This window comes from Physcomitrium patens, chromosome 22, assembly GCF_059467195.1.
Source record: "Physcomitrium patens ecotype Gransden chromosome 22, ASM5946719v1, whole genome shotgun sequence".
Taxonomy (NCBI): domain Eukaryota; kingdom Viridiplantae; phylum Streptophyta; class Bryopsida; order Funariales; family Funariaceae; genus Physcomitrium; species Physcomitrium patens.
In genome coordinates, this window is record NC_143431.1 from 3,355,258 (window position 1) to 3,499,436 (window position 144,179).

At 33.5% G+C, this 144,179-nt stretch overlaps 11 protein-coding genes and 3 long non-coding RNA genes across 22 annotated transcripts; 7 read left to right on the forward strand and 7 right to left on the reverse strand.

Annotated features, from left to right (window-relative positions):
- The first annotated feature begins 12,351 nt into the window (after positions 1 to 12,351).
- Positions 12,352 to 14,534, forward strand: LOC112274841 (small nuclear ribonucleoprotein SmD3b). Of its 3 annotated transcripts, none has more exons than XM_024504643.3 (5): positions 12,352 to 12,645; positions 13,339 to 13,391; positions 13,679 to 13,745; positions 13,913 to 14,038; positions 14,310 to 14,534. In XM_024504643.3, the coding sequence occupies exons 1-4, from the start codon at positions 12,487 to 12,489 to the stop codon at positions 13,997 to 13,999; spliced, it is 366 nt and encodes a 121-aa protein (XP_024360411.1). In that variant the 5' UTR covers positions 12,352 to 12,486; the 3' UTR covers positions 14,000 to 14,038; positions 14,310 to 14,534. The 3 variants fall into 3 exon arrangements, with proteins under 3 accessions (XP_024360411.1, XP_024360412.1, XP_024360410.1); XM_024504644.3 differs by having other exon boundaries at positions 13,913 to 14,000; XM_024504642.3 differs by having other exon boundaries at positions 13,913 to 13,972.
- Positions 14,535 to 26,300: 11,766 nt separating this feature from the next.
- LOC112275086 (uncharacterized) lies at positions 26,301 to 29,320 on the forward strand. Its single transcript, XM_073530323.1, has 5 exons — positions 26,301 to 26,694; positions 27,089 to 27,179; positions 27,552 to 27,735; positions 28,003 to 28,129; positions 28,456 to 29,320. Exons 1-5 carry the CDS (start codon positions 26,422 to 26,424, stop codon positions 29,221 to 29,223), a joined length of 1,443 nt encoding a protein of 480 aa, XP_073386424.1. The 5' UTR covers positions 26,301 to 26,421; the 3' UTR covers positions 29,224 to 29,320.
- LOC112275085 (coproporphyrinogen-III oxidase 1, chloroplastic) lies at positions 29,296 to 33,998 on the reverse strand. The gene is made up of 10 exons (XM_024505084.3): positions 33,675 to 33,998; positions 32,224 to 32,373; positions 31,755 to 32,015; positions 31,398 to 31,473; positions 31,192 to 31,286; positions 31,022 to 31,105; positions 30,564 to 30,651; positions 30,306 to 30,430; positions 30,063 to 30,161; positions 29,296 to 29,864 (listed from the first exon to the last, which is right to left on the reverse strand). The coding sequence occupies exons 1-10, from the start codon at positions 33,909 to 33,911 to the stop codon at positions 29,793 to 29,795; spliced, it is 1,287 nt and encodes a 428-aa protein (XP_024360852.1). The 5' UTR covers positions 33,912 to 33,998; the 3' UTR covers positions 29,296 to 29,792.
- A 1,238-nt stretch (positions 33,999 to 35,236) lies between these two features.
- On the reverse strand, positions 35,237 to 36,698 carry LOC141044724 (uncharacterized). Its single transcript, XR_012216389.2, has 3 exons — positions 36,242 to 36,698; positions 35,878 to 35,972; positions 35,237 to 35,628 (listed from the first exon to the last, which is right to left on the reverse strand). It is a non-coding gene; the product is annotated as an uncharacterized LOC141044724 (long non-coding RNA).
- A 7,290-nt stretch (positions 36,699 to 43,988) lies between these two features.
- LOC112275102 (receptor protein kinase-like protein ZAR1) lies at positions 43,989 to 47,516 on the forward strand. Its single transcript, XM_024505125.3, has 4 exons — positions 43,989 to 45,301; positions 45,514 to 45,801; positions 46,371 to 46,705; positions 46,838 to 47,516. Exons 1-4 carry the CDS (start codon positions 44,800 to 44,802, stop codon positions 46,916 to 46,918), a joined length of 1,206 nt encoding a protein of 401 aa, XP_024360893.1. The 5' UTR covers positions 43,989 to 44,799; the 3' UTR covers positions 46,919 to 47,516.
- Positions 47,517 to 47,628: 112 nt separating this feature from the next.
- LOC112275101 (WD repeat-containing protein ATCSA-1) lies at positions 47,629 to 51,250 on the reverse strand. Its single transcript, XM_024505124.3, has 9 exons — positions 50,683 to 51,250; positions 50,110 to 50,370; positions 49,724 to 49,883; positions 49,441 to 49,622; positions 49,066 to 49,294; positions 48,677 to 48,831; positions 48,414 to 48,503; positions 48,063 to 48,137; positions 47,629 to 47,873 (listed from the first exon to the last, which is right to left on the reverse strand). Exons 1-9 carry the CDS (start codon positions 50,830 to 50,832, stop codon positions 47,811 to 47,813), a joined length of 1,365 nt encoding a protein of 454 aa, XP_024360892.1. The 5' UTR covers positions 50,833 to 51,250; the 3' UTR covers positions 47,629 to 47,810.
- LOC149986608 (uncharacterized) lies at positions 50,961 to 51,337 on the reverse strand. The gene is made up of 2 exons (XR_016499974.1): positions 51,198 to 51,337; positions 50,961 to 51,095 (listed from the first exon to the last, which is right to left on the reverse strand). It is a non-coding gene; the product is annotated as an uncharacterized LOC149986608 (long non-coding RNA).
- A 6,035-nt stretch (positions 51,338 to 57,372) lies between these two features.
- On the reverse strand, positions 57,373 to 60,155 carry LOC112275240 (uncharacterized). 3 transcript variants are annotated; one of them, XM_024505434.3, is made up of 3 exons: positions 59,717 to 60,155; positions 59,384 to 59,544; positions 57,373 to 59,242 (listed from the first exon to the last, which is right to left on the reverse strand). In XM_024505434.3, exon 3 carries the CDS (start codon positions 59,116 to 59,118, stop codon positions 57,937 to 57,939), a length of 1,182 nt encoding a protein of 393 aa, XP_024361202.1. In that variant the 5' UTR covers positions 59,119 to 59,242; positions 59,384 to 59,544; positions 59,717 to 60,155; the 3' UTR covers positions 57,373 to 57,936. The 3 variants fall into 3 exon arrangements, with proteins under 3 accessions (XP_024361202.1, XP_024361206.1, XP_024361205.1); XM_024505438.3 differs by lacking the exon at positions 59,384 to 59,544 and having other exon boundaries at positions 60,036 to 60,155; XM_024505437.3 differs by lacking the exon at positions 59,384 to 59,544.
- Positions 60,156 to 76,987: 16,832 nt separating this feature from the next.
- On the forward strand, positions 76,988 to 78,694 carry LOC149986609 (uncharacterized). The gene is made up of 2 exons (XR_016500127.1): positions 76,988 to 77,769; positions 77,980 to 78,694. It is a non-coding gene; the product is annotated as an uncharacterized LOC149986609 (long non-coding RNA).
- An 11,716-nt stretch (positions 78,695 to 90,410) lies between these two features.
- On the reverse strand, positions 90,411 to 93,837 carry LOC112274720 (alpha-soluble NSF attachment protein 2). 2 transcript variants are annotated; one of them, XM_024504425.3, is made up of 9 exons: positions 93,561 to 93,837; positions 93,422 to 93,471; positions 93,172 to 93,247; positions 92,967 to 93,046; positions 92,255 to 92,406; positions 91,831 to 91,990; positions 91,676 to 91,723; positions 91,448 to 91,528; positions 90,411 to 91,211 (listed from the first exon to the last, which is right to left on the reverse strand). In XM_024504425.3, exons 1-9 carry the CDS (start codon positions 93,703 to 93,705, stop codon positions 91,203 to 91,205), a joined length of 801 nt encoding a protein of 266 aa, XP_024360193.1. In that variant the 5' UTR covers positions 93,706 to 93,837; the 3' UTR covers positions 90,411 to 91,202. The 2 variants fall into 2 exon arrangements, with proteins under 2 accessions (XP_024360193.1, XP_024360192.1); XM_024504424.3 differs by having other exon boundaries at positions 90,411 to 91,095; positions 93,561 to 93,836.
- A 2,323-nt stretch (positions 93,838 to 96,160) lies between these two features.
- Positions 96,161 to 100,327, forward strand: LOC112275336 (uncharacterized). Of its 2 annotated transcripts, none has more exons than XM_024505626.3 (9): positions 96,161 to 96,362; positions 96,910 to 97,102; positions 97,383 to 97,470; positions 97,671 to 97,843; positions 98,208 to 98,295; positions 98,445 to 98,663; positions 98,784 to 98,854; positions 99,050 to 99,333; positions 99,449 to 100,327. In XM_024505626.3, exons 1-9 carry the CDS (start codon positions 96,248 to 96,250, stop codon positions 100,030 to 100,032), a joined length of 1,815 nt encoding a protein of 604 aa, XP_024361394.1. In that variant the 5' UTR covers positions 96,161 to 96,247; the 3' UTR covers positions 100,033 to 100,327. The 2 variants fall into 2 exon arrangements, with proteins under 2 accessions (XP_024361394.1, XP_024361395.1); XM_024505627.3 differs by having other exon boundaries at positions 96,913 to 97,102.
- A 6,013-nt stretch (positions 100,328 to 106,340) lies between these two features.
- LOC112274687 (protein LATERAL ORGAN BOUNDARIES) lies at positions 106,341 to 108,746 on the forward strand. 2 transcript variants are annotated; one of them, XM_024504360.3, is made up of 3 exons: positions 106,341 to 106,782; positions 107,395 to 108,075; positions 108,241 to 108,746. In XM_024504360.3, the coding sequence occupies exons 1-3, from the start codon at positions 106,773 to 106,775 to the stop codon at positions 108,270 to 108,272; spliced, it is 723 nt and encodes a 240-aa protein (XP_024360128.2). In that variant the 5' UTR covers positions 106,341 to 106,772; the 3' UTR covers positions 108,273 to 108,746. The 2 variants fall into 2 exon arrangements, with proteins under 2 accessions (XP_024360128.2, XP_024360127.1); XM_024504359.3 differs by having other exon boundaries at positions 106,452 to 106,782; positions 107,395 to 108,150.
- Positions 108,747 to 134,702: 25,956 nt separating this feature from the next.
- Positions 134,703 to 137,831, forward strand: LOC112274671 (histone-binding protein MSI1). Its single transcript, XM_024504334.3, has 6 exons — positions 134,703 to 135,058; positions 135,847 to 136,176; positions 136,286 to 136,438; positions 136,608 to 136,732; positions 136,937 to 137,032; positions 137,326 to 137,831. The coding sequence occupies exons 1-6, from the start codon at positions 134,714 to 134,716 to the stop codon at positions 137,543 to 137,545; spliced, it is 1,269 nt and encodes a 422-aa protein (XP_024360102.1). The 5' UTR covers positions 134,703 to 134,713; the 3' UTR covers positions 137,546 to 137,831.
- Positions 137,832 to 140,397: 2,566 nt separating this feature from the next.
- LOC112274689 (cytochrome b5) lies at positions 140,398 to 142,120 on the reverse strand. 2 transcript variants are annotated; one of them, XM_024504362.3, is made up of 4 exons: positions 141,763 to 142,120; positions 141,492 to 141,593; positions 141,212 to 141,278; positions 140,398 to 140,962 (listed from the first exon to the last, which is right to left on the reverse strand). In XM_024504362.3, the coding sequence occupies exons 1-4, from the start codon at positions 141,787 to 141,789 to the stop codon at positions 140,688 to 140,690; spliced, it is 471 nt and encodes a 156-aa protein (XP_024360130.1). In that variant the 5' UTR covers positions 141,790 to 142,120; the 3' UTR covers positions 140,398 to 140,687. The 2 variants fall into 2 exon arrangements, with proteins under 2 accessions (XP_024360130.1, XP_073386398.1); XM_073530297.2 differs by having other exon boundaries at positions 141,492 to 141,599; positions 141,763 to 141,995.
- Positions 142,121 to 144,179: the final 2,059 nt, after the last annotated feature.

A 144,179-nucleotide genomic window follows, 5' to 3' on the forward strand; every position in this document is an offset into this window, starting at 1 on the left:
TCAACATGATCATTGATTTCAACCATAAGAGGTGGTAATTATCTTTGACATAATATATTCAATTCTTTATACCTATCCAAAAGTAAAACATAAAAGACTAGATAAATCTTCATGGATGAAGGTAACTCCAAGTGATAAGTTACATCATTGATTTGTTTTTGAATCACAAATGGTCTCAATCTTCGATAGTCCAACTTATCATATGACATGTTAGTTTTTATATTATATCAAAGAAGCCATACTTTGTCACCAACTTAGAATGGAGGATGTTCCTTCTTCAATTCATCTGCCACTAGCTTATAATGTTCTTGAGCCTTTTCTAGGTGAGTCTTCATGGTTGCATGAAGTTTAGCCATGTTCATAGTAAACTCCTTTAATGCTGGATTTTTTGACTTTAAAGACTCTATCATAGCCAACTTTGGATGATGACCATAGTTTGAGTAGAATAGCATTTGTTGCATAGATGCATGGATTGTATTATTATATGCAAACTCCACCAACAACAAGAAGAAAGTTTAGTTGTGTTATTGATAATTGCTAGTGCACTTCAAATATTGTTCAAGAATTTGGTTGATCCGCTCCGTTTGGTCATTAGTTTAAAAGTTGAAGGCAAAAAAAATGTTGATGTCAATCTTAAGAATCTTGAAGATTACCTTTCAAAACCTTGATACAAATTGTGGCCCAGAATCTAATACAATATCATCTGTCAATCCATTGTAATGATAGAGATTGTCAATAAAGAGACTTATCATCTCTTCACTAATAATTAACTTCTTTCAAGGTTTAAAATGTGTCATCTTCATCAATCAATCAACAACTACAAAGTGTCACGGACACAAAATACAGACTTGAAATCTAACAAGAAGTTCAAGAAGAAGTGGCAGAACTAGATTAAACAGATGAGTTCAAGAACAACACCAGAAAGGTGAGCTAGAACTCCAAGAGATGTGTTGTCGAGACTGAAGAATCCTTCAGCCTCGACTCCTATATATACTACTGAATAGGAAGCTTCTCGAGCTACTTCCGCTAACTAGGACGCTTTTCTAACAACTTCTACTAATTAGGAAACTTCTCGAGCAACTTCCTAGAATCTATCAGAATATTCTAGAACCTTCTAAGAATATTCTAGAACCTTCTAAGAGAATCTTTAGGAAATATTCTAAGAATCTTCTAGAACCTTCTAAAGGAAGCTTTAGAGAATCTTTAGAGAATATTCTAAAAGAATATTCGAAGAATCTTCCAATGTATGTCCATGACACAAAGATAGTGTAAAATAAACTTGATAGTAGAAGATCTATAATAAAATCTATGGAGATAGATGACCATGGTTGTCTTAGAATAAGAAAGAGTTGGAGAAGACTATATGATAGGTGTGGAGGGTTCTTTGACCTTGAATAAGTATCACATGATAGTACAAATTCCTTAATGTCCTTCCATATTTTAGGCCACCAAAAGTCTTTAGAGAGAAGTACCAAGGTCTTATTGAATTCAAAATGTTCGGCTGTAGGGAAGTCATGGCATATTTGAAAAATGTACAGATAAGTTGAACTTTCAAGAATAAACAAATGTTCTTTAAAGAACAAGAGGTTTTCTTCAATCTTAAATTTAAAAGACTTTTTGGAAAGGTTGTTGACAAGACGCTTGATTTTAAGAATAAGAAGGTCCGTGGTTGAGGCTTTACAGACCTGATTAAGAAATGATAAATCCAGAGGCATTCATACATTGGTTGTTCAAAGATGAAATTACTCAAGCTTTAATAAGGTTGCCTGTTGTTGATCATATGATGTCTTTCTTTCTTTTGGTTGAAGGTAGCAACGTCTTGATAATGCATTTGTTAACTCTTCTTGATTTTTGGATTGATACGTGATGCAAAAGTCAAATCGTGATAAAAATATACTCCAACATGCTTGGCGACAGTTGAAGATTGAAGGTGACATGAAGTATTTAAGATTCTTATAAATTATATATACAATCACTTGATGAGAGGCGCCTTTAAGAAAATGGCGCTATTCTTGAAAAGAATCCATGATGGTAAGTAATTCTTTATTGTGGATTTTGTAATTGATTTCCACCATTGAAATTTTTTTAGAATAGAATAAAATTAGGTGAAGTTTGCCATCTTTTCCATATTGCAACAAGACTACTCTCAATGCAAAGTCTGAGGCATTGGTCTCCATAAAATAGGACTTATTGAAATTTGGATATATCAAATTTAGAACTATTGTAAAAGTATCTTTTAAAATTTGAAAAGATTTCTTTGCTTCGGGGCTTCAATCCAGCTTGTCCTTGCATGTTAACTACCTAAGTGGAGCAACAATCTTAGAGTAATTCTTAATAAAAATCTTGTAGAAGTTTGTAAATCCAAAAAAGTATTGAACATCACATTGTTGTGTTATAACATGATTATATAGTGAAAGATGATAATACGGATCTTATTATAGAAGAGCCAAGTTAAAAGATAAAGTAAAAAAAATATGGATAAAAGATAGGAAGGTACTAAAAATTTTACAAAAGTGACTTCTATTTACTTAATAGGGCCATAAATAAGGCAAAATAAGGTAGATTAGAAAAATAAATAATATTAATATCTTTAGGAGGAAGTTAAGAATAAATTATAGGAAAAATTACTTATAAAAACTAGATATTGATACCTAGAGAGGACCAATTATGAACCAAGGTCGAAATCAGACCTTGAGGCACAAAATCAAGCCTCAACAATAATTTTTGGATTCTTTTACAGATTGGAGAATGGGGTTTGATAGCAAACTAGATAGGATTTTTATAAGCATTAGTTTTGGATGATTTGGATTTGAAATGACTTTGTAAGAGCTTTACAAAGTCAAATTTTTTTTTAGATGACTTGGATTTTGTGAAATAAAATAGAGATGACATTTTAGGCAATTTCAAGAGTTTTATAATAAATCTACAAGTGAAATTTTGTAGGTTAATGGTTATAGTTATGTTTAATATGTATTGTTAATCTTAACTCGATTTAATAGTTGAATTGAGGGTTATTGAGGTTTAAGAAGGTTAAGATCTTAGAAAATAGAATTTTAGGTCTAATGAGGGTTTTTAAGATTTCTTGCAATCTATTAGTTGGATTAGAGTAAAATTTATGTATAAGGATATTAGACTTATTTTTCTATATATGTGAGAATTTTGACATCAATCGAATGGTGAAAAAGAGAGATATTGGCTCTGAAAGATTGGCATTAAGATTAGAGAAGGAGGCTAGCCAATACCCAAGCACATTTTTGAGGCTATCATCTATTTGGTAATTTCGATCCTTTTCAAATTTTTTGTACTTTTTTTCAATTTAATTGTTAAGAAGTATGTAAATTTTTGAGTTAAGATTAATGATTCATTCATTAATAATTGAGATTTAAACTTGTTGTAGAAATTACTAGGATTTAATTTAGGATTTAGGATTTGATTAGGATTTGATTTAGGATTTAGGATTTAGTTAGAGTTTGATTTAGGATTAGGATTTGATTTAGGATTTAGGATTTGGTTAGAATTTGATTAGGATTTGATTAGGATTTAGGATTTGATTAGGGTTTGATTTAGGATTAGAGTTTGGTTTAGGATTTAGGATTTGGTTAGGATTTGGTTTGAAATTAGGATTTGGTTAAGATTTGGTTTAGGATTTAAGATTTGATTAGGATTTGATTTAAAATTTAGGATTTGGTTAAGATTTGGTTTAATATTTAAGTTTAGGATTTATGATTTAAATAATTAAAACCTAGCCAAAAACTAACTAATTAGATTAAGATGTATTTGAGATATATTTGTGATCATTCTAGTATTTTTCTAAGATTTCTTATTATTTCTTTATAAGTCCTTTGAAGTTTCTTTGAATTTAATTTAATTTTTCTTAACATTATTATGGTCTAATTAGAGTTTAATTAGTATTCTAATAGAGTTAGGATTTTGTTGTTGCAATTTCCATTCTATCTTCCACAGTCAGGTGCCCAAAGTATTCTTAAGCAAGACTTCATATATTGCCCAATTGATGATTGCTTATATCTTCTTTGGATCCATAAAAAAACCTTTATTGGAAATAATATATTGAAAAATTCGACTTGAGGTCCATGAAATACACACTTTTTTAGTTTTGTATATAGCTCGACACTTCATAACTTTTTTAACATAAGGCGAACATATTTTTTATGGTCTTTTGAATTCTTGGAAAAGATTAGAATATCATCCAAATAGACCACAACAAAGTTGTCAAGATACTTGTAAAATATATCATTTATTAAATATTGGAATATGGTTGGTATACTAGTAAATCTAAAAGGCATGACATTATATTCAAAATATCCATATTGAGTGCAAAATGGATATTGATTTTTTACTGTAATTTTATTAAGACTGTAATAATTGATATACATCTGTAAAGATCCAACTTTCTTCTTCACAAATAATATTGGAGCACCAACTAGCAACTTGGAATGTCAAATAAAATTTTGAACCAGATTTTCATCAATGTACTCTTTTAAAGTCATAAGCTCATTCTGGAATAAATTATGGATAGATCCAAATGGTGATTGAGCATCTTTTTTAAGGTCAATTGCACAATCGTAAGGGCAATGCTTCAATAAGTTATCTGCATTTTTTTTTTCAAATACATCTATAAAATCCTTATACGCCTTTGGAATATTTGTTGTAGCAATCATAGGTTCCAATCATAGATTTGAGTAGACAACAAGTATAGTGCCCCGTTTGGCCACCCTCACAAATGTTCTAGCTCCAATAAATAAATGTTGTTTAAGTTTTGGCTTGTCGGATGTTAGAAGTTTTTTTTTATAGATTTAAAGGTTCTATGATTTATTAGAAGAAATTAACTTTTGGAATATCCAATTTATTTATTGATTATATTTTTTAAGCCATGAGAGTTCTAAAATAATTGAATTTGATAGTGATCTAATAACGTTGAATACTATTTGGTTGCTATGGTTGTCAAAGGTTATTTCTAATAGAATTGTCTCATGAGTGACGTCTCTAAGGGATAAAAGTTGACTGTATAGATTTTATATAATTTTTTTAAAAAAAAATGTCAATTTAATATGTAGAGACTCCTAAGTCAAATAATGCATGACACACTAGTTTAGTGACTCATAACTGTATAGGTATAGTAAAACAATAGGAACGATTGGTAGAGAGTACAAGGCTTTATTTGATTTGTGATAGTAAAGAATCCAATTGTATCTTTCCTATTGTGGCTGGATGCCCTTGTTTTCCTACAAAGCTTTTAATGATGTAGCCACAGTCCTCATTTGATAAGTACGCTGGTGTTTCTTTGAACAATTATCAATCTTGTAGTTAGATTTTTCACAATATAAGCATAGGCTAAGTTTCGTTTGATGCTTTTTTTCTTATTCAGATTCTTATTCAGTTCTTATTAAGTGGTTTGAAGCAAATTCCATCAATTTGCATATCTTTTGCTTCCAAATGCTCATTAGAATTGAATGGTGAAGAAGCTACAAAATAATTGGTGTATACATGTGGCATAATTGAAGAACGTTTATCTTGTTATTGGAGGTAGAAAAAGGTTGGAGTTGGAATTTTTAGCCAATCCAACTAATTATTTTATCATCAATTTCATTTGATGAAAGATTTGGATTTAGAATTTTAATTGAGATGCTTTCATCTTTTTTCATAAATCTTCTTTCCACCTAATATCTTCAATAGGATAGGTCAAAGACAATGATGGAGATAGATGTATAATAATTAAAGATATTGGATAGACTTCTAGGTTTTTAGGAATTAATGGTGATTGTTCATGCATCTAAGAGCTTGATGCATAAAGAATCCTAGCATATATGGATATGAAGCTAGAGATATTGTGGTCTTCTTTATGCCATAGCCTTCCATACTCCTTATTTATTTTTTTTACTCCTTTGCTGCATATATGGCTATTATAAGGTTTTTAAGAATTTTTTTAATGATTTTTTTTAGCAGTCCTTGAATAAAAAAATGATTTAAGGTATTATCATTGAGTAAGATTCCTATAAACCTTATCACCACTAATTTGAAATGTTAAATACATAACTTAATATCTTCATCATTTCTTTGTCTAAAAATAGATAAAGTAATCAAAGTTATGATTTGCCCTATTTCAAGCTAAAATTCTTCTAAAAAGGCATATTGGATCATATCTCAATTTAAGAAGGTATTAAAAACATGGTTGTAATACCACTTATATGCTCTCTCTTTTAATATGATTGAAAACCATATTAAATAATAATTTCTATCTATTATCAAATATGTAGTGAGTGTTTCTATAAAATATTTTATATAGACAGAACGATCTTCATTCCTTATATCTTTGAATATAAGAAGATTAAGAAGCATAAGGATAGTACTAAGTTCTTTGAAAATTCAAATATGTAAACTTATAAGTTGAACTAAGGGATTAATTGGTATAAGTAGTGGTTCTTTTCTTTCTACTCTATTTGGATCCATTAATTCATGCAATTGAGGCAAATAAATACTTTCTTGATCCAAATGATTTATACTATCTATTGAGGATTTTGAAAACAAGTTTCTTGAATCTTTCTCAAGGTCTTCTAAACAAAGGTCTTTAAATTCTTCAAAGAAATTTTTATACTTATTTAATTTAGATTTGTAAGTTAAAGTTCTAATAGTTGAAAACAAAAGATTTAGAATTTTTAAGGATTTTAGATTTTCCAAAGATTTTACTAAGACATGTTTATAAGACCTAATTAAGCAGTGTATAAAACTTCTATAATCACGACATCATCTCTAAAAATTAAAAATTAAAAAAATTGAAACAAACTAGATAAGGTATCTTATGAAATTTAGATTTTATTATCTTATGCTTATCAACTTGCATCCTACTTAAACACTCCTTCTAATAGAAAAAGAAGACACAACATAAATAACTTAAAGAAGAATATTTACTTTAGTATAATCTCAAGCAAGGTTTTCTTCTCTTAGATTATTATATAAAACGACTCTGTATGGGAGTGATCCTAAGCAACATTTAATACAAAGGCATTCTGTTGCCAGTAGGGAGTTTGATTTTTTTTATTTTTTATTTTTTTCAAATCTTCTATATCAATGCAATTATAAAATTATCCATTACATGGTTAATGATAAAATTTACTGGACAAAAGAATTCTTTACATATATCAATCCAACTTGAAGAAGAACTTACCAAACTGCATTGTCAGCTATTTTATCACTTATTAACAAATCACTATAGAAAAAATTCTAAGAAATCTCTCTAATTGATTATGGACTAAATTTAAAAGGCAAGGTCATAAGTAAAGATTTTATTTTAACCTAATACATCGAAGTTTTAAAAGAAAAAATAGATAAACATCTCTTTTGTTTTTTCCTTGTAGATTCTATCTTCCAACTCTTTACTCCACATGTATATACTAAAATTTTAAATAATTCAAATAATTCAAAAATTAAACAACTTACTTGATTTTATAATCTCCAGGTGCTAAATATCTTCTTGTAACTCCTTGCTTCTCAATCCACAACTTGTATTAGTTCAATAAGAATTTAAAAACTTAATTGATTGTTCTAAGAGAACTTACTTTAGAACGTAGCCTTTGAACTTGAATTCTTTTTCTTTTTCTAAGTTTTTCTTTCACCTCTATTTCTTTTTTGTTTTATTTTTCTCTTCCAATTATTTTTTCTTGAATTATTGATGAATGAACTCTTGAAATGTTGATGAAGAAATCTTCATATACTACATCTATGAATAAAACGGATATAATAGGTAGAAAGAGTGATTAAATTCCTACAACTATTAGAGATGGGCCCTCAACAAGGAATCAATAAAAGAAGGAAGTAATAACCAATTTTGAAGAAGAGCTCCACCTTTGATGAAGATCCTCCTTTAATTCTAATTTAATTCTAATTCATAATATAATTCTAAATCTTTAATTAAGCTTCCTTCTACTTCATTCTAAAATGCTTCAAGCTCCCTCTTTAATTTGAGTTCCTACAAACATTCAAGTAGTCAAGTATCCTCCATAAGGGTTTATCTTAATTCACCCTAAGTAAATTAACTCAACAAGTTTATAAGTTGTAGCCATTATTTAAATTTCTATTAAATCACTAATTAACTTGTTTAAACCTTTCAAGTCCTTAAGCACAACTATACCATTAATTCACACATACAATAATAAATCACTCAATAACACCAATCCAATTAAGAATTTAAAATTATGATTTTTATTCTTCTTATTATAATTATATTTTGTTTTTGTTTTTGTTTTTTCCTTAGGTTAGTTCTTATTTTATTAAAAATCATCCATTGACAAAATTTTATCCTTAAATGGCATTTCATCTTTGAATAACAATTCATTGTTGATTCAATTTCATCCAACAAGATTCATCTAAAATCCTAATTCCAACTTCATCTAATTGACAAAACCAAAATTGGTTAAATTCTAATTAAATTCATCTAAATCTACCCTATTGTGATGTTACATTCTGGAATCCTCACCAAGCCGGAAGAAGCTGTGCTAGTCGACTTGCTGTGAGTCGACTCTCACTAGTCTGCCATGCTCCGCCATCCTTGCTTGATCGCCTAGGTGCAATTAAATACAATCGCAACAGTCAAACTGATCAAAGTGAACTCAGCCCAGACCCACTACGAATAATCACTCAATTTGTACTACTCTCTTGCCAGCCTCAACTCCTCGATCCCATCACGCAGGTTACACTTCCACGCTGGCTCAAGTCCTACAGATCCTTTAGTCCTTCAAAAACCCGGGTCTTCTCTGTTGTTTGATGTAGGCCAATCGTTGACCAAGAAAAGTGCCATAGAATAACTTCGTGAGCACGGGTATGTCTGCCAAATATTTTTACTGATATGCTACAACAACGCTCTTAATTCTCAAACAATCTTTGAAGCTCCAAGTCCTGCTATTCACCAGCGTTAGAGGTATTGTACAATGGTCCACCAAAGAGTTGATCCAATAGATCGAATTAACAGCCTGGGTGGTATCCACTTGATAATCCACCCTAAGACAATGATACGTAGTACAACGAGGTACACTTCAAATATGCCACCGCTTGCTAACCGCTACGTTCTGCTAAAATGGTAGTTGCAGCCGCTTCAACACAGAATAAGATTCTTCTGCGACACCAGAAGGATCACATCTCTGTAGTTGAATAAAAATCTAGTGCCACTCAATTGAAGCACTAGAGCACCATTAATCTACGTCAAGAACGCCAAAAATGGTGCTACCAAGAAGAAGATTAACGTCTCCTCGGAAGAAGCAATGCTGCACACACCAAGAACACCACGCTCCAATGCAGCTCCAACTGCAACTTCGCGAGCTTCCGTACTGTCGCACTCTTAAAAAGCACCACAATTGACCGCAAGCCACCACGGTACCAGATCGTCGACCGCACACAGCACTCCAACAAGAAGAAGAACCACGAAACTGAAGAAAGTCGAATCGTTAGCCGTCCGCCCTCCCCAACTCTATCAAACTATACCGAAGTAGAAAAAACGAAACCAACAACCCCCTGATCTTCGGCATCCACTACAGTGTTGTCGTCAATGACAACCCGAACCCCGAACTGTAATAGAAACACCACATACACCGCAGCTTAATCGCAACTCCAACGCCAATGCAGCAGCATCGCCACAGCCAAATACTTCACAAGAAAAAATTGGAACAAAAGAAGAAGAAAAAAACCACCAAGTCTTGTCCACTGCACGCTTGTGAGGAAGAGAGCTTTGAACCAAATCGCCGAACTTCTATGCTGATCACTAAAAAAAACAATTCTGCTTGCAACCAATGCAGCCACATACACACGAAAAAAATGGAAGAAGTCCCTAGCAGTCGGAGCCCTCCCGACACATCCCAACGCCGCAGCACACCCCACAACCTGCGGAGCTCGGAAAACCAAAACAAAAATAGAATACAAGAGAGTGAAGGCTGCGGCGGCCGGAGCCCTATGGACAAGGAGGTTGTTGCCATCCAGGGGCAGCCTCTCGCCTACTCGATCACCTTCCATTTTTTTATTTTTTTTAATAATTTGTTTTTCTATTTTTCCTTCCCCTTCTTTTTTTTCTCCTTTTCTTTTCTCTTTTCTTTTTCTCTTTTCTTTTCCTTCTTTTCTTCTGTCCTTCTTTCTTTCGTGTCTCCTCGTTTTTTTCTTCTTTCTTTAGTTCTCTTCTTCTTTTTTTTTTCTTCCTCTCTACTTCTTTTGATTTTTTTTAATTTATTTATTTTATTAATAACATATACATATGTATGTTTTAATAACTATTAATAAAAAAAAAAAATCTTTTTTCTTTTGACAATAAGGGCTACTTCCATTGGGCTATCATCGTAGATTAGATACAAAAATCATCTCCGACTTGGAAAGTTGGCTTAATAAATTCTACTCTAAATTGCATATTAGCTATTAGCGATCTATTTCCTATTTCTTCTAAAAGATTCTATTACTAACTCACAAAATTTGTAATTTTATGCACCATAAGTGTATTTTTTATACTAAATATCTAAGTGAGTCAATTCAATGACTCACATCTCCAATATTTTTAAGTATTAGAATTTTAACCAATTGGCTTTTTATATTACTACGACTCCATACAAATTTTGCTATTACTGATTTGTTTATAATCTTTTCATAAATAAAGTGATTACATTCCAAGCCAATTATTGTAATCAATTTATTCATTGTTGTATCAATGCTTCCACAAACTTCTTTTTATTGGTATTTATTTCAGTTAAATTATATTTTTAAATCTGATACACAAATAAATAAATATATATATATATATATATATATATATATTCTTGTATATTCAAGAGTAATGTGAATCTCATGGTAGTAGATCTTATTGCATTGAATTCAAAGTTTTGTGACTATTTTGTATTTCAATTAATCTATGATATGTTATTGAATATGCTTATAAAAATACATCCCTTAATGTATTCCATTTTTTGTTATGCATGCAAGATATCTCTATTAAGGTAAAGTAATCTTCATTTTTATATTTTATTTATTTATTTATTTATTTTATTATAGTTGCTAGATAATATTCCTTTCTAACTTGAAATGAATGAGCTTGTCTTTTTTTTTCTTAACCTAATGTAATTTGATGAGATTAACGATTTTTTAACTAATTTTATATTCTTCTCTATATTTTCTTTATTCTATTTTCTATTATTTATATACCTTCTTTCAATTTTATAATGTCTTTAATCATGTGATTTGTATTAAGAAAAAAACTGTATTTAGTAAATAAATTATTATAATTAATAAATATGGATTCTTATTATAAACAATAGAATTAAACACTTGTACCTCAACTTCCCATATATCTCTTAAATTAAAGTAAGCCAAAATTTGGATTCTATTGAGTTTTCAATATCGTGACTAGCTTCTAAAACTTATCATATACAACAACTATGGGGCAAATTTTGGAAACTCATCAAATAACCTTCTCAATGTAATCCATGCAAAATTTATAATTATTTTTGTTTCCTATGTTGTATCTAAGTTCTCAATGACTTTAGATCAAAATTTGAATCTTATACTTGTAAAATATGCATATAGAATAAATATAAAAAATTAATAAATGAAGTATATTTCTAATTTTCGTCTCTTAATTTCTTTTTAAGTAGTAATATATATATATATATATATATTTTTTTTTCTAAGTAAAATTTCTAAAAGAACCTGTAGATAATTAAGTTATCTATTAGTCAAAAATATATTTGTTGTGTATTTCACAAATATGACAAGCAATCACTATGTATATGGATAAATAGCCAATCATTACACAAACCAAATTTTTGTCTACTTCTACTACCCTTGAAGTTGTTTTAATATAAAAAAAGAACACATAACTGTGTTCATAATTAGGATGAAGTTCCTCAACCAAAGCATTCTTACAAGGTGTGACTTGCCACTTTTGCCGTATAATCATTAATTGAAAAATGAAATACTTAAAAAAAATTTGTAAAAAAATTTAAAAGTATATATTTGATTTTTTGAATAATAATTTATTTGCATATATTAGGACTTAAGATACATATAATAATTTTAAAAATCACAAATTATTATATTTATATTTTTTTTAATAAAATAAAACTATTATTTTTAAATTCAATTGTACATACATATTCCTTTTTGGCGAGTGGACCCGGGGTTCGACAGGGTCGGGTGGATCCACCTGAGACCCGGATCGCTTTGCTCCTTCATGTAAGATTGTTCCCACTTCAAAAGAAGAGCGAGAGATTACGGATGAAGGATATCCATCCACATAGGATTTCGTTCAGTGGTGCGCCTTCCTTCTAGTTCTCCTGAGCTGTGTCTCCGAAGGGTGAATGCCTTCGCAGTGCGGTTTTGCAGCAGGAGCTTGTATCGTTATTCTGTCTGTTGCAGACCAGGATCTGCTTGCGCCCTCGGAGCGAGAAGCAGTGAAGTTGGTGACCGAGAGAGTAGACCAAGAAATGGCCAAACGTCGGAAAAATGAGCAAGAGTCTGGGCATCCTGGTTAAGCTGCTGCATGAAGCAGAGGGCCATATCGTGACTGTAGAGCTGAAGAGCGGGGAGGCTTATCGCGGCTCCTTGATTGAGTGCGAGGATAATTGGAACTCGCAGCTTGAGTCCGTTACGTACACTGCAATGGTAAGTTTCTTAAATACGAGCATGAACTGTGTTCAGCCCTAATCTGGTGTAACGTTCGCTTGTAAAGGGGATTCTGCCAGTATGTTTTACTCTGTTGACGTGGATTTGAGCCTAATGCAATGGAAGCAAATTTAAAGGCAGCGTTTGGGGACAGATTGCCGGTTTCGAGGAATAGTCCTTACCTTCTCTGTTCTGGGTGGGTTATCTCTTGATTGTTGGGGCGGAAAGATACTTGATTGAAGTATTGTGCATCACTTCTCTCTCTGCAGGCATGGCTTACTGCATGTTTTATTTATTTATTTATTTATTTTACTGTCTCCGGATTCTTCAGGTCTGGTCATTGAGACATGTGGGTATGACAGTGACAGTGAATATGGATGTATTAATCATCATCTTTCTCCATTTATTCTTTGGTTGGATATACCTTTTGTAAATGCCTTGAGAAGGACAATATAGTTTCAATCGTCACATTCAGCAGCTACTTGAATTTTTAGTGTGTCCGAAACTAGGGTACGCTGCTCTGGTGGTCCCTTACCTTAAGTTGGTCGGACTGATTTCATGCCTTTGTAGAATCTAATCGATCGCAAGCTTTTCCGTAATTTCGAGAGAGAAGAGTGCATGATTCAGTTAGTTTACCTGCTTAGCCTGCTTAGCCGAGATTGTTTTAACAGTCTGATGGTTTCTGTTATGCAGGATGGGAAAGTTTCTCAACTAGAGCATGTTTCCATTCGAGGAAGTAAAGTGAGGTGTGTTTTTCTTTCCCTCCTATCCAACATTTCATTCAAAATTAACTGAAATAAGGGTTGTTTCCATTTGGTTTACGTCAAATTTGGCTTATTCTTTCATTGTCATTGAACGATTGAGCCCGTATTCCGATTGAAGCTTTCTTTCTGATCGGTTTGATTTTAGCGCTCTGGATGGAAATTTCTTTACCCATTTGTTGGCTGTTTCATTTTCCGGATTTTTTCTACTGTTTGATGGTTTAGCAATGTCCAGTGCTGTGTTCATATAGTTGGTGATGTCTCTGTTGCAGATTTATGATCATTCCTGACATACTCAAGAATGCCCCTATGTTCAAGCGCCTTGATACCAAGATTAAGGTACATTCATTTCCATGATAGCTACTTTTTTTTGTTTCGCAGCTCCCTCTATCACCGCGTACTTATACATGTACTCGTATATCAGGTAACTCATCAATAAAATGTCTCGGCGATTTTTACAGTGACTAACATTATATCTGCTACTTAAATTCCTTCTTGATCCGCAGGGTAAAGGGTCCTCAGGTGTCGGGATTGGCCTTGGTCGAGCGTCTACCATGCAGGCCAAAGTCAGAATGCCTTACACTTTGCGTTGAGGTCTTGTCAGTACTACTATGTGTTCCGCTGACTGGTTGGTATGTAATGGAAATCAAATGAATCGTTTCTTCCTGGATAAGGAAACGATGAGATAGAAGTTGTGTACCTCAATACTGTTACCTCTTGAAATCTGTGAAATGGAGTTTTCAATTAGTATTGTTCAATTTTTCATTTAATGTTGAATACAATGGTGTGAAGTCGGAAAACGTTGTAATTGTTATCAAGTACTGAAGACCGGAGCTAATAGATTTTAAGCGTGCAATCCATTGATGCAATTTCTAAGCTTGTGGTGTTGCTTGACCTGTGCAGGCCCGTTCAGCAGCTAGAGGCTCTGTACCACTTCCCATGCTTAGCAAAATTATAGAATTCGAGGATTTGCTTGGTAGTATACAAGAGCTTCTCTGTTGCATGAATATATTGTTGCTTATAAGACAGAATATAGAAAGACTATTTGCAACACATCTATGAATTGGCCGCAAAATACAATATTAGTTTGTAAAACATAACTACTATTAACTAAGGCTTTTTAAACAACGAATGGGATTTCTTTCATTAAGTGTAAATTGGAAAGCAATTAATAATTTTTTTGACATATAAATAAAAACTTGGCTTCTTATGGCAAGTTTTAAAGTTTATATATCAAAAATAATCCAATAGTACTACTGCATGGCTCAAAATATTGTAAGACTACATAAGCTATCCCTTCTTCTAAGGACTATCTAAGAGTAGTATGGAGTTAGCTATGGCTCTTCTAAATCAATAAAGAAAGAGTGAAAGAAGCAAAGCCTAAGTTATAGGTTTAAATTTTTTGACAAGATTATATATGTATAATGATTGATCTAATTGTAGTGAAGGCATTTGGTCCTTTGTATGTCAAAGATTCACAAAAATATGTATGGTAGATGCATCCAAAACATCATGCTTTTGCTACTTCAAATATTAATATGAAAAACAACATCTTTAAACCATTCTGGCATCTCTCCTTTCTTATGTTGTCTTCTTATTTAATAGTATTGTTAATTTCTTATAGTATCTATTTCTATTGGTATTTAAAGATATAGATGATCCATTTGCAAGTAATCAATAGTTCAACAATGGATTTTTGTCAAAGAGACCAAAGGAAGGTGATAAATTTCTATTACAAGTAATAGGAGATCCAATTACTAAAACTAAGATTCTTGAGGAATTTCATGACATACTTTGAATTAAACATAAAAGAGTTTGGACCATTTATATCAAAATCAATAAAAAAAATTGGCAAAAAGAATTATTTAAGATATAAAGGACTTTGTAGGTTCTTATATAAATTTCCAAATACAATCTAAGATTAAGTATAGAGATGGACTTTGACCTACATTTCCAACTTCTATACATTTTCAATAGGTGATTGATTTGGTATCTATGCCATTTGGACTTTGGAGCATAGAATATTTGATTTTGGCAAGAAAAGAACCATCTAATTTTGTTGAAGAAAAGACTTTAAGGACCAAGTCTATGAAAGGACTATGTTGATTTATATTAGAAGATATCTTTAGTTGGTATGACAATATTAGAAGGATGAAAGCAGATAGAGGAGAATTAGATATAATAGAGACAAGGAAATTCTTCAAAAAATATAGAATTCAATTAAAATTGGCTATTTTTTATAATTCAAAAGTCAATAGTAAAAATAAGAGACGTTATCCTCCTATCATTAATGCATTGGTGAAAGCTTGTAAAGGTAAATTAATGTAATGGCTAAAATTACTTCTATTTGCTTTGTAGACTAATAAAACTATTTATAGGATAATAATAGGCTATATATCCATTGAATTGATACTAAGATAAATATCAATGATGCTAGTTAAAGATTCTTATTTTATATAGATTTTTTTATTGTAAAATAATAAACTTCATAGAAAAGCCTTTTAGAACTTCGAATTCAATAAATAGGGAAATTACCAAAAGATTTGGAAATAAGAATAGAGAAGTTAAAAGCAACTTAGTTGAAGAACAAAGAAAGGTTTAATTAGATTCACTAATTAAGACCTAAATCCATAGAAATTAGATATTAGGTTTTATTTTATAATATTAGCTTGATCCATCAATATAGCATAACAAAGAAATTTACAAAGTAGTATTTTAGACCTTATATGATAATTATTATCAATGACAATGTCACTTATCTTTTGTATGAATTAGATTGAACTATTATAAAAAATCTAATGGAAAAGAAGATGATAGAGGTTTTTAAGCAAAGAGATACAAGTTTCAACAAAGAAGATTATATTGGTTCTTTATAATAATAAAGAGAGCAAAATCAAGAAGATAAAGGATTCAAAGCAATATTGACCAAATTTGAAGAAAGTGAGGAGGATTAATATTATATATTAGAGGATATACATGATTGGAAGAGATGAATGTTCTATTATATTTACATAGAATATGTAAAAATTAAATAAGAAATATGAAATATATTAGTTCTTAGTTTATATTTTTTTATTAAATAAAATATTTTAAAAAATAATTAAGTATTAAAAAAATAATTAAATTTTAGAATAAAATAAAGATTAATATATATATATATATATATATATATGAGTGTGTGAATTTCTTGGAGAGCTTAATGAACTAGATTCTTTTCAAATTGAAGAAGTATGGAATACAATTTAGTAACTAGAGAAGTTGAAATAGGGGACAATTGAGACAATATTGTTGTTCATGCTTTTGATGCATGATGAGATAGTTGTAGAGTAGATTATATCATAAACAAAGAGAAATTGTATGCATTTAGATATTAATTATACATTTCTATCTAGAAGCAACAAAAAAAAAAGATAGATAATTGAATATAATTCAAAAATTAGCAAAGGTATTGTACATACCAAGTCCATGAAGAAAACAATACAAATGGAAGGTGGCCAAATGCAAGACCAACCTAGCCATTCTACGGACCAAGTAAGTATTAAATTTTGTTATGGAAATATAAGAGGGGATTTATAACATCTAACTTTTGCAGTAGAAATTAGTAGTTTATTAGCAAGACTACAACTACATGAGGCTATACTAAAAAATATAATTGAACCATAACTTATATTAAATTATCCAAGTACACTTCTAGATTTACTTCTCTAAGAAAGAGAGTTAGATTCGGACATTTTCTAACTTTCACAAAAATAAGTCCAAATTCAAAGATTGAAAGCTAAAGGGTTCATTTAGAGACACATTGTCTTTGGAATTATACATAAATTGATCAAAAAAAAGGATGTAGAACTACTTGTGTAACTTGCCTCTTCTAACCTTCTATACTTCATATTGAATTATTATAATTGTCTTGTAATACTACCAATGTACTCTCCTTAAATCACTACCTTTAGAATAACCACATTCTATATAAAATCTATCCAAAATTCCAAAATCGATATGACTTTCAATCTCATAAGAATTGAAAATCTAATATCAACAATAGATAGAAAATTTTAATTAATTCATGGTACTAGGCTTGATGAAGAAACATAATCCAAGAATCAAATGACTAATCACATGAGCAAAAATAAGACTACTGTAGTCATTCAAATGCCTAATAATACAAGAGAATAATTGTGTAAAGATATAATTACACCATTCAGACAATGTCAAATAAATACTCACTAATTACAGCTTCAAAATCAACAACAAAGAGATATGCTTCTATCATTGGATTTCTTACTATATATCAAATCTGTCTACTATATACAAGCAATAACAATAGTTTTATAAATATATACATTGAAACTTCTACATGCACTAAGAATAAAAGAATTTTTACATTCCACCTTCTCATAGCTATTTAATATATTAACTATAGATGACAATAAACTATTTTGGTCCAAGATGTCTAGACCTTGAGTTCAAATATTTGTGGTCAATACTTCAACCTTTTCAAAAACAATCAAAATTTCCAAGATGGATATAAAAGATGATGAAAATTAAGACCATAATTTGCTATTAAATAGATTTAACATCTAGTGTAATTGCTACAAGACATATGACTACACCACATTAGAATGTAACATATATTGTTGACTAGTCAAAGATCATCTTATAACCAAAAATACTAAAAAAGATTGACAACATGTCTTTCTAATCTTCAACATTCCAAAGCACATATCAATTAGCAGTAATTTGAGACAAAGTTCAAATGACAATTTTTCATCTATTGGCTCAATGAACCACTGAAGAAGATAACCTACAACAAAAAGCCATATTGATAATTTTTTTTAAAAATCAATCAAACAATATATGAGAAAAGATACGATGAATAATCTATCAGAAGATGCAGTTAATTATAATACCACCTATATAATGATATTCTTTTGGACTATTTTCAACTAGCAAATATAACTATAAGATCTAGAATTCTTAGCAGCAGTGGTCTTCTTCATCATTGAGAAACAAAATGATGGCCTATATACTACACTAATAGCTATATATGATGAAATTCTACCAATATCCTTCTACTTGATAGAATCCCTTAATATGATAATGTAGACATAAAAAGATACAAAAATCCACTTAATAAATAAAACTATAGTATACCTTTGATTAAAGATAATATTCCAAAACAAATACAAGAATCCTTTACAAATCTTAGAAGATGAATTTTGGAAATATAAATGGTTAAGATCCTCTAAAAAATTGGTACTCTGTATTCTAATAGCTATCATTGTATATGATGAAAAAAATATTCTCACTTTAATCACTACATAGTTATATATGACATGTAATACTTGATTATATCCAAAATTAAATATTGACATCTTCATACAAGAAAGCCAATCTGTAGGACTTAGTTGAACAACATAGATGACTTATCTTTGGCTGCAATCCCTCCTTCTCTTCCTCGAGACCTATTAAAGGACTTCATCACCTTCATAATAATTTTTCAAACTACTAAATTTCTACTCATTTAATACAAAAAAATAAAGATGCCAATCCTTCAAAAAGTAGACTCAAGAGAATGATTGGGCCTCTAATCCTTGTTTCTTTGAACATTCAATATTTGGATTATAAATTGATTAGTGTCTTCAAAAGACGTAAGATGAAGGAATTTTTTGTAAGAAGCTTTTTTAAGCCTAATTTATTATTAATGTAAAAACTTAAGCTTTTATTGTACAAATTTTAAAAAATAACTCTACAAATTGAACTACTTAGAGGCTCTACCTTAAGGAACAAAGCATGCAATTTTGCTACCAAAGATTCATTCAAGAGTAGAATGGTGATTCTATTTTTAAAAAAACTTGCAATTCAAGTGTGCAACCATAAAATCATTGAACTTAGTCATATATAGTATATTACCTTCAATCTTATACACTCAATCAAACTCAAAGTTATCAATGTCTACTCCTACAATCAGATTGGTAGCACAGCTTGAATATAAAAATTGATCAAATGACATCCTTTACTCCCTGCCCATTACATCATGGCCAACATCTTCATATTAATTACTTACCTCTTCGAAGAGATATGTGGCGACATTATATAGAATCTCCAAAATGTGTTGACTTTGCACAACATATATCTTAACTTGTAAGACAAGTTTTTTAAATGAGCACTACATAATTACCTTGTTTTATAAGCTATCAACATGTGTGGCATTTGATTAACTTGTTGACCAAGTTTTTATCCTACCAATCAACTATAAATACATATAAAGTCAAAGAATCATCTATGAAGCTTCTAAAAAGCTTTTTTAAAAAATATTATAAAATTAATATATTTTTACTTATTCATATCAATTTAATAATAATTTCAATATATATATATATATATATATATATATATATTAAATTTTAAAATCTTCCAATTTATGATAGTTTGGACCTTCTTCAAATCCATTATTAATCCTTCATTAGAAATGATGTATCCTAAGAAGTTAATTTAAATAGTATAGAATATATACTTTTTTATCTTGACATATAATCCTACATTTCTAAGTTTTTGTAACTCATGATAAATATGAAGTTTATGTTTTTTTGTATTTTTAGAATAAATTAAAATATCATCTAAATAATAGATAATAATATTATTAAGAAACTCATAAAAAAATCATTCATAAGATGTTGAAAAATAGGTGGTATATTTATGAGTTCAAGAGGCATGACATTATATCTAAAATATCCATATTTAGTTCAAAAAATAATCTTTTATTTATCTCATTTTTTAATACAAATAAAGTTATACGATCCTCATAAATCTATTTTTGTATAGATCTTTGCTTGATTGACTTAGTCAAAAAGTCTTGAGATGAGAGGTAGAAGATATCTATTCTTAATGGTGATCTTACTAAGTCTTCAATAATCTACATACATCTCTAGAGATCCATTCTTTTTCTTCACAAATAAGATAGAAATTCTTGTTAGAGATTTCAAATAGCATATGAAGTTCTTAGCTAAGTTCTTGTCAATGAACTCATTTTGCAATAAGTTATAGATTGGTCTAAATAGTAGTTAATCTCCTTCTTATAAATCAATTAAATGATCACAAGATCAATATTTTAAAAGAATATTTTCATTCTTCTTTTTCAAAATGTTTTAGAAATCTTTATAGTAGCTAAGAATACCACTTGACATCTTTCCATCATAAAAAATAAATATGGCATATATAGCAAAAAATGACCCTTCTTTTGTTATGTGCATAAAAGCTTTTGTACCTATGAGTAAGGGTTTGGATGTCCTAGACTTATGTATTTCTACTTAATTAATAAAATTTTGGATCAAACTATAAGAAAAATTAAAATTACAAGAAATTCAATCTATTTGAGGATTATATTTTTTCAATTATAATAATTCTAAAATAACCAAATAATTATCGAGGTAAAGAATGATCCTTCTATCTATTTCAATGCCATTATACCTTCATGTATTCATAGACTTCATTAATACCTTGGTTCATAACTTAATTCATTTTGTATAAAAGACTCAAATTGACTGAGGGTCACACAGTTGTTTTAAAAATAATATATTGCATCAAAACAAAAACAACAGTAGCTTCAATCTATAAATAAATACTGAATAAAATAATAATTTATCAAATAAAACAAAAAGACAACAAGAAATAAAAATTACAATAGTTGCAATCAATGAGTTATTGTTCATCATTAATGATGTTCTTTTTTTTTGATTAATGCATTCTTTTTATAATTAATAATCTCACTTCACTATTAATGTGTTTTTTCTATCAAAATAATTTATCAAAGATACAATTAAGGTCACTTGATTTAGTACTTGAAAGGAAGTAATTGTCAAGAACACAAACTTTAAAGAATTAAAATATTAATACACTCTTATGTCACTTGAAAAGACTAAAAAATTACTTAAAGATAATATAATATTCAATTAGAATGGCTATTGTTAAAGAAAAGAAGACTTAAAAAGACATGAGACAAGACTAAGGACTAAATAGGCATTGATAAGAATGAAGAAGACTTCATTCTTACCTCCATATATACTTTTAAGTAAAAGCTATGTGGAAATATCCTATAAGGCCTCTAAAACATGTTGACTTTGCAAGATTCATATTTTAATTTGTAAGGTAAGTTTTCTATATGTGCACCATATATTTAGCTTGTTTCATAAGCTATCAATACAAGATAAACTTGTTGACTAAGTTTCTAACCTATCAATTAATTACAAACAAATATAAAGTCAAAGCAATATCTATGAAGCTTCTAAAAAGCTTTTTTAAAAGATATAATAAAATTAATTTATTTTTATCTACTTCTATATAATCATATAAGTAAATATTAGAATAAATATGTATGTCTAATATTATGTCTTTTTTCTTTTTAAGGATGAGTTCTACAAGGAGCGATCATTATATATTGAAGAAATTTATGATTTGAACAAATTAAGTTTGCCAACATCTATGATCTTTGTTCTCTTCAAAGATGGTTAATAAGTCTTCTCAGCCATGAATAATATTGCATAACAAGGCAAGAAGACCATCCTACCATTCGATTGTTGAGGCCTTTCTAACTTCCTTCAAATAAAATATTTGAAACACCATCATGAGTTGTTTCTACTTCTAATAAAATCATCAAACATCAAGAGTCTCTCTCAAGGTTATGATATCAAATATGTTATAACTTGCCATTTATTTAAGAGAAGACATGTCATTCTTGAAGATCTTTATCTTAACTACATCATCTTGAAAGTTATAATTGTCACAATGTCTCATTTGATAAGTCACTAAGTAATAATTCTTGAGTTGAATTTGCTAATTGTTGATTCTCCATCTCTTTAGTATCACAAATACACAAAATTTATAAACAAAAATAGAAGGTAGAATGTTGTTTTTCTTAGAACTTATTGTTGAAGATCAATAAGATCTTACATAGTTGCGATTACTTAAAATTAAACCATAATAAGTTACAAATGGTTAAAAAATAACAAAGAATTAAAAGATGTTATTATGGTGGTGGCTAGGGTTTTAGATAGTAGTTAGATTAAGAAGAATTTAGGATTTAGTTGGATATAAGAAAGAAGGATGAAAAAAATTATTGATAAAGTTCATCCATAATTGATGCAAACTCTAGCTATAAGTAAAGAGTGTTGGAAGTGAGAGTCATCTTATTTTATACTACACTTTGTGTCGAACTTTGTTGATGCTAAGTGTTGTGGCTTCTAACTTCTCTTTCTTCAATAAATTATGGATCCACTCACATTTTCTTATGAATTCTTTTGAAGTTATATGAAGTCTTTGTTATTATATGGAGTAGATCATATTGTTGTTGTTCATATTAGGATTTTGAAACTCCTAACTTTTAGATTCATATCTAGATTCAGATCTTTGTTTGTTTTTAATTGTTGTTAAGTGCATCTTGAAATTAGGATATATTTTGTACCTTATGATAATATTATAGAACACTAGTGTTTTTTTTTTCTTATTGATTAAGATCCTTAGTGAGCTAAGTTTGTAGTTTTATGTATTAAAAGAGCTTAAGATACTTAAAAGACCTTTTATGGTGCTTTTAGATGATTTGTGAGCACAAAAGTGATAGAAGAGTAACAAATCTGGTTTGAAATGTTTATATTGATCATTGAACTTGTAAGAGGTCCTAGAAGTGAATTTGAGAGAGTTTTGATATTAAAAATATTTTTTATTTACAAAGAAGGCATTCTGAGATTGTAAGGTGACAATACTTTTTTGCTGATTTTGAAAGCTTTAGAATTATTTTTCTTGATATTTTTTGATACATATCTTTCTTAAATATAGCTTCAAGTAAAGATGAAGGCTTGAGAGAAATTAAAAATTTTGGAATTAAAAATTTCTACCATTGGAAGGTCAAAATAAAACTTTTATTAACTTCTTTGGATGTATGGAATATTGTAGATGAAAGTGAAGAGTGTCCAAGTATACATGCTGATACAAAAGAAAAGAAGGACTACAAATATCATGAAAAAAAGGCCTTTGGATTAATTACATGCAATATAGATGAAGCCAATTTTTCCCACATTATTTCACTACATGACAACAAGACTTAGCAATGAAGTAACCAAGAAAAAAGAAAAAAAATCTCAAAGTGAAGATTCACTACTCTACTCATGAAAAAGCAAGGGCAACTATTCAAATCAATGAGGTAATGTCAAAACTTGCTTCATTTGTGGCAAAGTAGGACATTTTGCTCAAAATTGCTACAAAGGCAAAAAAAAATAAAAAAAAGAGAATGCAAATAGTGTATAAGATGAATTTGGAGGATAAGATTATGTATTCATATCAACAAACGGAGCCTCTATAGCTGCCATGACAAGATGGATTGTGGATTCAAGTTGTTTCAAGTATATGACACCTTTTAAATGTTCATTTGACACTTATGAGGCTATTTCAGCATCAAATGTGATTTTAGCAAATAGTAGCACATGTAAAGCCATTGGAATTGGTTTTAATATGATAGAGGTAGTTGTGAATGGACATATCAATAGGATCAGATTCAAAAACGTCTTCCATATGTCCAAGATGAAGCAAAACATACTTTTGGTGAATAAACTTGTAATGAAAGGTTTTATGGTTCAATTCAATAAGAATGGATGTTTTATAAAAATATTGTGTGAAAACATGATTGTAAAAGATATTTGAGAAGAAAATTTATACTACTTCAAGTATAAGAAGGTCAATAGAGTAGAAATAGGTGCATTTCTTGAGTTTACATTAAACCAAGATAAGTTGAATATATGACATCGTCGCCTTGGCCATTTGAATATGAAGAGAATATCAAAGCTTAAGTCTATGGTAAGTGGCTTAGATCTTAGCTTAGATCTAAGCCACTTAAATGCAATACGACTTGCATTTAAAAGATGCATACAAGGCAAATAACAAAAAGCCTCATTTTTAAGTGATATAGCAACATGTGCTACAAAATTATTGGAGATTGTCCATTCTGATGTATGTGAACCTATAAAGAATACAAGTATTGGAAGAGCAAGGTATTTTTTCATTTTTATTGATGATTTTTTAAGAAAATTTTGGATTTAAATTCTTAAAGCAAAAAATGAGTGCTTTTGGAAGTTTAAGGAGTTTACAACACTTGTTGAGAAACAAAGTAAGTGCAAGATGAAGGTGGTGCATATGGACAATGGACATGAATATATATTTAAGCAATTCAATATTTATTTGAAGAATGAAGGAATTTCATATATTCCATAACAAATTGATGTAGCTGAAAAGGTAAATTGAACCATTGTGGAGACGGCAAGAAACATGCTTCATGCTCAAAATCTTAGTTATGAATTTTAGTGAGAAGCAATGGTGAATGCAGTATATATAAGGAATAAGTGCCCAACAAATGCTCCTACATCAATGATACCACAAGAAGCTTGGAATAGAAGACAACCTTACATTTCACATATGAGGACCTTTGGATGTATTGCATATGCAAAGACACCAAATTGTATGAAGTCCAAACTTGATGCAAAAGGTATAAAGTGTATTTTCTCAAGATAGTGGAGCAGCAATGGACTTAGAAATGCTTCAAATGGATGTGAAGACGGCCTTTTTGAATAGAGAATTACAAAAAGACATCTACACAGATCAATCTCAAGAATTTGTATAATAAAATAAATGACACTTTGTATATAAGTTGAAGAAATCCTTGTATGGATTGAAACAATCACTAAGAGCATGGTACCAATGTATTGACATATTTTTTTATTAATAAGAGATTTGTAAAGAATGAGGTTGATCATTTACCATATGTAATGTAATTTTAAAAATTCTTACTAATTATAATCCTCTATATTGATGATTTGATCATCTTAGCTAATAATATGGAAAAGATGGATTGGATGAAGGCCATATTAGAAAAGAAGTATGAGATGAGTGATTTAGAAGAGCTCCACTATTGCTTAAGAATAGAGTTTGTAAGAGATCGTGGTAACAAGACTATTAAAATGAGCCAAATCAAGTATATTGAAGAAGTATTGAAATGATTCAATATGGAGTAGTATAAGTCTATTAAAACATCTTTGGAATCCAATTTAAAGTTGATAAAACTCATGGATGAAGAATATGCATGAATTGAAGGTGATATACAAAGTATTCCATATAAGGTAGTAGTAGGTTCATTTATATATATAATAGTAGCTACAAGAGTGGATTTTGTATTTAGTATGAGTATTGTGAGCCAACACATGTCGAAAGCATGACTTTTGTATTGGGCAATAGTAAAAAAATATTGATGTACTTGAAAGGTATAAAAAACTTTAAATTGTGCCTTAGTAGTATAAACATTGATTTGCAAGGATATTGTGATGTAGATTGGAGTAGAGATGCAAATAATAAAAGATCAACAATGAAATATGTGTTCTTTATTGGAGTATGAGCTATTTTATGGAATTCTAAGAAACAATCTACTATTGCAAGTTCAACCATGGAAGCAAGTCATTATACAACGAAAGTATGTTGGATAAGATAATTCTTAGAAGACATTGGACTAGTGCAATTGAAAGCAACTCCAATAATATGTGATAATCAAGGATGTCTTGCATTTGCCAAAAATTCAAAATACCATTTAAGAATCAATTACATTGATATTCAATATCATTTTATATGGTCATATATATATCAGTTTAGATGCATGCATAAGTATGTAGCTAATTGCAACAAATGTCCTATTATTGATTCAACCAAACCACAAACACATATAATTACATCCAAATACAAAAAAATAAAAATAAAAAAAAATAAAAAAACAAAAACATTCCACATTCATTCATCCAAAGATGAATAATTGCAATAGTAGGTGCTTGTTGCAACAGCCTCGGAAGTCTAACTGAATTCCTTTATATTGGGAAGCAGAAGATTGGTTCCTGTGCATGCTAAAGCTTCAGTTGGATGCTTCCCGGGGTCTGAAGCCGCATGCACTCGAAATCCCAAGCAATTGAGGGTCGGGATTCGCCGTCCGACCATGCTTGTGCTCGATTACAACCTCCTTGTATCAATTTCGCGCTCCTCTCAACCCAAGCTCGAACAATCCAGCAGCGATGGCGCGTCGCTGGAGCTGGATGAGGAACCAGAGTTTTCGCTGGCGAAAGCTTGCGTGGAGGCCATGGGACCAGCTGGGGAGGGATTCGTCGCTGTGAGGGGCATGGAAAATTATGCAAGATTGCGTGAGCAGGTTCTTCCCCTCGCCCAGAAGCTTGCTCTCATGCCGAATTCGGAACGCGCGGCGATTTTGAAGGTGCCCAATACCTCGCCTTCATGCCTCCATGTGCGCTTGTTAGTATTGGGGCATGGCTCAGCGTTGAACGGGTCACATTGAACAGAATTTGTTGTCTGCTGAGCGTCTTGTTTGTCATTCCCAAGCGGAATCCGATTTCACCGTCCAATGTCCCGAGTCTTCACGCCATTGCTTTGCTTTGCGAGCTTTATTATTGGTCTTTAGTGCTATAGCGTCGGTAGATGAGGTACTTGCAATGACTGTCATGTGGGATTGCGCTCTGGGCAGGAGGTTTGCGGATTTGGGTCTTTCCGCATTTTGTTTCCTTCGAAGTCATTCGGTGTCTCTGAATGTCCTGTTAAAGTCGCACAGATTATTGTCAGCAGGTCGTCCTTGATTCTTTTATCTTGTGCAGGAGCACGGGTTGGGAACGGACGTGCCTTTAAAAGATCCAGGTCGACCAGTTTCTTCATTTGCAGCCCAACTTCGCTTCGAAAGTCTACTAGGTATGGCGCCATGTGCAACATGCGCAGCGAAATTAAGTAGGGCATGTGGATGAAACGACCCATTCTGTCGTGTTCAACGCCCCGAAGTAGATCCCTCTCTTCCATTTTTAACAGCTCAGGTTTTCGACAAAATTCTGCTTTCTTATTTGCCTTAAACTATTGGTTGCCCTTTTAGATCACGAAGACTCCATTGTGAAGCCATTAGGGTTTAAGTTTATAAATAGAAGCTTTATTAGGTCAATTGATTAACAATAGTTGTTGCAAGATCTCACTGTGCCGAACAGTCTATTTCCTACGTTGGCTTCTGTATGCAGTTAACAAAGAGTGGCTTTTGAAGGTAGTTGATAAAGAGTGCCCTATTGTGCCACACAGAGCTCGACAACATTGGGTCCATTTCGAAGGATATCTATGACAATCAGAAGGCTCAGCGGTGTGCACATGGAGACAGTTTCAGTGAACTTGGAAACTTGTTTAAACAGCTGGGTATGTGCATGGTGAGGGTGGGGCTGCTGATTGCTCGACTTTTTGATGCTTATCAGTCTCACGCGGGCCTGTGGTGAGCTCAGTAAACTATTGTAGATGATCTAACTTCGCTGATTAGTAACCGTATTTGCGAACACAAAGTTATAGATCTATAAGACAGTGATTTAATTGCAAGGAGGTCGTAGGGCATGGTTTCGCATGTGTGTTGCAGAATTCTGTTCCACAAATGTCAAATACGTATGATATGGTGTCAGTATGTTTGCTTTCCTATTTTCACCTCATGAAGGATCAAGCGTCTGACTATAGGTGTTATGTGTTATGAACCATTCATTTTGGCTAGTGAATCTAGCTTGGAGCAAGCTATTCTCGAGTCAGGTACCGCAAAGGGTCGACTCATCCATTATCACTCTCTTTTGGAGAAAGATATCCTTCGCTCTCTCCAGAACTCGAAGACGCAGAAACAAAATGTGAGTTCATTTAATCTGTTTACGTAGATGCACAATTCTGGGTCATTTCTGAGATTTATTCTCATTCTTGTTCAGGGAACGGCGTGTTTGATCTCAATTTAAAATTAATGCAGTTCTCTTTACCTCATTTGCCCCATTTGGTGGGTAAATCCCCTTGATTTGGATACTATTGCTCAAACCGTGACTTCTCTACGACTGACATGATCCATGTTAGTAATCGACGCTTGGAACTGTCATGCTTTTAATCACCAAGTCGATTCCAAAGTGTAAAGATTTCTGTGTCGGTTTCGAAGTCGGAGTGATCTTGTGTTCTAATGTGCTTGCAGAAGAATGCTAGCAAAGCAAGAATCTCAGAAGTCTGGAATGCAGCTGCAGATTCCGGGGTCTCAACTCTGTGGCAGCAGTGGCACTGCGACTATGGCATCTTCACTGTTCTAACTTCACCTCTCTTTCTTAAACCCACCCGGGATGTTCCTTCAGAGCCAGATGTCGCAACTAAAAGATGGACTGAACCAGCTGTAAATGGGGATCACTGGAAGGTTGATCATAAATTATCAGAGGGTGATTCCAATCAGCTACAATCATGCGACAATCGCAGTATTCAAGAGGAGAAACCTCGTTCGTCAAGATCACAACAGTTGTCTTCATCCTCGCAGGATTTGAATTTTAGCATGCAAGAATGCGCACCCCCTGATGGGTACTCATCCCTACGAGTCATGGATGCCCACAGCCGAACCACATCTGTATCGATACCTTCCGACTACCTGATAGTTCAAGTAGGCGACGCCGCTCAGCTGCTCTCGGGGGGAGAACTCGTTGCAAGACCGCACTGTGTAATGCGACCCACTTCGGACAGAGACGTAAGTCGGCAAACAATGGCGGTATTTTTGCAACCTGCTTGGGACAGAAGCTTGTCTATTCCGCCCGGGACCGCTCAAGAACGAGCTCTAGAAGCTGGAGGAGTTGCCACAAATCTAGAGACGCATATTCCCCTGTTGGCATCACGATGGAAGGATGGTTGTACATTTGCCGAATTTTCTAAGGAAACTACGAGGCCGTATTACGGTGCAGATGGTCGCCAGTCGAGAAAATAGATGCTCTCTGTGATGCCCTGTCCTTTCCACATTCTTATTCATCTGTTCATGAACGATTGGGAGACATCATACTGAACTAATTTGTCATTTCTATTCAGTACGCTTGTGATTTTTGCCTCCATTTTTTGCTTTTCAAGTTCATCCTTAAAATATGGTGCTCACCGCACAGTCATGCAATGGCCAGTTCATTGGAGAATCAGCTATTTGTAGGTTTATCTGCAACTCCAGAAGTCATTTCAGACTAGAAAATCCTATCGTAAATCTACGCTCATGCCTTGCACATGATAAGGGAACGGGAAGAACTATAGGAAGAGGCAGACAAGGTTTGTGATTTCGGTAATCAATCGGTGGCCTGCTGCTTCGACCCGGTATAGCCTCGAATGTTACTTGTTATAGATTGATGCGAATTTGAATTTGGCGACTCGCTTGGCAAAGTGCAGATTTCTCACTACATGACCGGCTGTTCCAGTTGCTCCGCAACGTAGTCTCAAACCTGAGGCCACGTAAATTAAATGCTCTGATCTCAAGATATCACAAGAACTAACTTAAGATCTTAACACCTTTTGAACCTACACGGCCCACTCTCTTGGCTTTCTGCATGCATCCAAAAGATTCCACTCCTCCGAGCCTTCCTCAGGTGCCTGCATTTTCCTCAAACTCAATGTCAGATCTGAGTTCCTGTGTTTGATGGAATTAGGAAAGGCTTGTCAATGCGAAGGAGCCATTGAAAAGATGAAGCCAATACATAGTTTCGTTGAAGCTCAATATGAACTAGGCCACAGATGAGATGCTTCATGAATGCTCTTACAACATCAAGTGCGCAATTTTAGAATACTTACATGATCATATTCCCAGCGAGCAGTCAAGGGGAGGGACATCAAAATACTCTCGATACGACCTCCTGTTTTCAAGCCAAAAGTTGTACCTCTATCGTACACCTGCCATCAAAGTTTCAAGATCATAAAAGCCGCTGATTATAATTTGAAAGGTTAGCTCCCGTCATAGCTTTCGAACAACTATTGCAAGTAGGAGGGCATGGCTAAATAAAAGGTGGTTCAATGAGCAAACCAAGAGATACTCACCAGGTTGAACTCCACATATCGACCTCTTCGAAGCTGTTGCCATGCCTTTTGCTCAGCCGTAAACGGCATGTCCTTCCGCTTTTCAATGATTGGTATGTAAGCTGGAATTACAGCATTTGCGCACTCTGCAAAAAAAAAAAAAAAAAAAAAAAAAAAAAAAACCCCAAGGGGTCAGCTACATTATGAACTACACCAAGTGGGTCCAATCAAACAGTGATATGTGGGTTTAATCTGGCACACATATTCAGTTCAACATACCTGTTGAAAAAGCAAGAATTTGATCTGCATCTCTGTCATTCAAATCATCGAAGAAAATCCCTCCAAGACCTCGTCTCTCTCCTCGATGCTGTCAAACGGTTTTTTTAATGTTTTTATCAGTGCATGCAATTCAATCCATTCAACTGGCAACTGTTTTACGAAGCGTCTCAATTATACCGTCAATGATCAATTCTAATTTTCTTGTACATTCACGGACAAGATCACAATGGTAGCAAATGACCACCAATAACTGCTTGTTGCAGCCAGATGATAGAGATGAAAACGGTGGCAGGGGGGGTGGGGGGGGGTCAACCCATGAAGAGAGTTTCGATCAAGAGGAACAAAGTAACAAACTTGAATGCTGATGATTTCAAGACTCTCGGCATATACTGCTGCTGGAGGTGGAAGCTAATATCACACAGCAAAGAAACTACACATCCTCGCTCGACATTTGTTACCTTGATCAAAAAGTAATCGTCGCACCACTTCTTATACTTCGGGTAGAATTCTGGGTCGTGCTTGTCACAAGCATCCTTTTGGGTCTGCAGAGTAGTGCCTTGTGTGAGGAGTAGACAAGAATACTTCGATTCAAATTCTAACGGCATTTACATCATTACAGGCACCTCACCTGATGGAAATGTTTCACATCTTCGTCAAAGATGTAGGAGGGGGTAAGGTCAGTGCCACCACCAAACCACCATGCCCTTGGAGCGCCCTCCACACCTATTCAGTTTAACCATGAGGGTGAGATTAAACGATGAACTGAATCTTCGCAAACCGTAATAGTAGCAGCTAGTGCGCCGCAACATCTATGAAGCACGTCAAGATGATCACCTTGAGGAGCGTCAGTCTCAAAATACCGATAGTTAAAGTGTACAGTAGGTGCCATTGGATTCTTAGGGTGCATAACCTGAAAACAGACACAAACCACCACGATTGTTCCATCATTTACAATTGATTAAAAAAATTACAAAATACTGCTTCCGTCTCTACTGGACACTATCTCGTCCATCTTCAATTCTCTACATAAAGAATAAGCAAAAGTCACGAAGAAAATTTCGACACAAATTCAATGGCAAGAAGAGGGCTTCGTAAACATCCTCTTGCACGTCAAAATCACCGTTAGAAGGCCAGATGACGCAGAATATACAGGACACAATCTCCTATGCTCAAACGAGGAAAAATACTTACAGAGCTAACACCGGCAGCAAAGAATGGAATTCGACCGGCTTTGTTGGTCGACCCTCCATTCGAAGAGGTACCTCCTGTAGCAGCCCGATAAGCCTCGGGTGGCATGGATCCATACACAACCGACACATTCACCCCAGCCTTCTCCCAAACGTTACCATCTTGCAAAACCCGGCTAATACCACCACCACCACCGGGACGGATCCATGCATCCTCCCGAAACTTGCCGCCATCCACAGCCTCTACTGCCGCGCAGATATCATCCTAAATGAGACACGCCCAATTGTTCAGCTCCAAAGTCGAGAGATACAATAGCAGTGCATGCACGAACTTGTTGACAATTTCTCTCCAGAAATGACTAACCACATATACGCGGGACCAAAAAATTAAAGTGAAGAGTATCGGCTTGGTAAAAAATCTCTGAGGGGCTGATAATCAGTGTCGTGTGTTAGAGATCAAGAACTGAGACTACCTGCGCCTTTCTGATCATGGTCTCGAACCGTGCTCGCATACTGGCGGTGCTAGGATTGTCCCATTGAACTCCCTCTCCTTCCCGCAGTAAACTCGAGGGCCTTTCAGATACCATCTGCTCATGTTCGATGCCTTGGGGTGTCTCCTTCTCCTAGCACAGACAGATAACCCAATTAAATTTAGAGTTGTATCTCTCAATCCAAATCTGTCCATTTACCCAATCCGAGAAAGAGGGCAACCTTTTAAATGTCCTACCAGATTAACTAGATCAATTAAACCAGGAATGGTGAAAGCCTCCATGCTATTGAGCTAATCTACACAGAGCATTACCATGACTCTCTACATTTATGTTCAAAACAACCCGATCAACACAGGCAATTGAACTGCTCGTCAAGTGCATATCAAGTACTGCTCCGCAGCACTAGAAATTGAACACAATTTTTGCAGGCATGCGTGAACCTCACAAGACCGATGCAGGAATATCCACCACTAGTCCGAGTACTGTGCAAAAACAATGCATCACAATAATCTAAGTCTTCCGTGCCCAAGCCTCCTAAATAAAGCGGACCAGACAGTGACGACAAGGGTCGCACAGCAGAATTCATATGAATACGTACAATGCCGCACATTACGACCAAGGTTCCCGGCCCTCAAACAAGCCCTTACTTTTGACGTATACTAGCGGAAGTGCCACCCCTTGATACCCATTAAAACACAAGATTCAGGTGAATCATGATGAAGTGATCACATTGAACTAAAATATCTCACTTAGGATGAGATTTGTAGAAACAACAATAATACTATCTCATACGTTGCCATGTACACGGCACCACAGGTGCCGTGGCATCAAGCCTACCGAAACAAACTAAGAGAATAAAAAATGGGGGTCAAAAAATGGGAGTGGGCTTTCACAATACAATTTCAGGGGAAGGCTAGACGGTCAATTCTGTCGACGACCTACATTGAAAAAGGACTGTACAACACAACTGTAGTCTCACTAACTCATACTAAATGTGAGGAGGGAGAATCGAGTAGATGCCATGCACTTCTCAGATCATGCGTCGCACGCAGAGACGAACTTTGAAGAAGAAAAAAAATTCTTCACCAAGTCTCTTAATTATAGTGTGCATTCAGGAAAAAATTGTTCAAAGTAGAAGTCCACATCTCCTACATACCAGATATAAATTTGTTTTCGTTTCAACAAGAACAAAATTTTCGAAAAAGGCGCCAGTATTCAACAGAACGAAGCGAATTCACGGCTGAGATGACAGAATAGAACAAGAAAAATATGTAATAATAAAAATAATAATGATAATAATAATAATAATAATAATAATAATAATAATAATAGTGAATAAAAGGAAAAGAAGAAGAAAAAAAGGTTTAGTTCACTAACATACGCAGCGCCATTGCAAATCAAATCGAATATCAGCGTGTTCACAGAACCACTACCTTCACAGCCACGGGTGCCTCACCACCCTGCGAAGATGCCTTCACGGCGACTTTCTGAGTCCTGAAAACCCTAAGAGGCTTCACGGCCATGGCAGAGCCTCTAAACCCCACGCTCTGGGAAGCTCCAATGCCGCAGCTAGATGACGAAGACGAAGAAGCAGAAGTAGGAGAAGAGGCTGTCCATTGCGCGGCCGCTGCGGGTGCTACCACGGCCCCTACACACGCCAATGCCGCCATGGTGAAGACGCTCTACAAAATTGCGCACGAAGAGTGAAGGTACCAAATTAAATCGGCCGCAACAATAGAGATCCTCTTCAAGGAGCAGAGTGCCGCCTTCTCGACTGAGGCCGCAGCGATGCAGAAGCCGGAGCTAACAATCCACGGCTAAGGGTTCTCCTTCCACGGCCACCAGGCCCCTATCCACATTCTCCGTTCAAGCACTCCGTGGAATCTTCGGCGTGGATGTGATTGGCTGCGGTTCACCGGGAGCTTTCATTTAAAGAAACTTGTGGACTGGATGCAACTTGTCACTTTGCGGATATCTATATCAACCCTGACTGGCCTTACCGGGACAGGCGGCGCTCTGACAGGCCTTACCTCCGGGTACACATATCAATACTTGCGCCGGTGCAGATTCATGACCATGGTATCAAGATGGTATCAACAAGCTGCTCCTGAAAGTTCGTTTCGAGTTCCTTTTTATCTTATTCTCTATGTAAAAGCCCAAAATTAAAGGGATTAATGGCTTATGGTGACAAAGAAATATTATAATTAAATCAAAACATGGATCAATATTTTTATGTCATAATATTGAAATGTTTTATATAGAATATCATCATATTGTAATTACATTAACAAGAAGGTTACATGGAGACTAATGTTTCTTTGATGGATATTTGGAATTCGTTTTTTGAGATACATGCATTTAAATTTATCTTCATATTAATATTAATGTATATATATATATATATATATAGTTTCATCTGAAACGCAGTTTTATTATAGTAAAAATAGTGATAAAATTTATACATAATTCCGATATTTGTGTGTGTGTATATATATATATATATATATATATATGAAGATAATTTAATTCAGTAATAAAAAAAAGTGATTTGATATGTGTGTAAAAAAAATTTTTTTTTCATTTATGCTGCTAACAAAAAAAAATTATCACGTGCTTTGTTTTTAACTTTATTATTGTAGATATTTCTTTGTTGTATGCAATGACTAAAAATATTATTATATTATATTTTAAAAATTCATGTATATAACACATTTATGATTATTGGGCATGTAATTGAAATAAAAAATTTTTAATTTTTAAAAATTTATCCACTTATATAAACTATAATTATATTTCAAAAATCACAATACCTTGTGTATATAAGAAATTCACCTAATTATGATAAAAAACTTGATACACATACATGTGAATGTACTATTCATAAAAGAATTATAGACAATAATCAGCATTTATACACATAAGTTCTATATGATTTTGATTTAATTTTTTTTAATTGCAAATTCGTTTTTTTCTTTTGTATAATACATCAAAGGTATTTTAATTTTAATTTTTTAATTTCTTTTTGTGGAAATTTTATTTTTAAAAAATGTAAATTCAAGGGTGTATTGATTATCCATTATACAATTTTGCAATCTCTATATCTCTCTCTCTCTCTCTCTCTCTCTATATATATATATATATATATATGAATAAACATAAAGGAATATTAAAACAATCTAGGTAAAGTGTAAACCAATTCAAGTAAATCTAAAATCAACCCACCTTTATTCTTTCCATCTTGTACCACGTCATGTATTCCTCACCAATCTGAAGAAGTGCATCTCTCAATTTTGCATCTTTAGAGTTCTTTTCCTCAATCTTAATTATTGATGGGAAGCCAAAGAATTTTGTAGATGTATTAAGAGGTTATGGCATAGTGTGGAATGACTTCAATGCTCCAATGCAAGATTGGCATTAAAATTCATTTAGTAGAAGCTAAAGACGAATTCATTGTGATCCAAAAAGACCTTCAGATCAATCAAGAATATATGACATGGAAAGGTGAAGCAATTGAAGATTAATTTGAGTCAATTTAATATTATCCTAAGTACAAATAAATAGAAGAAAAAACTATTTACATTCATAAAATTATTTCCATTTAATGCAAAATATCAACATTAGGTGCAAGAGAGTCACCTTTTCAATGGTATGTTGAGAAGAGGCTCTAGAGGGTTTTTATTAGTTTGCATGCTTTAGAAGGGTTGTTATTGTTGTTGTTGTTGTGCATGCTCCTTCAAAGTTTTTGCAAGTGCAGCAAGCAATAGCAATGGTGATTATTTTAAGCATTGATGTAGTTTGGCACTCAATTAGCATTCACAGCAACAATGTTGTTTACTTGCCTAACTAATTTTGGAGTATTTCTACACGTTTGGGTCACACTTGCAACCCTCAGAGTACAATTTGTCTGTACAAATTGTTTGTAGGTGATTCTTTTTGTCATACAATACTTTTAAAATAAATTAATCAATTCTAAGATGAGAAATAGGTTCGTGAACCTTACTTTGTTATACAATGCAAATTTCTGCTTGATTTGAAAGATCATCCATACTGCATTCCAACTATGGTTTGTCTTTTGATATCTTAGAGCTAATAATTGCTTAATTAATACAATGTATTTTTTTGGACTTGCACTATGGACTAGCTATTGTACTTGAGGAATACATGTTAATCAGATAAACTATCTTAATTTTAATTTATTTAAAATGGTCAATGCTAAAAAAAATTACATATTATGTGAAGTTTTAAAATTTTTAAAATAATGTGTAGCTATTCTATAAAACAATAATATATATATTTTTTGTTAAAACAAAAAATTCATTGAAGAAAGCAAGTATTCAAATAAGTTGAATAAATGATGTGGCTCTATTTGCAATAAAATACAATGTTATAGTGCTAAAGATAATCCCTAAAACATTTCAAAAAAAAAAAAAAAAGTATTCATATTTACAATATATGATATCCTTAGAGTTTCAACAAAAAAAAAAAAAAAAAAAAAAAAAAAAAAAAATCCCATCCATTTACTAAATTGACCCACTTTATTGTGGGGAACTTCGGAGAATAAGGAAGGTTGGGATGAGAGTTGGGAATGGGAGGAGGAGAATATGTGAATTGGGATTAAAGAAGTTTGTGAATGGAGGGAGATGAGGTTGGCAACAATGGATTTGGAATGAGAACTTTGATTGTAGTGATGGTTTCTAGAAATGATCCATTTTTCTAATGATGGTTACAATGGAATGGGTTATTTTAATATATATATATATATATATATATATATTTGTCAAAAAAATAGATATAATTTAAAATACTACCTTTAAAAATGGTGTTAGATTGTTGAAAAGAGATATTCATGATTAAATATTTATCATGGTTTTTTTGGAAATAATGCAAGTTACAATGTATTCCAAATACTTATAAAATGTACTCATTGAGTTCTCTAAAATTGGTCAAAATAATCATTCCTCATTTTAAAAAAATATTGAAAAATTGAATAAAATGTTTTCAAACATATCTTCATCATATGTTTTACATATATGAAATTTCTTAAATTTTATGCTACAGGTTTTGAAATTGCCCACCATTCAACCCCAGAAGTTCCTAGACTTTGGATCAGCGGCCAAGATTGAATCGGAGGATTATCGCGATCCGACGACCCGCGATGGTGGAGCCAGTTGTTTGGGTGGAGAGGTCTCGGGGCCACAGTTAGTTCGACGAGGCTGGCTCAGCTTGCCCTTGTCCGAGATTCCCTCAGCGGATTCGCCACATTCGTGAACGTGAATTGCATTCAAGTGAACGAGTTTCATAAGTAGATAAGTCCCATAGCTTTTTAGAGTTAACTCACCGAGTGAGTTCCTCCGTTCGAGGAATCCTAAACTTTTTATCATTAGCGTTGCACTTTACATGAGGTGTGTATGTGATCGTCCTTAGTGGTCACATCATGTCGACAAGTCTGAGTTCGTTTAGTTCCTCTCTTTCACAGGACATCGTGGTAGTTTGAATAACTTATTCAAGTAATTTCCTGTAATGTCTGTTTTTTAGGGCAAATGGTCAACTTCAGCCTTTTCTGATCCACATTTGCCTCAAATGCTTGTTCTATTCCTCGTTTTTTCTCCTACAGCACCCTACTTGTTGCTCGACTAAGTCTGCCTTTTGGTGCTGGAAGAGTATGCCATGGTTTTGTGGTTGTCTACAATTGACGAGGGGCATTGTCAATTGTAGGCTCCACAATTGCCGAGAGGTATTTGTCGGTAGCATTTCAGATTCAGATTTTGTCCATGGAGGATTGGGTCTGACTTGTCCTCTCCGCCGGTCCATGGGCTACCTGCTCCGCTTGCTGCAGGCCTCTTGTTAACCGCTTGCAAGTGCTCGACTCTTGTGCTTCCCCTACTTTCTATATTTTCATATTTGGTGTGACCTTGTAGATGATCTAATCTTAAATGAAGACCCACACAGGGCATCCACATATCCGACATGGCTGTACAGAGTATCAGCTCATTGCAACTGGGGAACTGCTTCCAATCCATTTTGAGGAATCTTCCAGCAGAAAATCTTGGGAAGTTCGTTATCCTGCACTAGGCTTTGATACGCCACGGCATTTCATAGACTGTGCCAAGTTAGTGGCCACTGGGGAACTCAAAATTGTGAACGGAGAAACTTCTATCTACGGAATCGACACAAATTTGATACAAGGAGACAAAATCGACAAGTGCACCATTGTCTCACATCCTTGGATAGACAATCTAGTACAATTAGTGGAAACTTCCAAGTTGGAGTTTTGGAGGAACGACGATGGTTCAGGTAGTGATGGATAGAGCTACTTTCAAACAATTTCTGCGATCTTGAACTGCAAAAGAGGGAGCATTCTCGATGTTCTAACAGAATTGGCACAATGTACAGTATCCTTAGGAGTGCGCTACACGTGGGTTGACTCCTTTTGTCTGGACCAATGCAATAAAGAAAACCTGGCTTTTGAGATCGGGCACATGTATTCCTACTATAAGAACGCTTACTACAGTATTGTTAGCCTGAATGGCTTGGGCGAATCGACCTGGCTTGGGGACTGGCCGACGGATGTAGCGAGGTGGTTCATTTGTGTGTGGACTTTCTAGAAGGGAGTCACCTGCCATGAAATTTACTTCATATCGGCCCCTGTAACTGGCACACTTGCAAGGGTGGTGGCAGGATTGATGGCTACGAGTATCTGTGATGACTTCTCATGCTGTGGATTAACATGTGACTGCTTTGCACTCACCTGAACGTCGAGCCAAGATATACGAGCAAGTGTGTGATCGCCTATCACATTGTTGCTGCTCAGTGTAGTGGTCTGTGTACTACACAGAGGAAGATAGGCACAACATTGATGAGAGGGACATCTGCATGCGACAAATGCACTTTCGCAGTCACTTGTACAATTGGCAACAAGTGTATCTCATGGTAAGGTGGGCTGTTCTCATCACGTGCAAGATCGAGGTCAAAGACGCCGTGATTGCTTTCAAAGCCCTCAATGCTTTGGTCAATTTTTGCACGCTCCGTAGTTCAGATGAGTTTTACTGTACAATTGCATGTACTTGAAGAAGTGTGAAGGCAGGATTGCTCTATGAAGGAATATCGCGTGTTGGGAGTGTTTGGAATTCTGGGAATTAGAGCTATCGATACTTTACGCTCTGGTTTGTCGTTGAATGACCAGATCAAGTAGCTCTGCGGTGTTGTCCCACCAAAATTGAGACATGTTCTTATTGTAAAAACCCCATCGGTCTATATTTGACCATGCCGGGGTCATCTTGGATGCCGGATTTATGTCAGCCTGATGTTGGATGGTTGGACAGCTATGATACTTTTGAGTCACCCATAGGAACGTGGGACTATGATCCCAGCACTAATAGAGTGATCCGCAAAGGATAAATTCCTTGCTCCGTACGCATATTCAAGGTTGTGCAAACGGAAGAGAGCGAAATTGATCAAGATATCTTGGATGAGTATTTTAAAATAGTTGAGAAGACTGATTCCAAGGTTTCATGGTGGACCATAACATTTTCATTTGAACCAGTCGATGTAGATTCTCCAAACAATGTGGTTACCGTTGAGGTGTTGTTTGCAGTAGAAGTGAATGAGTCCGGAGAAATTTGGAGATCACAAGTTGGTTTGGTGAACGGCACTTCCCGCGGAATTCTTAGCATTTCAGCTGTAGATGGCAGTTGTAATTTAGAAAACTTGCCGGATGCCCTTACAAACTAAACCTTTGTGGGGTTGTCTGTCATGGAAGACGTGCCCGAGGAGTCTCCAGATGGATACAACGTTGTCGTCCTGTTATGCACTAAGATGGAAGAACTGTTGCAAAAAGTAGGAGGATTGATTATCAAGTATGAGTATTCACCAGAGGTAGCACGCCTCATGTGGAGGCACAGACAAGCTTAACAGTCTTTGGAACAAATTGTTTAGATGGGCTGATAAAAGGGGCTCTGAATGGTGGAATCAACCCGTAATTGTCACAGAGGTCTAAACTTGACTTTTAAAATGCTTCCGATGTGACAAGCGGTTCAAAAATGTATACAATTGGAACCTCACAATGGGATATAAGGTTGCCGACAGAAAAACGGAGAAATGCGAGAAAAAATGAGACTTAGAGCGCAGTACTTTGACCTTACTTAGGACATTGACTAATATGGAGAAACACAAACTCATAGCAAATACACACTTCCTGGAGCAGGAAGCAGGGAAATTTGTTTTGGGCAAGAAAAGGCTCAGAGATTGTATTAACCAAGAAGTTCACAGTGAGGAAGAGAAGGAAGAGGTAGAGTTGTTAAGTTTCTGCTACCATGTGGGATAGGATTTGGCAACTCTTTTCAGTTATTGTTTATATTCTTGTTGCCCTTCCTCTCAGCCGAATCTTTAAAAGCTCACTGCATTCTGGAGAAATGGAGATAGGATATGATATGTAGAAGGTTGAAAGCTCTTGCAGTTGGGCTTTCAATAAGACAAAACTTGCTCAATTCTGTTGAATAAGTGAGGCCATTATTTTGTTCGAGTGAGGGGTTATAATTGCATTCTTCTTTGGTCGATTCTGAGAGTCTTGAAGCCGGAGTGGTACAGTGCATGGTGGTAAATTGATTGCAAGGGTTTAGGAAGCTATTTCCTCTTGCAATTTATTACATTACAACCTGGGAATGCCATGTAATTTACCTAGTGTATCCTTAATGTGTCTATTGTGTTTTAAACACTAAGAAAGCTTATCATGTCTAGTGGTTGAGTTGATTTTATCTTTGAAAAAAGAAAAAAGAAAAAAGGATTTGTATCAAAATTTATCTTTGAAAAAAGAAGAAAGAAAAAAGAATTTGCATATTGTTTAGAATTATGTGAGCTGTAATACATATTACTTTCTTTTATGTTATTTAATTCAATATTGTTCAATATTTTATGAAATTATTTGCAGTTTTTGAAAGTATGTAACTTTGCATTCAAAAATCTTTTCTAATTTAATTTTAAAGAGCTCAAAACTAATAGTATTATTTGCAATTCTGACAATATTGGTTTTTGAAATGGTTTAAATCAAATTTAATATTAAACAAAATTGTACTTGGCTTTGGATAAGTGCACTTGAGGTATGTCTTATAAGAATTTAAAATTAAATACATTCAAGAATTACATTCAGATTTAAAATATTTTGTTATTGCAACTATGTAATACCATAAAACATTAATTTGACAAAGGCTTGTCTACAACAAAAAATTCAGATTAAATTATAGACAAATCTTTGTTAAATTTGTCATCTTTCTTTTTACATGTAATATCAAAATTGATGGTTTCTTTATAAATAAATAAATTTTATATATAGTATATTTATCCTTATATAAATTTCTTTACATTGAATTTATTATTTTCACATTGATGTATACAAATAATTAATTTTATATTAATAGAGTTTTTTTTTGTAAACTCAAGCAAAAATACTAAGATTATTTACCTCTTTTTTTCATTTTTAATTATTAAAATTAATCCTAAATATCTTCAAATTTCTATAAATAGTTCAAAGAAAAGAAAAGTAGCTAAAATTCTTGATAAAATATGAAAATTCTTTTTTCTTTTTTCAAAGGCAACTAAAACTAGTTCTAACTTGAGTTTAATGACCGCCAAATTTTTTTCTAGCTAATAAAGGTAGACCACTAAGTTCCTCCATATTTGGTAGATATTAAGAGCAAAATACATAGTAATGTTAAAATTAAAAGATAGAGTTGCTTATTGAAACTATGAATGAGTTTACAAATAATTGTAATATATAAGTTATAAACATCATCTTTTTTTAACAAGCACCTTTTGTAATATATATATATATATATATATATATATATATAGATTTGAATAATATAGTAATATAAGTAAAATTTCTATATATTTAAAATAGAGGGGTATCATGGATATACAATTTATACCACATTAGATTAAAAAAAACCTTATTTTTAGAAATTCGTTTTTTTCTACAAAATAAGTACATATTTGATAATCTTCAATAATTTGGAAGCAAAGGTAACATTTATATTTGATATTAATTTTATTTTAAACTAATATAAGCAGTATTAAAAAATATTTAAAATAGTAATCTAGCTCTAATTGATTTATAATCCAAATTTATAAAAAAAATACTAGAATATTAATAAAAATATAATTTTAAATTAAAAAACAGAAAAATCTATACTTATTTTCTAATCTATCTATAATTGAGCCTTATAGAATTTTTTTATTGGTAATTTTTTTATTAAAATAAAAGTTAGACAAACAAGGAATGTTAGAGAGTTAGTTCTAAACCATGTCTTGACTGAAGAATCTTCTTTTCTTCACCTCTTTAATATGGAGCATGTAATCATAGAATTTATTATATTTATGGTAAGTTATTTTATATTTTAAAAAAATCACAACATCATAAGATTGCAAATTATATATATATATATATATATATAGTATATTTTTACATTTTAAACTTTAAACAATTGATTAATTTTAGAACACAATTGAACTTTTGATGCTAACTATTTAAATCTATATAATATTCTAAAATTATATAATATTATTATATGCATAAAAGATAAGTTAAGAAGACAATGATATAAGATAGAGTAAGAACTAGAATGTTTATTATTGATTATAAAAAACCAAAGTGTTTTCAATCAAGACTAAAATAGAATAAAAATGTAACTAAAATATAAATTAACTTTACTTTTTCTTCTATATATTTTAGCAATTAAGAAATTTTTGTAGAAGATTCTCAAGAAACTTGAAGCTTTTGACTCAAGTATAAGTCGTAAGTTGCTTTGTATACAACTTCTTAAAAGTAAAAAACTTATAAAAAAAAAGTTTTAAAGCCGTGTTTTATATTTATAGAAAACTAAAGATTTAATTTTTGTCTAAATATTTTTTAAAGTTTGTAAAAGAAGATATTATTTATCTGGCATATTTTTATCAAATACTATTCTCTTTTATTTACTTAAATAATATAAAAATCCATCACATTTATTTTATTTTTCTATAAAAGACAAAAAATGCACAAGACAATATTTTCTTTGCAAGGAGTGCAAGATGAATGCAATAATGCTCTTCTTGTCCTAACGTAAGAGCATAAAAAATCAGCAAGGTATTTTAATCTCATATTATCAATGCTTCTATAATTCTTTTGTTCCATGAAGGCTTCTTTTAAGACTTGTATTATAAGTCTATGTTGTTTTTTGAGACTTCATAACAATGAAGTTGTTAGTTGTATAATGAATACCATATTAATATAACAATAAAATTCCCCGTTTATATAATTTAAATTACATATTTTTAGAACGTGCTTATGTTTTCAATTTTCTACATACGATAAAGATAAAAATGAATAAATAAATAAATAAAAAATCCAGAAATTGTTCCGTGCATGAAGCGTGATGCTCACTTTAGAAGCACGAGGGCAAAGACTCCACAAAGTTACGTGACAAGTTCCGGATGGAACGAGGCGTGGAGGAGGAGGCAGAATCTGGACGGAACAGGCGAGACGGGAGGTGGGGGGCGAAGCAGATGAGCACGGGGGGGGGGGGGATGTCAGGTGGAGCAAGAGTGGTGGAGATGGAGACGCCGCCGAGCTTGCCCACACGATCCGAGCTCTCCCTCACACGCCTGCTTTGGCGCCAATCGGTTGATCGCGGCACTCTATTCCCGGCATGATTCCTCTTTGTGGCACAGTAAATGTGTCATTGCTCGTTAGTCTTGGCTGCATGTGTTTCTTTCCTGTGACTCTTCTTTCAACGCCCTAGTCCAACAGTTGTCGCTGTCACATTTTGCACGTCGCTCTATGGGGAACCTGTCGCGCCTGGGAAACCTCACACCATTCTCTTCTGCAGGCTGCAACTTGAGCTTCACACTCCGAAGCTCGCAAGCTTGTCGAATGTGATAGTTAGGTTTAGTGTATGCGGGCAGATAGGCAGGCGGACGTTGAATGGAGTGAGGACAGGGGTTGAATTCGGATGAGCGAAGTCGGTGTGGAATTTTTCGCTGGAACTCAATATTCTCTGGAGCTGAACATTTGCGAGCATTCGCACGCAGGTTTGGCTTCGTGTGTCAACAGAGGGAAATGTCGCGACGGGTCTGGGGTCGACCTGTGGGCGTAACCTGATTTCGCCAGCTCTCGCACCTTGCAGTTTGCTGGCCTAGTCCCTGTTTCGTCGGCAGCGTTGTGTAACATCGATTTCCTAGTTGATTTTCTTTGAAACGGCTCACCGTGACCTGACCACGTAGACTGCCACGGTTGTCTGTGGCTTGGGAAAGGTGTTGGATCAGGAGTATTTGCTTCCAGCCAGAAGGCGGTCTTCGGAGCTGGGATAGTCCGCGGAAGTGAATTTCAAGGAGGATTGTGTTTTTTTTTTTTTTTTTTTTTTTTTTTCTTTTTCGGAATCCTTACCTTGCGAAAATGATATTGTGGGAAGTGCCGTTGGAAATCATCACATGAATTTCATTTATATAGGCATTTAGTTCTTCCATCTCCGCGGACCAAGGGGCAAGCTATTTGCGGTTGGCGAACTTTTAGTCAGTCCGAAGTGTATGCCAGGGTCAGTTATGGCTGGCTTATTCTTTCAATGCAATCCCAAACTACACCGCAGAGGAAAGACCCCTCTGCAGGCCCGAAGCCCCGCAAGGTCAGACGTGGGCGGAGGGTGGATTCGAGGCTGTCTATGTGCATGGCGTGATTCTGATACAGCGTCAATATACTCCGACGACCGGGATGACGCAGACCTAGTTCACCTCGACGGTGTGTTCACGTTTAACCTCGACGCTTTGTTGCGGGCCTCGGCGTATGTCTTGGGCCAAAGCGGAGTGGGGATTGTGTACAAAGCAGTCATTGATAGTGGTATAAATGTGGCTGTACGAAGGCTTGGTGAGGGTGGGGAGCAAAAATGTAAGGAGTTTGAGGAACTAGTACGCACAATCCACCATCTGAAGCATCCACACGTCGTGCGTCTGCATTCATATTACTGGGCTCCAACTGAGAAATTGCTGATCTATGACTTTCTTCCGAATGGCAGCTTGGATACCGCTCTTCATGGTGAGCAACACGTACCTTTTCGCTTGAAATCGTGCTTGGAACAAGCTTTTATAAAGCTGTGTTGAGCGTCATGGATTCATGCCGACCAAGTTGAGCTTGGTACCCTCTCAAGAGCAGGATTGGATATGTTGAGAATGTGTAACCAAGAGCATTGTTGAGGTAAATTAAAATTGATTATTCCTAATTAGCTGATACTCTCGGAAACCTTGCAGGAAGTGCGGAGGGACTACTGACATGGGAAAGACGACTTCGCATATGTAAGGGGGCATCTCTTGGGATTGCATATATTCATGATTGTAGCCCTCGTAAGCACGTGCATGGTGGTATTAAGCCGAGTAACATTCTCATAGACAGCAATTGGGACGCTCGCATTGCTGACTTCGGATTACAGCGTTTGTTAAGTCTTGTGGGAGATGCCCCTCGCAAGGAAGTTCAAATTAAAAAAGTTGATTCCCAGAGAGGTTCTACAGTGTCGCCTTCTCCAATACTTTCTCCTGGTGGTGAGTTTCCAGTACTGGTCTCGTAATCAATTAATGAAGTTCCGGATCGCAGCTATAGTTCACACGCGTACTCTCCACGTATGGTTCGTCGTATCTCTTGGTTCATTGTATTGCTGCATGACTTACTTTCTTTCAGTGCATATATAGACGAATATTGCTCCGATCGTATAAGCACCGCTGAATTTCTTCAAACAGTAGAAACATATGGTGTCATTATTACTACTTTATTGCTCCAGAAGTTAAGTTATAGGATAACTTAAAAATCAATTATTGACAGTAAGACAGATGCGAATCAATTGGATTATCTGAGGTACTTCACATCAGTTGTCAACCTTCTTACCGACACCATTAAGTTTTAGCTTCTACAGGTACACTGAAAACTTGATAGGCTTTCGTGTTATAAGCGTCTCTGTTTCTTGGGTTACTCCTCTCTCTGAAAGGTGTCGCAAAAGCAATATAATACTCTGGGGGTATTGGATAAAAGTAGGTTAAAAAGAACATAGCTTTTGTTCTGCAACGAACTTCGCAGACATCGTTCCAGACCTGAACACAAGCGTGACATTTTGCAGAGTTGGGACGTGAGCTGGGAAGAAGAATCTCGAGAAGAAAATCATCTAGTCAAAGTGCAGAAATGGTGGCACCGCACTTGCTGGGGCTGTACCAAGCACCAGAGACGGCAACTGCGAAAAAACCAAGCCAGAAGAGTGATGTATATTCCTTTGGAGTTGTACTGCTTGAAATACTAACTGGAAGGTCAGCCTTCGCCCAACTGGCTTCAGGCGAACTAGATCTTGTCACGTGGACTAAGCTGGCACTTCAGGAGAAGAGACCTTTTACCGAAATTTTTGATCCTTACTTGGTGAAAGGCAACGTGGACAAGTGCGAGTTGATCGAAACTCTTCAGGTGAGTATTTTTGTAGAGCAGCCTTGTTGATGTCCATTTTTGAAAGTAATTCTTCTCATGAACGATTCTTGTACGCTCTAGGGTTAGTGATCTGCATCTTACTTTTTTGAACTCATACACGTCTTGGTGTAGGTGTCTTTGAGCTGCACAGCAATGAACCCTGACTTACGGCCCAAGATGAGGCACGTCGCAAATTTCTTCATGCATCTTTGAGTATCCTCATACAATTGGTCTTTCATCATCCTTACCAAGTTAACAACGATCTCAAGAGGAGATGACCTCAATGAGCCTTCTGATATTTGCTATTGCGTTGGATTAAACGCCAAATCATTCGAGAGATGGAAAAGCTGGTGGAGTTTTCCTTTTGGGGCACTCTTTGTTCAAGAGAATGAAGTGCGACGATTTACAACTTGGTGGCGAACCGCGGAGGACAGGGATGATATATTCATCGTCATGAGCTGCTACTAAGCATCGCTTCTTAAGTACTGAGGGATTCGTCTTGTACCGTATGTAAGAAAGTCTGCCTCTCTCTCTGAAACTCCTTGCACATTGTGCAACCTTGTTATTTATACAGCAAAAGAGTCAGTTGCTCGAGGGTGTGAATTAGTTCTTAACGAGTATCAGCAGTACATTGTGCATAATACCGAACAGATGGGTGCAAAGCTTCTATTGAAGCTACAGCACAATCCGAAGCTGTTGTGTTGAATGTAATATGCACCTGATAACTCAGCAGTCATTGTACGACTCTTAGGTAGTTTTTCGTATTACTTGTATCATGCATTATCATTAATTTTTTTCTTTTTCTGTGCTACATGGATTCTCTAAATCACGTGAACGTGATTTAATTAGATTCGTTGCATTCTGTAACCAAACTGGAACAATAGTGAAAATAGATTCATCACATACAATGCAGACGTTCTGAGTACTTATCATGCTTTTTCTGAGTTTCAACTATGAAGAGATTCCAGGAAGTTTGAATACCCGTTGGTGTTTTACTAAACATTACCTGGCAGGAAACGTCAAATACCTACTCTAAAATTCTGCTGATGTTTTACATTCCCTAGAAATATTGCTTTGAAGATCAAAATCCATACGTTTAAGCGTGTTAATCACTCCAAGCATCTTCATCTTCGCATACGGCAGCAACACCAGCTTTCGGAACCTCTTCCTGTGCACGCAAAAGAAAGAAAACCCTTTGAGTGAAACAAATGGCAGATGTAAGGTTCAATACATGGAAACAAAATGAAAGCCTTGCAAAATCATTGAAGATAGCCATTTACTCTTCAGTACTGCTTTCAGAGTGGAGAGATTGGGTTGTGCAAGATATAGAAGCATAAAAGACTATGAATCTACTAACCTGATCCTCGACAGTAACACTCTTCGGAGGAGACCAAACGAGGATCTGACGATCACTGCTACCAGTGTAAAGCTCCTGCAAGAAAATAAGACAAACGCACGTGATTTTCTTAATATAAAAAATGACCTGTGAATAATTTTAAATAGTATTCATTAGGGATTCTAATTTTCGGACATATGATATTCAAGCAGAACACACATTGATTACTTATTCTAATCCATCTGTATTGATGCTATAGCAACATATCCAAATGTACACAGCTATAGTCCTCCACCTGCCAGTATATTGGACTCACTGTAATCTAAAGCCGCAAAATGACAACGAAAATAAGAGCCCAGACCCAGAATGTACCTGATCCTCCGCAAGGAACGCACAACAGTTCACATTACCATAATGTCCAACTAGTTTGGAGTGCATGCGACCACTCCAGACATCATAAGTCTGCCAAGTAAAATCAATACTTAAAAATTGTGATCTATATGATCAGCGCGATACGCAGTTTCTCAAAGTAACATTATTTAAAAGGTCTAAGACATGTGTTTCATCAAGCAGTCACAATTCAAAGAAATTCGTGTGTATATTAACTTCCAAAGTCACAAAGAGATTTCAATAACCTGGAGTGAATGAGCCGACGGAACAAACAAGAGGGAAGAATCCATAGACACAGCCAGTTGAGTTCCTTGATGGGTTCTTATCTTAGTGGCCTCATAGTTAACTAGTGTGTTGCGACCTGATTCTATATCCCACAGGCGCACTCTTGAATCTGTGCCTGATCCATATAAGCAAAATCTGAAGTTGTTAGCTGTTGAAACATGGACATATAATTGGGTTAGCAGAAGCAGAAGAAGAAGCTACCTTGAACCATAAATTCTACAGTAGCTTGCAAGCTATGCCTAAATTTGCAGAACCATGTGATTCGCTCATGGGCCCCACCACGGACTGTTGTGGCCTCTTAGAAACGACAAGCGAAGAGCAGTTGAAAAAATTGTTCTACTGGACCTACCAGCACTGAAGAGATTCAACCCATCGTCCGAAGTTTGCAGAGCTGTGACTGAGCCATGGTGGGCTGTTGACCGATCATTAGCCAATGTCATTCCTGGATGTGATCTTCGAACTCCAGGATCCTTAATTTTAGCAATCTTACTAGGTTTTGATACTGTGCTCGGCTTGGTCCGTTTGGCCACTGGCCGCTGCATCTCTGAGGTAGAACTGCTGCCCACTGGAGCTGATGCCTGTGTAGTGCCTTTAGTAGCTGCTACTACCAGCAAATTAAGATAGACAAAGATGCACAAGAAGCTCCAGCCAGGATCAGGTCCGCCACAGTTATTTCGTTCACTTCTAAAACTTAAGATATACATTTAGAAGTACGGGAAATTACCAGCTCTTGCCTTTGAGTGCTACTTGTCACATTGGACCTTCTTTCAATCTGTGAACGATTCTGGTCAAGAACCTGAAAGCAACCAGCCCGGCGAATATCCCAAAACCGGATAGCTCCATCACATCCCCCGGAATAAAGCACCCACTCACTGGTGGCAGACCACTGCAATGCCCACACTCCATCTGCAAAACGCAACTCTTATAAAAAATTCATGGTAATACTTTTGTATGTAATACAAAGGTCTTCATTGAGACCAATAAGCGATAGTGGGAAAGAGGATTACCTCTATGTCCAGACAGAGTATGGGTGCACGCTCCAGAAGCCAGATCACATAGTCGTATCCTTACGTCCTCGGTTCCAGCAGCTACCAGCATGTGTGTTGCTGCAATGGATGACATTGCAATTGCATGTACCTTCTCCGGCATTTCAAACTGAAGCTCTACCTGCAAGATTTCCAAACTTCCAAGATACACATCGTCCATTGTTTTGCATCATACATTTATAACCTTTTCTTTCTCTATACTATGTTCACACAAGAGAATATATCAAAGTTTTCTTCTTCCCCAATCAGAAAATGTTCACACTATATACTTGTTCCAGAAAAATCACTGCCCCACACCAGATAAAACCTTGCTGGCAATGACATCAGAGCATGAATGGTAGGTGTACCTGGTGAGTGTTAGTGTCCCATAGATTGATTTTCTTATCAAAGGATCCGGTGACGAAGAGCCCCGTGTCAACAGGATACCACTGAACACATGTCACTGAGTAGATGTGTCCCTGAGGGACAGACTTATCCACCGTAAAGAGGGCTTCATGCTTAGCAACCTTAATAGCAGAATCCATAAAAGTGGGTTGCTGTGTGTCGTACACACCAACGGAACCATCCGCAGCCCCTGCAAGCAAATAGCGCGCTTCTGTGCAGTCAATCTGCCACAGAATGATCATTCAATTCAGACATTATTGATTTGACAATTGAAAATTCTCGGAATATGGCCTATCTCTCTATAACCATGATTTTCAATATTCTCGGCAAGGGTTGCAAAGAGAGCTCATCGTCTTCACAACAGTTGGTGGGAACAATCCCGATTCCTGGGGCTCACAAATAATTCAAAACACTAAGAGATGGAGAATTCACAACTCAACAATTATGCGACAGCAAAATTCTTCAAGTGATATCACCAAATATCAGTCATTCATATATTGACGTCAAGAGAGCATTCAGAAACCCAAGAATCACACCTGCAGGCTATTAATCCCGCTATTGTGAGCGCTCACAATTTCCTTGTGGCCCGACAGATTGATTTGGCGAACCCGATCGGCCCGCACATGCGTTGCGAGGGACCGCGGGCGCGTGGCCCCGACCTCTCGACCTCGCAACCCTCGCCACATCACCAACTTCAGCTTCGCTTACCGCAGCAGCATCATAGCTAGGTTTCCGACAGTTCTTCGTCGCAAACCTGCCTCGTTGACCCCTCCCCTAAATTTCTCGAGCTCAGCTACGCTCCAAAAAAAAACTGCTACGACAAAACCCCTAAAATTCCAAAAACAACCGAAAACCCAACTCTCTTGACTACCAATCCAAATTTGTACAGCAATCTCTCCATCCTCTCGGACAACTGCCAGTTACAATCTCCTTCCGAGCACCGACCCAACTGCAGACATCTGCCAGCATTAATCAGACTAAAAACCAACGATATCATCTCACACAACAGACGAAAATCAAGAGCCCCGTGCTTCACAGTGTGTGGACCCACCACCCCTATTCGTGTCACGCCGTCGTGTAACACGACTCCGAGACGCCTCATGTGTCGCTCATTTCCACAGCAGGAATTGCTTGCATCAAATTAAGCCTTCCATTCCTTGAAACTGTCTTCTTTGGATCATGCTCGGCATTGCATTCCTACTACGATGCTGACTTGGGGTGAGAACGTCGCATAGCTTTGCTCCAGGGGCATCATCAGCGAGCGACACAGAGACTCGGTGCTCGGTGTTCATGGGATCTGAGCAGCAGCTGAAGTGCTCCGCAAAGTTGCGAGCTTGTCTGAAGAAGAAGCTTGCAAGCGACGGTGCTGACGTGGACCTTCGTAGGGCAGTCAGCCAGGCTGAGTTGGCAGAGGAGCTCCAAAGTGGCGGGAAATTCGAGGAGGGGGAAGAAACTTGGCCCCTCTTGCCATGCTTTTCTTAGCATGTTAATTTCCATATTGAAACCAAAAAAACCAATCAATTGATTCATTTTAAAGAGTCGTGAAAATGAGAGAATGGGTGAGTGGAAGTCTAATTGCAAACCAAATAGTGAATAAAAAGAGAATCAATTTGGAAACAAGTCTCAAAAAGTATGACTTGTTAGGGATAAGGAAGGAAGATGGAGCATAGTTTTTTGGAAATTAATAATTGATAGCATCCAAAGTAGGCTTATATATATATATATATATATATATAAAGGACTTTACCTAAAAAATTATTTTAATTTTTTTTAGTTGTATTAAAATATGATTTTGTTTTTGATAAAGTAACAAATATTTACGGCAAATATATCTTGTTGAAGAAGAAATCATCTCCAAACTAATAGAAGAAGTAATAAAAATCATTAAAAACTCTTTTATTAATTGCATATCTAACAATCCATTTTAATTTCTAAAAAAATATTTTTTTCTTTCTCATTTTTTTATCTAATATTTACTATTTTATGTTTAAAAAATTAACTAACTATCATTGTACGGTCAATGTTTGAAGATTTTGTTGTGGCATATTTTATTTTTTATATTGTATGTTATATTTCATCATTTTTGTGAGTAGAATTATATAAAATATCGAATCAAATCAAATTTTATAAGTCTTTATAAAAACATATGTTATCTTAGAATGAATGTTATTTATTCTTTAAAATTTTGCATCTGACCATATTAAAGTCAATACTAAAAAATACCTTGAATCTATTTTTATAGATTTAATAAAATAAAAATTAATTTATTTAATTAAAATTTTATTATCAATTTCTTGTAAGATAAATTATTAAATAGTTTTAAATTTGCATTAATACATTGAGTTTTCATCAATTATGTCACAATTAAAATATATTTAATTGTTCAATAATAACTTCATAAATAAATTTAGCAATTTGATTTAAGCTTTGGAAAATTTATAGATTTTTGGTATGATAATGTTTTAAAATATATAAAAATTTTATATGAATAATTTAATATCATAAATTTAGACTATGTTATTTTTTTATACATTTTATTTAATTTTTTTAAAACTCTTTCATGACTCTTTTGTCAACTTATATACATCTACAAAATATAATCTTAATAATTCTTGGTTTCAAAGACTTAATTATTAAAAAGAAATTATTCTTGAATTTATTTTAATTTACCTAAATTATTATTTTTAACAATTATGAATACTACAAATCTAATCTTGAAATTTAAGATTTTTAAAATTTAATTTGCAAAAACAATTATCATGAATAATCATTAGCTTACTACTCTTTTGATTTAAATCTTAAATCATACAATAGTTATTATGTTTTAGTTTTTTTAGTACAATCTTAATCAAGAAAAAGAAAACTATAAATTTATCTTTGGATGTGATGCATTTATACGATATAATTCATTTTATATTTATTTCCATAATATCATTTCAAAACTATAAATCATCTTCATAATTGTGAAATATTTTAGTGTGTTTATTAATGTTTTTAATGTGATTTTGAAATATATTATTTATTTATTTTATTTATTTAAATATTTTTGTTATAAAGGCATAGCTCAATTACAATTTGATGATGGTCAAAATAAATTACTGATTTAATTTTGTGATGTTTCTAATAAGAGTATTCAATATGTTTCATTGATTTTGAAGTTTTTAATTTAAAAATAATATATATATATATATATATATGTGTGTGTGTGTGTGTGTGTGTGTGTAGTTTTTTTGAGTTTCTCAGAAATTTGCATATACTACTAATTAAAATCTTTTGATATAATTATTTTGTCTGCATTATATATGTTAAATTTTTATTTATTTATCTATTATGTGTCTTTTATTATAAATCAAATATATGCTATATTTGCATACAAATATGTTTAATCGATTCTTCATTTATATCTTTTATATCATAAATTTTAACTTACACATATTTGCAAAACAAAAAATGTCATAGAAGTTTTAAAGAATTGTTTTAACCTAAAGTACAGAAAATGCTTCTAAAGTAAAACATACAATTTAACTTTCTTAAAAATATTAAAAAGAATAAAGAATTGTCCATGAAGTAGATGCTTCTTACGTTGCATTTGTGACTACAATTACAAACTTAATCAAAACTTATATGTACATAAAATATATAAATCAAAGTATAAAAACATATTATTACAACAAAAAATCATTAAACCCTATTATTGACAATGTTCTATATTAAGATATTTCATATTTTCAAACATGAGATATTTCACAATAATAGTTTAGTTTATAATCTTGAAATATCAAATACTTCAAATTCCTAGATCTTATTTTTTAAAAAAAGATTAAAAAATCTTTTCACAATATTTTAGACTGATATATATATATATATATATATATATTATAATTACTTAACATCAAAAATCATCAATATTTCTTGAATCTTTCCAAGACCATTCAAACTTAAAATAATTCAACACTAGGTTTATTATTTTATTTTTTAAAATAATTTGATAAAATAAAGAAAGGCAGGTCTAGTTAGTAAAAATTTTCAACATTTTATTAAATTCAAAAAAAATAAAATACTTAATTAATTAGCTATTTTTTATAAACTACTAATTAAAGTAGCTAAGTTGTTTAAAATTCTTGAACTCTTTATCAATTAAACTTGAAACCATTAGACATTGTTTATAATTTTTGGATGTTTCTAATGCCATTATAGTTTTTGCAATTTCCACCACAATCCTTATCTATCACAAGCTGCTAACACTCTTTGTTAATGTTAAATAAAAAATCATATTTTTTTAGTAATTTATTTTTTATTTACTTAAATATATATATATATATATATATAATAGAAAATTTTGTTTCTATGATAGTAAAGCTAATCTATATACATAATAGATTATGTCATAACAAATCATCCTAGTTTATAAAATAATTCCTATATAAAAGAACAAAAACATAATCAAACAAGCATCTATACCATGAAATTAGAACAGAATAATTTGGTTGTTTCCCTTGTTCCTTATATTGAACAAAAGATCAGTTGGATATATCCAAAATTACCAATTCAATATAATGTATTTGTTGATTTAAAATAAAACAAAGAAAACAAAATTTTCCTTAAGGATGGTTGAGTGTACCCAAGGTACATAGGCCATTCTAGTTCAATTACAATATTTTTGTAGTCTTCTTATAAGAAAACTACTTTTTGAAAAAAAAAAAATTTAAAAAAAACTCAAAAAAATAAATAAATAAATGTTTTATTTTTTTGAATTTTAAATTAAATTAATATATATATATATATATATATATATATTGGAATAAAAATCACAAAAGAAATATGTTCAATTGGTAGCAAGTTGTGGTGGCATTAGCAATATGCTAATTAGTTGGATTCATATTAATTGCAAGATCAATTTATTTTTTACACCACAAGTTTAGTATTTGAAAACTTAAAAAGAAATAGAAAAACATCAAATAAGGGTATATATTTACATAATAGAAAAAAAAAAATTAGAAATAATCACCTTCTTAGCTCAATAGGTCATGTCACACCCACAAACCGTCTCAGTGTCCAAGACACTCATTGGAGATGACTCCATGACACTTTCTCATTAGTAACAAATCTTAAACAACGCTAATTGAAGTGAATTAAAACTTCAAAAACTAGTTACTAATGCAAAGGTGAAAGAACCAACAACAGCCCCAAATTTCCAAAATCAAAATCAAAATCCTGTTGACATTTGTTTTTCATCACCGTTGTTCCGCTTGAATGCTTGGCAAGATGTAAAACGATTCTTAAATATGAACAAAGGAAAAGAGACCATTTTCCTAAATGCAAGTGTTGTACAATTGAAGGACATGTTTGTAAATGTGCCGCTGTCCGCAATAGACACAAAGTGTCACCACCCCCAACTGAATACTCAGTTGCAGTTTTACTGTTTTTTTTGTCGACAGGTAGCAGTTGTCGCATCATGGTTGAAGCTCACAACTGCGAGGACAGTTTGATTGTTTTACAAAGGGGGACCAAGATCTGGCATGGAAGTGTGCAGGTGAGCGAAAAAAATAATGAAAAAAAATGGGACGCATCACACTCAAAAGTGGCAGTTACAAATGGTGGGTTTGGGGGATTACAGTCCCCATCTGAGCGCCGAGCGAGAGAGCTATTTCGAGAGGAAGGGCAGAAGCTGAAGGTGGTGGTGGGGGTGGTGGAGGGATTGCAGCTCTGCGAATCCTGAGACGAGGGTCTTGTGTTAGGCTTGAACTGCTCTGCAACAGCGAGGCCCGATCTGCTTTCTGACCCCACTCAACCACCCGGTGCCCAATTTTCCGGTCTTTCTCGGCTGCACTGAGACTTGCTCCAAAACTCGGATATGCCATGAGAGAGAGAGAGAGAGAGAGATAGAGAGGCGTCCGGAGTGGGGTGCACATTATGAGTATCTGTTCTGTGTACGCTCGCATGTTGCAAGTTTGTACCGTGCTCATCTTAAAATAATACTGGATGAGCTGGTCGACAAAGGATATCTATCTCATTGGTACGGTGAAGACCTGGCCACACTGGGTAAACGGAATAGTACCTCGCCGCGTTGCTGAAGCATGCGAGAACACACTTTGTCCATCAAAGAAAGTTGGAAATGTTTGGTGCTACATGAGGTGATACTAGCACTCGAAGAACATGTAATACATGGTACAGATTAAAATCAAAGTGGACCAGCCATAGAATAATTGTACAACCTCTAATCTTGTTTCGTATTCACTTCTCGTCAGGAAGTTTGATGTTGCATGCCGTATTGTGTCCCGGTGCGAACCTGCCATAAGTCACAACAGGGTTTCCACCCTTGGCATAATCCACACTGACGGCACAGTACAACATCTATGACTTCATAAATCCTGACATGGCCAACTTTTAAACCAGGACCATCTCACCTTCACGCAGAGTTTCAATTGTGTGTGTATCAATCTCGCCGCTGCAGAAGTCTCTGAATGCATGAGGATACTATGAAACTTTTTTTCTTTTTTTTTTCTTTTTTTTTTAAATAAACATGTTGGAGCATTTTCACTAGACATTTTGATTCGTATTGGAGGGAAATGAATGCGCGTTGGGTACTGCAGTAGGTGATAGGGTCTTGACAAGATTCATCCTCTACGTATAAGAGTGCACGTTTATCGATGCCGTGATGAGAATAGGATATTGATAAGGTCGGTGCAAAACTGCTGCTACAGACATCGGAGGTTCGGCGCTGTCCCCACCCCAGCGGTTAGCTTGTCGTATCCGCCACACGCAGTTTGGGCTGATTGCACGCGCTCGCACTCGGACATCGTGCCACACTGCTCGACATGCCACGGTCGCAGTCTTGAATGCTGGAGGTACTCCTTCCCTGTCCTTCTCCTTCTTTTTCTCTTTGCAGTACCTGCAGCCATTCCTGCCTCTCTTATCACACTTAAAATTACAGTCAGCTACAAGAGAATGGACTAGCACATGTAAGTTTTAACATGTGACTTCTACCAAATTCATCTTGGACAGCGTTACTCATTTCTGCTGGGTTCAAGCCATGAGTTTCAACATGAGGAGCCAAACCTTGGTAAAAAAATAATCCAGACGGTCAAATTAGAATCATAGGGAAACTCTTAGGATTTCAACATCAACAGTCGCTTATGCAAACTCTGCGAAACACCTCCACAAAATTTGGCAGTGTATATCTCAGTGAGCATTGATCATTCATCAGCACATAGGTTGCGCAATAATAAACTCAAACTCGTCCCTTCAAATTCAATACTGGTACAATGTCGGGTAAACGGCTGCTAAGGTAGAATGCGTCAACATGGAGAACAGAAGCTGCCAGGGACTATTCATTACGTATGATGAAATGTTAACTGCCAATAAACAAGCATAATATAATACCCTGAACAAGGATAATTATGCCTATTCTTGCGTGCTATGCTTCAATTAAAGAAAGAAGAAAATGTAAAAAAGGGCGCTGTCCCAAGAGCAATTTTCGAGATCGAAAGGCAGATTAAAAACTCAGGGGCCTCCTGCGAAGCCTCAGAGAAAATCGCCTGAAAAAGTACAGCACAGGATCCAGGGAGAAACCCGCGCACAGGGAACTCGCCGGAGAGCGCATCCTGCAAGCTCTCGCAACTAAGGTATCCAGAAATTCGGAGTCCTAACTAGATTTACATGGATGACTGGTGTGCTTGGCACTGAGCGAGTACCACTGGTTCGATTCCAGTACACACAAAAGGTACTCTGTTCAGGAAAAAGAGTAAGCGAAAGTCTGACTAAAGATAGGAAGATTTTACATGTGAATCTCATAACGCTTGTCCACCGCCAGAAGATTGATATGCTTGCGAGTCCATCGATGGCCACCCCCCGGAATTATTCCAGTAATTTTGTTCCGGTTGCTGCTCGAAATGAAGTCCAGAATTCTCTGGTGGGTTAGAATGCTGCCATGATGGAGTCGGCCTCTGCTGCTGCTGCCCCTTTGATGTGTCCATCCCAGTAATTGGTACCAGTCCAAGAGTCATCTTACCCTTGACATCCTGCTGCCTACCCATACCTATGTTGGATTGCGCCTGAGCAATCTCGTGCGATCCCCACATGCCACTTGATGAGTGCTGCTTGGCAGCCTGTTGCCACCGTTCGAGACTAACAAAGCCTTGTTGGTCCCTACCACCTTCCGCGTTAACATTGAAGGTTCCCAGACCTTCACTAAGAGCTGCAAGTGCGCCAGTCCTCGACACACTGGACGTGTCGAACATCTCGCTCAAGTCCCCGGTGGGCATCTGAAATGTTGGATGCAGGTTCAATGCAGTCTCCGCCACCCGACCCGGGTTTCTAAAGAAACCCAAGCCTGGAATGCCGCCCTCGAATGGGTGTAATTGCTGATGTTGTGCCAAAGCTGACGACTGACCACCTGGTTGGTAAGGCATCGGGAGTCCTATTTTGGAACTCTGGCTCATTGAAGAATCTGCGCGGATAGATGGATCTGCTAATCCGTAGGGAGAGCCTTCACTAGAGCTCAAAAATCCAATACTGGTTGGAGTGAATCCTGGATGCTGCAGACCGGAACTGGACATACTATCGACGTCAGCGCTACCTGTTCCACTGTTAGAACCCTCCGGAGTGCGCGGCTTGGTGCGTTTGTTCTTGCGGCAACCGCCTCCTACTGGAACATTTCTAAGAGTTCCACCGGCAGTCCAGTAACGTCGACAACTTTTACAAAAATGCCGAGGCTGCGTAAGGCTGTAGTTGTTGTAGTAACAAAACTTGGTATTCAGTGATTGACATCTGGGACACGCGATGACTTGATCCGGAGGCTTCAGTCGCCGCTCCTGCAGCGCCCTCTGCGCAAACAATTGGCTCGCCTTCTTTTCCTGCTGGTGTTGCTGCGTCTGTTGCTGTGGCTCATGGCTGGAACTACTAGGAATCATGGCCCAATCGCCGTGACCTAAGACAGCTACACTCATGTGAGGCTTCTCAACATTTACCATGCAACCCTGAGAAATTAAGATTCCAGCTTGACAGACGATTGAGTACTAGCCGTGCGGTTCCACACAGCACAGACAGAAGCCCTGCCCTTGCCGCAACGCAACGCAACGCACACACGTACTCCACCTGCAAAGTAGAATTTGGCACCTCCATCAGCCCCGAAATCCAAGAGACGGGATTCAGACACCAGAACTGCAGACTGTTCCACACAAACACTTCCCACTCAGAGGTGATGGATGGATCACCGGCTTTGCAACGAAGACCTACCGAAATCTGCAATCATTCACTGAATACACAAACGCCTCGCATGTGGGCGTCCGCCCGCTCCCGTGATGACAATTTCCACGGAACCTTGTCAACCTCTAGCCGGACGCAATCACACATCTCCCAATGGTTTGGCCTCACCAATCCATGAACAGGCTGTTAACCTACTCCATCAATAAAAGCACTATCCGGTCGTCAAAGTCGACGTCAAGTAAGTCACCATGACCTAGGGAGTAGCGAGGCAGAAAGAGATGGCGGGATGAGCCAGAACTACGCGCAAGGACACAAACAGAACGCAGAAGGAAACATCATGGCAGGCACAGGCAGGGCTGTTACCGTTGTCTGGAAGCGGGGAGCTGCGGTTCACATGCGCAGAGAGCCAATTGAGGTACGGCGTGATAGGAAACACACCGACAGGGGTGGACGGACTGGGGTCAGGGTGCTCTGGATCGACAGGTACATGGAGAACGACACCCGACTACCAGAGGAGACAGCAAGCTCTCAATCAAGAGAGAGCGGGAGCCAAGATGGAGCGAGAAAAGGTCATCAAATCGAATGAAGAGACGACTGGCTTGACAAGCTGGACGACGAGCAAGTGATAGACGGGACTGGTGGAGAAGGAGAGAGATGGTACTGCGAGCTAGAAAATCCTTACTTTGGAGGTTTAGGACGACTTTCAGTGCTGCTGGTTGTGAGCTGCAGAAACTCCCGCCTAGTACAAACCCAGGCAGCAGCAGCAATCGACTGTGGAAGCGGAAGACTACTGCACAGCAAAAGAAGAGATGTGAAGGGCATGGTCGACAAAAGCCTTCCTCATTCCAGTTGGAACGGGGAAAGAAGAAGACTGAACTCACGTGGGCTCGGTTGAACCGTGCGATAAAAGTGAATACGCGCGCATCGCGGCCGTGCGACTCTGCAAGGCTTCGATCTGATTAGAGAACAAGGGCTCGTGCTGCTGTGGCCCAGGTACGACGCGCTGCACGCGGATTGGCAACCGTGTTAAAAGGCAGCACACACCTCATGCGATGACGATCGACGACCAACGACACAAATGGACGACGACAAGAGCCCCATCCCCTACCTCCTCCTCCGTCCTCCCTTCGCCTAGAGCCCGCCCACCCTACTTCCCAAATCATTCATCCCTTGCCAGTTCAGTCCTGCATCCCCCCACCCCACCCCACCCCCCAACTGCCCGTTCCTCCACCCAATGGGGGCTAAAAATCATTCATTTCCACACACATATTTTCCACCCGTCTCCCACAATTATTGGCTCCAGCAGCCTACCAAAAGTATCTAACGTGCGCGCTTTATTCCGACATGCGCTCTGTACTTCCACTGTGCCATAAACGTGGCGCAAGCATCACCATACCCCCCTCCCTCCCCCTCTTCGTCTGGTTTTCCGCAGATTCTACAACCTCACTGGAAACGTTTCCGCTGATACACACATAATTTATGTATCCTCCAGCATTCATCCTCTCCTCTACCGAACCCCTCCCTTTCCCCGTCTGTAGCTAATTTCCCACCAATCAAGATCGGGCCCTTCCTCTAAGCCCTCTCATCGTAACTAGATTCATTCCCTGCTGAGTTTTGATCCTTTTCTCGATCTCTGAAGTGATTTTCTGTGTCTGCGGATGTTGATTGCAGTGATCGAGACTTGTTAGCCCCGGGTCAGGGATTAAATTTGTAAAGTACCTCCCGTCGTTTCGTGAGATAGAATTAGCTGCGCAGTTGGCCTCCGCCGCAGACAGGAACTGCCATGGGGGAGCCTTTTTCTCTCTCCCTTGGTGCAGCAGCATCAGCAGCAGCCCTGACTCCCCTTGTCTTCCCATACCCTGCCCGGCTGCAAGGTGGGTCAGTCGGTCGGTCGCTGCCCCTACCCACTGCTGCGACCTGATGCTGGCGCCACGCCACGCTACTCATCCTGGTGGAATCAAATGCACGAGGATTACCTTCTCTCTCTCTCCAGTCACATGCATTCCATTGGGCGCTTGGTGGCCATAGCCTTCGTGCCCAGAGCATTCCACTCCCCCTCCCCCCTGCCGTGAATCGTCTCTCCCTTTCCCCTCGCGACGCAACCTGGTGGCGTCCCTCGCTCCACCGCATTAAACCTCTCTTCTCTCAACGTCTCATCAGATTCTTCTTTTCTTTTTTCTTTTTTTTTTCCCCCACTTCCCTGGGGTCGTGCGCAAGCTTTGCGAGTGGAGCAAGACTGTCGAGCCCTTTCAGAACATCAACAATAACCCAACAACAACAATACCACCAGCAACAACTGCCTTCGCCCACGACGCACACACATGCACACACACACACACTGTGCCTGTGAGCACTCTTCATTCCCCATTCTGTTGTGGGTTATGATCCAGGCATGCTGGCATTACGACGGTTCCCAGTCATTATTGTAATCATCTCCATATCTCTGACGCAGGCGCGATGGCGAGTAATGCTGCTACTGCTGCAGAATGAGAGTAATGCAGCCTCTGTCACAAACTAATTCCCCCCACATGTCGAAATCTATGCTGCCACAGCACTGAGCCTCTGCTTCCTTGGGGCTTCTGGGTTAGGAGCAGCATGTGAGTGAGTGAGGTGGGTGTTTTGCTTGATTGGAAGGGAGTAGCAACAGCAGCCTCCTGAACAGTGAAACTGCCTTCTGAGAAACATTCTCATTTGGTAAAGTGTTTTTTTATTATATTTATATAAAAATGGAGCTGCTTCCAAAAAGAATCATGACAGATATGTAGAGCCCAACCTACTCCATCATACATAAAAAATCCAAAGCATATCATATGGCTAATAAAGTTGTCACACTTGAGGGAAAGAAAGGGAGAGGAGGGAGGGGGAAAAACCCAAAAAAGAAAGGGAAAAAAATGGGGGCTTTTATTCAATGCAATAGGTAGTTCATGGAGAGAATAATAGAACTCAACAATTCCTGACTGTATTGGTGCATGCCTTTGATCAAGTGTGCTTGTCCATGCTTTTCACAAAATAGACAACCACAAAAGGCCACCAAACAATGTAGACATCCTTAATAGAGCATGCATTGTTGTGTGGTTGTGTGTGCATTATATCTCCAAGGTAGATGGAAGAGAATCAAAATTATGAATACACATAAATACCTACATGTGCATGTATACATACATATGGAGCTTGTTTCAAAATTGAGCTTTTTCAAATCCTCCACCTTTGGTACTTTGGAAATTTCAGTTAGGACTTTTTAAACAACAATTCTATGTTGGGTGGAAAGATAACTTCTACAAGCCTTCAAATTATTAAAAAATTTAAATATCAAAAACATATATATATATATATATATATATATATATATAATAAGTATCTAAATTTTAAATTATTATTATCATTGATTAAATAATATATATTTAATACTGATAACATCGAATGTTATTTCTTAAAAAAATAATTAGGTACTTAGTAGGAAAAAATAATCACAAATTTATTTTAAGTGATCCAGTAGTTACTTTCAAATTTTTGAACCAATACAAGAAAAACATGAACCTCGATCTTTCAAATGAAGAGAATACACATTAAAATATGAGACCTATACATTGTAATGTGACCAATTTCAGGAATATTCCACACTAATTTAGTTCACAATAATAACATTAATATTAAAAGTAAAACCTAGCAATATAATCCAAAAATACTATACTATAATATATTAATAGTTAAGAAATAATTGGATGATCAAACCGTATCAAAATTATTATTTATTACCGTTCATAAATTTTTACAAAATCTTTAAATTTTCATTCCAAAAAAATGTATTTTATGTACTTGCACATAGAGAGGCTGTGTTAGGGAGGTTTGGAATAACTTTAGAGAATAAGAACACAATCTTTACCTACCACAACATAGTGTTAAGATGTATCATGCCTATCTCAACTAAGATATGATAATAGAATTTAAACATATAATCAAGATATTTATAATGTTAAATAAGATTGAAAAAAATAAGCAAGATTAATTTTATATCAATCATATATAAACTACAAAAGAAATACTCATGTGTGGAACTACTCTACCTCCAAGAATGGTCAATCATCTCTTACCCTAATGTTTGTGACTCAAGGAATCAAATTCCACCCAAATAAACATGTGTCTATCTTAGTAGCAAAAGAAAAAATAAAAATAAAAATAAAAAACATAGAAATGTTAAATGGTCCTAGACTTTTACTAAATTGACCCACCCATCCTAACCATCATGAAAATAAATAAATAAAATAAAATGACATCTAGTTTTATTTCTCTACTATTGGATCCAAAACCAATGAAACCAACCACATTCATCATGATTACCGTATTCTTCATCATGGGTAGATCAATTTAGTAAAGACATGGGTCTATTTAACATTCTTCCAAAAATATAATGATTGTGGAACTAAATATATTACAAATATTGTAAAATTAAATACTATTACAAACTATATATATGTTCACTATTGATATTCAACATAACAATAAAATGCCAAATTAAGAGCATAAAAAAGGAGAAAAACACCACTTAAACTTTTGCATGAGGAGTGTTATTTGAATCCGACTACAATTGTATGAACTCATGTTTATTGACACATATAAAATAAAATAAAATAAAAGTACTGTTGTATGCTTTAATCATTCATTCAAAGAGTATATTCTACACATGAGTTTAGACCCAAAAAGCAATATGACTTATTTGCCCTTGTAGAATGCAGTAATTGATGGTGTTTTCACAGCACCATATTCCACCAAATTAAAAGAGGTATAAGCATATCTTTACACTACAATAGAACAAAACACAAACAAACAATGAGTATATTTGTTGTGTTTGGAGTTTTGTTTCTGCTTTCTGTTCATCCACATATGTACAACAATAGAGCACATCCACCACATTCATCCAAATGTACAAAAGTGGGGGTGGGGGAGTGCATTGCCCAACTGACAGGCTTGGTGTTGTGTGTTGTTGTATGTTGTTGTATGTGGAGGGTCACTATATTGATGATGAGCAATGATTTCATGGAATGCTTTTGCTAAGGTAGTGTGATGTCACAGCTACACTGCTACCTTCTGCTGCTGCCCCCCCACCCCAGTTGACCATTGGGAACATTGCTCCTCATTTCATTGATTCATTTATTTAAACAGGGTTGCCAGTATACATAACTTCTACATGTGGTTGTTGTAAGTAAAAGGGTGTTACTTCTATTTGGGTTGAAGCATAACAAAACTTTACAGAAAGAACACACTGGCATAGTTTCAATGCATTTGCAATTGAAATGGATGCGAGTGAGAATGTGTGGTTTCCTTTTAGCTATGCATCTGGTATGTTAAGAATTTGTTTCGAATGTTGAAACATCTAAATTGTCATTGCGAGATCTTTGAGAATCAATCAAGTCACTTAAACAGATGTTATGAAAATTTTTATTTTTATTTTTATTTTTTGGTGCTAGAGACAGTGACGGGTAAGCTGACTTGGTGTCTCGCTTGATCAAGTGACGGCATGATTTAATCTTTGCAACATTGTCAATATTATGGGTTGAAGTTCAAACAGCAGTTTACAGTTTACAGTTCAACAAATGAATAACAATGATAATGAATGTATGATATGTAAATCGTTACTGCTATGAAGTAACAAAGTATTTTAGATTTTTCATTTTTTAAACTGAAGTATTCAAAATAAAAGCAAATTGATTCCAACATCAAAGGATTTGTGATTTTATGAGGTAGAATTTGAATGACTAAACAAAATGGAAAGTAAAGGATTTTTAGTGAAACAGGATCACAAATTTTTTATTGCTTGTTGCAAACATACCATTCTTAGAGTTGGGTTGCACATAAGCAAAACACACATATATATATATATATATATATATATATATATATTTCTTCAATTATCACTGTATTCTAGAAACACTTGCATAATAACACAAAATTTCTGCAATTGTAATGGAATAATGAAGTCTGTTTTTGTAGAAATCATTTGTGGAATTAACATCAAAGAAAATGAATACATAATCGTGGGTTGGAAGTAGAAAACGTCTCTAAATCTGATAATACTACCTATTACAAGTGGACACATTTTTCAATGCATCCACACCACCGAAAAGGACACAACTCAACTAAATTTGAGCAGCAATTTTTTAGGCAACTACTGAGAGGAATCCCAATCGTGCAAACTGGGTAATGGAACAAGATCTGACCTAATAACGTCCACGAAGATATAATATTACCATAGTCCTCATGAAATGGAACAGAGTGTAAGACCCCACAATGGATGTCCGTGATAAAATGATTTAAAAATAGAAAGAAAAAAAATAAAAAAGACAAATGGCGACATTATCCTGTTCATGCGAAAAATAGATACCTTTCCCGACATTTAATGCTCCGTTAACTTTAGTCAACCTGCAAGCTAAGTTAGCGATTCTAAAAAACAATACACAATAAGTCTTAAAATATATAAAACACTCATTGTGATACCATTTGTTTAATATAAGGAATGAATAAAGTCTGAATCCTGCAGGGTGATCTCGTGAACAACATAATACTGCGTTCACACTGGGTACGGAGGCTCGCTAATTTTTCACCCTAGCCAGAACTAGGATTCCTATTGCGGCAGTGGGGGTGTTATTGCAGTTGAGCGGAACCCCATAGACACAAGGTCGCAGCTTTCTTCTCCCCTTTGAATGCAGGCTTTTGATTGTGTAGACCCCGCTAAATCCTCCCCCCAAAAGCCTGCAGATCCTTAGGGTAGCCTTTTCTGCTTTAACGCAGATCCAAGGGCGTAGAAAGGCAAACTTTAGCAGACACATTCCTTTCCTTTCCACTGGAGCCGGCAGGAACCTGATAGATTACCAAATCATCTGATTAGTCAACTATTATTGAAACCTGGTTCGCAATTCCCATGCAAGCTTAATTTACGATGGAGCTTCCCCTAATAATCACGGGAACTACAACCCATTTGCTATTCCACTAAAGGTCAACATCACAAAGTTATGCCTTTTTGTAAATTAAAAATCTTTCTATCATAAGTCACTGCTAAATCACACACTGCTTCCCTGCTGCTGATGAGACGACGTGTTCTTTTTCCATGGTCCAAGCATAAACGTTTTCTTCGTTTAGCTAAAGTTTCTTTGTACAGGAATTGTTCATGGTTCTACCGTTTATTTACAAGTGTTGTATACAGCATCTAGTGTCTTCGTTAATGACATCTTTTCTCTTGTTACAATTTCAGGGTGAGGAGAAATTTTCTCTTTTTGTTAAGTGTAAACATAAGATGTAGGTTAAGCCTCTGCCAAATGTTTTCTTTGTTGAGTTTTAAAACTTGTGAATCAAACTAGAAGGATGCTACAAACACAGTAGAAACATGTACCACTATTCATACCATGATATATTTGCAGACTGTTCAAATTATTTTTCTCATTTTTTCATTTAAAACAGTCACAAGTGATGATATTTCCTTGCTGAAACACCCTGAAATGTAATACAATTTCATTGTGAAAAACAAGATTTTCTGTGATTTGATAATGATAGTTGCATTTCATGTGATGGTAATAAGATTTGTTGCACAACAATTGATCACGACATTTTTTTTTGTTGTTGTTATTGTTTAGAATCAAAATATTGTATATATTTTAGCTTTTGGAAATGTTTATACTGTTTTGATTTAAGCAAACTCAGCGTTTGTGTGCAAATAAACCTAAATCATTCTTGTTTACTTGCCAGAAAAATAAGCCCTGATTTCAATTTTGATGAGTATGAAAAAATACTAATAACATCAATAGATACATGCATACATTATTATTTATTATTATTATTTTTTTATGTGTGTCATATAACTGAAAAATGTCCAAGGTGTTATGAAATTAAAATGAACCATAATATCCCATTGCTTTGTTATCATTTGGGGGACTATTTTAAGTTTGAAAAAGATGATATAATTATGTTATTAAAATTGCTAAATTTCATAAAAACATTCATCTTTAACAAATAATTCTTTACCAATATTAAATTTATATTTATGACATGATGTTTGTAATCCGTGTCAATTCATACAAAACATTGCATAAATATTACACATTGTATTCATGAATTTGTGTGTATATATATATATATATATATATACAACAATGAATTTTAGTGGTTTTGTGTGGAGTGCAACAATAATAGCAAATAGCACATGTTTCCATTCTATTCATAAACTAATGTTTTAGAAATTGTTAATAAGATCCATTGGTCCCAAATAATAATGCATAATCCAGAGATGTGATTCATTTGTCCTGCTTTATTTATTCTCTTTAATAACTCTTGAAAAACATGCAAAAGTGTTAGACACATTATTGGCTGCACTTGGTATTAGACAATACCAAAAGAATGCAAATTTCAAACAAAAACTATTGCATGCAAAAGTAAATCATGTAATATAATGGACATTATTTCCTCTTCAGTTGTTGAACAAGTACAAAAGAACATATTCGACTAGACTATTTCTGTCATTTCTAATGGTAGCATTAAGAATGTTTAACACATTGTACTTTTGGGTGCAATTTCAACATTCATAAGTTTCTTCAATTTTGTATCCTACATTGTTATTAATCATGCAAACTGAGAAAAATGTGAGCTACAGAGAAGTTAAAAAAGAAAGTTTCTATGTGCATGTATACATGCATACATACATATACACAGTTCAAGATTTGACATTTATCATAAATCCTCTTTTCACTAGTAAAGGAAAAATATAAATAAATATAAAAAAGAAGTAGAAGAAGAAAATAAGTAGGTTTTTACAAGCGATATATCTGGAGAAATGTTGGAATACTTTTAAACCATCAACTTAAGGTTTTCCAGCTATCTCAATTTTTTATTATTATTATTATTTCGGGTGGAGTTTGCGGATCATTGGTGGGTTTGGAATGTATTTAGAATCTTTAACAGGAAAAATGAGCAGTTTTGAGTTTGTGCAAGGGTGGTTTGCATAAGGTTTACAGGTTGGTTCAGGGGTATGTCATAGTTTAAGGTATTTTGATATTACTACTTCTCAAAAGTGAGATGAATAGGAGATTACGGAAACCATTTCCAAAGGTCACAAATTTCCCACAAGGAATAAGAGAAACTCCAACCAAGGAGGGAGAGTAGAGCAAACGAAGGGGGGGGGAGTAGAAGGGAAAGAAGCAAGAGGAAAGAGGAGTGAATAGCCGTGGGCTGGGCAGGGGCAGGGCTGGAATGCGTGTGGCATAGCATCGAAGCAAGCAAGCAACGGGAGGGAGGGAGGCCAACGAATCCAGCAGTATGGACGACGTCGACTTTTTGGGGTTGAGCAGTTGGGTGGACAGATCCACCCAATCCCTGGCCCATGCCTTTATGCCGAAAGGTGCCTCCCCCCATAACAAAAGGCTAATTTTGGCCCATTCAAGTGGGAAGGGAAGGAAAGGAAAGGGACGGAGGGAACGAGGGTGAGCCAGGGGGACACAAAGGGGAGAAGGGAAGGGGGGGGGAGTGGTGGTGTGTGGTGTTTCAGATAATCCCGCATGCAAATCTTTTTCGCAGCTAGTGCAGTAACGTCACCAATTGACTGGGAACTGACCCTGGATATAATCTAACTCTATCTACTCTCTATTTCTCTATTCTTCCTCCACTCCCTCCCCCCCTTCTCTACCTCCATCTCCTCCTGCCTGCCTCGTTTCCCGTCTCCTGCTTGGACGAGATCCGTCCCCTCCGCCGCCCCACTTTGGCCCAGTTGGTCTTGGAACAACGTGGTCAAAGCGCAATCCACTTTACAATGGCCCATAATATCCGGCGCGCCATTCTTGCTCCCCCTGCTCTCCCACTTGCGGAGACGAAGCGGGAGGAAGAGGAGAGGATGACAGATTCCGAAGAAGACTGGGAGAATGAAAGAGAAGGCCGAGAAGGAGGCCCGAGTTGTGCCGTCCGAAACGACAAGATAGATTCCGCGCAGATCGGATCCCCAGTTATTACTGTATCCCCCCCCCCTCTCCCGGGCTGGGCTGGGCTGGGTTCCATGATGCCCCAATTGATTGGCCGTAGAGTAGTCCATCGGGGGCAGGGCAACCCTGGAAAACATGTTATTTTATTTACAAAAGGGGATATAGAACTAATCAATAGCTCTATGAGAGATTATATAATGAGGATCTCAATATATAGAACTAGTTCTATATATTATATAGAACTAATCAATAGCTCCATAAAGAGAAAGAAAAAGAGAAAGAAAAAGGAAAAGCAAAAATATATCTAAGGGATCACGGGAGTAGAAGGAATTCCTTCCTTTATTGGAGATATTGAGATCCTCATATATATATATATATATATATATATATATAATAATAAATAATTGGGAACATGGGATGTGTCCTGCCATTGCCCTGCCATGATCTGGAATGCCCGGCCACACCTTTACAAGTCTTTCATACGTTGTATCCATACACCCACACACACTCCATTGCCATTGGTCCCCACTGGCCTGCAAAGTTGTTGTATGATAGGCCACTTCAGGATGACGAAGGTGAGTAAAATGTTTTTAAAATAATGGGGGAGAATAGTAAAAGGCAGAGAGAAGTAACAATTTTATTTAATGTTACTAGAAGGATGGGCAGAAAAAAGAAAGAGGGAGTATGGCCTTCTGGGCTCTCTCAGCCAGGATCATCTCATCTCTTTACTCTCCAACAAGCTCATGAGTTGAGAGAACTCAACTGGAAACACATTCATCATTGGGGATTTAGAAACACATTCATCATTGGGGATTTAGAAACACATTCAATAGGATGATTCAGACATGGCCTTTTTGGGTGATATTTCATCCATGATGAGAGTTCAAAGTATCCCACAATATTTTCAAATATCACTTGATATTTCATCAAATCACCCACCTTGCAAGTCTTTGAAATATCAAAAGAGGGGTGGGTGAAATATCAAAAACCATGTCGCTTACCTCAGCTCTCTTCCTTCTTTGACTCCATATCATATTGCTGATTGACCATGCCTATGCGCTTTGAAACACAACAATCTCTTTAATTCCATATCACATCGCAATCTCACTCTTCTTTTGTGCTTCAAAAAACAACAAACTTTAAACTTCTTTGAGTCCATACCACACCATGCCTTTGGCACTCCAAAAAAAAATCTTTCTAAGATTTAGAAATGTTGTCTACTTTCTTAGTAGATGAGGAATTTAATGAAGTGTTTGAAGAACAATGTCAAGAAGTTGATAATAAGTTTTAAGAAACTTTTTTGAGTTTAATTATATAGAAGAATTTGTCATGGTTCATGGCACAATCAATAATTCTTATTACATGTTCACTTCAAACATCATATCCAAATTGTATAATTGGATTTTGAATTATTTTATGCATGAGTTTGATGCCCAATTTTTTCAAACTACAAGAATGTTGAGGGAGGGCTTTTAGAAGGTGCTTTTAGCCATCAAAGACTACCTTGTTTTTTAAAAACAATAATCATTGCCTACAAAGTAATATCACTTGGTAATTGGTTGTAGCACTATAACATCTTTTATTATATGAGAATGGAATCAAAGTTGGAAGATTGAAAAGGACTTGGAATATTAACAATGACATAATATATATCTTTATAAATTGGGTGATTCATGCCATTCTTTCACTTGAACAATAATATCTACAATGGCAAGATACTACTCAAAAGCTTTAAATTAGCCAATCTTTTACCCAATTAGGATTCAAGGGTAGCATTGGACTTATTGATAAGATACGATTTTCCATGAATTAGCATCCTAATAATGATAGAGACTCATTCTTTGATAAGAAGAAGATGTACTTCGTCAATGTCCAAATTATTTGTGATTTTGACCATTGTATCATTGGTCTAATCACTGATTGGCTTGGTTAGTGTAAAGATGCAAAAATATTCAAGAAAGTGTGAATATTTAAAAATTCTAAAATATACTTTGTTGGCAAACTACGCGTATGATATGAACCAAATGATTATTCCTAGCTATAAGTTTCCAACCATCAAACAACTAATTAACAAGGATTTTAATTATGATTTGGCTAAAGCACAAGTTACAAATAAACATTGCATTACAATCTTAAAAGAGTTATATGTTTGCTTAGAGAAATCCATACCTAATTCATTCAATCAATAGATTTAAAATTTATTGTGGACTAGATTTTTATGTCTTATATTCTACATAATATGTTGGCCAATTTGGATAATATATAAACGACTAAATTTGCTAAGACTAGCCAAGAGCCATTAGAGACTTTTATTTTCAAGTTGAAAGAGGGGATTCTTTTTAAAAAAAAAAGATTTGAGACAAAGTCATCTATAAGTGTAAAATTCATTCCTTAACCCAATTACAAGATGGAATCAATTAAGAGTTGCTTATAATGGGTGGTATAAAGTGAAAGTAGCAAGAATAAGAATAAAAGAAGCAAAACACAAAATAAGTGGAACAAATGTAATTAAGCAATTGTACACTTCAAAACTAGTCATAGTTTGTTCACTAAGTTTTCATCCAGTAAAAAATAAAAATAAAAAAATAAAAATATATATTTTTATGATTTTTATTTTTTTAATCTTTCCAATGGTATAAGAAACATATAAATCCGAGTCACTATGAATAAGTTATGAAGGTTTGAAAAATAATAAGTGAATGAATGAAAAATTAAGTAAATAATTTTACCTCAAGGATAACTTATTTAAGAGATCAGGATTTCAAGCCTCACCAAGGCTCACAAGTAGTGTATGTTGGTTTCTGAAGAGGCCTTGAGGCCTTAGTCTTATCTTCCTATCTATATCCAAGGTGCTACAACCCATGTGGGATTTGTACACCTCCCTTTCTACAAAGACTAGACTAGCTGCTGGTCATCCTATTTTCTACTAGTATTTTTATTTATTTATTTATTTATTTATTGACTTCACCATAGTGTTTAAAAAAACCCTATTAGCCTAAAAACCTTGTGAGGCCTTCGAATCTTGCTTCATTTCTTCATAATGGTTTTCAAGGTGGTGAAACTCATTTTTATCAAAGTCCTGGATATTACTTTAAAAATTCCTTAAAAAATATAAATAAAATCTAAATAAATTGTAAATAAATTCTAAAATCCCTATAATGGTTCTATAATACTAATATCAGTTTAAAAATATAATTTTCTATCTTGATGATTTTTGTAGTAATAAAATCAATTTAAATCTACTTTAAATCTTACTTTCTATATAACTAACTAAAAAGATATGAGGTTCTTTCTCATCCTTCTTTTAACTACAAACTAACATTTATGGTTTTTTCATATAAATAAAATGCATAGATAGAAGGCTAATATAAATATTGACCTTAATAATATTCCTTAATAGTCAATAATAAATAAAAAATACTAAACTAATTAAGATAATTGCCTTCAAGACTTACTAAGATTCCATTTCTTCTCCACCAATACTATTCTCCTTCATTTAATATCTTGTAAGCACATCTTTACTGAACAATTATAATTTTGGCACTCTACATGCATTCTTTTGTTCTAAAATAATTAGTGAGTCAATTTGATGACTCACATTGTGGTACATAATTATGCATTAGATGTACTATCAATGCATGATTGAGACTAGTTTATTATGAGTAGATTTAGAATTTAGGATCTTCAACCATGAAGATTGTCAATATATAATGTTTTTTATGTATTGCATAAGTGAAAACAAAAATAATTATTTTGGTTCTTGTCATAATTTTTTTTTCTTCTTTGTATTATTATGTAATATACTGTAGAATCTCAAGGCTTCTAAAATTATAAAAAATAGAGTAGATTGAAAAACAAAGTAATAGGTAAGAAAAGTTTAGCTCTTTTTATATGGTCTCTATGTCTTATATATCATACATATTTATATTAATAATTTATTTTTAAATTATTTAATGTGTGAAGGCACTGAAGATAAGTGTGTTAGAAAAAATGATTTATTATTAATGATTTTGATATAAGAAAAGTGCCAATAGTGGAAAAAAACTTATGAAGTATAGTATAGTAGGATTTATGATACATAAGATATTTGGAAGATTATATCAATACAAAACCTCACACTTGAAGCTATCTTAAAATCTCACAACCAAAGAACCTTAAACCTTATATCCAAGGCATCTATAACCTTGCATCTAAGGCCTCTATAACCTTACATCCAAGGCCTTTAGAGCCTTGTACTTGAAGCTTCCAAAATTCAAGGACTACAAAACCTTGCATCCAAGGAATCCTTAGCTCTTTCCATATTAAACTTATACAATGAAATTTGGGCCAACATATCATGTTTTAGAATTGAGAATGATGCAACCTCACAATGCAAACGATGAAATTTGAAACATAAAATAATACACACAATTCAAGTCACAAATCATTTTTTATTCGTATATTTTTTTTACAAGAACTATAATTTATTTTATCTTATGCATGCTCTTTTCTTAAATTAATTAAGATTAGATAAGATCAAAGAACTTGTTTTCTCTATCACATTTTTGAATCACCTTCCTTTCTTTTTATGCTATAACTAATTCTTTTCTTCCAAATGCTATCTTATCCTACTTCAATATCTCTTTTATTTCTAGTTTTTTTTATAAACAAGCCTCAGCTCTTTTACTTTCTTAACTTAGTAAAGTAAAACACTCTGTTATTACTGTAGTTTTTTGTTGTGATGACTTTGCAAATGCATTGATCACTGTGTGATGCCCTTTTGGAGATTTTTTTTTTTTTTTTTTTTTTTTTATAGATTTTGAAACAACTAGGTAACTCCTCTTTTATAAGATGATGGTGGCGGTGTTATTAAGCAACAAATATTGTATAAAAGGCAATATTAGTAAAATAAAAAAATATTGAAGAGAAATAAAAGAAGACAAGAAATTATGCTTTTTTTGCACATCTTCTTTGATTCATCAAATTTGTATTATAATTAAGCCTCTTAAGTATCCTTAGATAGCAATTCTTTAAGCAAAAAGTTCAAATTGGATAATTTACGTAATAAATTGGTCATAGATACTATCATGAAATCTTATAATGAAACTATATTTATTATTGCAATAGAATCATTCTTGTAGAATAGGGTCATATTTGGCCTTATACTGTAGAAACCATATATTCTTTCAAAGAGAAGATAAGTGCCTTCCAATTTTGCAACCAATGTATATATAGTCTGCTTCCAATCCTAATGATTAATGCCAGCATTGGTATCCATTGACCAATCTTACATGGTGACAAATTTTATATTGAAAGTAAGTAATCAACCTAACATATTTGCTACAAAAAGATTGAAGTTGTCCTTCAATGCCTTGTTTACCTAGGTAGCTAGCTACACCAAAGCTCTAATCATGGTCGTTTACTTCTTGCATACTTATGTCTTACTGAAATTATGCAATTTTTGGAAATTTGTTGCGTCTCCTAGTCAATTGATAATTGCAGCATACTTATTTATCTTAAAATGAGTTCTTTTACTACATTTTGTAAGGCTCAAAAATATCTTTGGAGGAATACTAAATAGTACAAAAGAGTGAGAAGGATGGACATAGAATATTAAATCAACATGTTAGATTGATTTGATATGTCCCCAAAATATTAAGTGATACTTTACAAACTTCAGGATGGTAATGAAGTTTGAACAATGATATTTTGGATTTGATATTTTGAGTGATCCTAGAAATATCAAGTACTAAATCATAGTTATTTGGTTTTGCAAAAGTGCTATGTCTAAATCTCCTTATTATGTAGTAATTCAATAGATGCTATAAAAAAATACAACTTCTTGAAAAAAAAAATCTTTGAATTCAAGTATTATGATAAAACTTATTGGTGTCAAGAAAAATTAATGATTAATAAGAAATGAAAATAAATTAATAAATAAATAAAATCAAATCAAATCAAATAAAAATTTTGATAGATTCAAGTACAATACATAAGAAATATATATATATATATATATATATATATATATTCTTTGATAGATTTAGTAATTCAATTAGTTTCTATACTTTGTATAGAAAGTGGATAGTATTGTAATTTATATTGAGATTTGAATGAACTAAATGAACAAATATATTTAAAAGGTGAGTGTTTGTTATTTATTGAAGTACAAACTTTAACAATATTTTAACATTTGTTTTATTTTTTATTCGTATATCTTATTTTTATCATATAGATATAGTAGATATTTTATTATTTTTTCTTAAATTTCTAAAATTTAAAAAGAATCAATTTTTTTATTGTCATGATTATTTTTAATTTAAAAACTTTAAAAATAATAGAAATAATAGAAATAATAGAAATAATAGAAATAATAGAAATAATAGAAATTATTATTATAGATCTAAATGATTTATTCCAATTAGATTATTATGTAATTTTTATAATATAAAAATAAATTAAAATTTGATTATATTTAAAAAATAATTATTAATGTTATTTTTTATAATATTATCTAGGATGAGGAATATGAAATACATTCTAATGCTGCTTATGTTGAAAGCAAATAAATTTTAAAATAATTATTTTCAACAAATTAAGAAACTCTATCTACTACAATATCTCATTTACAAAAATCAAAACTAAAATATCAAGAAGCCTAGAATATTGATGAATTTTATTAAATTACCTATAATTAATCGTTTTGAAATAATATCAAATATTTTTTAAATGTAATATCAAGATATTTATTTTTAAAAAATCTAACTTATATTCTTTTTTAAATGGTTATCAATGGCATATTTAAATCAATTTTTTCAAACAAAAAATCTAAGTAAGAAGATTTGACTTTTGTTTTTATTTTATTTTTTCTTTCTTCTTAAAATTAAGTTATTATATATATATATATATATATATATATATATATATACTAGCATATATTGAATTATTTTTGAATCTAACTTATATATTCTAAATAATCATCTATTTTAAAAAATTAAAGTGAGAATATTATATGTATTTTTCTACATTTTAGGAACTTTGAATTAACTATTTTCTTAGGCATTTTTTTTGGTTTAAATTTAAGTGTATTTAACTCATATATTAATTTATATATAATTTAAAAATATCTATAAACTAAACCATTATATTGGAATATTTTGTACAACATAATTGATTAGTAGAAATATAATAAAAAATTAAATTTATCTAAAGAATAAATACTTAAATCAATCATTGAAAAGTAGGTTTTATATGATTCTATAAAAAAAATAATGTCAAAAAATATCTGTCTTTTTATACATTATTTACTGTAATCATGGTTTTGTATGCCATCTATTTTCATCATATTATGATTAGATAAAAAAAGTATTATTCCCAGCCACAAGCAAAAAACATTTATCTTTCTTAATAATGATTTATATGGTGTTATGTTATTTTTTTGCATGTTATTCTTTAAACAATTATTTAAGGACTTATTCATTTTTTTAGAAAAATTATATATACTTTTAATTTCATATTTTAATATTTATATTAAATTAAATAATATAATATTTTTAAAAATAGTCTTAAAAATATATAAATGTTTTAATATGATTTTTTTTTAATAATTTTGTTATATCATTCATTAATCAATTGAATTATTGTTAATTTAATCTATGTTTTTTTTAAATATACATATATATTTTTAAATATACATATATATTTTTAAATATATAATATTATTTTAGGAAATAGAAGTATGAACAAGTAGAAATATATTAGATAGATACTATATTATTTAAGAAATATTCAAAAAGCTATCTAGATACAAATTAGATATTTAGATGCTTCTTAGTATACTATATGCATATTTAGAAGTTGTCATAAGAGTTATATACATTAATTAAGAAAATTGATGTGTGGATACCCCTCTTTTATTGCATTGACATTCTTTATACTACACACCTCTGAATACAAACCCTTCCAAAAAAGAATTAGCTTTGATTTTAAATCATGATTTTTAGGTTATTTAGAACTTTAATATCAAATTTTGATATATCCTTATCTATTTGTATTCTACAATTTCATATTATTTTAACCTTAAATTCTTTTATCATTGTAAATCTTTTTCAAATAAAGTTTTTGAATTATTAAAACATTAAAAATTATATATTTTATTAATTTTCTAATTTACTAATTTCTAATAGTGATAATAATAATAATCATCATCACCATTATTATAAATCTCATTTTAAATCAAAAGTAGTTATTTTTTGTTGAGATATCCATGCAAGGATGCATGGCATGGAGAGAAGGAGAAGAGGTGTCATTGTACTAAAAGAGAGTTGCTTATAAGTAGGTTCCTCAAAGAAGTTGCTTTGGGAGTAATCTATAATTTCATATTTTAGACTAAAATCCTTGTGGTGCTTAAAAGAATTCTACATGATGTTCTTAGTATATAACTTAAAAGAATTCTACATGATGTTCTTAGTATATTAGGAAGTAAGTTTAAGATCACTCTCAATCTTGTCAATGCCTTTCTTATATTCTAGTCTTAGTTCAAGTTTCTTAAATTTTTTTTATTTGGAAATATTTATTTATTTTTTAATTATGTTATGTCTATTTTTTCTTTACTTACATTTTACCTTCTTAAATAATATATTAGTGCATTGTCTTTATGATTTTGTTTCCAAATTTATGTTTTTGACATAGGATGCAAATACTACAATTGAGAAACTCAAAACTTAAGTAGTTCTTTAATGAACTATTGTTGACGTTTAGACTACAACAATTTTATAAATTTTATTGCACGTCCTTGTGCAGAAATAAATAATAAATATAATCGTAATTAGATACCTAAAACTGTAATCAATACTGTGAGTTTGATAGAAAATAATATAAGAGAAGATATCTTAGCTTTGATATTTATTTAGATTCAATTATTGATTAAATAATTAAATAAAAATATATGTTAAAAATAAATGTATTTTTTTAAAAAAAAAATTACTTGTAACTTGATGACTTAAATTTTTTACAAAAAACACATTTTAAAGAATAATTTTACTTGTTTTGACCCATTAATTCATTGATTTTTTTATAAAACATTGAGTATCAATTCCGTGTACAATGAAAAATAGGGCTTGTTAATATATTCTGATTGTGTATTCACTTCAGAATGGCATAGATTTGCTTGAAAACTGAAGGACAGGTGTTTGAAGCAACCCTTAACAATCCAAAACACAGTTCCGATTCTTTAAAATACAGCAAGTTTTTGGGGAAGAATTAAAAGTAAAAATAGGAATGTTCCAATTGTAACAATTCCAAAAGTCTCAACATCATCAAAGAAGGCTTACGCAAGTACATATTTGATATATAAAGTTTGGTGGGAAAAATTAATGGCAATGAAACCAATTTAAAATGACCAAAATTTTCAACAATAAAAAAAATAAAATAGCAATCAACTTGAGTACAAAAGAAAGAGTTGATTTCAATCTACTCATGTAATACACAAAATTCCACAAACATTATATCATCATTATTTTGGAGAATCAATTGGGATGCTTTTCACAATCCGTTGAACCGATGACTTTGGATGTTTTGAAGGAATCAAGAGGTTGACTATGGCATAACTCAAAAAGTAGACATGTGCAAGAGATGGAAACCCTAATTAGCTTTTGTTTTGAAAGAGAAGGATACTTTGAAAAAGTTTGGGACTCATTTTCCCACTTTTCTCCAACTAGAATTAATAGCAAAAAGCAGAGCCATGTCCTCTTTTGGTCTTTGAGAGCAACATGAGTTGGTTGGTGAACATTCATGTTAAAAGTGAAAGGCAATATATTTTTGATAATTCATCTTTGATATTCACATTCAGGTGGAGCTTGTATTATTTCCATTGAAACTATTTGATGCTGATGTAATGGTAAAATTGGCCAAAAGATGAGTTGAGACACAATAGATGAAGAAGAAAGAAGTAATTAGCATTCATATTTATACTTCTCAATTGTCTACTTTACCACATGCCTACCAAAGTATGGGAGGCAAATACACATTTAAAACTAGATAGAATTAGAAAAAGAAAAAGAAAAAATTAAAAAAATTTGAAGAACTGCTCCAGAATTGAGATTTTCAATGCCTGCAACTTAAAGTTATTTGTGTACTGAAAGTATTTTGTAGGTATTATACCAATTTATTCATTTATTGAAACTAAAATAAAGAAACAGATGAGTAATTGTATATGTAAACAGTGTTAAAATTTCCAAAAAAATCAACAAAGAAGTGACAAATTACATGTAGATATGTATGTGCTCTATTTTTTTTATTTTTTATTTTTTATTTTTTATTATTTTTATTTTTTGTTGGCTGCAAATGTTTTTGTAAAACATTTTCTGATATTTTACAAGCAACTGCTATCTTTGTTGATTCTTTATAATTAAAATAGAGACTTTCTATGGATGTACAGTTTTTAAATAACACTTATCTCACAAACTAATAATTGTTGTCATTCAGATCTAAATATGATTTTTCCATAATTTTGATATAAATTAATATTTATTACTAGTATTTATCCTCCTCAGCTTCTTATACAGGATTTTATTCATGATCAAAGATATTTCTTATTTTAACTTTTTTATTCTAATTTTAACCATTTTTAATTTAAAAAATGTTATCTATTAGTATATGTAAATAATAAAGCCATCATAGTAATATATATATATATATATATATATATATATATAATAAAATAAAAATTATCAATACATATTTAATAAAATTATAATATATGTCATTATTTAATTTTTAAATTTTTTAAATCTCATAAAAGTATCATCTTCTCCTTTAAGCATTTATTTATTTGATTATTTATTTTTTTCTTTCTAAATTGTAAAAATTTGGACACAGTTTTCTTTTCCAAGCTTTGATTATTAAGTATAAAAGAGTCATTAAACTTTTTTAAAATTCTATCATTAAAGGTATCTTAATTCTTGCATATTACACAATTCTAATAAATAAATAAATAAATAAAATAAAATAAAAAAAAACTTGATGATTTTTGGTAAAACAAGGTCACTTAGATAAAACTAAATAAATAAATAAATAAAAATAAAATAAAAACATCGTCCTAACAATATTGGTTGGATTCATAATTTATTTAATTATTTATTTTAATTTTTTATTACTTAGATTTGTTTGTAGATATTGTATTAAAACCATGTCCTATCTTGCCTTTGTTTTGACATAAGTTAATTTCTTTCCAGTCATTTAGTTTTGTAAAAAAATTACTTAAATCTATTATATCTAAAAAAACTGTTTTAATAATTTGGTTTGTTAAAAACTTTGTTGTGATATATTTCATCTTTTATTTTCCACTTAATAAAATCATATCCTTAACTTATTAAAAACTTTAGGAATATTTTTTTCTATAAATGATTTGATTTTAATAACTTACTTTGCATTAAGACCATTAAAACATCCTTATTAAATAATCTCTTGACTACCAAGTTTAGTTCTACCAATTTTTAGTATTATAACAAAGGCATAATTATCTTCTTATAGCTTCTTATATCAAAACTCATAATAACAATGTTACATTAGGTATTTTGAAAGCTAATTTCTATAATATATAAATGTTAGAAATAGTTTTTGTAATTAATATTGTTGGTTTTAAAATTTTATTAATTTATTATAAATTATATACTTAAAAAATAAAAAATAGAAAAAAATACTGTTCCATTAGTTGAGTATAATAATATTAATATTTTGTGGTTTTAATCATATTATTCTTAATAGATAAAAAAAAGTTTTTGAACTACAAATACTATCAACTTGAAGCTCAATTTTTTATCAACTACATTTAAAATTAATGTAGAATGTTTTTTTTGTAAAATATACAATTTATTGCAGGATATGATAAAAAAGAAAAAAGAAAAAGGAAACATATACAAGTTTATATACTAGGTGGAAAATGAAGAAACAAAAAGAAATAAGTTTTATTGATGATTAATTTTAAAAAGACCAAAACTTTGATAGTGTAACTTATTTGACTAAAAATTATGATTTTTATTTTTTTCAAATTTGATTGCATTTCAATGATATATTTTATAATCTCTTATTTTCAAAATTACTTGATTTAATAGGTGAAAATTTATATAAATATTTTTATTGACTTTAAAATGTATCGTATATAAAAATATACATATATAGATAAAAAAAAATTAATCAAATAATCCAAAGTTGGATTACTGTTAAGTTTTATGTATTAAAAAACCGATTGGTTTAAAGACAAGAAACACAATTGAACACATATTTAAAATTTTAATTATATATATATATATATATATATATATATATATATATATATATAGTACACAACACTTCTAATGGAAAAAATTATATACAATTATCTTATTAAAAGTAAATAGATAATTTATAGCTCATGCGTTATAAATGTAAATATTTTTTTTCAAAAAAAATAATTTTTAGCAACCAATATTTCTTAAAACATTATCTTATTATTTTATTAAAATCAAAATGTCCCTGATTAGGAACATAGTTACATGTTTATACAATATAAGGTTCAAGGATGTAAAAAACTATATTCAAAAACAAAGCGACCATTACTAAAGTTCAATTCATTATTTAACTGAATATTATAGGTTTGTTTATTCCTTCGAAAACATTATTATGGTGTTGCCAAAAGTAAATGTAAAATTTTATTCAGTTTTAAATATGTTAATTTTCAGACAAAAATATTGCATTTCTTTTCTTAAGTGCCAAGTATAATCTATATAAAGAGCATGTAGAATTTGAGAAAAGGATACAATTGCCTTGGATCTTCAAGCATTAATACCCTCGTCGACATAAAAACATCCTCAAACATCTTAAATAATATTTGGCATCATTGACCCATGTAAATGTTTCTTTTTCTATCAACCTTGTTAGTAGAGTCCCAAATTCTAAAAGTTATCATAAAATAGTTTGTAGAAGTTTGCAAATTTTGATAATCATTATAAACGAGTCAATAAATATTACATAAAAAATTAGTAGAGATACTTAAGACCATTTTTTTTAAAAATATTTTCCTCATGTTTATATTTTTTATGTTTGAAGTACACATTGAAATTTTATGGATTAAAATTGAAAAAAGTGAAACACCTAAATAAAGTAAAAAATGTCATTTTTTAATATTTTTTTTGATAATATTAATTTTATTAGATTTTGTAATAAAAATATTCTATTCTCAATTACGTTCTGTATATTCCTTTTACTCATGTGTTCTTATATATACATATATAAAAGATAAACAGAACAATTCTCAAACAAAATTGGTTTTCACATTGTAATTAGTATGAACATATCTTGTAGGAGAAGCCATCTCTGCAATATCTTTCGATTGTCAATAAAGACTACATTTATTTTATTATATTTTATTAGTTCTTTGTACAATGATCTTAATGCAATATGTGTTCTATTCAACGTCTTTTCTACCAATGCTCTCTAAGTATTCAATATGACTTTGTTGCTTAATATCCAATAAGTTTCCCAACCTTGAATTCTTATGTCTTTTCATATAATGATCCCATAAATTCATATGGTGTGTATCTAAAGCTAGGACCATATGTATCCCTTTTCATGGTAAAGTAGCTTAAAAACAATATCATCCTCATAGTGCCCAAAAACTCACCCTTTCTTACCATTGCATGGATGCATGAGATGTGAGTTCTTCCTTCATCCAAAAGGTCTCATGTGTTTGGTCATTAGGCCATAGTTTAATATTAAATTTAATGTTGAGGAGAAGTATTCAAAATCAACACACACATGATACAATCAATACAAATTTCACCATACATTTTATACAGATAACACCACATTTATGGTGTCATAAATTTTGAGGAAAATGCCTCCAAAATGGATTTCATCAAGCCCGGTGGTCAAAACATATACCCAAGTAACAAAAGTAGTAAGATTGGTTGTTTAATACAATTTTGCAATTTACTTGTTTATTACTCAAATATATAGTTGGACGCAAAGATTATTTTTCATTCATTTAATTTTTTTCCCCAACTAAATGAACAGATCCTGGTTTCTTTCAAACCTAGGTTTCACTAAAGAGTTACTTGAAAAAAAAAAAAAAAAAAAAAAAAAAGAGAAAAGAAAAGAAAAAGAAAAAGAAAAAGAAAAAAAAAGAACAGACAAAAAAACAAGAAGAAAAAGGGAACAAGTTATGCAGCTGGTATGACGTTTCAACAACAATCTCCTTTTTTTTCTTTTGTTGTTTGTTGTTGTTTGTTTGTTTTTGGTTTAATGCCCAAACCCAATCATTTCACTTTGATTAGAATACTAATACCTGCAATAGTAATGCTTGTGAGCAGTGGCATGTGGGTTATGTTGGTACAATTGAAACATGTTCACATTGTAATAAATGATGAATTTATGCATAACAAAGCATTAGATGTAATAGTTGTAAACTCGTTGCTAACATCATTAGGAGCTTATTAGTGTGGGACATTCATGATTGAGATGCATTTCACCAAGATATGTGCAAAGAGACTTGCAATTGAGTTATGTCTCATTTCAAACATTCTTTTGCACAAACTTGTATGTTTGTTTGTGATGTTGTGACAACTTTTCTTGCATTTTTGAGTGTCAATGAATTGTGGGCCAACTCATTTCCATATTTAGGAGCATAGAAATAAAAATGAATTGAAACATTGCTGAAGACTTGAATTACAATGGTCAACTGATTCAGTAATTTTTTCTATTCACTTTGATTTTGTTTATGTTTGTCAACATTTTTTTTATTCAGGTGGTAGTTATTTACATTGAAAGTACTCTTTTTGCTTAAAAGGTTGTGCAAGAATGTTTGCAGGAAATTTGAAATTAAAAAGAATGATTCAGATCTTTTACAGTTATTAAAGAGCATTCATATCTATTTAGAAATATTTAGAAATTTTCTTTTAGCAAGGATTGAAGAATTTGAGTACTTGATGAGCTTTTGGAGCATAAAAGTGTAAAATTGGATGTTTGAAAAAACTTTGTAATTAAGTTGTGCACACATTTTTAAATTCTTTACAGTGAAAAAAAAAAAAAAAAAAAAAAAAAAAACACTATATGGTTTATTTGAATTCAAGAAGCATATAAGGTGGTTTGAACTACATTCAATCATCATCTAAACATCAGAAAAAAGAATGAAGATAAATTTACTACTATATATTTTAATAGAATGAGTACACAGAAAAAAAGAAAAAAGAAAAATATTTTTGAAAGGTATCAATAACAATAAAGCAGCTTTGTAAGAGAAAATTTGCTAGGTAAACAAAATATAAATGTTTTTAGAAATAATTTGTTATTTTTTAGTAGTAAAAAATATACCTATGAATTAAGTAATGTAGGTTAAAGAATACTTTTGAAAGCAATGGAAATATACAATTTTTAGAAAACTAATTACATAGTTTAAATAGATTTTGTTTTTTAGCTGATTATTTGTTGTTACAAAATTTTAAATGACACATTTTATTTATTTATTTATTTTTCAATCAATGATGATTTAACATTAATATTTCACAATTATTATTTATACATTAGGTTTTTTCTTATCATTCATAAAAAGTATCTGCTAAATTAAAAATATATATTTAAAAAAAATAAACTGATGCAATTCATTTCAATGGAGGATATAGTATGACAAGAATACATAGGATCATTTGAATAAAATCCAATCAATTGCAAACCAACTTACAACATCCAAGAATGAAACATTTTAAATTCTCTTTTGTGCCAATCTTGTCATTGTTATACACATTAGTGAGTTATATTTCTTTAAATTAACCTTTCCACATCAAAAACAAGCAATTAGTATCTAATTAAATAAAATTCTTAAGTTTTAAAAATCCTTAATTATCATAGTAGTATAAAAAAACATTAAATAATAAATTTCTATCTTGTTATGATGTCTTAAAATGTAAGTTAATGTGGCCACAATCATTGTATTCAATTTTTTTACAAATAATGATATATTAATTGGTACGTCTAATATTTGATAAATCAAGATTCTAAAATAAAAATTCTAAATTTATAGATTTATAATTTTTTTATACCATATATTATATATACATATGTATAATTTTTTTATGGAATATGTCTTCTAGATATGAAAAAATAGAAGCAAATTAAGAAGCAAGTTCTTTAAGAATATTTTTAGAAAATATTAAAAATACTTCTTAAAACATTATTTTACATAGATATTAAAATAAAATTTTCTATGTTATATATATAAATAGAATTATGATATTAATAATGATAGAAAGACTCCATGTATATAATAATATATATTTTTTAGTTTATTTTCTTACATATAATCAGATAAATGAGGCTTTAATAGAACATCTTCTTGTCAAACTTTCTATTCAAGTGTATAAGATCTTTTTGAGTTATCTAATATAAAAATAAAATACTATTACTTCAAAGATTTAAGAGCTATTATCCTAAAATATATAATTTGGTAAAATACATCACAAGAGGTTTTCTCAATATCTCTTTTCAATTATTTAATGTATCATTTCTATAAGAGTTTTTATAATGACCAAGTATATCCAAAAATAGACATTAAATATAAATAGAAATAAACTGTTGAAAAAGTTTTATTCTTTTTTTAACATCATTAAAAAATAAAAAAATAAAGATATTTTAGACAAGCTCAAGACATGTTAGACAAAATTGAAGAGGGTATCTGAGAAGAAATCAAATTATGGTCTTAACAAAACTAAAAGAATATAAAATAGATATTATTTAGAAAATTTTAAAGCAACCAAAGAGAAACATGAAAATTTAATAATATTCAAATTCTTTAACAATTAGAAGAATGAGATGAATAAATAAAACCTAAATAAATCATATAGATTTTTATATGGATTTATTTAAGAAATTAAAAAAATTATTGGAGAGAATTGAAGCGTTTTTAGTCAAAGTTCAAACAAAAATAACCAAGAAAACTAATTTTGGTCTAATTCAATCTCTATTAATAGCACAACGTTGTTCAATAGCAAAAAATAGTTCAAAGCATAGTTCAAATTTTATTACGGGACTTTTTTGTTATTTTTTTTTTCATTTTAAAAATAAATTGTATATATTCTATATGACTGGCTAAACTGGCAGAAAAAAACATAACAAAATGTGTTGCATTTTAGTACAAGTGAGAAAAAATCAAAACACATTTGAACCATAAAATTGTGCTGTTACTGTTTTTGGAAAAGAAGTTCAAAATAAAAATGTATTTTAATTGATAAAGTAAAAGAAAGAGAGAAAAGATTTATGAAATTGAAAAAAGTTTAATAATTTCATTTCAAAAAAATTAAGAAACTAATAAAATTTAAATATAGTTACAATACTATTGACCATTTTGAACAACATTCAAAATTGACAAAGATAAACCTTCTACGGTGGAGGCTCTTTTGAATACATCTCTCTCAACAACAAAAGAAATATATATTTTTTTTTACAAACAATGATGAATCATGTCAATTCAATGTAACAGACGTTAGAAAGAAGTGAAAACGATGTCATTACAGATAATAAAGGACACCACAACCTTAAAGCTAGTACACATCACTGGACCCAGTTTGCAAAACAGAAAAAGAAAGGAACAAGTGCCAACAAAACTTGAACAATAACGAAAAAATCTCAATTGGGTACAAGCCGCCAATTGACCCAACATGTGGATTATTCCACCAATTCAAACAGTTAAATATATATACATATATATATATATATATATACAGCTATGAACATATCCTCCAGTGTATGACAAAGCTTGCAATGGTGCACATCATTTACGAATAGAGACATTCTTCTCGCTGCTTTCTATACCAAAACCTAACATGGCATTCTAGATCATCTTTGTACAATGGTTGTTGTACTATGCCAGGAATGCAAGCTGCTGAACCCAAAAGCATGTCGACAAAAGAATGTTGACACAGAGGCAGTTGTACGCTACTCCCACCTCGTTGTCAAGTCATTCAAACGTGAAGGTCTAGATACTAGAAAAAAAAAAAAACACTTTCAAGACGATTGGTTGGCTACGATTGGGAAAGTCTTGATTTCTAGAGAGGGCCAATGTTTTGACCCGTTTCCATCCTCGAAAGTGTCTACACAAGCGGCACTGTTTTTAGTTTATATATATATATATATATATATGTATATATACATACATTTTATTTTATTTTATGTTATGTGTTAAAAAGGCTCTATTCCGCTCAAGCTTGATTGAGATCCACGTTAAATCCTCATCGTAATGACCCGTTGCAACCTCATGAGTGGTCTGAGTTCTGGTCACAGATTTCCTGTAAATGTAAGTCTGGTAAGGCTCTCGTTCATCATCAGTATGGCTAACAGTGAGCTTGATCTTTCATATTGTTTGTGGATCAGTTGATCAGAGTGGCACCATATCAGATCCAGACTGAAGACCAGTGAGTGCTGGTACTTCTATTGCTGGTTTTACCCGGTGGGACAATCTCTGTGTCGTTACTTGCTCGGAGGAGCTGATCTGAGCGAGTTCCTGACAATGGATCTCGTATAAAGGCTCGTTGCAGATGGAACTTGCTTCCAAGTACCCCACCGAAATGTTGTCTCGCCATGCTGCTTTTCGGATTAGTCGATGTCAGAAGAAAACCTTGACATCCTGGCGAACTTAGTTACTGATCCATAACATTGTATCTTCATAAACGGATACAAATTTTGTTGTCGCTAGTGGGTCGGTTGTAGTTTCTGAGCACGTTGCAGCGGTTTTGTTGCATCTAGGCTGGCCACTTACTACTATTGGTCACATGGACTCAGAGCTAAGAATATAGTGCGGTGTGTAGAAAAGGTGCTTCCGATCGACTGCATCCTACTGCTCCTCTTTCCACTTCCAGATGTGATTCATTCGACGATGTGCCCCTTCGTGCTTGCGCGCGCACACAACCAAGTGATGGCTGTGTGTGTTGATGGCTGCCAAATGGGGGTTTCCTGTCAATGAGACTTGTTTGCAACTGACCCACCCAACCGCCGATCCTAACCCAAGAACACACACACTTCCTTCACTAGCTCGCGCTTGATTGAACCACATCGTAACTGTGAAAACGGAACTTTGTCGATCTTTAAATAGGATTATTGCTTTCGGTCCAAGCAAAAAATTCTGTAAAGAACTGAATTCACATAAATAGATATACAAACGTACATGTATATGTATGCATACGCCTAAGGAAACCGTTTGTTCTCAAGATATCTGTTGTGTAGGAAGTTGGTGTTCGGAAGAGAATGAATTGTTTACAAAGATCAAAAAAGGACCAACAAGCTTCCTAGGTATACGGACAGAGAACATTCTACACCTGCTCCTATTGATGTGACAAAAACACTATATTGATTAGACTCAACACTCGGAGCAGATTACAGCAAACACCAACGTCGGAGCATGCAGAGAGAATGACTGAATGCCACTCAAGCAGTGAAGAAGATGTTTCGGTGCTCGAATGGACAAACTTCCATGCCACTAGCACAAATATGAAACTCTACACCCCTTTTTTTCTGTATGTTTTTTTATCTTCTTTTTGGTAGCTAATTCAACTGGATCCTGGCATCAGAAGGCCACTCCTTCGCACGACCAAGCGTATCAGAACGTGATTAATGTAACCATGCTGACATCAAAGGACAGACTTGTTTGTCTTGGTAAGGCACCTTACTTTATTTATTTATTTATTTTCTTTCTTCTCTCTTTTTTGGCACAACTTTTGTTAACTTTTTACTAGGGTCTATTTAGAATTGTTGAGATTCCATCGTTAGAATTAGGATTGTTATTTTTTTATATTTTTTTATATATATATTTTTTTGTGTTTTTTATTTTTGGATGTAAGCCTATTACTCTTAGTAATAAATGATTAATTTGAATAAATTATATCCTTGCATTTTGGATCAAGTTTTGATAGAGACTAATTGAAACTTTTGATTTTTTTTGTTGTGCTTTTTTGTACATGTGATATTTCTTACATGAACTTTGGACTTAGTTAAAGTGAGGATGATAGAAGTTTACAACAATGAAAGTAGTAGATTTTTTGGCTAATGTGTTGAAGATTTGTGTTGGTGTAATATTTTAAGAATAAAAAGAAAATAAACTTGACTTTGTTGTTATAAGGAAGACCAATAATTGTTTTACATAAAATATAAAATTTTATTTTTACAAACTATTTTCTATATTTTCTTTAATCTTTGTTGTTCAATTTAAAGCTTATACTATATATATATATATATATATATATATATATTTTTGTATAAATAACTTTTCTTAAATATTTTTTAAAAATACAAGTCTAGATATTAATAATATAATGCAATCTAAATATAATACTAAAACAATGTAGTAGTAGAATATAAACATGTGGATTTCGAAAATCAATTCTATGCATATTCTCAAAGAAGCACAAGACATACCAATTTATAGCAAATTATATATTTTAAAATTATAACATATTCTTAGTTAAATTATATTGTAAGGTTATTATTAATAATACATTAAAAATATGCTTTATTACCATCCAATCAAATTTTGATTAGTGAGAACTCTCTACAGACTTTGACTTGGATGTGATTACTTTGCTAAGGTATTTTTATGACAAAAAAGTATAAATAAAGTTTTAAAATATTATCTAAATTCTTCTAATATTAATTTCAAAAATACTTTAAGTATATAATTACACAAAATACCAACATCTACTTGATAGTATTAATTTTAAAATTTTATATAAATAAAAAAATTATGTGATTATATGAAATTTAAAATTACTATATTATACTGGAGTTAATTTTTTCTAAATAAAAATTTATTATAAAGTTTCAACTTTTAATGCTAAATTTTAAATTTTAATAAAACACACACACACACACACACATAGATATATATATATATATATATATTGAGATATACATTTATTTCAATTGGTATTATTATTGGTGTTATAATTTAGAAGGGTAAAAAAAAAAAAGAATATGTTTTGTTAAGTATTCATGAAGAATAAAATTAAATACATATAAAAAATAAATTATTTCAACTTAAGTTATTCCTTGAGTGTCCATACTAATAAAAATATTCAACTTTAAAAAACATATAACATATGATATAAAATAATAAAGACTAATTATAAAATCTTTAAAAACTTGATATTTTTACAAAATATTGATATGTTTTACAAAATACTCTAAAACATATTCAGATTATTTGTGTACATAGCCTTCTATGAACTATCTCCTTCCCATCACCACGGTATCCTCCCTAATAAATTTACAGCAGGTGATCAATACAAAACCTATGTACACTGATAATTGGTAGGGATAACATCGAAAGAGGCTATAAGATAGCATAGGAGACATTCTCATCCTCAAACTAACTCAAAATTACGACACAGTAGGTTCTTCGGTCTGAGACAATCACGGACCAGAAATGCAGTTAAACTCCGCATTTCTGGGCAAAGCCAAGTATGTAATGGGCTCTTCTACAACTACGATTGGTTCACGGTATGGTCGATGCAGTACCCATCAAATGCTAAGTTTAAAAAAGATATGAGGTGTGCGCGGAGAAGCAATCCATGGTCACAGTGAACTTTAAAAAATAGTAACACCAAGTCAAGCCACCTACAGGATATCTACAAGTATGCAGAATGTTGTAACGACTGCTAGCTCTACAGTATGCAACAAATATATTTTTGGGGCGGCACTGAAGTCTGGTTCAATGTTTCAAGTAATATCCTCTCCTTTGGTCTTCAAAGCGTTCTTTGCTCGAAGTAGCAAAGTGGTTTTCCATTGATCCTGAATCCGCAAGGTCCAATGTCAGGCCTGGCGGAAAATTTCATGAAAAATTTGCAAGCGATCCGAATATTCCTTGACTGGCATCTCTACGTCCATTACTTTAAACCTCAGTGACACTGCAAGTCCATTGTAGCCACAATCATGACAACACGCAGGTAGTCGACAAAGTCAATTATTCATACCCCTGTTCAGGAGGGAAGCTCAACAAACTACTACGTCGAAATTATCATTTGACTGGCAAAGACGGTTTACATTGAGATATTTCGATGAGCTTTTATGTTAACTAAATATCCTTCACACAACACATCACTGATGATGACTACTCAGATACTCTTTGTGTCAGGAAGCTCACCAGACGGATCATGCTGTCGAATTCTTTCACAACTTCAGTGAATTTCTCAACGTCCATTTCATCGATCGATGCGGCTAAATCCTGCAATAAGCCCGCAACGCTTACAATTCAGGTTCAAACACAAAGAATTCAGTCTGCATTTTCAGAATAAAGTTGTCTAGATAGGAATTGAAACATTCTAACAATATATAGAAGTCGATGGCATAAGTTGCATGGCTGAGAAGATACCTGCAAAAACTTGCATTCTCTAGTGCCAGAGAACGTAGGGTCCAGCTCCTGCGGCAGCAACGTTTAAATCATTTCTTTGCCGTCAAACTCTTCTAGATTACACTATCTATCACGCTGTCAAAAAGTATCAAGACTTGCCGCTTTAGAGAACCCACCTGATAACTTTCTATGGCGTTCTGGACAGCAACAATGTCTTTTCCACAGATCTGACACAGACCAGCATTCAAGAGGTATCCTTTTACACTATATTTCAACAAGTTGTTGTTCATCGAATTCTTCGCTACTGTTTGATAGATTTGAGTTGCTCTTTCATACCTGTCACAACAACCAAATATGCCGTTAGAAATTACTAAAAAAGCTGGAATTTTGTACAAATGTTGAATATGTAACCAAATAAAAGATAAACACTTAGATTTCATTTTATCCTATGTAACAACCACAGCGTCACCTCCTTAGTATAAAACCGTAGGTTCATTCGATGCACAACAATATAAACCATTTGGTTACCGCAAAAATCGATTGCCAGTGTGAACTTGTAATGCTCATGACCAATGAACTGAAAGGAACAGTTCAACTTACTGTTTCGTTTGCGCAGCATATTGTGCAACCTTGAGCTTGCATTGGTTGCTAGTACTCTCTATATTCTCTCCCGAGTAAAGATCAGCTGCCTTGTCGTAGTATTCCATTGCTTTTCCAAAATCTTCTTCCTTCTCATAAATGTCCGCTATATCCTGTAGATACACATCTAGGTCATCAAAAATGTGTAGTACCTTGACTCCAGTAAGCCAGCGACATGCAGCTCCTGCCTAGCGAGTGACTAAACTTAGTAGAGGCTTCATCAAGATCTGAATTTATTAAAAATAGCGATATACCTGGGTAGTGGCATAAAGTATGCATAAAAAACATATTTCACACTTTCGCTTTACAAATCACATTCAATTTACACACGTAACAAGTACTCAAACCAGTTTATAGTCGCGATCTAGAAACACAAATTCACACCATTAACGATAGTTAAACACGTTTCCCTAGAAGCCGTGAGGCATCTATGCAGGAATTCGGTAAATGAATATTCGGGAAAATGACATGTTGTATAAAAGGAATGGTCTCTTAGGACGACGTCGGTTGCAACTATCGATGTATCTACAATACGAAGTGAAGGACTACCATGGCAAATGTCGGAGGAACTAAAAGAACAAAAAAAAAAAAAAAAAAAAAAAAAAAAAAAAAAAAAAAAACGAAGAGAGTAGAGAGAGAGAGAGAGAGAGAGAGAGAGAGCGAGGGAGATCACCTTGTAATGCTTGGCTGCCATTGATAGCCGTCCAATATCTTCGAACATCTGTGTAGCCATGGCCAACATCTTCACGGCCTCTGTAATACAAAGTCACGACGTTATTAGCTACGTATGTATGACACCAAAATAATATAACGCTCCACAGATTGGCGATTCAACACCAAGAAATGAAGTGAAACAGCAATCATGAAGAGTGAATTACGCTGGGAGTCCGGCTTCTTCTTGTAAGCATTTGCAGCATCAACGTAAGCTGCAGCTGCTTCATGCTTGCTATCCATCTGCAACCCGAATCAGCTACGTAAATTCTCCACGTACTACATAACAGACATAACCCTAGATTCTTTGTCATTTTAAATTTATTGAAAATCTACAGCTATGATCCAATCCTACAGTATCTTTCACGTTCCAACTCCAATCCTTGTCCCGCCGATATCCCCGTGAGATTTTCGTACCTTCAATTGACATGATGCCAACTTAATATACGCGCTGGCCGCTTCGTCCCCTGTGCACAACAAGATGAACTACTCAACCAATTGAACTTCAAACAAGAGAATTAGATACAAAATCAGCGCTGATAAAATTTTCACTCACAGGATTTGGAAAGCTTGTAAGAGTTCCCGGCCTTCTCCAACAAATCGGCCGCATCTTCATACTTGCTCCCGAAGAAAGCCCAGGTGTTGAGCTTGTTTTCAGCCGTCTTCTCGTATTCCATCCCTTTCGCCTTGTGGTCCCCCATCGCTCCCACCCCGAGACTCGTCCCCGCTCGATAGCAATGGATTCTTCGCGTCCAATTGTGCAAATGTCAGAGACAAACTTGGTCGCAAACAATTTTTTTCTCAAGCAATCTTACAATCCAAACGGAAGCATGAACAATCTGCCGCTGGCCATGGAGTGGGACGGACGGACAGAATTATTCCGTCCTACTCTCGTCCTACTTTCGTCCGTTGAGCCTATCAATCTGATTCCGCTTTCTTGAGGGGGAAGGAAACGATTATCACGTGCACGATTTCTTTTACACAATCTCATCTTCCTGTGAGTTTGACGTGGATGAAACAAACCTATCCCATCACCGCGCTTTGTTTATATCTATGCAAATAAGTAGACTCTCTTCCAATCTCAATTGCCTTGTCATGTGCACTTTCCACCAAATCTTATTATCTTTATCTTTTTCATTGTATTTCATATCATTTTACATCATGTGTGTTATTAAACTTTCATGTGCTTTTGCTTTTCTTTTTATTAGGACATAGAATATAATGATGATATATAATAATTGTAAAATTAAGTTTTTTATTTTTTGTTAGACATTTAATTCATGTGACACAAATAAATATTTTAATATTATAATTATTTTTTATTATATTTTAAATAATAATATTCATAATGATAAAGAATGTTATATTATTCAATTTTTATGTTCTATATATTCATAGTTATATATACACTACTTGAGTAAAAAAACAATAGTGAGGAATAGATTAGGTGTATGATATATTTATAAAAAACATCAAAGAAGGTTCTTTGACATGGAGTAGATTTGTAGGTGTGCATGGTAGTTACAAAAATTTCTATTAGTTTTCTTTTTTTCTTGCTTTTCTTGTCAAAATCTTTTTTGTTCCCCACTCTTACTTCAAAACCCTCTAGTCTCTTTATACTTAGCAATAGCTATATTATTACCAACCTACATCACAAATATATTTCTTTTTGAACTTTTTTCTTCTTTCTTAAACATACATGAATATATTCTTCTTCTAACAAGATTGTTTAGATTCATGTCCTTAATACATAATGTTAGCATTCTTTAAAGGAACTACTCAACATTGTAATATTTGAATTAATTTTCTTATTTTGAACTTCTTATACAACATCTTACATAAGTTTTTTTTTTTTTTTTTTTTTTTTTGTATGATTATATTATAAAAAATGTCCACTTAATGATAAAATTTCTTATAGGGCAACAACTCTTTCAATAAAGAAATATAATACAAGTTAAACTATATATATATATATATATATATATATATATATTAAATATCCAATGTTTTTATAGATAATATTTTAAATACCACATATTATAAATCTACACTTTTAAATACACCCTTGAGGTTGAGGTCTTACTTATATCTTTATAAATATGTTTACACATGATTATTAATATATATTTGATAACACATATAAAAATACTAATACACATTGAAATCCATAAATAGTTGCTAAATTACAGTGTTGAACAATGTTTCATGGTTTAATATTTTATAAGAAATTTAAAATCATATATGGTAATTTTACTATTAATATATATATATATATATATATATATATATAATTTTAATTCAAAAAATTTGGTATCAAATTTTATTAATTTCTTTTTACTTACAATCTTTGCCAGAAATTTTTATGAAAGAATTATTTAGTAAGTTGCATAAAATATTACAAGTAGTTAAACAAAGAAACACAAATCTTGACTTCTATAAGATTATTAGAAATGACTATATAGAACCATATTTTAACATAGCATTTATATTTTTACAAAATAATAGTATTTTGAATTCAATCATGTAATTTCCCCTTCCTTGAACCACAATATCATAAACATATTGTTAATAGCCATCACACCCAATCAAATAATACACAATCAGCAATGGATCGAACAGAGGTTAACAAGGTTCAGCCAGTTTATGATACCAGTAGACTAATCACGTTTGTAAGCACAACCCATGATCCACGATGTTGCGGCCGCGCTTCGCGGTTACTGATTACCGAGAGGATACGGCGCCACGTTGACAGCCGTGAGGAGCTCATGGGCAGGACTCAGTGTCGGTGGCGTGACGTGGACGCCACGATGGCATCATGGGAGGAATTTGCGGGACGGAACTTGGGGCTCGAAATTTGTCGAGGGCGTCATCGCGGTCGCTGGTTTGCAATCTCATACATTTCGGAGAATCGCACCCTCACTCCTCGTATGTTTTTTTAGCTTTTGCTCTAATCCTTGGTTATGTTTCTTGCAGCAGCTGGGTTGACTTGATCGGTCGGGTTTTGAGAGCGAAATTTCGACTTGTATGCAATCTGCAACTGTTCGATTGGATGTCTGGGGATTCGGGATTGCGTCGGTGCGATCGGTCGTGAAGTGGAGAGAAGGGAATTCGCGAAGGGTGGTGGATTTTGGGTTGCGGAGAATATTTGGAACTGGGGTTAGAATTTAGGGTGTGGTGTTGGTGCAGTGGGGTTGGTACTGTTGAGTTGTTGCTGTGGAGTTAAGGGAGAGAGGAAGCAGGAGGATGGAGGAGGGAGGAGGGAGAGTCATGACAATCTCGGAAGGGAAGCAGGGCGATGAGGGGATGGCAGGCGAGAGACGGGCTTTGGATTCTCAGAAAAGTATCATCGATGAATCCAGTGCGTAGATTCAATCCCTTCCCCTTCGTTTCAGCATCTGAATCTCTCACATTAGTATTATTCTTTTGGATGCGACACTGATAGCGAGGAATTTCGTTATGATGTTCAATTAGGTTTTTCGTTGTAATCTTGGTGCGGATCAGTCGCTTTGTTTTTTTTTACGAGTATGTTCTAGAGAAATTGTACATGGGTGCTGCTTCGTTACCTTTCCAAAAGCTTGCTAAACATCGACCACAATTTAATAAATGTTAATCTCGAAAGGAACACATTGCTTACTTGCAAGCTGTTTTGTAGAACTTGAACTTGGAAGCTTGAATGGAAGGGTACATATTCCCTGCTCCATAGTTTCTATTTTGGTGCCATTTTTCTTCACTTCCTTGATCTACTTAGGTTTAAATACCTTCCACTTGAATTATATCGCTAGATGGTGGGAAATTTTGGAAGATGTAGATTTAAAGAAGTCAGAAGCACGGCAGGTGCTGGAAACACTGGTAACACTGTCTTAGTGGATGTATTTTTCATATCAGTTAATTTTGATTGGTTTCAGAAGAGGATACGACACAGACACCAACGGGGATGGAGCAAATTCTTACGGCTGTGGCAGCGAGCGTGATGCACAGCGCTTCGAGCATGAGCAAGTGGAGCGTTGGAGACATAACTCTTGGACTTTTCAAGCTGTTTAACCGACATTCCGTGGAGAAGGCTGTGGATACCATCACTGGTGTCCCTGTTGAGCACAAGTATGAACTGCTATCTCTGTTAAACAAATGCGGGGCGTTCTTACTCGTAAACATTGTTTAGACTTGGATAAATTGTTTAGACTTGGATAAACCTTACAGATTTCATTTTAATGAGCTGATTATTCCTCAAGTGTACAGAACTTCTTTTTTGACGTTGAATGTCTAATTCCCTTTCAAGTCAAATAAGGAATTCAGAAAAGGAAGGTTGCGTAATATAATCTGATCTTGATGTTTACAGAATTTATGACACTAACTGTTTCCTTGACAATATTCTTCTCAGGAATGAACTAGATGACATGTTGGAATGGTTAGGTTGGGCTACAGCGGCATATGAGGACAAGAAATCAACACTTGCCTCTACCATGAAGGTAATTTGCTTTTCCAGTGCTGCTGTTTCATGTTCCTCAGACGCGAGACTGTTGTTGGTGTAGAGTATGTTAATACATTTAGAGCTCGTTCGGTTCACCACCTGGTCTTGTGACAATCAAGCTGGGCCATTGAGAATCCCAAACAGAACAGATTATAAGGAGCTCCTTAATGTAGACCACCTCTCCAATTGGTCGAACAGGTACGAGAAGAGGATATTGTGAAGCTAGAGGCCACCGCTTCAGTGCTGCAACCTGCTTATTACATTGTTGTACATCGCCAGCGTAGATGTGTGGTTATGGGTATTCGAGGTACCTATACTGCCCAAGACGTGCTGACAGACTTAAGTACCCACAGCGAACCCTTTGAAGGAGGGTAAATCTTGCATTCCAAGCTGACCTTTTTCTTTTCTTTTTACTTTCTTTCTTTCTTTCTTTCTTTCTTTCTTTCTTTCTTTCTTTTTTCTTTTTTTTCTTCTTATATACCGATATTTTACATTTGAGTTTATCGATGAGTTTTTATGCATTGGGGTCCACTCAAGCCCTATGACTTGCTTTGTATGAGACGAATACTCCTCATTAGGTTGTGTCTGGAGGGGCACTCATTAATCATTTCCATAAAGTCACGTAGTAGATTTTTAGAGCTTTGAAGTACGAAGATGGAGTTCGTTGCAATTGTCTCAGGTGTTCTTATATCGATGGCATGTCCAATTGAGGTGCTAAGTATATTTTGCGTTCAGGTATGCGCACTCCGGAATGCTTTCAGCAGCACGAGGGTTGCTGAATAGCGAAGGGCAGACTTTGCATGATGTTCTCCAAGAAAATCCTGTGAGTTAAGATGTATAATTCACACATGATGATTCGAATACGTAGAGGTGGGACTTATGTAGAGGTACAAGTATACCACGTGTTTGTGGGATGTGTGCCTGGATTATAATTTAAACAGGGTGCTTGTCTAAGAAAAGGTAATGTGGCAGGGGTACTCTATGGTAGTCGTGGGGCACTCTCTAGGCGCGGGCACAGCTGCTCTGTTGTCTCTCTTGCTTCGGGAGACGGAATCCAAACCATCTGGAGAAGCTTCAAGAGTCTTAAATATTCCTCCTGTCATGATTACATGTTGGGGCTTCGGTTGCCCACCGTGTGTTGACCTGAACCTTGCAAATTCATCCTCCTTCATAAAAAACATCGTGCTGCAGGTTATTTCTGACTCTCTTTTTTTAGTATACCCTTAATGATTTAAATTCATTGATATAAATTTAATGTAACCCCCAATCTCATTCGGGTTTAGATTGATGAAGATATCTTTTTGATGACAGGATGATGTGGTGGCTCGTGTTACCCCGGCAGCACTGGAAGACCTGCGCTCGGAAATGCAGCAAACAGACTGGTACATGTTACAAAGGAACTGTATGAGATGCATTGTCTTGTATAACTTGCGAAATGCATATTCAATCGAATATATTCACTATGTTAAGTGTTCTACACTATTTTTTATTTTTCTTTTGAAACTTCTTCTTTAAGATTGTTGTGTATTACCACAGTTATGATTTGAATTAACATCGTCACGTATAAAATCTTGTAGGAGTCAAGCCTTCAAGGATGGGACCACCAAAAGACTAGTTGTGGAAATGCTCCAAGCAACAGCTGAAAGGTTCCAACAGAAGGAGGTGTCTGCTGAAACACAACAGCTTTATGAAAAAACGAAGAATGTAGGATATAGTGCTCTTTTAAGTGCAGGGAATACCTTACTTTCAAGGATTTCCCGTACAAAACCTGCTGATGTCCCGGAATCCCAAAAGCCCAATGTTTGGCTTACATTGGGAGGTGCGGCTGCGACTAGTTTTATCGCAGCAGCTACTGATAGAGGTATGAAATTTAGGTTTGACTGTCACTGGATTCATCGAGTTTTTACATTTTACATGAAATTGTCTCTATTTGATGTTAGTTTGATGATTTTCGTGTGTGTGGACTGGGAAACCAGTTAAACGAGGTGTAAACGAATCATTATCCACCATAGAGAAGAGTGTTGAGGAGACAAACGAGGGAGAAGCAGCAGCTGTTCTTGCAGCCAATGCAGCAACAACCACTTCGGAAAGCAATCAGGACATTCTGGTGAAAAGTAGACTTTTTGTTCCTGGATTACTTTTTCATATCACCCGTGAACCTCTGAATGAGATGTACAAATCTCCAGCGGAACAAAATCAAGCAGAGCAGGATCCAGCGCTCAAAACTCAAGTCAACCAGAATCAAACCAAGCAGGATCCAGCGCTCGAAACTGAAGACAAACAGAACCAAGCCGCTGAAGTTCAAGCAGGCCAGGATCAAGCGAACCAGAATCATGGAGAATCAAAGAAGGAAAGCCCAAAAAGTGACTCAAAGACAGGAACTGAGAAGAAAACTGAGACTCAAAAGTACACTTACACAGTCGTGAAAGGAACCGACACCAATAAATCTCGATTTAGCCGCATTGTGCTCTCAAGTTCGATGTTATCTGATCATAGCACCCCTGCATATCTTGAGGCTCTTGTGAATGCCTTGAAAAATGCTTCTAAGGGCACAAAATGATCACAAAAGAAAACAATTGGTGTGGTCTACTAATTTTAGATATTCAGATTGTTGCTTTCTAAAGAAGATGCAAAGGAAGATTAGATCATAATCTGATAGGCAAGTGTATTTTAGTTGATGGAATCACCCAGGAGGTACACTGTCGATGGAGGGTACCCAAGTTCATACTTGGTATACCAACCATTCTGGCAACAGTGTATAAAGCCGAGTTCTCTTCCTGCTTGGTAGAAATTGTAAAATTTGCACACATTGTGCTGACCTTTACCGAGATAGTGTATTTGCTTGATTTGCCTTATACTCATATTGTTCAATTCATCTTTATCTGATTTGCTGTGAAAACTCAACAGATCTATTTTCTCATGGTTCTACAGGATGACATTTGGGCAAGAGCGTAGCCACGAGCCTCTAGCCTTAGAATGATGTGCACAATCTAGCCACGTTTACAAAGCCCTTATCCATGATAAATTGCAGTCAGGCCGGCATATCGATGTGTCTTAGACGTACTGAAATCTTCAGAAGTTATCCACACGGATATAATTTGTGGTATGCGCTAGCTGCCTGTCACCTCAACAAATCGTGCCATGTTACTAAGTCATTGTCAGCCCCTTCCTGATACAGATCATGCTTCTGCAATATTCGTGGGTACAGGTTTTGAAAGAGTGGTATCATTTCTGCCCTACAGATTGTTGATGTGTGCTCGACCACTTTGACATGTTCTATCTTAACTATATCTTTAGAATTTCTGAAGTACCCAAAAATAAGAAAACAGATCTTCACTCATGTTGTGGCATGTTTTTGAGTAGATCTGATATTTTTTCTGATTTAACTTATAAGGATAAAAGGAAGGTTAGAGGTCATTTCAATATTGTTTACACGTTTTTTTTACAATGTAATATCATATCTACCAGGAGTTTGGCAAATCGATTTTTACCACGAGCACTTTGATGTCTGTTTTACATTTATTTTATGCCTTCTTGTGTTTCAAAGGAAACTTCAATGCTCAAGTTTTAACCTTAATTATATACAATGACAGAAACAATATTGCATGTTAGTACAACTGCAATCATGGTTATACATCAAAATTTAAATATATATATATATATATATATATACACACACACATATATTTAGAGTTAAGTATTTAGAGTTCTGTGTGTGAGTTACCAAGTAAGTTGACTATGTTATGAGAATATGACCTTTTTTACTGAATTTAGATAACCATATGATGATAATAGAAGAGCAACAATGCCAATGAGCGTTCGTATTGATGGTTTGAAGTGAGATTTAATGTACATATGCACATATGTTACGATGAATCAAACAAACATACACCACAATGTTATTTTAAAACAATCTCATGTTGAGTTTTCACCTCAGACTTTGCAAACACTGTCCCCATAGTAGAGCCTGTCATGGGCATCTTTCAAAATGTAGTAAACTGATGCCTTGTTCATCAAATTGACTGACTACAGACTGGATGTTGTAGTCGCTTCAAGTTTAGAACTTCCACGAGAGGATCATCTCGGAGAGTTCGGCACATCATTCTGTTGTGTGCCTGGTGAACTCGACTAGTCTCGTGAAGACCAACGAAGAGAACACAGAAACAAAAACAAAAGCAAAAACCATAAGAATGAGAGCAAGGACCTCCATCGACAAAACAAGAGAGGAATAGTAACAGCAAGTGAGGCAAAATAGTGTGTCTCACTCTGTCTAGCTCTCATCGTGTAAATAAGACGTTCAGTATGGCTCAACTGCAGTACTCCGAAGCTGGTCTCTGAGCTTCATTGCTGCCACTTCAACAGCACCCTTTTTTTCCTTTTAACACATCGCAACGTCATCTGTTTTATCCGACATTTGATGAAAGGGATCACAAATAGCATGTTTTTGTATAAACATGTAGGAAAATAAACACTCGGTGCCTCTGGTTTTGGATTGTGCAGCGATGCAGTTCTAGATTTTGCAGACGTTGGTGCCGCTGGCAAGTTGCTGAGAGAACTTCGAAGGAGGTTACAATTTCCACAACTTTTTTGTTGGTTTCTAATCTTTCTATATTAGTTTGAAGTAGTAGGACTTCCATTTATGGGCTTTATGTTATTAAGTTTTTATTGATGTGTAGTTGGGGCTATTGTTTTGGTCATAGAAAGAAGTCTTGCTAACTAATGGCAGGTAGAAAATTTAGAATTTAGTTGATCGGAAGAGATTAAATGTTAACACAAGAAAGACTTGTATTTGTTGCTGTTTTTAGAAGAAGTGATTGATGAAAGTTGCAAGTTATGAAATAAATTTGTTCTTAAATGTAATGGTTCTTATAGTATGACATAAATTTTATAACAAAACAAGATATTTATGTATAGATGTATTTTGTTCTTGGTCCTAAGATATGTCTTTAAACATAACATGTGATCAACAAAATTTTAAAGAATATTATAAATCTTTTATATGCATTCTTGTTGATTACTTTAATTTGTAAAATATAGCTAAAATTTATATAAAAAAGGGAATTTGTCAGTTTTCTTCAATAGATCTAATAGTTGATATTTACTTCAATTAAAGATCAGATGAAAAATTATATATATGTTTTTTTACATAAAAGTTTTCATTAGATTTTATTAGAACTTTATTAGAATTTTACTTATTTTATGAATATGATTGATAATTTCATAGCTATTAATAGTACTATTTTATTAATTTTAAAAAAATTTAATCATTTAAAAAAATTAAACTTATTTTATAATTTATTTTTTAAAATAATTTTAATAAAAAAATAATCATTTTTTAAAATAGTTTTGAACTAATTTATTTTTATTTTATAGTTTTAAGCAATGAAATTGATTAATAATATAGAAAAAATAGCCATAAGAAAAAAAATAACAACAAAAAATATAATACATATGTAATTATATTACTACATAATTTTTTTTACTATTGAAATTCTCAAAAAAAAACTTAAAAACTATTTTTAATTTTTTTTATATTTTAATATATTTTATTGTAATAGGTAATATTTAATTTTTTATTTGAAAATATATATATCATAAGAACTTGTGGACTACTATAGTTATAGATATAAATTGCTTGATTTTTTTATATTTAGATATTATTATCTTAACATTTTGATATATATGTGTGTATATATATATATATATATATATATAAGTGTGTGTGTGTGTGTGTTTATGTAAAGAGTTGTAAAAGCCATACATTCTTTTTGTTAATGCTACATTTCATTGCTATCTCATGATTAATTCTCTATTTCCATCTCTCCCTTCTTCTTAAGTTCTTCATCTCAATCTAAAACCTTATCGTATTGCCACATTTGGTGGTGCAGAAGTAAAGAATAATAGAGCTTATGATACAACTATGTGTCACGGACATACATATTTATTTTAAGATTTACCTATATGATTAAATAAAAGTAAGTAAAAGTAAATTTATTTCATAATATTTTCTAGACAAGCTTCTTAGAAGCTTTATAGATGTTGCTTTGACTTTACATGAGTTTTTAGTTAATTGGTAGGTTAGAAATTTAGTCAACAAGTTAACCACATATTGGTAGCTTGCACAACAAGCTAACTATGTAGTACATATATAGAAAAATTGTCTTATAAGTTAAGATACATATCTTGTAAAGTCAACAAGTTTTTGAGGACTTACAAGACATGACCATATGGCTCTTAGTTAAGAGTATATATGGAGCAAGAATGAAGCCTTCTTCATTCTTATCAACACCTTTTTAATCCTTAATCTTCTTTCAAAACTTCCTTAACTTCTTGTCTTTGGCAATAGTCATTCTAGATTACTACTATATCATCTTCAAGTGATTTTTTAGTCTTTTTGAGTGACATAAGAATGTATTGAGGTTTTATTTCTTTGAGATTTATGCCCTTGATACTATGTCTCTTTTTTGAGTATAAAATGGCTTGAGAGGCATGACAGCTCTTTGAACATGCTCAGTTATATCACTACTAATATTTTCAATAACTCTCTTTGCACACCAATAATTCATTCTTATTCCAATCATTCTCTACAAATCCAATGGTTCAAATGCATCTCACCTCCCATCTTTGGAAATAGAAATGGGAGACACGAGTATTTGATGGAAGCGAGGGAAGGGGTTAGATTGGAGCTATGGATGGAAAACAAAAAACATAGATAGAAAGTTGAGATATAAAATTGAGAATAGAGAAGAAGGTATAAAAGATATGGATAGAGAATTTATCATGAGATAGTAAGGAAGTATAACATTAACAAAGTAGAAGTATCACTTTAACAACTTTATATATATATATAGATATATAAATTTTAGAAAAATATTGGACTTAAAATTAATTTTTAATTAATAAAACTTTTATTTTATTAATTTTTTTAAAATCATATTTTTAAATTTATGATTAAAATATTTTTAGATAATATAAAAATATATCTTAAAAATCCAAATTTTTAGTGATTATTGAATTAATTTTTAAAAAAATTATGTATCTTCTAATTATTTTAAAAGAAAAAATTATCTTATCTAATTTTTAATGAATAAATTAAATTAGAGTTTTAAAATAAAATTGGTTTTATACTGATTTTAGCATGTAATGATTTTAAAAATATTTTTTACTCTAAAACTATATTAAGTTACATGTAATAAAATAAATGATTATTTTTATTGTAAATATATTTAAAATTTTATTTTTAAAACTATAATTATTTTTTCTAAAAAAATATTCTTTTAAAATTTTATATTGTATTTGGATTTGATTATAAATTTATATCATGATGAAAATCTAGAATATTGATGTTTTCAAATTATATTTATTAAAATATTTCAAGAAATTATTATTTATATTTTAAGACTTCTTGCATATTATTCAACCACTATTTTCATCTCAAATATTAAAATTATTTTGTAAATATTTACTACTAAGTAATTTAGATATGATAAGGTGTAAGAACTTATCAAATTTTGATACTTTTTAGACTTTAATATAAAATACTACAAATAATTTTTTAAGCTTGGAATATATATATAGTAGATTAAAAAAATTAACAAAATCTTCAAAAACTTTTAAAACAATTATCAAATTTGAGACAACTTAGATTTTTTATTTTAATAAAAATTATTTATATTTATTTACCTTTTGACAACTTAGCTCATCTATGTCATAGTCTCTTTTGACTTTATAACATTTTTAAAAACTAAGATTTTCAAAAGTGAGTTTTTCTTCACCAAGAAAGGAATCTTTATGAGACTTTGTACAAAAACTTCTCAAGATAAGCTTTAAGTTATTAAGACTTGCTTATATGTTGATTAAAAATTGTTTAAATATAATGACTAATCACCATAACAATATAACAAGAATCCCACCAATTTGACATTAAGTACTAACATTAGGCAACAATTGTCTTCGAACAATTGACAAGCTTTGATGAAAGAAATAGCCATACTATGTATTATTACTTAGTGATAGTTTAGTAAAATTACAATTACAATTTAACTAATTGTGATGGAAGTAAAAACTTGACATCTTTGGTAAAGTATAAAAAATGTAGATGTATGTATATATATATATATATATATAATCATCTTTTTAAAATATCTCATCAAAAGAAATTGTAATGCACTACAAACTTGAAATTACTTTATTTCTTAAAAAAACTATTTTAACATTGTTAAAAAAATAAATCAACCATATCTTTTTAAAAGAATCCTAACCAAAAAAATTATATTGAATTATATTAAATAATTAAATAACTAATTTTTCTAATAAAAAGTATTGTGTCTTTTTCTATTTATTTTTAGAAATTTTAAACTATTTTTTTAGTATTTTATAAATATATATATATATATATATATATATATACAAGATATTACTAATGTGACTACAATATTTGCTAATGTGACTGCAATATTTGCTATTGCCACCACAATATTTGCTACTACCACCGCATCCCTCTATCTACTATATATTTTGAAATAAAAAATTTAAAAGAAAAAGAAAAAGAAAAAAGAAATAAATAATATGTCAATTAGGTACAAAGTTGTGGTTACAATAGCAAAAATTGTGGTGAGATTAGGAATACCATCTCTATATATGTATACAATGTGTGTTTATTGAGAATTCTAGTTCTATTCTACCCTTGTTACTTAGTTATATAACAACATACATCACCAAATTTGCGAAGCGCCTCTACTCCTCGGGCTGACCCGGGCTTCGGAGGGGAGGTGGAGCTAGGGCAAGCGCGGGAGCGGTCACAGGGCGTCTCCTCTGTGGGAAGAAGAAAACGAAGAGGAGGGGTCTTAGCGTGGGGGGGGCCTTCGCGTGGTCTGCGGCGATGGATTAACGAAGCGTGGTGGCGCTGCTGCCGAGTTCGGCGCCGGGCGGGGTCGTTAAAGCAGCACCACGAGGGAGGAGGGGCCAGGTCGGAGGAAGACTCGGAGGAAGGGAGCTGCACTCACAGAGAGAGAGAGAGAGAGAGTGTGAGAGTGCGTGCCACAGCAGCACAGACAAACAGATAGAGAGTGGAGCGAGAGAGAGAGCGAGAGAGTATGAATGCGTTGCCCCGCACTAAGAGGAGGAGGAGGCTTTTCGGGCCTGGGCGCTGATCGGTGCGCGCGAGGAGAGCCCTCCCTCCCTCACTCCCTTCCTTCCCTCGGGACACAGTAGCTTCCTCCTCGGGACGTGGGGTGGTGCCGGAACGCCGCTGCTCCCTAGGGCACTGACGATGGATTTTGTGATGCCTTCTCGACAACCATGAAAAGAGGTCCGTGCTTTATGGGATTTCCTCCCTTCTGCTGCTCCTGCTCCTGCTCCTGCTGATGGGTTCTGGTGCTAGCTAATGTCGGTTACGAGTCTTTTGGGATGGGAAAGATGATGATGATGGTGGTGGTGGCGGTGGTTATTCTTGGTGGTCACTGGAGAAAGGATCTGATGAGTTCCTTGAGCCCGATTGCTTCCGCGATTCCGATACACTTGAGAATCACCTGAAGAAAAGAGTTTGTGGGGTCCATTGTGTTTCTCTGATGTTCTGACCTTGAATTCTATCGCGTCCCCGAGCGTTGTGAGGTATTGCTTGTAATTCTGGATCACGAGTTTTCGCTTGGCACAGACTGGGACTGTCGCTGCTCTTGGGGTTAACTGTGTATAGAGACAGGGCACAACCGTACGGAAAGCCTTGTGTGACTGTTCGTGTTGATAGCTGGAATTCGAGAGTTACGTTGAAGTCGTTTGGAAGATCGAGAATACTAGGCTTTTCGTGTAGGATGAATTAAAGAGCCTGTCATTTTTTATTTGGTAGATGTATATTTTTTGGGAGGTGGTCAGGGCGAGCGGTGAATGGTATTCTTGTTTATTAAGTTTGGGATCTGGTAGCCAGGAATGGCGTCTTCCTCGAGTTTTCCGTGCGCTGCATGCAAGTTTTTGAGGAGAAAATGCACGGAAGAATGTGTTTTTGCGCCCTACTTCCCGCCCGACCAGCCGCACAAGTTCGCCAATGTTCACAAGATATTTGGAGCAAGCAATATTACAAAGCTTCTGAACGAACTTCCAACGCATCGAAGGGAGGATGCGGTGAATTCTCTTGCGTACGAGTCAGACGCACGGGTGAAAGATCCCGTATACGGATGCGTGGGCGCTATATCAGTGTTGCAAAGGCAGGTCGCGCAGTTGCAGACTGAGCTATCTATCGCTCATTCAGACTTGGCGAGGTATACAGGGGGAGCATCATCGTCCTTAGGAATAGGCACAGGTCTTCTTCCAGGACAGGTCTACCGGGAGCACATGTTAACGAGAGAACAGTTGATGGATCTCGCAAGAGGAGATCCCTCACATCTTTCTAGAGAGCATCTCATGGAACTAGCAAGGGCTGGAGTAAACTCGTATGAAGCTCTTCAGGCTCTTGGCCTTTCCGGAGCGCTAGGACCGCTCGGACCATTTCCGTCTAGTTCTAGACTTGTAGGGGAGAGCGCGAATAGGAGCGGAGGTGGAGGTGGAGGCGGAAGCGGAGCTAGTGGCAGCACCATTGGAGGCCAAATCCCTTCACCACAATGGACACGAGGTGGCAAATCTTACGTGTTAGCTTGCGCAATGTCATCAACGCTTAACAATTCGGCTTCAATTTTCTGATCTTCGGGTGCGTGTAGACTGTTGCGTAGATGCCAAGCCCTAATTAATCCCTTCTCACCTGAGCTTTTCAGTACTGAACGTTTGTTTTGTATTGCAGGGGCCGTGCCGAGAGAGCCATGCGATGAATAGAAGATTTAGATGAATTCTACCGATGAGGATTTTGAGGCTCTAGGTGTCTCGGAAGGAAGTAGCACAAACAGCAATTGCTGGCTACGAATTCGACAGCATCCAGTTTTGACGATGTCAAGTGATGAGGATCATCTTCAACGTCTACCCAGATCTCTTCTCTGGAATCTCACAGTTTGTTGATAGGGGCGTCAATAGATCATGCAAAGCCAGTCCTTCAGCTGGCAGATACAAACTGGACTATTTTCGTTTCCTAAAACCGAGTAAGACGATTATCATTTGGTTTGGGAAATCTCTCAAATCAGATTCTGTCTTGTAGTTTTTGCGAAGGAAAACTCCCACGACGTCGTCTGCAGTAACATTTTATGTTCATTCGAATGTACTTTTGATTCTGGCACTCTCTTAGTTGGATACTTGTACCCACACATTATCTAGCCTGGGAGTTTCATTAATGGTCACTGAGTGAATAAGTTTCAATGTGTTTTTGTTTCAGTCTGGTCAAGGATTTTTCTTCGTCCGATGCAAATGATGTCCTCGCCGTTTGTTTCTCAGTTTAAGTCGCCTCAGAGTCTTGTTCAATTGTAAACAGCCGGGTAATCCTATTCTCTGTACCTTAAGCCAGAATGAGTTTAGAATAAGCTAGCTCTTTAGCGGGTTGAATCAGGTTTCTGTCGATTTTAGACCTACTGAAAAATAGTCCTTGAAGTTGGAGATAGCGGCGATCACAATCTCAAGCGCACAGGCGTTTTGAAGGCATCGTCAATAGAGTGTGCGGCGCTTCGATCTGTGAAAGGTATGATTCTACATCTGCGTTAATTCACGTAGGTTATTGAGCGTAGACTAAACCTATAGAAATCGCTACTTACGCAGTCTTCCTACTGTGCGTGCAGTTCCCGTATGAGTCAAGCTAATTCTGTGAGAAATACCACGTTAGTCTTGTTTAGAGGGTTGGTTTTTGGGAGGAAGATGAACATCATGAGTTAGCTAGAGATGAGGTGACTTCGCAGATAGTCTCAAGCACATTGATCGTTGCCACAATCGGCGCACACTGAAATGCTGAATTCATGATTGTTCGAATACTGCTTGAATGGTATGAAGGAGAGCATTCAGATTCCACGTCGAAGTCATAGGGCAATGTTTCTTGGACCATCACGGAAATTTATTTCTCTTCAGCTGTTTCGGCGATTGGATATGACTTGCTCGTCTTCTAGGTCAAGTTTTTGGTCTTATGCAATCTTTATGGTTTTCACGATCACAACCCTGAACTATTAGCTAATTGAAGTCCTTGCGAATGGTAATAACTTATTCAAACCTTCTGCACATGTCCGATCACTGTTGCCCATTTGGAATAGACATCAATATGCAGTTTTTCTTGTAGTTTTTTGGGGTTAGCTCTGAGCAGAACGAGTTGTCAAATATTCTTAGAAAGTATAGACTCTACAATGTTTACATTATATAATTAAATACCTCACAGAAGTATTGATAGACCATGTTCCGAACTGTGGTCTGCTCAACGTGTTTTGTTCAACTTAGTTTCAACAGACGATGAGCTTTTGTGCAGATCTTTCATTGCCGAAGCCTGCTTTTTACCATTCTTATATTAGCGTTGCCACATTTGAATACAACAATGTGGGATGAGCATCTTGTTAAGTAATCTATGACATTTATGTGAGATTTGTAAGAGACATGTTAGCGAGACATCATCCCTCCACTATGTGAAGCTAGCACAACGTTTCCAGAAAAGAGTTGATTTATTTTGAAATAATTAAAGTTGGTGACAATTGGCACTCTTGGTCATGCATCTAGTGTAGGATTTTTCAAGGTATTTGATTGTGTACACTTATCATTCATATTTTCTATTTCCAAATAGTTATAAAGCTGAATTAATGCCAAAGATTTATCTTGTCATATACATGAATGTCATAAAATTGTGTGATATTTCTCAACCTTCAATAATTGTATGATTGTTTTTAGAAATAAGACTTTTATAATGGTATTGGTTTTTCTATACACTGTAAACATCAAATAGTATAATCAGCATATGTCATTGATTTATTATTTTCAAAAAGATAAAAAAATAATACTAAAATTTATTTTGTTTACCATGCAACAATTTCAATCATATTTGTTATCACATATTCATATGTACATGTTTTGTTGCAGGTTTTGTAGCATCTTTTAATCATATACAAACTCTTATTTAGTTAGTTATAAAATCAAGAATCGAAATTTATTTTATTTTGAAATTAATTAAATTAAATTGTAATGCATATATTTTTAATTTATTACAGCTATAATGAAATTTAATGTAAAAAATATTCCAAATTCCATCTAAATTGATAATAATTTTATTATCCTTTTAATTTGTAAAGTAAGAAATTTAAGACTAATATGTTAATTCTATTTAATTTTATTATATATTATTGTCATTGACGTATTAATTACTAAGATAAGAAGAGTTAAATAGAAGTAAGTAGAAGTAGATAAATTTGATAATATTTTGTAGAGAAGCTTCTCAAAAATTCTATACATGCACATTTGGTTTTCTAAATATTTTTAGGTGATTTTTAGGTTAAAAAATTGACCAACAAGTTGGCCATGTGTTACACATGTTGCCATATAACTTCTTAATTGAATAGTATATATTGAGGTAAGAGTGGCGCCTTCTTCACTCTTGTCAATACATTTTATGTCTTATGACTTAATTCAAGAATCTCTAGTCTCTTTGTATTTGGCAATAGATATTCCAATTTCTATCTTATATCTATCTTTGATTTGTCTGCTTTTTCTTTTTGAGTGTTACAAGAATGTATTGCTTCTTTAGAGCTTAATTAGGATTAATGTCCTTCAAAAACTTTAAATCTTTTTTTAAGTAGAAAATCTACATTTGACAATCTTTATAAAATTATGTTTAATTATTTATTTCATTGCAATGATATAAATTTATTTTGAACCACAAAAATAAAATCAAAAAACTTTGTAATATCAAATTTATAAATTTTGTACAAAAATCATGAAAGAAGTTTAATTATTGCTTTATTTTTTATTTTAAAAATAACACCTATATTATTAACTATTCTATATTATAGATACTTATGTTGAAGAACAGCAAATACTTGCTTAGTTACAACCACATAAAGTTTAAGCATAGTATGTTGTTAATAGTAAAAAAGTAGCAAAGAGGTAAAGTAAGTTATTATGGTGGTACCGAGGCTTTACTAAGAAGAGGTAGAAACAGATGTAATATCAAATGAATGGAAGTTGCCTCGTTGGTAAGCAAACCACCACCTATAAGTAAAGAGTGTTGGAAGTAAGAATTATCTTCCTCCATACTTCTATTAGAGTACAATACTTGCTGATGCTAAGTGTTTGTAGCCTTTAGACTTCTTTTTCTTCAATAGGTTATGGGCCCACTCACATTTGCTGGAGTGTCTTTTGAAGTCTTTGAAGTATTTTATTTTGTAAGTGTAGAGTAGATCAAGTTGTTGTTGTTGATATTAGGCATTAAAAGTACCTAACTTTCAAATTCAGATCTAGATCTAGATCTTGGTTTGCTCTTACTTGTGGTTAAGAGCATTTTGGTGTTGATGGTTAATTTATTACATAAAGTTGCTTATTTTGCTTTATATGCCTCTTTTGGTGTATAGAGGTGACTTGTGAATATAAGAGAGATATTAGAGTGACAATTTAGATTTGGAAAGGTCATCAGACTTGTGAGAAGCCTTAGAAGTGAAGTTGAGAGTGTTTTTTGAGAGTAAAAATACTAGTTTGTTCACAAAGAAGGATTTTGTGATTCTAAGGCAGCTAAACCTTCTTACTGATTTTAAGAGCATTAGGACTTCCTCTTACAACTTTTGTTGATACAACTTTGCCTTAGACATGGCTTCAAGTGAGGGTGAAGGCTTGAAAGTTATTGAGAAGTTTAGAGGTGAAAATTTCTACCATTGGAAGGTCAAAATGGAGCTTTTGTTGGCATCTTTGGATCTTTGGGATATTGTAGATGAAAGTGAAGAGGCTCCAAGCAAAGATGCTGATATGAAGGAGAAGAAGGAGTTCAAACATCGTGAAAAGAAGGCTTTTGTATTGATTGCAACAAATGTGGATGAAGCCAACTTTTCTCACATTATCTCTTGCAAAGGACTAGCGGAAGTATGGAAGACTCTTTGCAACATCTATGAGAGCAAGAACTTATCGAATATCATTTATACAAGGAGGAAGTTCTTCACTTGCAAGATGGAAGAAGGTGAAGACCTCATGGCTCATGTCAATAAGGTAAAGGCTCTTGCAAACCAACTAGCAACTGTTGACAAGCCTTTAGAAGAAAGTAATATTGTCATGACCTTGCTAATGAGCCTTCCCGAATCCTACAACTACCTTATTATGGCATTGGAGTCCATCAAGGTAAAAGAACTTACAATGGACTATGTGACGGCAAGACTTGCCCATGAAGTAACCAAGAAGAAAGAAAAGGAGCCCCAAAGTGAAGTTTCAGCATTGTATTCACGTCAAGGCAAGGGCAACTATCCAAAACAACGAGGTAATGTCAAATCTTACTTCATTTGTGGCAAAATAGGCCATTTTGCTCGAAATTGCTACAAAAACAAAAAGATGAAGAAGGAGAATGCAAATAGTATGCAAGATGAGTTTCGAGGACAAGATTATGCATTCACGGTAACAAATGGGACCTCTATGGCTGCCATGTTAAGATGGATTGTGGATTCAGATTGTTCCAAGCATATGACACCTTATAAGTGTTCATTTAATACTTATGAAGCTATTCCAGCATCAAACGTGGTATTGGCAGATAATGGTACATGTGAAGCCATTGGAATTGGCTCTATTATGGTGGAGGTGGTTGTGAATGGACAAACCAATCAGATCAGACTCAAAAACGTCCTTTATGTGCCTAAGATGAAGCAAAACCTTCTTTCGATGAGTAAACTTGTAATAGAAGGTTTTAAAGTTCAATTTGACATGAATGGATGTTTTGTAAGATCATTGAGTGGAGACAAGGTCTTCAAAGGCTTGAAAGACGGAAATTTGTACTACCTCATTTGTAAGAAGGTGAATGGAGTGGAGATAGCTGCATTTACTGAGTTTACATCAAACGAAGACAGGTTGAATATATAGCATCGTCGCCTTGGCCATTTGAATGTGAAGAGCATGAAAGAACTCAAGACCATGGTAAGTGGCTTAGATCTTGGAAATACAAGCCAAAATGTAAAACAACTTGCATGTGAAGGATGCATATAAGGCAAACAACAAAGGGCCTCATTTCCAAGGAGTGTAGCAACACGTGCTACCAAGTTGCTGGAGATTGTCCATTCAGATGTATGTGGACCTATGAAAAATACAAGTATTGGAGGATCAAGGTATTTCCTCACTTTCATTGATGATTATTCAAGAAATATTTGGATCTATATTCTTAAAGCCAAGAATGAATGCTTTTGGAGGTTTAAAGATTTTAAAGCACTTGTTGAAAAACAAAGTAAATGCAAGATCAAGGTACTACGTACGAACAATGGAAGTGAGTACATGTCTAAGCAATTTGATGTTTATTTGAAGAATGAAGGAATTGCTAGACAAACCACAACTCCGTACACTCCACAACAAAATGGTGTTGCTAAAAGGGCAAATCAAACCATTGTAGAGATGGCAAGGAGTATGTTACATGCTCAAAACCTTGACTATGAATTTTGGGCGGAAGCTAAGGTAAATGCAGTATATACAAGAAATAGATGTCCAACAAGTGCTCTTGCATCAATGACACCACAAGAAGCATGGAGTAGTAGACAACCTTGCATTTTCCATATGAGGACCTTTGGTTGCATTGCATATGCAAAAACACCTGATTGTATGAGGTCCAAACTTGATGCAAAAGGTACAAAGTGTGTGTTTCTTGGTTATTGTGAAGGTACTAAGGCATATAAGCTAATGTGCTTGGAAACCAAGAAGATCATCAAAAGTCGTGATGTTGTATTCTTAGAGTACAAGAGTGCTTGTGAGCACTTAGAGATGTGTCCAAGTGGAAGTAATGGTGTATTTGTGGACACATCTTTGAATTCAGCAAAGAAACAAGAAGATATAGACAATGAAGATGATGAAGATGAAAAGCGAAAGAAGGTTGAAAAGATGAAGGCTCTTATAATTGATAGGACCAACAATGAAAGAAATGAAGATGTTGAAGATTGGGATGATGACAATGATAAAAACTTCCAACCATTGAGTGAGAAACGACAAGGTTTAAGAGTTGGAAAAGAACAAGGTGAATGTTCTTCAATCAATGAAAGAAGATATCTTTTGAGAGAAAGAAGGCAACGAGGCGAATGGTGGAAGGATCACATCTTCTCTCAAGTAAGTGAAGAAAATACAAATGTTGCTCTTCTTGCTGATCCATTGACTTTGTGTGATGCTATGAAGTTTGAAGATGCAATCAAGTGGGAGAAGGCTATGGAAGAAGAGTACTAATCTCTTATGGACAATGGTACATGGAAATTGGCACCTCTTCCACCAAATCAATCTAGTGTTGGTTGTAAATGGGTGTTTAGGACTAAAAGAGATACAATAGGTGTGGTGGTGAAGCACAAGGCAAGATTAATTGCCAAAGGATACTTACAAGTTTTTGGAATTGATTTCAATGAGACTTATGCACCCGTTGCCAAATTCACCACCATAAGGATCATTGTAGCAATTGGGGCAGCAATGGATTTGGAAATACACCAAATGGATGTGAAGACGGCCTTTTTGAATGGAGAATTGCAAGAAGACATCTATATGGACCAACCTCAAGGATTTATACAACAAGGCAAAGAACATCTTGTTTGCAAATTGAAGAAATCCTTGTATGGGTTGAAACAATTACTAAAGGCATGGTACCAACGAATTGACACCTTCTTTGTCAATGAAGGATTTGTAAGGAGTGAAGCTGATCATTCATTGTATGTGATGTAATCTAGAGAGTTCTTGCTGATTGTAATCCTCTATGTTGATGATTTGATCATCTTGGCTAACAATATGGAAAAGATAGATTGGATGAATGTCAAATTAGAGAAGGAATATGAGATGAGTAATTTGGGAGAATTGCACTATTGCTTGGGAGTGGAATTTGTAAGAGATCGTGGTAACAAGACCATTACAATGAGCCAAACAAAGTACATTGAAGAAGTGTTGAAACGATTCAACATAGAGGAGTGCAAGCCCATTGGAACACCCTTGGAGACAAATTTGAAGTTGATGAAGCTCACGGATGAGGAGTTTGCACAAGTTGAAAGTGAGATGCAAAGTATTCCATACAAAGTAGCAGTAGGCTCACTCATGTATGCAATGGTCGCTACAAGAGTGGATCTTGCATATGCAGTGAGTGTTGTAAGCCAACACATGTCTAAGGTTGGACCAATGCATTAGAAAATAGTAAAGAGAATTTTGAGGTACTTAAAACGCACAAAAGACTTCAAATTATGCCTTGGTGGTAAGAATATTGACTTGTAAGATTATTGTGATGCGGATTGGGCTGGAGATATAAATGATAGAAGATCCACAACAAGATATGTATTCTTCATTGGAGTAGGAGCTATTTCATGGAATTGCAAGAGACAACCTACTATTGGAAGATCAACAATGGAGGCAGAGTACATGGCAGCAAGTCATTGTGCAATGGAGGCCTGTTGGATAAGGCAACTCTTAGAAGATATTGGTCTAGTGCAACTAGAAGCAACTCCCATTATGTGTGACAATCAAGGATGTCTTGCATTTGCAAAGAATCCAAAGCATCATTCAAGGACCAAGCACATTGATGTTCAACATCATTTTATACGAGAGAAGATTGAAGATGGACTAATAAGTATGAAATATTGTGCTACAAATGACATGCTTGCTGATGTACTTACAAAGGCATTAGTAAAAGGTAGACATCATGACTTGATTCAAAGATTAGGATTAAAAGCCTTTTGAATATTAGCAAAGTGGGAGTGTTGAAGAACAGCAAGTACTTGCTTAGTTACAACCACATAAAGTTTAAGCATAGTATGTTGCTAATAGTAAAAAGATAGCAAAGAGGTAAAGTAAGTTATTATGGTGGTACCGAGGCTTTACTAAGAAGAGGTAGAAACAAATGTAATATCAAATGGATGGAAGTTGCCTCGTTAATAAGCAAACCACCACCTATAAGTAAAGAGTGTTGGAAGTAAGAATTATCTTCATCCACACTTCTATTAGAGTATAATACTTGATGCTAAGTGTTTGTAGCTTTTAGACTTCTTTTTCTTCAATAACTTATATATATATATATATATATATATATATATATATATATAATTAGAAGTAAATATAAATAGATTAAATATATAATATATTTTTAATTATAATAAATAATATCTTTCTTATATAGTTTCATAGAAGTTTTTTATATATTTTTATTATCTAATACATATATAGGACAAGATTAAGACTTTTTTAGTCTAATAATAGCTTACATATTGATTTTGATTTAAGTCACTTTAATTTCTTTGCACTTGGCAATAGATATTCTTATTATTTATTATTACATAAGTATAGAAATATAAAGCCAACCATGTGATAATTATTTTCATCAAGTTTGTAAAAATCTATGGTCCAAATAATTTGAATCCTTTAGATTCTCATAAATATTAGTCAAAAAAAAAATCTAAATTATTATTCAATAAAAAAATAAAAATATATATATGTATCTTATATAAACATATAAAAATACACACATTGAATATATCAAAGCTAATAATAAAAATTATTTAAATAAATAAATAAATAAAATAGATTGGTTACAACTTTTGAAATGCTTGTACATTAGTTTTTAAGTCTTAGACTTATTCCAAAAGCATAAAATTGTATAATAATATACATCAAAGCATTGTGATACATATTAAAGTTTGAATGAAGGTCTTAAAAAATAAACCAAGTATAGGTATCAATAAATATATAAATATTTTAAAAATTAATTATTACTTATATAGATATATATAGAAAGATATATTGATATGTAGATATATGTATTCATAGATCAAATTTTATACTTTATTATATTTTATTTTGATTTTGGTTTTTCTATAAATTAAAAATTATAAAATTAATTAATTTAGCATTTTATATAAAGAATTGTAAATTTCTGGGTAAAAGAAAAAAAAAAGAAAAAAAAGAGTCACAATAGTATAAACAAGATATTAGTTAATATACATCAATATATCAGTTTGAAATTTTTGTACAAAGAACATTTTTTTGATATTTATAAAAAAATAAAGGAATAATATTATTTTGTTATCATAATATATATTATATTATTTAAACAATAATTAACATCAGAATGAATTATAAGATGTGATATAATTATTGAAGATAATTTTGTAACCTTTTTTATTTATGAATAATCAATCATGATGTTATTTGTAGTAATACACAATATTGTTGCATTAGAATCATAATTTCTTTGACTTGTCATAATATTTTTAATATGACTCTTTTTTTATTGATTTTAACTTGGATAAAAGATCTTTATAAGTTTGAGACATCCATACCAATAAATAAAAACGTAAAAATCATATAAAAAATTAATTAATTAATTAATTAATTAATTAATTAAAATTTGTATTATTTTAACTACAGAAAGAGAAAGAAAAAAACAGAAAAATGGTTGTAATTTTTTTCTAAATTAGTTAACAGAAATTCAAATTGGTGTAGATACAATTTGGTATCAGTTCAAAAATTGTATTTGAATAAGTTTAGAATTAGTTTTAAACTAATGTGAAATGTTTGCAGAATGGATCAAACAGAGATTTACACCATTACACCACATAAGAATTGCAAGCCAAAGCTTCTTCTAGCTAGTCTTTTGCCTTCTTTTATCTAAAATTTTACTATGTATTACTTAAGACATCAATTGAATCAACAATGTGTATGAGGAGTGTGCAATCTAGTGGCACACGAAGCTTATGAAAGAAGGCTGGTTATTAAGAAGTTTAAAGAAGTTTCAAAGTTTAGAAACAATTAAACTATTAAAAACTATTAAAAAGAGTTAGTCATATAAAAGACGTCGAGGATCAAAATTGTAGAAAGAAGAATGTATGATGATGCAAGTATACCAAGGACATGCTAAAAAATAAAATATAATTTAAAAAGTCTGATTTTTGTTGGAATTGACAAGCAAAAGTAACATGAAAGATTCCAAGTAATCAAGAAAGAAGATGTAAACAAGAAAATATAATATTTGTAATGGCAAGAATTGTTTGGAGCTATGTTTTGGTTATATATTAGTATTGCTAAGCAACAAGTAAAAACAATAGAGAGCCTATGGTTGAATATTTTGCAGAATAGAAATACATATATAGTGAGGACTTAGACAGTTTTAAATTACAATGATGTAGAAAAGAAAATAAATTTTTAATGCAATGGTGAAGAATGATACATATTACAATAGAGGATAGTAGTTGTGCATAAGCTACATGTAAAAGAAAAAAATAAAGAAAAAATAACATTGATTATTGCTGGATTTTCTTTTTTTTTCTTTTTGTTTGTTTGTTTGTTTGTGGATGAGTGGTTTGCCAATCATGTAGATATATAAGATAGAAAAGTATGATAGCATTGTTAGGGTTGTTTAGACAAGGTAGTGTTCAAATGATTTCTCTTTTTACAGAATAAGAATAGGATATATGCTTTGTGAATTTAGGCACATGTTAAACTTTTTTAGAATAATTATTATATATTTTTTATTTTGTATATATATATATATATATATATATATATATATATATCGAAATTAAAAGAAAAATATGATTTTATATTTTTGAATTGAGTAAATAAGACAATATTTGAATAATATCAAACAACTAAGTACTAAGAATTTACTTTTGAAGTTCTTTAATCTTATGTTAGGAAGCTAAATATCATTAATAGAGGTATTTTTGAAAAAAAAGTTAATTCTTTAATTTTTTTATTTCAATTATATTAAATTATTTCAAATTAATGTATTTAATAGTATAAAAAATTCAAACTATTCTAAAAATATAATCAATAATTATTTCTTAAAAAATATAATATATTAGAAAATTATTAGAATTTAGTAATAATTTCTTAGAATCACCTTAGGATTGTTTTTAAGGATTTTTTAGAATTTCTTATGATTTAATTAGGATTTTACAATCAATTTAGAAAGATCTTATTAAGGTTTTTTTGACTTGTCTTTAGAATTTTATCAAGATTTTACAGATTTTTTTAATTTTATTGGAATTTTTTAGAATTTTCTAAGCATTTCTATAGGATTTTATTAGAATTTAGTTATGATTGTTTTGAGTTCATTAGGATTTGAGATTTAAGATTGTTAATGTTTAAAAATAGTTGGATTTAAAAAATTTAAGAAGATTGAAGTTTTTAAAAAGGATGTATCTAAATTTCTCATTTTTTTTCTATAATATAAGAAGAACCATAAGTTTTAGATAATTTTCGTCTACAATTAGATGTCTGATGCATTTCCAAGTTATCTTTTGCATCACACAACAAATTTTGCAATAAAATAAATTTAGTTTTTTCTTACATGGCTAATAAGATATCAAAGGACATTTGGCCATTGCAATTACACTTGACTCCTAACGTTATTCATTGTAAATGATAATTCAATGTCTTTAGTATCTTAGCTATTATTTTTAAGTAATGTTGTGTTTTTTGTCAATTATTGAAAACTGAATTATAAATGATTTCAATAATATTCTTATTATATAAAAGAAAAAAAACTATGAAAGAATGGTGGTCCACCTTGTATAAATCATCAAATATTTAACAAAAAAAAAAAAAAAAAAAAAAAAAAAGATTTAAAGAAAAAAAACACAGTAACTTTTCATAGTCAACATATGGATTAGACTATAACTCTATGAGACACTCCAAAGAACTAATCTATTCTATTTTCCATTTACAGTACAATTATAAAATCCACTTGCACTGTATGATTTTATTCTTTAGTCTTCTATCATTGCACGCTAATTTGCAAAATTCTCTTGTTCTTGTTGGTTGAATTTTATACATTGATCCTAATTATTTTCTTAAAATTTTGATTAATTATTGAGTGTATTTCATAATACCTTCAAAATATTAGAAATTACACACATTAAGTAATTAAACTATCCAACAACCTAGTTGTTGCATAAGAATTAATTTTAGGCAGCCTTCTTGTACAAATTTATTATGCCAAAAATAACCAAAAAAATTAGATGTAGCAATGGTGGTTCACCTTGTATAAATCATTCTTTTTTTTCAATAAAAATAAAATCATATTATATTAATTGGAATTGCATTATATAATCAATATTATTTTAAGATTCCAAACTTAGACATGGGATTATGTGAAGTTGTTTACTATTTGTAAATTTGAGATGCACGAAGAATAGAAATTTAATGTTTAATTGTGAGACAATAAATAATAATATCTTGAAAATAAATTTATATAGCACACAATGAAATTTCTTCAATTATTTTTAATCAATAATTAGTATAATTTTTATAACTCTAAAACAAATCTCTTATATTTAAGCTTCTTGTAAATGTGGCTTATCTTTTCAATGAAGAAGAGCAACAATTTTACAATATGTTGTACCATACATGTCTATTTGTTTTTGTTAGTTAGTCTTATATCATAATTATTTTAGTATTTCTATATAATAATTAAAAAAACATCTTATATTATTGATTGAAAGTACGTATTTGTATTGGTTAAAAATTAAAACACACACACACACACACACATATATATATATATATATATATATATACGAAAAAAATTAACATAATTAGTCCAACAATTAAGAACCAAACTCTAACAGATGTGATATTTTGGTATAACATATATTTTGCTATAAAATTTGTCAATTTTATTTGTATTTTAAAAAATCTTACAAAATATAGAAAATTTTATGCTTTTTACTTGAATCTATACAATTTCTTTAGCAATTGAATCATTTCAAAGTTAACAATATTAACTAGAAAACAATTACACATAATGAACTTACAATTTGTATGTGGGAAGATAATATTGGTTTTTATGTCCTTATATATGATTTAGGATGTGATTTTACACTGCAAGTAGACCAATCTTTAGGTAGTTCCTAGGACTATACAAAATCCAACAACAAATTAGACTCAACTTTCACTATGATTAACAAAGCAACAATTGCCACTCTCTTTACCTTTCCAAGTATATTATATACACAAAATATTCATTGAAAAATCTATTATTTTGTTTAATATTCCTTAAAACTAATAGGATAGATTGAAGAAAAAATTATTTATGATTTATTAAGATTTTTCTTTTAATGTGGTGTGATCTAAAATTTAAAGGAAGTGGTTGTTGAATAAGGATTTACAAAGAGACCTTTTTCTTTGTATATTGATAAATACACTTATAAATTGTACTTTCAGCTGAAATACAAATTTGTGGGTAATGATGCTAATTGGAAATATTAACAATGATATGTCTTATTAGAAATAAATAACTGAAAAAAAATGTAATAAAATTGCTTCTGTATACAATAATTAAAACTTAGTAACACTCTTGAAATCTCCTTGGTATTATTCAAAAGAAAATTAAATACTGTGCCTCTTAGTCTGCTCTGTTGTAGGTTGTTCAATTACCACCTTCACAGTATTGAGTGACTTTCAAAATAAACATGACACAAGAATTTAATCAAGAAAAAATAAATAAATAAATAAATCCAAGGTTACTGTCTGAGATTATGTAAGGAAGTTGCACCTTTTTATATACTTTTGGTTTGATCATGATCTTCATAAATCATAACAGTAAACAATTGTACAGTGAAGCCAGTTGTAACAACATATTTTATACTGAAAGCATTTCAAATTGTTACAAACTAGTTTTTGATATGTACCAAATTAATTGAATTGGCTAACTTAAATCTACACTAAATAATTTGTATTTGTATCTTTAACTAGATTTCATGTCTTAAGTCAAATGAATAATCTCAAATTTGTTATTAGTTTATATATGGGTATGTAAAATTGGCCAAATATTCTTCATAAAATGTGTGACTAATAAAATATAGTTAATTAGCTTTATTACAGGTTGATCTTGAATCTTCTATAATTATAAAATAATTAAATTAAAATTTTTATAAATTTATTTTATAAACATGATATACAAAAGATATAATAATTGTGGTTTTGAGACTGATGATATAATAAATGAATGAATATATTGCAAATCTTTTAAACAAGTTAGACAAAATTCAGAAAAACTCCTTATCAATCTTAATACTTAAATTATTTACTTTGAAACTTATCCAATTTTTTAGAAAAAATTAAAAGCTTTAATTAACTAAGGTAACATGTTTAGGTATAGCTTTTTTTAATAATAGGAAAATCTCTAATACTTTTGAACATAAGTTGAAAACATCTTAACTTTAATGTTATTAATTATAATAATGAAAAATGGTACAAAAGTAAAAAGAATGTAATTAAAAATAAGAAGTACTAATATATAGCATTTTAATATGTAAGTGTGAATTATATTTTATTTTATTTTCAAAATAATAATTTATTTATTTTATATTTTAATACATAAAAAAACTATTTTTAAATAATTATCATAAATTTCTGATGCAAATATTGATTTCTAAAAATATATATTAAAATATGATTATAATAATATTAGTAATAATCATATTATAATCATATTAGCAATAATATTAAATTTTTTGATTTAATTGGAAATAATTTTAATCAAATAGTAATCAATTTCTAAAAAATCTTAAAGAAATCTTTAAAAATATCCTAAAGAAGCTTTAAGTAAATCCTAAAGATATTGTATTAAAATCCTATGTAAATTTTAAAAAATACTAATAATATCCTTAAAATATCTTAATTAAATCCTAAATAAATCCTAATTGAATTCTAACCAATAACAATAGCTCCTTATTGCACCATTTACTTACTTCCAAAACTTGCAAATTTGTTGAAATTTAAGTTCACTATTAGCTCACAAAAAATTATGTTAATCCAATAAATAAATTATTTAAGATTATAGAAACCTTTGTTTATTCTTAAAAACTACTTTTTAAGGTTCTAATCCAATTGAATTTTAATAACCCTAACTATACAAATCTCTCACAAGGACAATAATTACTCAAATCACTCAAGACCAACATTTAAATAAAAAAATTAATTCTATTCTTTATCCTTGCTTTGCAATCAATAAAACAATCTTGCAATTATCCTAGGTATACAGTTATATGCCTCAAGATCTAGTTTCAACCTTTTTTTACAACAAATACTTTTCAATTATAAATCTCTAATTTTTTCTAAGTAATTTTTGCTAAAAGCTATTTTTGCTTCAACTTTAAGATGTTTATAGTATTATTTTTTTCAAATCTACTATTTATCTTATTCATGACTTTATAAAGTAAGTAAAAGTCTCTTTTATAAAAATGCAATCTTAATGCAATATATTCATACTACCTTTTATACTATCTTTTACTTATATTTTTTAGAATGTTCTTTTACCATATTCTTCAATTAAGCTTTTTTATATTATAATCTATGTTTTTCTCTTTCATCCAATAGCCATGTTACAACCCAACACTTCTAATCAACATATTTTTTAAAAAAAAATTATTCCAAAAAAAAACTTATTTAATAAAAGGATTTGAAAGGTTGATGGAGGGTTTCAATGGCACAAGTAAGAATTGTGATAGCACTAACACTACCCTATAATATAAGAGTCAATCAAATGTGAATTTTATAGCAATTGTATGTATAACTATATATATGTGTATGTGAATATATATATATATATATATTTGAGGTTTAAAAAAAAGTACTGTGAACCAAATATCATGAAATACAATATTGTAGTAAAATATCATTACTCACAATGCATGAAAGTTTTTTAAATATATTTTAGGACATCAAATGTGATATGTGATTGATAATTGTAGATTAATTAATTTTATAAAGTAGTATTTGATTAATTAAAATTAATCTTCTCTCTAAGAATCAATTCCTGTGCAATGCCAAAGTTTAATTCTTTAATAAAAATAAATACTATAAGGATAAGATTAAAAAAAATCATAATGTGTAAGTATTATATATGTATTATTAATCTATATTTACTTTAAATAAAAAGAACAAAAAATTTATTCTCTAGTTGAAAAAAACAAATATTTATTGGTTTAATGAATTAGAAAATATGTTTTTTTCTTTTTTAACCTTTTATTATCAAAATAATAAGTAGTTGTATAACTAATTAAAAACTTGTTGTACGGTTTTCTATTTGATTCATTATACTTTAGACATTTTTGAAATAATATAAATTATTTTTAATGAATTTTTTGATGGATGCTAAGGAATTATTCTGCTGCCATTTCTAACTAAATGTTTTCTCTACAAAGTCAAACATGATACCACTTTTGAAAAAAATATTGTTTTCATGTTTGCTTTCATGGCCTCATCTAATGGAAACTGAAGTTGAATTAACCTATTTTCTCATCTACTGACAATTATTTATTTAGGTTTGCTGAATTGTTGTCTGAAATTATTCTTTTTAAAATCTCAAAACCAATAACTTGGGTTCCAGGTTTCATCTTTACTTTAGCTTCACTTTTCAAAAGGTATGAAGTTAACGAAACCCAGCTGCCTTTTTTGGTCAAGCCTGTGCTTTTTTTACTTTCTTAACCTAATCAAATTTATGTACAATACTTAAAAATATGACTAACGACGATAATAATAATGACAATAATAATACATTTGTGTGTGTCACTCTCAAGTTAGGGCTCCAAAATTCACACACAGATCCTGGAACCACACACAAGTTTTTGTACCATTTTTCACCCATTGCGTCGGTGGTGATGAAATGACACACCCCATCCGTAGAAGAGAAAAAAACACATTAATCCACTACATCTCCACACACAATTAGCATAGCAGAAATAATTTAATACATAACTAGACCAAAATGGGGTGCTACACCTGGCCTTGATCCAGATTAGCCAGACCTAGGCTGGCATTCTATCAGACTCATTTTCTGCAAAATCCTTGGGATCCACGCCCAGCTAAAAGGTATTTATATTATCTACGTATCCCAAGTGGCATGGAGTATCTTTCTCTGTGTAATAATTGGGCAGTCACTAGGATTAGCCCTAAAGTGGTTACTCAGTTCCACCAACTCTGAGAGCTCTCAGAACTGAGCTGCCTTAATTTGGGTAGAAGGACACATGGTCTTTTAATTATCAACAACAAAATTTCAGATTAATTGACATTTTACAATGCAACAAATCCTTGCCATTCTCCTCCTCCCCCCTATCCATTTAGGGGTTTGTGGCCACTTTAGGATTTTGTAGTCATTTTAGGGTTTTGGGATTTGTGTGAAGGGTTCCAAATACAAAGAGTCTTTGGAGGCATTGTTATGTGGCACTAATTGAGCCTTACAAACAGTCTTTTGTATTCAAAAGAGAGAGCATGATTCCAACTGATTTTGGTGATGTACCCATGAGGATTTAGCAAGAGTGGTAGGGAATTCATCATTTTTAGGTGGAATGAGTAAAGAAGAAGTGGTGATTCTATGCATCAGCTTGGGTGATGATCATTTTCAACTATAAAATTTTAATGAGCCATAGAGTATGACTCTTGTGAGTTTCAACAACCAGCATTGAAGAGAAAGGCTTAAAGAATGATGGTTTTGAAAATCATGCATGGTGTTTTACAATTGCCAATCCACATAAAATCAACACTTGAATATTCCAAAATGATATATATATATATATATATGATAGTGATATCATGGACATACAATATATTTTTTTTATTTTCCTTCAGTTGATTCTCTTTAATGGCTTAATGAAAATATTCTTCATTAAAAAATGAGATAGACATTTTTATTTAGTATTATTGTTACATTGAATTCTATATGATTATTATTTTATTTATTTATCATTTACATATCATGTCATTCACAACATAACATACACAGTTGAAAAAAATTATCGAAAAAATATCATAGTATTTCTAAAACATTTGCAACATACATCTATTTTGTTCTTTGTATAACTTTCAACAGTTACATTCTTTTTTAATAAGTAAATAAATACGACACAATATTTAATTATTATTAATAAAATTTTATTAATAATAATTAATATTCAATTAATTGAAACACGGAATACATTACACTGAGCATTATAGACAAGTAAGAGAATAACACAATTGATTGCATTCTCCAGCATGATTCAAGGGAAACCAATACTCAGAAAACTGATTTATCACGATCTTGTAAAATACTAAACAACAACTAATGAAAATTATCATTACACAAATAAGAAAAAAAAATAAGAAAATAAGAAAAAAATGGTTGGTATGAAGTTCAGATGCTCATTATGGAAAATAGAAAAATAAAACAAAACAAAACAAAACAAAAATAAATAAATAAAAGCAGATGAAGGATAGTGTGCATCTCTGAGAACCGGCGGACTCTCCAAGGTCGGTATGTGGCTTCTAGGAAGATGCGGGGAGTTTGACTCTGTTGGAAGTTGCGAGGAATTAGCATACGATCAATAAGGAAGCTGCCAAGACCTCCTCCCCCTCCTCCTCCGGGACCGCGACACCGGGATGAATGGGTGAAATGAACAGATGAACGGATGTATAGATGGATGGATTGATGGGAGCCGCAGCCGCGAAGGAAGAGGGAGCTGTGCTCACACTCTCACTCTGCGCCGCGAGGGAGCGAGCGAGTGAGTGAGTGAGTGCGTGAGTGAGAGAGTGGTAAGTAAGTAAGTGAAGTAAGTAGCAAGTTTTGTTTTTGCCAATTACACCACCACAACTAGCAGCTTTCTGAGGGGCGTGCCCTGTTGGGGCCGATTTCCCAGCTGCCCAATTCCCTGAACCTCAGCCTGCTGCCTAGGGCGAGGGAGGACGGGTGGGCGAGCGGGCCGCCGGAGCAGGACAGCCTGCCTGCCTGCGTACCTGCCCCTTTCCCATGATGCATCAATCAGGCTCATACCATTTGTCGATCTGCACTAGCACTAGCATCATATCCACCTTATTAATCTCTCACCCCACCCCACCACCCACCCCTCCGGCGAAGGCTCCCGAGCTGGCGATGAGGAACCGCTGTACTTGGCATCAGAATTCGCAGGATCAGGAACGTGTCGGATAGCGAACGGGGCGTGAGATTAGATTTGACGCGCTAGCTAACTCGATATCACTCGTCTGGTCCGTGCAGTGGAGTATCGTGAGGTGCCAATCGTTGGGTTGTTTGTTATTTGTATGTATCATCAGCGATTGCGATTGAAAGTGAAAAGTGTGTGTCGAGCTTCCCTTGTTTGGGAGCGTACCGTAGTGAGGATCAGCTTCACGCCGCTGTCAGGGATGTACGTAGTAGCCGGTGATTGCTCTGTAGGGGTGTGACTTTCTTTTGTTTTTTGGGGGTGGATTCGTGAAGACTTTTGTCTCTTCAGTTTCCTTGGAGCCTGGGATACTTTACTGACGGGGAGTCGGAGGTTCTCTTCGATGTGATGTGATGCTGTGTGGTGGTGGAGGGAGAGTCTGTTTCAGTGCCAACCGTGAGTTGGCGGAATGGAGGTCTGAGAGAGGCTGGGAAGCGATGTCGAGTTTCTACCCAATCGTGCAGTTTCTGCAGAACCTCTTGAAGGAGTAGAGGTAATTGGTTTTGGTTAGTAAGATCAGTCCGCGGCAATTCTCTCATCGACTTTCCTTCGAATGGAACCAATTTTAGGGCAACACTGGGACGTCTCCTCGTAGATGCCACAACCAAAGTAGGGAGGTGATCCAACAATTAGTATTTATAGCCATTGTGAACTTCGAAGTTTTGTTACGCGTCATTTGAAAGAAACAAATCAAAGACTGACCTCGGTGTAAAAGGTTGCGGGTGTTCGTATTTGTGGAGGCGGGTGGTCCATTGAAGGATCGACACGATGCAAGGCTCTTGGAGTGAGTCGGAATCGGGAGTGACGATGGAAATAGGTCTTGCATCTTCTGGGGCCTTCGCCAGACCTGCAGCCGCGAGGTTAGGTACCGATTTCGGTGGACACTCCGATTCTCAAGAGCGACGTTATGTTATTCCCAGGGTGCAGCTGGAGTTCAATAGGAGCGATCAACTGGTGCCGGTGTACTGGGACCAAACAGTACCGGTGTGGTCGAGCAATGAGGCTAGAACATCGTCTAAAAGAAAGCCATCTCAGGCTTCGAGAAGCACTGCCAATAGGCCAACATCCACTGCACACGTTAAGCGCTCTCCAGAAATCGCCGCGTCAGGCGAAGGTTTTGAACTTGGTGCAGTCAGAGCTTCTTCCAATGTAAGCTTTGACGCCATAATGTCCATTTACCAGAGTTCCATTGTCGAAAGATCTCGGAAGTGGTCACGGGTATTGGGCACAATTTTAAAGCGTCGAAGCAAGAAGAGCCAGAACGAGAGATACCGACTGAGACGGAATTTCACAGAGAGATTTTCTGAATTGAAGTTGGGTGACATTAACGAAGAGTCGCTGCGAAGCTTGCAAGAAGCCATTGACCAGACCAACGTACTCGACCACTCTACAATTTGCAATTTGCACTCCGGTACGCTGATCTTTCTGAGATCGGACGCAATTTTTTAGATGCTAAGTGTACGAGGTTCAAGGCCAGTTGCATAGGCGTTTCTATGCATTGAGCTTGAAAACTCCAATGCTCACCACACGGCATTCGTAAGAGTGCGCTCACCCAATTTTGACAGTATGCCGGCGTTCAAAGGTCGACGTCCATGCCAATGATACATCTCCTGGTGGTGAGTTGTATGTAGTTTAGCGAAGTGTTTCTCTCAATTTGAGAACAACTCAGCTCCAGACATGAAAGCGTTAGTGGCAAATTCGATGTAGGTGATGAAGACAAACGATGCTTTGGATCAAAATGAGCAATAGAGCTTTGTTGTAGAGAATTAGCGGAAGGACTAGGTTTGTTTGCTTGTTCAATAGGCGAGCAATACAAATCCCTCCCGAAATTTCGGTCTGAGGAATGTGTACATACTTGAAGAGTTTCTTAATTAACTTCTGATTCCGTCATATTGCATGAACTCTGGTATTCTGAATTGTGCCTCTGATTGTAGCACCCAATTATCCCCCATCAAGTGATACAAGCCATTCAAACGTGCATAAAACTGTTGCTGTGGAACAGAACCCTTTCTATTACCGACCAATTTGCTTCCCTTGCGTAATTAACATCCAGAAGATCTAATTGTTCAAATCTGGCAAGTTGCGCCAGCGTGTAAATTTATACCGCTGCAGCATAGATATAAAATCAAATGAAGATTTGTGACACGTAGACAGGTGCTAACTATCAAGGTGAAAGGGTTCTTCTTCGCAGTGCACATATCGATGGTCGCCGAATCATTGGCAGGCTCTTGTATCTCTGACGGTTGTAGGGAATGCCAGGTTTTGACAATACCATGTGGTGGATTTTAGACTCATCGAAACAGGTTATCTGTCAAAATACGATATCGTCAGCGGATCTAACATTATTTTCACACCTTCAAATCCAGCATCAGTTCAGATGCAGCACGTTCAGATTTCTAGTGCTGAGTTAGCACAAAAAATGTGGAAGCGTGCTCGATCTGATCTGCCAATGAAAATGATTCTACACGATGCCTCTAAAACAGAGTAACAGCACTTGATCCAATTTTTATTGGATAGTGGCGTTGACCTCCGAAATACTCTGTAGATGCAATATATAATCTTCAGTTCAATAGTGGCAAGTTGCAAGTGGTCTGTGAACCGACATGCTACAGTGGTCGTCATAATAGCTGAATCCCCAGGTTACAACTTGTTATAGATTTCGAAGCTGCATCCATTTGAAGTCGCTTGATCCACTGCATACTTAACCAAACGGTGATCTATGTCAGGAGGTTGCGGAGATTGAACTTTTCAAGGAGAGTAGGCAACTGTGGATGTATTCGACATCGCTTCGGAGAGTCGAAAGCGCATGGGAATTCTTTGCTTGATTACGTTGGCTCGAATGATTTCCATCTTTTTCGAGAAAGAAATGAATATTATAATCTAGAGTTGGGATTCGGGTGATGGGATTTCATGGTTAAATTTTATATTTTTTTAATAGTGAAAGGGTTTCCGAAGAGCTTGACAGGATGACAATTATTGCTGAGCTCCGACCGTTCTCTTCGGTGTGATCCAATCCAGGAAAGTCCCAAATCTCACCTGCGTCGCTTTACACTAGAGGTTAAAATTGTGTTGTGAGGGTAGATTGCCGAAGCTTCAATCTGAGACACCCCAGGACGAAAGCTTGTGTTAAGGATTGTATTTTCCTCTGAACTAGGTATGAAGGATTTCACTACTCTCAAATTTCCAATATCTTACTTCCATGCTGAGAAGTTCAATTTTTTATTCTTTATCCTGAATTCTGAGGTGGGTCTCAACTGTTGTTGCAACTGCTTGAAAAATCACCAAAACGCGCAACTTTAGCGGTCACGTTGACGGTCTTGCACACAACTGATATTCGCGTAGCATCTGACACAATACCGCATCTGAAATTCCCATCTTCGAAAACAAGACCCAAGAGAAGTTAGGGTTAGGGTTCCCAACCTCTATTTGGACTAGAAACCATTTTTTAAGTACTGTTTCAGTGTGATGTGCACAACTTCACCTGGTTTCTGATGAACTCTTAGCAGATTTACATGCATGTCTTGTGCATGTGGAGGCAGAATAATGTGGAATCGAAAGTGAAAGTAGGGGAAGATCCAACGAAGTTGAGAAGAGGGGTCACAACAGAAGCCTTCGCATTTTTGGAATTATTTCTAACGCACGGTTTTAGTATATATAACACTTGTGAGTGATTCATTAAATGTCAAAATAACACTATCTATAAATGTTAACTTTTTAAATAAGAATAATTGGATATATATATATATATATAGAGAGAGAGAGAGAGAGAGAGATATTAACAAGTCCTTGTTTATATGGTAGCATCAATAAAGCAAGATTGGGAATTTCACAATTAGGATTTGATTTGCTATTATCATGGTATTAACCTTCTATATTACAATAATTTAAACCCAATAAAGTGTCATATATTTTGCAATACTTTTGGATTACATGCAAGCATTGTCTTGGATCATTGTGAAAGTTACTATTGCAACAATCAAATATTTTGTTGCTGAATATTACATACACATCATTTCAACTTGAAGATGTAAGTCTAAATAATTTTAAAATACGTTAATATTATTTATTATTATTTTTTAAAAATTATAACATAACTAGTTGCAACTTCAACAAAGAAAAAGGATAATTTTGAATCATTCTTTATATTAGTTTAACATAATAGACAAATGTTGTTTGAACATTTGATTTGATTTTTTTTTAATTATAGATTGTAAATTATAGAATTGACAATCTTTGATCAAAAAATTACAATAACATATATGAGAATCATAAGAATTGGGGTTAACTCAATATTACTTTAAATCCAAGTTAATAGGAATTACTAATTTACACACGTATATCTATATATATATATATATATATATATATATTCAAGATGTTTAAATAATTACTCATCAGAACTATTTCAATCTTTAATTATCTCATTTTGCACCCTTAAAATAAAAAATAAAAAATAAAAAAGTTTTTCTCCATTTATTTGGTGCAGTTTTGCTCTAAAAAACACTAGTCTGTTTGAGATGTCCTTGAACTACTATAAGATGGCATTTTACACCAAAAAATAGAAAATGTAACTAAAAAACTTAGCATCGAAATCCAACCTATAAAATCTTAACAGCGCCTCAAGTTTGTTGAATCTTAGCATAGAGTTGTTTTTTTATTGTTTAAATAATATATATCACACGGATATAAATGGAAATACTAATAATAACTACTGTGATAAGAAAATAATAAATATTTGTTGTGGATAATGTATTATTTTAAAGAGCTGTTTATGTTAAATACAATAAATCAAATTATGTTGGTTTATTTCCAATGGTCCTTTTTAGATTTATGCTAAGATTTTGGATTTGTTAAAAAAATAGATTTTTTTTTTTAAATCTTAGTTTTTAATTTATTGTTTATTGATATTTTTGGTATATTAAATACATATATGCAAATAAATGCAAACTGACAAGTTCAATTTCTACATCTTATTAGAAAATAATGTTGGTAATGAAATGCTTATCAATTTTATTTATGTTTTCTTTTTTAAATCTTAAAAGTATGATAATTACATGTCTTCTCCATGAATATATCTTTGGTTACCTCAACTTTAGTCATTGTCATAGCTAATTTAAAACTTTTTGCTTGTATGAAATATATTTTATAAAAAATAAGTTTATTTTAAAATAGAACAAATCAACTGTTTTATAGTATTGATTTTAGTTTTTGAAGTTTCATAATAATAATAATAATAAATTCATTCTAAATAATTTCACTTAATGAATAATTGCTTTTTAAAAAACTACTTTATCTTTATTAGCAATTGATATCGTTTCTCTGCTATGACATTTAAAAATTCATCACTTATCATATTTACTATTGTATAATTTTATATGTTTTTGCAAATACAGAAAATTAGTATTATTATATAATAAGTATTTGATCTATCATCACAAATGTAATTGGTAACATATATTGTTCAAATCAATTTTTCTATAACAGTGTACTAGATTGTTGTTGCAAGTTTTATACTATAGTGAAGAATTGGTTTATAGATTGGGCCTTGCAATTTTATGAGATGATTTTTATATTAAATGATTGTATTAATATTATCTTATTCTAAGATATTTTGTTGTTGTTAGTCATCTGATTTACATTGCAATTTAGTAACATTATAATTTATTTTTACTTCTAAAACACAACTTAAGTTCTAACATGCTTTTCAATTGATGTGTGATTTATTTTTATCCTTCTTCAATGTATAAAGCTGGTGTTTGATAATTTTCCACTGTCAATATTTATTTAAAATAGAAATTTAATTCTAATACTCATTATTTCATGCAGGCAAGGCCCATTCCTACTTCATACAAAAATATTTTTATTTTACAGCAAAATTTTGTAAAATTTCAATTACAAACTTAGGATAATCTATACAACTTAAAATAAGATATTATCGAATACTGTAATATATATATATATATATAAAAGATAAACTTACAGATAATAATACTTTATTATAATTATCTTAAATATTATATTTATACTTGATGTATCAAATCAAAACCAAAAAATAAATAAAATTAGCCTCTGTGATTCTAAAAAAATATCTTACAACTTTAATACATGAAATATATTACAAATTGGTTTGAATAGAGGCGTAAATTGGTACTGAAATAAATATATTGTCCATTCAAAAGTGAAAATTTGTGTGAAAGTACTTATTGGACATTTTTTAGTACTTCATTATTATTTTTTATTATTTGTTTAAAAAACCTACATGAGAAATTCAACCTAAACAATTTTTTTAAAAAGCACCAAATGCAACCTTCAGATACTAAGAATATGATTTTTTTATTATTTTTATTATTTTTATCTTCTTTTGTATCAGTACAAAAATTGAAACAAATATTCTAAAATAAAATAAAATACATACACAAATGTATATATATATATATATATATATATAGTGTGTGTGTGTGTGTTGCTAATGTCATCATAGTTTTTGCTGCTGTCACCACAATCTTCCATTATGAAAACATAATTACATAGTTTATGTCAATACATTAAAACTTTCTATATATATATATATATATGTATCTATCTATCTATGTGATACAATCATAGAGATAACATATTACTAAATAAATAAAATTTCTGAACTAGTTCGTAAAATTGAAGCACTGTCAACTAAACTTGTCGATAACTACTCGCATCTGACACAACAAAACCATCCAATAGAAATATATAAATAATAATAATAATAATAATCAGAAAAAGGAACAAGATGTCCCAATTTGAATGCAGCCCGGGAACGTCGACGAGAACCAACGGGAACTCACACACGACGGGAACCCACTCACTCACTCACGACCCCAACAACTCGAACGTAACCGGATACCGCAAGACGCGGGAAACGGTCATGTTCGTTGCGTATTGTAGTGGCGGGAAGAAAGGGGGACACCTATTGACACTTGGGCGAGGTCCGTATAATGAGCGGCACCTGAGTTCGGCCCCCAGGTGGGGGTTGGGAAGCCGCCATGCCGCTCTCGTCAACTGGTATTTGCCCAGAGCTCGCTCCCTCGCTCTGTCGCTCACTCCCATCGCTTCGCATCGCAGCGACGCCCAATTCTAGGATGGTTTATTAGTTTGGTTTAGCAGAGAGTGAGGGCGATAGGGCGATACCTTCAAAGCTAAGGAAGGGAGGAAGTGGGTGTGGTTGGTTTTGTGGGAGTAGGGCGGGAGCGAGGAAGAGGAGGAGAGTGGGGGGGGGGGGGATCCATGGCGAAAGAGGAGGATGAGTACCGGGACGAGATGGAGGAGCGCCTCGTGAATGAGGAGTACAAGATTTGGAAGAAGAACACGCCGTTTCTGTATGACCTCGTCATCACGCACGCCCTCGAGTGGCCCTCGCTCACTGTGCAGTGGCTTCCTAACCGGGAAGAGGTCGGCGGCAAGGATTTCTCCCTGCAGCGTCTCATTGTGGGCACGCACACCAGCGACAATGAGCCCAATTACCTGATGATAGCTCAAGTGCAACTGCCGCTCGAGGACTCGGAGAATAATGCGCGCCAGTATGACGACGAGCGCGGGGAGATGGGTGGCTTCGGATGTTCCAGTGGCAAGGTGGTTATGCTTTTTTTTTAAATTTATCTATACTTTTTGTTGTTTTATTTTTGTGTTTTTGGGATTCTTTAGGGTGTTGGGGTTTGACGTTTTTTCTGTTTTCTTTTCCTTTTTTAGAAGTTTGAGTTTTGTAATGTGGCGTTTGATTGTTTGGTGTTTTGGGTGTGAGGTGGTCGGGGTTTATGTGGTGGGATTGTTCCAAGTCGATATCGTGATCATAGGCTTCTAAGATTTTGGCTGAGACGAGGGTTTTTAGTTTCACCTAGGTCGTTGATCGTATTTGTTCCAGACAGCGTCGGTAGGATTTCCCGGATGACAATGCCGTATGCGTAGAACTTAAAGCTCTGTAGGCGAGCCAATGCTGAACTTGGCAGAACATAACTCACTTAAATATACCTGTGAAAGATTTAGGGTTTTTTCACGATTTGTCTGAGTTAGCGAGGTTTTTTCTAGATGAAACGAGTTGATTCCTCAGATATGATTTTTTTTTTTTTTTTTTTTTTTTTTTTTCTTCTTCCTCCTTGAAGCACCGGATTCATCTCCAGGTTTGTACTGAGTTTGTAGAAGCATCTGCGGGTGCGTAAATATGCGGTGGAGATTTTGTTTGTTTGTTTCATAAGTAGATAAGTAGCATGATATTATTTTTGAGCTTCTTGGAAAACCCTTACTCGAACTTTCTAGGTGTTCGTGTCCACCGTGAAGTGCTTGAAGTATTCGGTAAGTCGATTTATCCACCGAGCAAATGTTGACTACCATGATGACACTCGTTAGACGTGTGGGTTTTTCAGGTACAAGTGGTGCAACAAATCAACCACGAGGGAGAAGTGAACAGAGCTCGTTACATGCCCCAGAACCAGTTTTATATAGCTACGAAGACTGTTAGCGCTGAAGTTTATGTCTTCGATTACAGCAAACATCCCTCGAAACCTCCTCAGGATGGACAGTGCAATCCTGATATAAGGTTACGAGGTCACAAGACAGAGGGTTATGGCCTTTCTTGGAGCCCCATTAAGGATGGACATCTACTCAGTGGATCTGACGATGCCCAAATTTGTCTTTGGGACATTCGGGGAACGCCTAAGCAAAATCGCGTCATTGAAGCTTTACAGATCTTCCAGGTATATTCAGCTTTTAATGCTCCGCTGCATTTGTGCCTACATTGATATTTTTCTACATCTGTGGTTCGTTTCATTTGAAGCTTGATCAACTGTTAGTTTACATTTACAGGGGCATGTCGGTGTCGTGGAGGACGTCGCGTGGCATGTCCAACATGAGCATCTATTTGGCTCAGTCGGTGACGATCGGCAGCTTCTTATTTGGGACACTCGAGCTGCACCTACTGACAAACCTCTTCATGCTGTTGAAGCCCACCAAGCAGAGGTAGGGTTAACTTAATTGTAGTTATTTGATCTGCAGCTTTCCCATTAGGGATGGGGCTTTTGTTATTCTCTCTCCCTCGTTCTCCTAAAACACTTTTGTTTGAACTCTTTAATTCTACGAAATAACTTTTGCTCTCAATATTAAGTGTTCGAAACATTCGGGTTTGCAGGTAAATTGCCTCGCATTCAATCCGAAGAACGAATGGGTGCTAGCAACAGGTTCTGCAGATAGGACTGTGGCCTTGTATGATTTACGGAAAATGTCGAGGAGCCTTCACACCTTTGTTAATCATACGTACGAAATTTCCTTCTTTTGCCCTTTTTATGCTGTGGTTGTACCAGAACATGAATCCTACACTATCGCTTCCGCAATTCGAAAACCGTTTCTAGACGTGTTCTAGATTTGAGTAGGGTTTATGGGGATGCTCCTGTTTGCGTTTCTGTTCTTCTACATAGCCAGGAGTCGCATTAACATTCAACATTCTCATCACCTTGGCAGGGAGGAAGTGTTTCAGATAGGATGGTCACCTAACAATGAGACCATTCTTGCTTCTTGTGGAGCTGACCGTAGGCTGATGGTGTGGGATCTTAGCAGGTAATAACTTTGTGCTAATTCCTCTGTTCTTACTGGTTGCCGATGGAAATTGTTGATTTGATTCCCTATGCATGGTGTTTGTGTTGGTGGTAAACACTCAAAGTCGAATTTCCTGAGATTAGGATGACTCCACTCAAATTTAGAGTCCAAGTTTCTTACGTAGCATTCTGCAGGAAGATGATTTTCAAGGTTGTTTGTTTTGTATTTGTTCTAGTCGACTACACTGTACGTATGAACTGTGACCTTACTTGCATGAGATATGAAGTAATAGTTTATGAATCTGAGGATTGCAGAATCGGGGAGGAGCAAACGCCTGAGGATGCTGAGGATGGTCCACCAGAGCTGCTTTTCATTCACGGTGGTCATACAAGCAAGATATCCGATTTCTCATGGAACCGATCAGAAGACTTCTTAATAGCCAGTGTGGCTGAAGACAATATTTTACAAATTTGGGAAATGGCCGAAAATATTTACCATGATGAGGATGAATCTCCAGCTGACGATGGCCCTTAGGTTCCTCTTTTCTACATATTTAAATCCCAAAATCACATCTACTTGCACAGTCATAGAAATGTCATGTAGTCCAATTTTGTAGTCAAAATTGACCTTGACCAAATTTTCATAGATAAGCGTTGTTGTGGATAGTTTAGTGTACTGCTCCAAGTTCCTAATATACGGCCTCTTCGGTCGGAGCTGTTCCTTTAGTCGAACTCTGGTGTGGAACTTACAAATACATGAAACATATCACGGAGACTCTTTTGTAAAGTTTCAGGATGATACAACGGTTATTATTTTTTCACATCTGATGCTGGACCTCTATTCTTGGTAATATTTTGCTGTCATTTACGCATTCGAGCAGATGTTTTCTAACAGATTCGTATCGAATATTTGTGAACTTGTAATTTGAATCTCGCCAAGGATTTGCCAACTCAAGTCCACAGATTCAACTCTTGTGTAGGTAGATATTCCCATGACCTACCTTCCGTTGAGGTCTTCGTAACAGACGTAGTACTGGCAGGGGACATGGAACTTGACTGTCGGGAGGGTCTTTGCTTCTGCCGAGTACATACAATCAGATTCCAGTTGTCCTAGTCCCCAAGACAATGGAGTACATCACCGGAAGAACTCAGGAGATCAAGACATGGTTTACTTGTACTGTGTCCAAAGGCTGGTGAATGATGGTAGCAGAGATCTAACTCTCCATCCAACTTCACCAGCATCGTCCACTTACCTCTAGGGTACCTCTTACATCTCCTTTCCTACATTCCTACTTCCAAATAGATTCTTTTGATAGGGCAATATCGAAATGGACACTTTGGGATTCGTAGCAGCTCATGGTTCCGTGAAAAGCAACTGAACAATTTGATCGCTTTTGGAGATCGTCTGGGTTGACGGAGAAAGGAAGGTCCTCACTCAACTTCTTCACTCGCATAACTGCCTAGGCTGTTGTTTCATCTCCTCACAGATTATCATGTGGGTTGTGAATTAGATTTTTGTGAATCCTTGGACCTTAACGTCTACGCAAGATTAGAGCACTGATTTCCTTGCAGAGCCTCGATGGCAACACCAGTCAAGTTGCTAACAAAGACGCAAAATTTGTGTTATCCATAACTAGAATCTGGTGTGAATCTAAAAGCAATGAGAAAGTTGGTCACTTAAATCTATTCACCAGTGACCAACTGCAAGAGTTGTAGTCTTTTACAAGCTAGCAAAGCTATTTCCTCTGTTGCCGTGAAGTTCACAAGCTGGGTCATGTAAACGGTACTTCTGTAGTCAAAAGTACTTCTGTACAACAGTCAAATGTTTCTAGATACAAGTCATGTCCATATATGAGACTATGCCACAGCTTACTATTTAACTTCAGGAATCTATACTTATGAGTATTAACATTTTTTACCTGTTACATGGTTACAAGTGTAATAGGTTGAATTGCAAGTTTGACAAATCATTCAATGACTTCTAAGTTATATATATAAAGTTTTAGACTTAGAAACACATTTTTATGAGAAACTTTGAACTTGTGTATCATAATTCAGATTTGGTTGTTATTTAGGTGTGATTCTTGTACAATCTTATTTGTTAGATATATTGTACCAAATATATTTCATTACCTTTTTTACATGTGTTTTAGATGTTATTTAGGAACATTTGATGCTTTATATGTTCATATATTTGTTAAAACTAAAATTTTAAAAAAGACTCATGTAATGTATTACATGTTGGATGTGAAAATCTATTCATTGTTTAAGTGATTTATATACATACTTATTATTATTATTATTATTATTTTAAAATTTAAAGTATTTAATACTTTATATATATATATATATATATACAGAGAAATGTTTTGTTTGAAAAAAATAGAATGAAAACTTCAAGAGGTTTCTATAGTTAGGGAAGAAGGAGAGTGACCATGACTTTCAAATCTTACATTTGGTTGAAACCAAGAAGACTCAGTTATGCTTCAAAAGTCAATTAAAAAGCCACAAGAGGAAAAGATGAGGTGTATACAATTTTTTCTTTTCTTTCTAGATGGACATAAATAATGTTGCTCCCCAGAAATTATGATAGATCCACTAGAAATAAATTACTTCTACCAAAATTTAAGATTTTCTTTTTTAAAAAAATATCCACTGAAAATTTAATTGTTTATGATTTATATTTTTCATTTTAATTTGGAATCAAGATATGAATTGTTGAATGTAATGTTATAATAAAATGAGAAAAATAATTTCAAGAGAAAAAAAAATGTATATACATATATATATATATATATATATATGTGTGTGTGTGTGTGTGTGTGTGTATATATATATATATATATATATAAATATATATATGATAAAGTACCTTTGTTACCAGTTCCAGTACGAAATGCAGACTTTTTAGTGCGTCATATCCTTCATTTTACTACTCATGTAACAGCATCAATTTTATATGGGTGTTGTATTTGAATAATGTTCTGGATCAATGCGTAATGAAGCTAACCTTGGATTTAGAATTCCGGGTGATGGACGTAGAAGGGCCGGGACATGCCAAGTATATGATTGGGATCATGCATTCCTAGATTTATTTTGGAAGTACAATGCAAATTCGTTAGTTATTTTGCATTTTAGATGGAAAATGCTATCTGATGAATCGGGTAATATCAGCGAATCAAGGTGTTGTTACTCAAATTACAGGAGGAAATTTCACACAAAGTGCAATTACAATGATTGGATGGCTTCGTGATACTCCTGAAACAATAAACTGTAAAATCATACAGTTTTCTAAATCTGAATAAAAACGAATACGCACTTTAAGCGAGTGTGTCTCTATTCCCAATATCCCCATACATTCAGGTCCACACCAAAGTCGGTACACAATTAGCGGTCAAATGAGTTAATCTCATTAGTTAATCAAGATAAACATCAGTAACTGCACGATATGAAAATAAACGCGCCGCTACACCGATGGCTGTAAAATGAGGACAGTCTATGGCATCTACTGAAGCCATGAATATGACGAGAGCAGCCTTGAGTCAGCTGATCCAAATTCGCATAGAATATATCTAAGATGCTCTATCTTGAATGCTCTTCATGCACCACTTTCACTGTGCTACAAGAAGAAAAGAAGAAAATTGATAATATTATTATTAATGAGAAGTGAGCATGAATCAGTACTTAGCGTCAGCAGTCTTCTTACTGTACTTCCTGAGTGCCACTGCTACTCCCAAAAGCATGAGAGGCACCAAAAACTGTAGAATTTTACTGTAGAAGCCTGCACCATTTGTCGAAGTGGGAGGATCCTTTGCAGCAGGCTTTGCGTCGGTGACAGACTCCAGCTTTTTTTCGAGAACTTCTGAGCATTCCCCGACGTAAAAATCCTTAAGTTGCTCTATGGCACTTTTACTGTGACCTACATCATCGAATTCTTCACTTGCGTCTTTTCCTGATAGCAGCACATGAAAAAGTTAAGAAGCCAAGCGTGAGAAGAAATCAAAATTCAACCATAGCTCTGCCAACTGAATGTCCATTACCTAAACGCATTCCTTGACTGCAGGCAGGGTTGGTTTGTATTTCCAGCGAGTCCAAGTACTTAGACTATTCGTCGAGATACGCTCAAGAGATCCGGGACGTACGACTACAAAGAAAAAAAAAAGAAAACACCCACAAAGCAATCGGTGTAGCGAAACCTTACCCGCAGTCTGCAAAAGCACGTCATCGCCTCCGGGGTGATCATCCATAAACGTCGTCACATCATAGACCTGCCTCGGAAATGACCAGTACCATTAGTAGATCGATACCCTTCCGCAAACCTAGAAGTTACAGGCAGACGCTACTAAACTCCCACGCAACCCATCCAAAGTCACCTCCGAAACATCTAACTCTGCAAACCCTACGACATCGAACTTCTGAATCAATCAAAAGCCCCCACCTCCATCAATCCAAGCAGCTACAAAAAGGAAACAAAACCTCACCTTGCCGTGGATAATCATCCAGCAGTCGTCCTGGGCAACGTGCTGCTCCACCTCCTTAAGACTAAACACCTTCGGTACTCCATCAGACGCCATCCCACTGCACTACACCTCAAAAACAAAGTCCCCAAATATCCAAAAATTTAAAAATTAAAAGAAGAAACCCGAAAAAACAAATTTCTAGAACAACGGCACTAATACCCTAAACAACCCAACCACAAATCTGAGCAACAGATTAGAAAAATCGCGACCGTGGACGGGTCTCAAGCGGTACCAGGTGCTGTGCTGATGCGCACACCATGGCCACTCATACACACACAGAGAGACCCAGCTCAGTTGGGGAGGACCCAGTGGAAACAAACTGGTGGGTCCCAAATTGGGGACACAGGCTGGCTTGATTCACGCGCTCCTTGACTTTTGGCGTCGTGGAAAGAAAGAATTGTTGGTGGGAAATCCCAACACCACTGCTCTAACTCCTGATGTCGCCACGAGTACCCGCCCGTCCCCCGTCCCCCGATGCTTGCACAACTCTCTCATGGGTTTGCGGCGATCCCCTTTTCAATCCCCTTTTGCTTCTCCTACTTCATCCACATGCACAGGCTCGTTGCACCAGTCAAGCCAATTATTGCGATGCGAGACGAGGACGGTGTTGTCAACATTCCATGCCCAGACAAAACTCCACCACCACCCACATCAACAATTCAAACACCCACCTGGTGGTGGTGCAGCGGCGGCGATGACGCCGTCCACTGGATGCAATTCCTGTGCGTCGCCATGGCTCCTGTCCACGGTGGAAATATGGGTCGTCTTTTAGGGTTCTGTTTTTTTGGGAGAGTTTGTTTTTTTTGTTTTTTATGAAGTGGTTGAAATCCTATGTATATGAGCTTGGAAATTTAAATGGTATTTTGTGGTGACAATGGCATGAATGGTGTTGTTGTGAATGCTATTATAGTATATGGAGATGAGATACCTACAATGCAAGATATTAATGTATTAATATATTAATTTCGTATTACATTTTTATCATGTGCAGAATTGTATTTTTATGATTTTAAGTTTTTTTTTTTTTTTTTTTTTTTTTTTTTTTTTTCAATGAACCATAAATATCAAAAAAATAAACATGCATCCCTGCCAAATTTTAATCTTTGTTGTTAAAAGGTATCACAACTTCTTAAGATATTGAATGAAATAACTGTAGATACTACCAAATCATGTTTATGTTCTAATTTTTTTTGACATTATATATTTTTGTGTTTTTTGTTTTTTGTGTTTTTATTTTTATTATATATATATATATATACACATATAGATTACATCTCTTAATTAATAATCTTTGCAAATGGAAAATTTATAAATTATATAAGATTTTATAAATTAAGTGGACTTCAAAACAAAAGACTTTGACATGCCAAGAAAGGTCAATTTGTAAGGGTTTGAAGTTCTAGAGATACAAGAAGTTGTTTGCAGTATTATTACATGTTTGGTCATACTTTGAATGCTAGATTGTTACAAATTCTTCCTATTATCTAACACAAAACATCCTCTTTAGTTAGATACTAAAGAAGAAGTTGAATGGAAGAATTTTAATAAGAAAGCTAGTAAGAACTTGATTAAATCAAATGAATACAAGATCAACACTAAAAAGATGAGCTAGAACTTCAAAAGATATATTGTCAAGACAGGATCCTCCAAACTTCGATTCTAATATAAATTAGGTATTAAGGAACTTCTTGAGAAGTTTCCATATTACTTAAAGATGAAGCAACCATAAGAAGCTTCTCAAACAACTTCTTTAATCCTCATAGAAATTTTTAGAATTTATTAAAATATTCTAAGAATCATCTAGAACCTTCTAAAATATTCTAAAAATCTTTTTAGAATCTTATAGAACCTTCTAGAATTTAATAAAATATTTTAAACATATTCTTAAAAACTTCTTGTTGAATATTCATAATATCACCTCTTCTTGTAACTCAAAATTCTATGAGATACATTCATTTCATAATTGTTTTTTTTTTGTTATATAGAACAGCTTAATAATAGCTTTATAGAAAAGTTATTCTAAAATAGGTTTAGATTTTTGAAGATAGCATTGATGAAATTCTTGTATCTTTTGCAATACATTATCTAGATTTTTTGATAGTTCCGACATATGCTCATTGATATCATAAGTGTGCCAATGAATAAAATATTTCAACTTGCTTCTCCTTTGGTAAGAATCAAAGAACTTTTTTACTTCTTATTCCACATGATTATCTATTTCAATCCAAAGCACTAATGGTTGTATTCTTCTTGAAATAGTTGATTCCAAATAAGCCTCTAAGAGAGAAACATGAAAGATTGGATGTACCTTTATAGATGTTAATAGTTCCAACCAATAAGCCACTGGATTGATTTGCTTTTGAATACAAAATGGCTTCAATCTTTGATAGTCCAACTTATCGCAAAGTTGATTGATCTTAATATTTTTTTGAAGAAACCATACTTTATCTTCAACTTAAAAAGCAAGAAATTCTTTTCTAAATTTATTTGAAGATGCTTTGTAAGAATCTTGAGCTGCTTGTAAATGAAGCTTCAAAGTTGTCTAAAGTTGTGACAATTGTTTTGCAAGATCTTTAGCTAGTGGATTTTTATCCTTTGATATATTTAATAAATTAAGCTTCAAATAGTATCTATAATTGGAATAAAATG

Coding starts and splice junctions, on each gene's coding strand:
- LOC112275336 (XM_024505626.3), top strand. CDS start 96,248: ATGGAGGAGGGAGGAGGGAGAGTCATGACAATCTCGGAAGGGAAGCAG. Junction 98,296..98,444: donor ATGTTCTCCAAGAAAATCCT/GTGAGTTAAGAT, acceptor GTAATGTGGCAG/GGGTACTCTATGGTAGTCGT. Junction 98,855..99,049: donor GAAATGCAGCAAACAGACTG/GTACATGTTACA, acceptor AAAATCTTGTAG/GAGTCAAGCCTTCAAGGATG.
- LOC112275240 (XM_024505438.3), bottom strand. CDS start 59,118: ATGGTAAATGTTGAGAAGCCTCACATGAGTGTAGCTGTCTTAGGTCAC.
- LOC112275086 (XM_073530323.1), top strand. CDS start 26,422: ATGCTTGTGCTCGATTACAACCTCCTTGTATCAATTTCGCGCTCCTCT. Junction 27,736..28,002: donor CAGTCTCACGCGGGCCTGTG/GTGAGCTCAGTA, acceptor CATTTTGGCTAG/TGAATCTAGCTTGGAGCAAG. Junction 28,130..28,455: donor CGAAGACGCAGAAACAAAAT/GTGAGTTCATTT, acceptor ATGTGCTTGCAG/AAGAATGCTAGCAAAGCAAG.
- LOC112275085 (XM_024505084.3), bottom strand. CDS start 33,911: ATGGCGGCATTGGCGTGTGTAGGGGCCGTGGTAGCACCCGCAGCGGCC. Junction 31,287..31,397: donor TGAGACTGACGCTCCTCAAG/GTGATCATCTTG, acceptor TAAACTGAATAG/GTGTGGAGGGCGCTCCAAGG. Junction 29,865..30,062: donor CTCGCTGGGAATATGATCAT/GTAAGTATTCTA, acceptor AGGAAAATGCAG/GCACCTGAGGAAGGCTCGGA.
- LOC112274671 (XM_024504334.3), top strand. CDS start 134,714: ATGGCGAAAGAGGAGGATGAGTACCGGGACGAGATGGAGGAGCGCCTC. Junction 136,177..136,285: donor AAGCTTTACAGATCTTCCAG/GTATATTCAGCT, acceptor TTACATTTACAG/GGGCATGTCGGTGTCGTGGA. Junction 136,439..136,607: donor TTGAAGCCCACCAAGCAGAG/GTAGGGTTAACT, acceptor TCGGGTTTGCAG/GTAAATTGCCTCGCATTCAA.
- LOC112274720 (XM_024504424.3), bottom strand. CDS start 93,705: ATGGGGGACCACAAGGCGAAAGGGATGGAATACGAGAAGACGGCTGAA. Junction 93,248..93,421: donor TGGCATCATGTCAATTGAAG/GTACGAAAATCT, acceptor TTCGGGTTGCAG/ATGGATAGCAAGCATGAAGC. Junction 91,529..91,675: donor GAGAATGCAAGTTTTTGCAG/GTATCTTCTCAG, acceptor GGCTTATTGCAG/GATTTAGCCGCATCGATCGA.
- LOC112275102 (XM_024505125.3), top strand. CDS start 44,800: ATGCCAGGGTCAGTTATGGCTGGCTTATTCTTTCAATGCAATCCCAAA. Junction 45,302..45,513: donor CTTGGATACCGCTCTTCATG/GTGAGCAACACG, acceptor GAAACCTTGCAG/GAAGTGCGGAGGGACTACTG. Junction 45,802..46,370: donor TCCAATACTTTCTCCTGGTG/GTGAGTTTCCAG, acceptor GACATTTTGCAG/AGTTGGGACGTGAGCTGGGA.
- LOC112274841 (XM_024504642.3), top strand. CDS start 12,487: ATGAGCAAGAGTCTGGGCATCCTGGTTAAGCTGCTGCATGAAGCAGAG. Junction 13,746..13,912: donor GCCTTGATACCAAGATTAAG/GTACATTCATTT, acceptor CTTGATCCGCAG/GGTAAAGGGTCCTCAGGTGT. Junction 13,973..14,309: donor CGTCTACCATGCAGGCCAAA/GTCAGAATGCCT, acceptor TGACCTGTGCAG/GCCCGTTCAGCAGCTAGAGG.
- LOC112275101 (XM_024505124.3), bottom strand. CDS start 50,832: ATGTGGCGAGGGTTGCGAGGTCGAGAGGTCGGGGCCACGCGCCCGCGG. Junction 49,884..50,109: donor GGGACACTAACACTCACCAG/GTACACCTACCA, acceptor GAAATCTTGCAG/GTAGAGCTTCAGTTTGAAAT. Junction 48,138..48,413: donor CGTTCCTTGCGGAGGATCAG/GTACATTCTGGG, acceptor ATTTTCTTGCAG/GAGCTTTACACTGGTAGCAG.
- LOC112274689 (XM_024504362.3), bottom strand. CDS start 141,789: ATGGTGTGCGCATCAGCACAGCACCTG. Junction 141,594..141,762: donor GCGCATCAGCACAGCACCTG/GTACCGCTTGAG, acceptor TTTGAGGTGTAG/TGCAGTGGGATGGCGTCTGA. Junction 141,279..141,491: donor GGATGATTATCCACGGCAAG/GTGAGGTTTTGT, acceptor TTTCCGAGGCAG/GTCTATGATGTGACGACGTT.